The sequence below is a fragment of the Hyaena hyaena genome, unplaced genomic scaffold, assembly GCF_003009895.1.
Source record: "Hyaena hyaena isolate Hyena2069 unplaced genomic scaffold, ASM300989v1 scaffold_474, whole genome shotgun sequence".
NCBI classification, from domain to species: domain Eukaryota; kingdom Metazoa; phylum Chordata; class Mammalia; order Carnivora; family Hyaenidae; genus Hyaena; species Hyaena hyaena.
This window is the reverse complement of record NW_024081104.1, coordinates 475,599-608,973: the sequence shown is the minus strand read 5'-3', so window position 1 is coordinate 608,973 and position 133,375 is coordinate 475,599. Positions and strand designations below refer to the sequence as shown.

Here is a 133,375-nt window from a genome sequence, read left to right as displayed (position 1 = left end):
GCCTGGGTGGCTCAGCCGGTTAAGTGTCTGACTTCAGCTCAGGTCATGATCTCACGGTTCGTGGGTTCGAGCCCCGCGTCGGGCTCTGTGCTGACAGCTCAGAGCCTGGAGCTGCTTCGGATTCTGTGTCTCCCTTTCTCTCTGACCCTCCCATGCTCACACTGTCTCTCTCTCTCTCTCTCTCAGAAATAAATAAAACATTAAAAAAAATTTTTTTAAAACTATATAAACATTTTAAAAAATTAAAAAAGAAAGTAACTGTGATTCTACCTGCCCGTCTTTGAGAACGAGGGCAATGGATCCAATGTAGAGTCTACATTGGGGTTGAAGAGACTCACATTGTGGGGACTTTACTCCCTCGGGTCCTTTCCTGTCCCACTCCGTCTTGGTGACCCCCCTGGCCCGGCCAGGGGGAGGAGAGTGGCTGCAAGAGCGCGACCTCTTAGGAGGCGGCCTTAAATCTTTATAGTATGTTTTCATTACGGTTTCATGGTCTCCAACCACATTTGTGGCAAAGATAGGTATTTACTCCGAGACTTTCCCAGCAGATGGCAGCAACGTGTCTCGTTCTAACAAAAACCAGCCTCGATCCAACTTTCTGACCTCGGGAAGGGAGTGAGGTGCCCGTCAGTGAGGCGTCAGCTGCTGAGGAGGAAACAGCGAAGAGCCGGGGGGAGGGGGGTGACACTCAGGGGCCCTGGGTGGCGGGACACGGTCACAAACAACCTGTGCCCCCGCGGCGCGAGCCTGAGAGGACACCGCCCGCCGAGGACAGTACACGGGGCGCCGTGGCCTTGGCACTGACCCCGCTCCGACACAGACTTGCGATGGCTGAGACAGCCACGGTGGCCAGGGGGTGAAACTGGTGACATTGGAAGACACTAGATCCTTGTTAATATAATATATAACATTCAAAAAGGTGCTGTGCTCTGTTTTTACCTCAGCTTCTTTGGGCCTGAAAATACCAGGTGATGAGTGTGGATGGAGGCAGAGTGGATCCTAGTGAGCGTGAAGACACACGTGTACGTCGGCGGTGGTACGGAGCATCAGAGATTTGTGTTTTAAGTTTACTCATTTATTTATTTATTGAGAGACAGAGAGGGAGGGCGAGAGGACTCAAGTGGGGGAGGGGCAGAGAGAGAGAGAGAATCCCAAGCAGGCGCCTCGCTGTCAGTGCAGAGCCCCGCATAGAGCTCGATCCCATGAACCCTGAGACCCATCTGAACCAAAGCCAAGGGTCAGACACTGACCGAGCCCCCCAGGCACTGCTAGAGCTTTGTTTTAAAGTTTGAGAAAAAAAAAATGACAGTCTATGCTATGAATAGACACTACATGAAAAAATACTGAGGCACAGGGCGCCTGGGCGGCTCAGTCGGTTGGGTGTCCAGTTCTTGATTTTGGCTCAGGGCACGATCTCAGTTTGTGAGACTGAGCCCCACGCGGGGCTTTGCTGGCAGCGTGGAGCCTGCTTGGGATTCTCTCTCTCCCTCTCTCTCTGTCCCTCCCCTGCTCGCAAACACTCTCTCTATAAATAAATAAACATTAAAAAAGTATTTAGGTGGTTTGCTGCCATCACTTGCTCTCACACAGCCCTCTTCCATTTAATGTCAAGAATCTATTCCTGAAGATTAGACATTCTCCACAAAAACATCAGTTGAGAGTCAATTTTATAAAGTAACTAAAAATCTGTAAAATACTTTCGTGTAAGCAACACACTCACATATAACTGAATGTAAGACCCTAAACACTTCACTTCCCAAACACAGCAAGGAACGAGAGTGTCTCCAGATCCGTCAGCAGGAATGGGGTGCCTTTCAGCCCCGGCCCCGGCCCGAGCACGCCACCCCTTTGTTCATCCTTGAGCAAAACACCCCCATGTGGTTACGATAATCTACCCACTGTTTCCGAGATGGAACTCAACATTCCCCCCTACATTAGCCTGGTAAAGTTCTTTTATTAATATAGGGGGACATAAAGATAAAATGTCCGTGTATAATATCGCTGGAGAGAAATTTGAGGGCTCCACACACTCTACAAATCTAAGTATTAAAGACTTGGAAGTTTTCAACATCAGAAACGTCGCCTTGTACACATCCTGCGGGCCGTGGCTGTATTGGGTTCAGCTTGTGGTGAAGCAGCATCTAGATTTAGAAGACCATCCAAACAGCCACTCACCTGGGGCAAGGTGAAGATTTTTATTTTGCAGAAATCAGCAAAATTCAGCAACATGATGCCAGATCATTCATGCAGAAAACCATCACGAATACCAAACAGTGTTGCTCATTGTTTAGAGGATAAACTACACAACCGAGTAATTAAAATACGGCAGACGGGATAAGTATGATGCTTTTCCCCGACGTGAATGTTCACCGACCCCGCTCCCGCCTCCGGGGAATGGGGGACTGCTCTGCCTGGTCCCTCTGTGGTCCGGTGGGACCATGTGACCGGTGCTGGCTGATGAGGTGGGAGGGGGAGTGGCATGTGGCATTTTCATACCAGAGCATTTAATTGCCAGAGTCCTCTTTCCCTCAGCTGGGAAGACCAGAAATATTACAGAAAGTGGTCGTTTCATCAGCCTGGATCCTGAAACGAAGAAAACAGGGTCGAGTCTCATCCGATTCACTTACTATGAGTGAGACTAAATTCACCAAAAGGAAATGGGAAACAACCTAAGTATCCATGGATGGGTAAGTGGATAAACAAAATCTGGTATGTACATATGAGGGAATATTTTTCAGGTTTTAACAAGAATGAAATCCCGGTAAATGCTACAATTGGGATGAAGCGTAAAGTCCTGATACTCTGTGGAGTAATCCAGACCCAAGAAGACGGTCGGATTCCACTTCTATGAGACACCGAGATGGTCAAATTCATAGAGGCAGCGGTGGGAGCAGTGACTGTCGGAGGCTGCGGGGAGCGGGGGTGGGTACGTGGGAGTTACTGTTTAACAGGCGATACAAAAGTGGAGATGAATAGTGATGGCTGCACCACGTCGTGAATGTACTCGATGCCGCTGGAACTTACACTTTAAAATGGGATATTTTGTTTTCCATATTTTAACACAATATAAAATTTTTTAATTTCTATTAATTTTTTAAAATTATTTTTTAAAGTTTTATCCATTTATGTAATCTCTATACCCAATGTGGGGCTCAAACTCATGACCCTGAGATCAAGAGTCACATGCTCCTCTCACTGAGCCAGGCAGGAGCCCCTAATTTTTTTTTTAAAGAATCAAATAGAGGGGTGCCTGGTGGTTCAGTTGGTTAAACGTCCGACTTCGGCTCAGGTCACGATCTCACAGTTCGTGAGTCTGAGCCCCGCGTGGGGCTCTATGCTGACAGCTCGGAGCCTGGAGCTGCTTCGGGTTCTGTGTCTCCCTCTCTCTCTGTCCCTCCCCGGCTCACACTCTGTTTCCCTCTCTCTCTTCCTCAAGAATAAATAATTTTTTTTAATTTTAAAAAATTCAGGGGCACCTGGGGGGCTCAGTCGGTTAAGCATCCAACTTCAGCTCAGGTCATGATCTCGCAGTTTGTGGGTTTGAGCCCCGTGTCGGGCTCTGTGCTGACAGCTCAGAGCCTGGAGCTGCTTAGGATTCTGTGTCTCCCTCTCTCTGTCCCTCCCACACTTGCACTCTGCCTCTCTCTGTTTCAAAAATAAATAAACCTTAAAAAAAATAATAAAGAATCAAACAGAAATTCTGGCGCTGAATAGTACAATCACTGAAATAAAAAAATAAATCACTCTAGGGATTCAAAATCAAATTTGAGCAGGCAGAAAAAAGAATCATTGAACTTGAAGATCTATCAATTGAGATTATCTAGTCTTAGAAATCAAAAGAAAAATGAACTAAGGAATGAACAGCGTCTCTGAGACCAGCCACACACCCAAAGTGGGATGACAGTTTCAAAAGAAAACAAGCCAACCAAGAATTCTATATGCAGCAAAATCATTCTTCAAAAGTGAAGAAAAACTTAAGACATTCTTTTAAAAAAATTTTTAACGTTTTTATTTATTACTGAGAAAAAGACAGAGAGACCAACCATGAGCATGAGAGGGGCAGAGAGAGAGGGAGACACAGAATCTGAAGGAGGCTCCAGGCTCTGAGATGTCAGCAGAGCCCAACGCGGGGCTCGAGATCATAAACTGTGAGATTATGATCTGAGTCGAAGTTGGAAACTTAACTCACTGAGCCACCAAGGTGCCCCAAAACATTCTTTTTTTTTTTTTTAATGCTTTTTAAAATTTATTTCTGAGAGAGAGAGACAGTGTGAGCAGGGGCGGGCCAGAGAGAGAGGGAGACACAGAATGCAAGACAGGCTTCAGGCTCTGAGCTAGCCATCAGCACAAAGCTGGATGTGGGGCTCGAACCCATGAATCTTGAGATCATGACCTGAGCCGAAGTTGGACACTTAACCAACTGAGCCAGGAGCCCCCAAGACATTCCTAATAATAATAAATCAAAGAGGGGAGAGTTTGTTGTTAGTGGCCCTGACCTACAGGGAATACTAAAGCAAGCCCTTCTGGCTGAAATGAAAAGACACTAGCCAATAATCCAGATTCACAAGAACAAAGTCAGAACTCCAGTACAGGTGTGTGCAAAGATAAATAGAAAAGGCAGTATACGAGTCGTTTTTGTTTGTAACTGCTTTTTTCCTCCCTGACTTAAAGGACAGCTACACAAGCAATATAATCTGAGTTGATGGTCACACAATATATAGAAATGTAATTTGTGACAGTGACAGTAAAAATGGTGGTCTGGGGCAGTATAGGAGCAACGCTTTTGTTTACTATTGAAGTGTATTTGCTAATAATCCAAATTAGATTGTTATCAATTAAAATGATAATGGTAATCCCCAGGGGCAACCACTAAGGAACTAGCTATTTAAAAAAGGAAGACCTCGAATGGATACTAATACCAAACAAAACAGACTTTAAGACACCGGTTATTCCTAGAGACAAAGAAGGACATCTTATAATGATATAAGTGTCACTCCATCCAGAAGACATGATATTTATAAACACATATGCACCCAACAACATAGCCTCAAAATACATGAAGCAAAAACTGACAAAACCTTTAAAGGGAGAAACTCATGATAATAACAGTTGGAGCTCTTTCCATTCCTTCACCATCATGGTGTGTGTGATTGTCTGTTCCTCGCCGTGTTTTCTCACAAGACTTTCAAGATCGAGCGATTCCTGGCCAAGAAACAAAAGCAGAATGGTTCCATTTCCCAGTGGATTTGGATGAAAACTGGTAATAAAATCAGGTGCAACTCCAAGAGGAGGCGTTGGAAAAGAACTGAGCTGGGTCTCTAAGGGATCACACATGAGATGGTGCACATAAGTGTGTTTCATGAACGTCACATGTTCCTATCCTATGGCTCTGTAAACATCCCTACTACCTGAACAATAGTTATGTTTTATCAGGCAAATGATTTTCTCTTACTATGCTTCTGCACCAGTGGGTTGTTTCAGTAATACACATGTGAGACCTTTTGTTTGGAAAAAAAAAAACAACCCAATAATAATTGGAAGCTTTAATACCCAACACTCATGATGGATAAAAGAATTAGATAAAAAGGGGTGCCTGGGTGGCTTAGTCGGTTAAGCGTCCGACTTTGGCTCAGGTCATGATCTCGCGGTTCGTGGGTTCGAGCCCCGCGTCGGGCTCTGTGCTGACTGCCCTCTCAGAGCCTGGAGCCTATTTCAGAGTCTGTATCTCCCTCTCTCTCTGACCCTCCCCTGCTCACGCTGTCTCTCTCTCTCTCCTAGAAATAAATTTAAAAAATATATTAAAAAAAAAAGAATTAGATAAAAAAACCAGCAAAGAAAGAGAAGCCCTGAACAACACTATAGGCCAACTAGACCTAATGGTTATAATAGAACATTCCATCTAACAACAAAAAAATACACAATCTTCTCAAGTGTGTGTGAAACATTCTCCAGGACAGACTTTATGTTAGGCCATAAAATAGGCCTCAATAAATTTAAAAGGATTGAAATCATGCAAAGGATATTCTCTGACCATGATAGAATGAAATTACAAATCAACAGAAAGAAATAAATTTGGAAAAATCACACTTCTGTGGAAGTTAAATAATACACTCCTAAAGTACTAATGGACAAAGAGGAGATTCCAAGGGCAATTAGAAAGTACTTTGAAAAGAATAAACATGAAAACACAAGGTACCAAAACTTATGGGATGCAGTAAAAGCAGTGCTCAGAGAAATTTATATCTTTAAACATCGACACTGAAAAGAACAAACACCTCAGATTAATAACCTAATCTTTCACCTTAAGAAACTAGAAGAGTAAACTAAACTCAAAGTAAGCAGAAGGATGGTAATAATAAAGATTAGAGCAGAAACAGAGAATAGAAAAACAGTAGGAAAAAAAAATCAATGAAACCAAAAGTTGGTTCTTTAAAAAGATAAATAAGGTGGCTCCGTTGGTTGAGAGTCCAACTTTGGCTCAGGTCATGACCTTGTGGTTTGTGAGTTCAACATAGGTCTCACTGCTGTCAGCCTGTCAGCGCAGAGCCCACTTCAGATTCTCTGTCGCCTTCTCTCTGCCTCTCTCCTGCTTTCCACTCTCTCAAAAATAAATAAACATTAAATAAAAAGATAGACTGACCAAGAGAAAAAAAAACCCTGAAATCACTAAAATCATGTATGAAAAAGGGGACATCACTACTGACCTTACAGAAATAAAAATGATTATAAGGGAATACCATGAAAACTGTATGCTAACAAATTAGATGACCTGGATAAAAGGACATAATTCCTAGAAAGATATAAACTAGCTCAAAAAGAAATATAAATTTTCTACTCTTACAGTAGACCTGAAACATGTAAAGAGAGATAGCAATCTTAAGTCTTCCTTCAATAAAAGTGCAGATAACTCTACTGCTGAGGTCCACCAAAAATTTAAAGAAGAATCAACACCAATTTGTCATAAACTCTTTCAAAAGGAGAAGACTTACTCGTTCTAAGAGGCCAGTATTACCATGATAACAAAACCAGACAAAGACCTCACAAGAAAAGAAAACTACAGACCAATATCCCTTATGAACGTGGATGTAGAAATTCTCCTCAAAATACCAGCAAATCGAATCCACTAGCATGTAAAAAGGACTATCCCCAGTACCAACTGGGATTTACCTCAGGAATGCAAGATTAGCTCAACAAATGAAACTTAATCCATGTAACACACCATATTAAATAAATAAAGGGACGAAACCACGTGACTGTCAACAAATGGAATGAACGCATTTGACGAAACACAGATCTATCCGTGACCAAAGCATGTAACAAAGCAGAAAGAGTAGGGAAGTTTCTCCACCCGATAAAGGGCGTCTAGGAAAAGCCCACGGGTAACTTCATACCTAATGGTGAAGGAAAGGCAACTTTCCCTCCACGTTCAGGAGCTAGGCAAGGGCACCAGCTTTCACTTCTATTCAACTTGTGCTGGAGATGCCAGCCAGGCAGTGAGGCAAGAAAATAATCAAAAGTCATCCTGACTGGAAAGGAAGAAGTAAAGGTATTTCTGTTTGTAGATTACATGATCTTAAATATAGAAAACACGTGAAAGTGCACCGGAAAACTAGGAGCTGTGAAAAGCGAGTTTGGCAAGCCTTCAGGGTATAAGATCAACACACAGAACCCAGCTGTGTTTCACACTAACGACGAAGAACCCAGGATGAAACTGAGAAAAATCCCATTAGGAAGAGCATTAAAAACGATAAGATATTTAGTAATAAATTTAACCAAAGAAGTGGTTGTATGCCGAAAACTATGAACTATTGTTGACAGAAATTAGAAAAGATCTAAATAAGTGGAAAGTCAGACTTCCCATCATTAGATGGCACCAACCCCCAAGTTTATCCGCAGAGCCAGTGCAAACTCCAACATTTCTAGCTGTGCTTTTCGGCAAAAATGGACAAGATAGGGCGCCTGGGTGGCTCAGCTGGTTGAGCCTCTGATTCCTGATTTCGGCTTCAGCAAGGTCTCACGGTTTGCGGGTTTGAACCCCGCATAGGTCTCTGTGCTGATGGCGGGAGCCTGCTCGCGATTCTCCCTCTCCCTCTGCCTCTTCCCTGCTCATGCTCGCTCTCTCTCTTCCTCTCTCTCTCAAAATAAACATTTTAAAAAATGGACAAGTGAATCCTAAAATCCCTGTGGAGCTGTAGAAGACTCAGAAGAGCTGAACAATCTTCAAAAACAACAAAATTGGAGGATTCACATTTCTCGATGTAAAAGTTTACTACAAATTCCGTAGCAAAATTTACTACAAAGACGTAGAAGCCTGCTACAAAGCAGCAGCATGGTCCGGGCATAAGGGCAGACATTGGTCCCTGGAAAATAACGGAGACTTGATCGATTGGTTGTGGGCAAGGATGGGAAGATCATTCAGTGAGGAAAGAACAATCTTTGAACAAATGGTGCTGGGACACCTGGACATCCATGTGCGAAAGAACAAAGCTGGACACCTGCTTCACATCATGTACAGAAACTGACTCCAAATGGACCAAAATGTAAGAGCCAAACTATTAAACTCTTAGAAGAAACATAAACATACATTTTGTTACCTGGAATTAATTATGGTCTCTTATAGGAGGGCCTGAGTGGCTCAATCGGTTAAATGTCTGACTTGGATTTTAGCTCAGTTTATGATTTCATGGTTTGTGAGTTCGAGCCCTGCATCAGGCTCCATGCTGGCAGTGTGAAGCCTGCTTGGGATACTCTCTCTCTCTCTCTCTCTGTCCCTCCCCAGCTCATGCTCTTCCTCTCTCTCAAAGTAAATAAAAATTAAAAATTAAAAAAAAAGAATGGTTTCTTACAAAGATACCAAATACATAAGCAACCATAGAAAAAAAGACATTAGATTTCATCAAAATGAAAACTTTCTGTGCCTTGAAGGATACCATCTAGAAAGCAAAAAGATAACCCACATATTGGGAGAAAATATTTGGAAATCACCTACCTGATAAGAGTTCTTCTGTTTAGAATCCACAAAGAATACTTATAACTCAACCGTAAAAATAAATATTTTTATAGGCAAAGGTCTTTTTCCAAAGGAGATATGCAAATGTCTAAGAAGCAGGCACAAAGATGCTGGATTGTCATTAGGCATAGGGATAGGGATGCAAATCAAAACCACAGTGGGTAGCACTTTGCAAGGACAGCCATCATTTGAAAACTAACACACAGGAGGCAGCAAGTGGTAGAGAGGATGTGGAGAAGTTGAAATCCTTGTATGCTGCTGGTGGGAGTGTGAAATGGCGCAGCCACTTTGGGGAATGGTCTGACAGTATGACCCGGGAGTTCCGCTCCGAGGAATTAAGCAGTGATCTTAAGAGAACTGAAAACATACGACATACACACTGACGTTCACGGCTGCCTTATTTGTAATAACAACCCGTCCATCAACGACGAATGGATAAAGAAGGTGCCGTGGATCCACACAACGGAATATTAGCAGCCTACAAAGGAAGGGGTCCTGCCACCTGCCACCGCGGGGATGAACCTTCACAAGGTCGCAGTAGGTGAAGGAAGCCAGACACAAGCCTTACGTCAGATGAGGCCCTTAGCGGGAAATGCCTCTGGTAGGCAAGTCCACAGACACCGAAAATACACAGCGGTTTGCAGTGGCTGGCGAGTCCCTACTGACGTGTATGAGGCTCTCTGGGAATGACGGAACGTTGTGGAATTGGATGGTGCTGATGGTCCCTGATCCCTGGGATACGCTAAACAGCGCTCAACTGTACACTCTTTTTTTTTTTTTAATGTTTTATTTATTTCTAGGAGAGAGAGAGAGAGACAGCATGAGCAGGGGAGGGTCAGAGAGAGAGGGAGTCACAGACTGAAACAGGCTCCAGGCTCCGAGCTGGCAGTCAGCACAGAGCCCGACGTGGGGCTCGAACCCACGAACCGCGAGATCGTGACCTAAGCGAAAGTCGGACGCTCAACCGACTAAGCCACCCAGGCGCCCCTCAACTGTACACTCTTAAAGGGGTGGATTTTGTGATAGTGAATTCTATTTTGAGAGAGAAAGCGAGATGCCCAGACGAGGATGGGCTGGTTTGCAAACAAGGGCAAGGGCAAGGGCAATTTCACAATTTCAGGGAAGCTGGAAGAGACAACTGCTTCTTGGCCAGGGACTGGGAGAGCTTGAGTGACAGAAGCGACTACCCCTCAGCCTTAAGGGGTAAGTCAGGGGAGCACAGCCCGCCCACCCTCACATCCCGATGGATCAGGCGAGCACCTGGTAAATCCTCTGGAGTAACAAAATGGCTCAGGAGACAGACACCAAAGGTTCTGGACGGGGCCGAGTGTTCACGAGTACGTCAAAGAAAGGAGAACTGGATTTGCAAAGTGGAAAGGGACACTGAGTGTGTGACGTCTGTCCAGAGAGATCTGAGGGCACGTCCTGGCGCACAGAGCTAACTAGGATCAGGTGGGAAGACACCAGACGGGTTTTTAAGACTTTATTTGTCTTTAAAGTTTTTATTTTGAGAGAGAGCGTGCAGGCGAGTATGTGCAAAAGCAGGGAAGGGGCAGAGAGAGACGGAGAGAGAGAATTCCAAGCAGACTCTGTGCTGATAGGTGGGGACTGAACCCACGAACTGTGAGATCATGACTTGAGCTGAAATCAGGAGTCAGATGCTTGGAGCGCCTGGACACTCAGTCGGTTAAGCATCCAACTGTGGCTCAGGTCATGGTCTCAGGGTTCGTGAGCTCAAGCCCCACATCAGGCTCTGCGCTGATAGCTTGAAACCTGCTTGAGATTCTTTCTCTCCCTCTCTCTCTGTCCCTCCCCAACTTGCTCTCTCTCTCTCTCTCTCTCAAGTAAACAAATAAACTTAAAAAAAAAAAAAGAGTCAGACATTTAACCGACTAAGCCATGCAGGTGCCCCTGAAAGTATCTCTTATTTTCCAATTTTGATATATATCTCTAGGAATGTGTCCATCATATCGAGGTATTCAGATGACTTGATTTTTAGAGAAATATTGCTTAAATCTTTAGTTATTGACCATTTGGGATGTTCCAAGACTTCCCTGTGGTCTGATATTTGGGCAGAAATGTTCCCTACGGACTTGAAAAGCAGCTGTGCCGTGTTTGCGGGATGTGACTACCTGGGTAGCCATGTTTAGCAATTGTTTTGCCGGGTCTTTGGTGTGTCCCTTCGGTTTTCGTCTCTCTGAGCTACCAGTTCCTTCGAGATGTGTGCCGTTGGTGGATGTATGTGCCCCTGCGTTTCTTTAGATTTTGAGGGGCTGCTGAGTGCTCCATGTTCTGTTGCTCGTTTTATCAGCACATACAGCCCTCCATTCCCAGGCGGCCCGGCCCGGCTCAGCGGTCAGGACGCTTTCTTTGGCTGATACGGCTTGTTAAGGTCGGTCCTTGCAGACCACGTGTTGTTGGATCTGCTGGTGCTTTTTTTCAAATCCAATCCAAGGATCCCTTGATGGGTGAGTTTAACACACTCACGTCGTGTATCTACTGATACATTAGGACTGACTTCCGCCATCTTATTGCACATGTTCTCTTTACTGTGCCTTTTTTTTAATATATTTTTTTAATTTATCTCTAGGAGAGAGAGAGACAGCGTGAGCAGGAGAGGGTCAGAGAGAGAGGGAGTCACAGACTCTGAAATAGTCTCCAGGCTCTGAGCTGGCAGTCAGCACAGAGCCCGACGCGGGGCTCGAACCCACGAACCGCGAGATCATGACCTAAGGGAAAGTCGGACGCTTAACCGACTAAGCCACCCAGGCGCCCCTACTGTGCCTTATTTTTATTCCCCGCCCCTTTTCTGCTTCCTATCGAATAAATCTAATTTCACTGATTTCTAAAAGACGTATATTGGGGGCACCTGGGTGGCTCAATCGGTTGAGCATCTGACTCTTGATTTCGGCCCAGGTCATGATCCCAGGAGAACGTGGAGCCTGGGATTCTCTCTCCCTCTGCCCTTCTCCCCTGCTCTCTCTCTCTCTCTCTGCCTGCTCGTCCCCAGGCCCGCTGGCCTCCTCCCTCCCCTTGTTCACCTTCAAGGGTGACATCGCAGAGCCTTGTCTCTGGGTACTTCTGGCCACGCTCTCTCTCATATTCAGTCCATCCCCTCCCCCGTCCATTTGTTTCTTTCCTTCTTTCCTTCTTCCCATCAGCTCCAGACGCTCTCTGCATGCGAGGACGCGCCACCTGAGAACATTGTCACGACCACAGTCGAGTGGCTGGATAGCAGACCTCAGGCCCCCCCCAAGACAACAACACGCCATTGTGTCCCATCCAGCCTGCGGGTGAGCCTGGCCAACTCGGAGGCCTCCTCTTCCTCCCCCAGCGGCCGTAGAATCTTCTGCTGTCCGGGTGCTGCTGCGTCCCACCGCCAGCGTGCGAGGCCCTCGCCTCTTCTGGGGGCCTGTCCTTCTCCCGCCTCTGGGTCTGTTCGTCCCACCTTCCGGGGTCCCTGCACCTCGATGTTGGCATCTCCACCTCCACGTCCGCTGCCCTGGGGCTTCCCTTCATGTTTGTGTCCCCTTTTCCTGCCCAGCCACCGGCCCCGCGGCTGTGGCCTGCTCGCCGCTCGCCTGGGCCCCCGGGGCCCGGAGTCGGGCTGCCCCGCGCTCTTCTCGCGGAACGCCTCCCGCAGGGGCGCCCGCCGGCTCGGTGGGTGGGGCGTGTGGCTCGGTCTGGGGCTTGTGGTTGGGGCCCCACACTGAGTGTAGGGGTAACTTAAAAATAAATCTTAAAAAAGATGCTTGCCTTTGGCTCTTTTCCTGGGATGAATCCTTGCCTTGTGTCCCCGGCCGCCCCCTCGTGTCCCCTACGTGCCTTTACTGCAGCGCGTCGGTCCCTGTCTTGGTAATTCCACTTCAGGCCCCGTGTCGCGTGGCCGTCATCAGTGAGACGGTGGCCCTCCCTGGCGTGTGCCAGGGCTGACGACGCCCGTCGAGGAGAGAGGGGCCTCCCCCGCCCCCGCATGGCGCACTCTCAGGGAGCAGCGCTGGGGCGGCGGGTCCCCGGGTGCCCAGGGCAAGCGGTGGCAGAGGAGAGGCCCGGGGCTGCGGGTCAGAGCCACCAGTGACCACGGTGGCCACGGCTGTGTGGGCGGCGCAGGGGGTAGGGCCTGAGGAGTCGGGCCTGACCCCCCCACCCGGTCTCTGCCCAGGCTGCACAGGCTGCAGCCCCCACGCCCCCGGAACCCCAGGGCTCCCCACGGACGCCGGAGCCCATGCTCCCCTTCCGGCTGCAGGAGCTCCTCCTCCAGGGCTGGTTTTGCAGGAGGGGCTTGTTGACAGATGTGTGTTCCACCCCGAGGGACACACGTGCGTGACCGGAATGGAAGGTGGTTTGGGGGAGGTGGCGGGAGGGCGCAGAGGCTGTCCCCCGCGCGGGTCTGCGGGTGGTGAGGAGCGTGTAAATGGGAGGCTTGTCACGCCCGCCACACCCCTGCTCGCTGGCTGCTGGGTGGGTGGCGGGACCCCAGCAGCCAGGGGAAGGGGGACTCAGGCTGCAGAGCCCCCGGGTTGTCCCAGCAGCCACGAGCCCCTAGAGCCAAAATAAACGGGCAGCCCTTAAGGCCCCCCTGATTTGCATCAGAACCACACACTGGCTGCGGCAGCCCCACTGCGGCCCGGCCCCCGCGGGAGGTGCCCGCGGACGCCCCCTCCCCCCAGAGGGGCTGTAAGGGGGAAGCGCCTGGGCACCCGTCCCAGTCACACTCGCTGCTGGGCAGAACCGTGGTCTGGGGCACCTGCACCCTAACCCCTTGTCTGTGAGTGTCGGATCTCTGCAGGTGCAAGCGGATCAAGGATCTGGAGATGATCCCTCGCTGGCCTGGCACCACGTCGTGGTGGCCGTGCTTGCCGCACGCAGGGCCGCCCCGGCGTCCCGGAGGACAGCTGCTCCTTTCTCCGCCTGCTGGCCTGTTGGCATGTGGAGCCCAAAGGAATGAGGTGGCACCTGGCGGTTTCGGTGCAGGGGGACCCACTGTCCTCCCCGGAGGAGGCAAATCCCCTCTGAACCAACACCTCTGGACCTGCTGGAGTCACTCCTCCCAGGGGCCGCTCGAGTGGTGACGAGGGGGCCGTGCCCAGGTCCACCCTGCACGCCCAGATGCACACGGCCACCCATGTGCAGAGCAGAGCGGTTATGGGTTCAAGACCTGCAGCCGCCTCGGAGAGCAGCATGCGGTCTCACCCAGTGTGAGTCTAGAGGCGGCTGTGACCACCCTGGGGCTGGCAGCCGCTGGCGTGTCCGTGTGGGGATGACGTGGGTCCCGTGTCTGCCACTTGTCGTGTGGCCTCCTCTGCCATCAAGCGGCTCCTGGGTTTGAGACCGTCTCCTACAGAATCCTGCCCGGGCAAGTCTGTCTCTGGGCCCCGCGAATGCATCGAGACAGGAGCACGAGAGGTGTGCGGCCCCTGGGACGGAGCAGAAGGCACGTGACACCCGGCCTCCGTCCCAGCGTGGCCCACCGACCCCCGTGCTCCGGCGCCCGCGGAGCTCCACGCTCGTGCTCTGACACGTCCTGTCACTCTGTTCGGACACCTCCCAATCCAGACAGACGGACAACGGAGAACAGGGAAGCCCTCCAAGCACAAGGAACAGTGTGTGCGAAGGCCATGAGCGTGTGGGGCAGGGCCGAACCCCGCGAAGGACTGGGCAGGGCATCGCAGAGGCACCTCGGCTCACCCACCGTCGGATTTTCTCGGCTGCGGGTCAGGGGCTCAGAGCGCCTTCCTGGGCTGCCCTCTGCCCTCTGGAGCCGCACGCCACCTCCTCCAGCCCCTCAGATCACAGGTGCGGCGCCTGCGGCCGCTGCTCCCATCACCTACCTGTGTGCCTGCCCCCAGCCCTGGGCTCAGCCGCAGCCTCCCCCTTTACCTGGGACGGGGTCTAAGGCGGGCAGGAGGCCGGGAAGGGATCCTGCATCTAAGCTGCTGTCACGGTCGCCCTCTTTGGCATCGGCTGAGACAGGGTCACCCCTGCCCAGCGGCCAGCCCTGGAGGTCCCAGCCCCTTGCAGCCCCCAGGGTGCGGCCGCGTGCCCTGGGCTCTTCCAGCGCCCGCCCTCCCTGCTCTGCCTGGTGAGCACGCGCCAGGCTTTCCTCTGGGAACCGCACCCTCTCCGCCCTCGGGCTGTGTGACCTCAGCCCCAGCCCCAGCGTGGAATGTGGGCCAGGCCACCGTGATGGGCTCCCGGGCGAACACCTGCGTATGTGTCCCGAGGCGGCCATGACAGAGGGGCACACACTGGGAGCCTTATGACCAGAACGTGTCCCCTCCCGGTTGTGGGGGCTGGAGCCCGAAGTGGAGGCGCTGCAGCCGGCGTGCCGGGTTCTCCTCGCACCGCCCGGCGTGTGGACGCGGCGCCTTGTCTCCGTGTCTGTCGTCTGTCATCACGCCGCGTCCTCCCCGCCTGGGTCTCTGCCTTCACGTGTCATGTTCAGGTGTTCTCTATGGGACACCCTAATGACCTCATCTTCACTTGATTACATCACCTGCAAAAACCTTATTTCCAAGTAAGGTCAGAGGCACGGGGCTGGGGTAGGATTTCAACATCTTTCTGGGAGACACAATTCAACCCTGAACAGCAAGTGACCCAATGGTGCCAATGTGATTGTTTCCAGAATTTGTGGTCGAGGCAAGTAGGTTTCTTTTTTCCCATCATGACGAGGGGCACCGAGGGCTGTCACCAGTGCCTCCTCGAGCCGGAGAAGGGGGCCAAATAGCAGAAGCCACAGCCACGAATGGGGAAGAAAATAAGCAATGTGCCTCTCTCCGATGGACTGGAGCGAGCCGGTCCTGAAGGCCCACCCGCCCGGCTGCTCGTGTGTGTGAGCGGATGAGCTCCCCGCCTGCCTGAACTGCCTCCTGTGAGAGGAGGAGTTTCTGTCACCTGCGGCCCTGAAGAGCGGGCTTTGCTAGTCGAGGCCCCAGATGAAGTGGGGTGGGGGACACAGGCCTCCCCTGCTCAGGGAACATGTCATAAACCGGGCCTTGGCCCAGCCGAGTGGCCGTGCCTCCCACCTCTGTGGACTTGAGGTTCCCCCAGACTCTGAGCTCTTCTCTCACAAACTCACACACCGGCGACTTACAAGTGGTGACTCCTGCCATGTCTCCTCCCCAGTAGGTCTTTACATCTTGCCAGGAAAATCCGCTTCTTATTTTAACACACACCTGCTGCCGATCAAGGAGGAGGGACACAGGCTGTGTCTGAATCGGCTTCCGGCAGAGACCTCCCCTCGCCCCCCGGCCGTGCCAGCCCCTTCCTTCAGGCCCCTGGAGCCCCCCAGGGGTGGGAGGGGGGCCTCGGGGCTTCTAGCTGCTGCCCCACACGAGGCCTGGTCTCCCAGCGCTCAGACAAGGCCTGGTAGAAGCAGAGATCCGTCCTGAGGTCTCCCTCCCGACCCCCGGGGCCATCTTAGCCTCCTCACCCCAGCAAACTCACCCCCCCAACCTTGGAGCTGCTGCACACTCTGGGCTGCGTCAGGCCCTGTCTGTCTATACCAGCTCCTGCAGGTGGGCTCCGTCCGCCGCAGCCCCCCCGCCGGGCTCACTGCCCTCCCCGCCCCCATCATGTACGTGCCACGGCATGTACAGCATGCTCCCCAGTTTGAGTCACCCTGACAAAGGCCAGGGACCTCCTGCTGTGGGGCTTGGGGGGGGGGCAGTCTAGGCTGTGTCTGCAGACTTCATGCTGACTGCGTTCCTTCCGGAAGGCCCCGGCCTGGCTCCGTTGGCATTTACCCGCTGGCTTACCCCCGGCACCGCCCGTGCTCTGGCACCTGTGGCCGGAGGGCTGTCCTTGGCCCGGGAGGGGAGGGGGAGCAGTGGGGCCTCAGGAAGGGGTCCCCAGGGAGCATCAGCCCAAATGTGCAAGAAGAAGGGGATACAGCCATGCAGGGACCCAGTGGCAGCTTCGAGGGCGGGTCCTGGGAATGCTAGTGCCCACAGCCGGGGCTTCGGCAAACCACTTTCTGCGGTGTCAGCAGACAGGGATGTGGGGCAGCCTGGAGGTCAGGGCCTCTGCCGGTCCCTCTCCCTCCTGACCAGCCGCCACGCTGCTGCTGGGATGGAAGGACCTCACTATGTGGAGGAAGGCCATCTGGCCAGCCCCAGATGCCACCAGCGGGGCTAGCCCCCTGGGTGGCTGTTACTGTCCCTGCCCAGGAGGAGCCTGGCTCAGCACGAGACCTTGGCCCTAGGTGCCCCTAGGGAGGGCCAGGGGCTGCCCCAATCGGCTCCCAGGCCTTTCCAGGACCCCGGCCTCCCCATCCTCAGCCACAAGCCTTTAGCCAGATCTCTGGAGGCTCAAACAGAAGTCTGGTCCAGTTCTGTCTTGGGGGGGGGGGGGGCAGACACATCGGCCGGCGTCAGAGCCAGAGCCCTCCTCCCCATGGGAGGCCTGAGGACAATGGGGGACGAGGGGAAGCTGTCCTGGGGCAGAGGGGACGGCTGTCTGGAGACTCCCTGGGCACTGAGAGGACACCCTGGCCGCTGGGTGGGCTCGGGGGGTGTCTCTGTGCCGGCGCCCCCCTCCGGGGCCACACCACAGGCACTGTCCGGGCCCAAGGATAGAGGCTACGAGCAGAGTGTGAAGGGCAGGGAGGCTGTGCTGCAGGGTGGGACGGGCGAGCCCCATCCGCCCACAGTGCGTCCGCGGCCTGCCCCGGCCTGTCTGCCCGCCCACCGCACCCAACATTTTCCATGGAAAGTTCCCAGGGTAACAGCAGCACAAACTCCACGAAGAGGGTGTGTCCGGGCAAGGGCAGGCCTGAGGGCTTACAGACGTGATGGGAGGGGGGGCCCAGGCAGCCGAGGGGGCCGGTCCTTGCCCCCTGGTTCCCCCCAAAGGCTGGGATTCCCCTCCTTTGCGGGTGCCCCTCCCCAGGCAGGGCTCCTGGGAGGGTGGGGGGGCCGCACGGTGGCGGACGTTGAGGGAATGAGCGTGTGGCCCACATGCTTGCCCGCCTGACCACCGGAGCGAGAAGCACTTGGGAAAACCATGAGCCGCCAAGGACCTGGGCGCGTCCCCGCTGGGGGGAATCGCTCCTTGTTGTGTCCGGCCTGGGAGAAGGGGCTTCCAGGTCCGAGGGGCTGGATGGGGGAGGGTGTGGCCAGGGTGTGAGGTTCCCAGAAGCAAGAGCCACCAGGCAGAGATTGTTGGGAAGCCCTGGGTGGGGGGGGTGACCAGGCCCCAGGGGTGAGGCTGCTAGGGGAGGAGGGGGAGCCCAGGCTCAGGCTCAGGAAAGGCCTCCTCCAGGAGGCGGCTCTGCAGATCCCCACCTTGAGGCAGAAGCCCTGAGGCTGTTTTCCGGGAAGCCTGGGGCTGGTGGAGCCGAAAGGGGGAGGCAGAGGCGGGCGTGGACAAATGCGACCAAAGCTCCGGGGCTCCCACGCAGGCTGCTGAGGGCAGGGGCCGCGAGCAGCGGCGGGAACCCCTCGCCGGCAGGCCCACAGTGTGAGCCCAGCACCGGCCTTCTGCCCAGGGGTACGGGGGTGCTGGGCAGGTCACGTGCCCCCCACCACACTGCCAGTCCCTCAGGCTGCAGGCTGCCCCAGGCCCTTGTCCCCAGGGAATATGGGTCTGGAGGCTGGGCTACCCGGTGGAGGGGAGGGGAGGGGAGGGGTAAGTCCCGGTCTGCCCAAGGGCCCAAGGGGCTGCTCCCACCAGGGATGTCCTCCGCCGGGTGGGGAGGGGGTGTCCCTGAGCCATGGAGGTGACGGAAGTGACAGAGGGTCATGGAGGTGGTAATGACGGAGGCCATGAAGGTGGGCTCTTGCTGACCAGCAGGGCAGCCAGTCCTGGTGCTGGGGGACGGTTGGGGCCCCCAGTGGGCGTCCCACTTGAAGGTGCCCCCGGGGACCCTGGACACCGCGGCGGCTGGCTGAATGGTATGGAGGCGCTGCAGCCTTTGTGAGGAGCCCTGACCCCCAAGCCCATGGTGGCTGCTGCCCAGCTTCAGGGGAGCAGAGGGCGTGGAGGGGCGGGGCCAGGCTGGCGACTCGAGGTCCTCCGAGTCCTCTTCTCAGCCCCTGCTGAGCCACTGGCACTGGTGACCTCCGCAGGCCTTCCCCCGGGGGCAGGGAGCGCCGGCAGCCTCAGAGCCAGGAAGGCCTTCCGGGGAGCGGCCGTGGCAGGAGGTCTGGGGGAAGGCCGGCCGTGTCCCCAGGCCCCAGGCCCGGCAGCTGCCCTGGCACTTGTGAGGGGCTGGGGGTGCTGCCGGGACGGCCCGGCGCAGCAGACAGGGGCCACGCGAGGCCGGGCGCGGACACAGGGTGCAGACGCAGGAGGGCCAGTACCGCCCGCCCGTCTCGCCCCAGGTGTCCTATGAGCCACTTGCCCTGGCGGCCTGCGGAGCCCTGACCCTCCGCCGCCAGGGCCCGGGGGCAGGCCTGGAGCCCGAAGCGCGGTGTGCGAGTGCTCACGGGGAGTGTGCAAGGGGGCTGTGGCCCGGGTGAGGGTCTTGAGATGGGTGGTGCTGTGTGGGCCTGAGCGCTGAGCGGAACGGGCAGGGCCCACCAGCTGGCCCACCATGCGTCCTTGGTGCTCATAGCTGGGTGCTCCCAGAGAAGCCCCTCCCCCGTTCCCCTCCCCCGCCTCCAGGGTTGTCCTCATGCCCGCGTCCGACCTCCCGCCCAAGGCCCCTCCCGGTGCCCACATCCTTGACCCCATCACCCCCTCTGGCACGGGCTGCGGAGGACAAAGCTGGTGCTGGCAAGGGTGCTCCCCACGTCCAGGGGAAGGCGCTGGCTGTATGCGCCCTCACCCCCAGTAAGGCCAGCTGGAGCGGGGGCGGGGGGGGGCAGCCTCCAAATACCATGAGCTCGAGACGCAAGGGCAGGGATTGGTGCCCCCGTCGGCTGCCCCCAGGGGGCCAGGAGGGCAGAAGGAGTGGTCACACCTGTGCTAGCCCCTGGCTCTGACGCAGGGACGGGGGGTGCCTGGGGTAACGCTGCTCTCTTGCTCTCCTCCCGCAGGGGTGTGCCCGCCGGAGCAGATGGTGCGGCAGGCGGAGGGTCCTGGCCAGGCAGTGCCCCCTACTGGTTACCCAGGCTCTGCAGGGGTTGTGGGAGAGCCGGCACATGGCCAGGCCCAGCAGGTGGGCTGAGGGGGGCCAGGTGTGCAGGGAGCCAGGCTGGATGAGCACATGGTCCTCTCTCTCCTGAGCTGTTTTCCAGGTAGAGGTGAAGCCTCTGGGGGGCACTGATCCGAGGCTCAGGATCGGGACGCTGGGCAGCAGGTCACATGGGGGTGGCCGGGCAGACCTGGTGGGGCCGGCGGAGCTCGTAGTCAGTGAGGAAGGGCTGTAGCCTGAGAGCAGCTGGGCCCAAGCCCTGCAGGTACCTTAGAAGTCTGGGGGGATTTGGAACAGCACACCCCAGAGTCCTGGGGGAGGAGAAAGGTGACCCCAGACCAGCTAGACAACCTGGGGGCTGTGTGCTGGGGCCCTGCCTGCCTGCGGAACAGCCCCGCCCCCTCGAGAGTCAAGAAGGAAGGAAAGCTGGCGCAGGCACCGTGACCGGGATTTTCGTGGCAATTTCCAGAGTTGGCTCTCATCTCTTGTGCAGCGTCATGTCCCCGCGCCAAGGCCACCCGCTCTCCCAGCAGGGGTCAGGCCCTGCTGCCAGCCTCCAGAGACACACTCGTCCAGCCGAGGACAGTGGCTCTGGGGACAGCACTGTTCAAACGCCAAGCCGTCCTGGGAGCAGGGGCAGAGAGGGTGAACCTTCCGCCTTCTCTTAGCAAGTCAAGCTCAGCGTTGCTAGTGGTGACTCCCGTTTATGCAGTAACTGGAAGGAAAACATATTTGGAGCAAGATGTAAAGAACTTCAATTCTGAAGTACAGGTCGGCCATCTCTCGTGGTTTAACGCGCCCTTGACGCCCGGCCTGAAAGTCAGCAGATGGGTCCTCCCTGGCCGCACCTTCCCGTCGTCCTGTAGCACAGGGACAGTGGGGCTGGGAAGGGCGGCGGAGTCCCAGACCCCTGCTCTGCCAGGTTCAGTTCTCAGAGTGGGGGACTGTCTGAGTTTGCACAGGCTGAGTGGCTTAAACAACAGGAACGAAAAACGAGGGGCACCTGAGTAGCTCAGTTGGTTAAGTGTCAGACTTCAGCTCAGGTCATGATCTCACAATATGTGGGTTCAAGTCCCGCCTGGGGCTCTGTGCTGACAGGTGGGAGCTGGGAGCTGCTTCGGATTCTGTGTCTCCCTCTCTCTGCCCCTCCCCCACTTGCACTCTGTCCCTCTCTCTCAAAAATAAATAAACATAAAAAAAAAAAGAAATGGAAAACAAATTGACTCCCAGTTCAGGAGTCTGGAAGTCCAAGGTCAAGCAATGGGCTGGTTTGATTCCTTTTGAGGGAACGAGGGAAGGGTTTGTTCCAGGCCCCCTTCCTTGGTTTGCAGGTGGTTTCCTCCCCCTCTGTGTGTCTGTCCTGGTCTCCCCTTTTTATGACAGCAGCTGTCAGGACTTTAGGAGGCCCATCTTAATTGATTACACCTGCAACGACCTTCCAAATGAGGTCGTGTTCTGAGGGGCTCAGGGGTTAAGACTCTGATATACGAGCTTGGGGGGGACGCAATGCCACCCCTAACAGGGAATACCCCGTCGGCTCACCCCGGCTCTCAGCATCTGGGCCCGTCTGCGGAGAGGCTCCCTCCGCCGGCCGTGCCCCGAGGCCCACGGCTGCCCCGGCCCACCTGTGTCGTGCCCCCTTGCCGATGGAGGGGGTGGCATGAGGCACGGGGGGGGCAGGATATGGGAAGCACTGAGGGGGGCAGAGGTAGGAGGGCCGCTCTGAGGACAGGGGTTCCCGTGGGAGCCGGGGAGGGGGGGACAGCCTCTTCCTGCATCTTTGCCCGAGGGCCCAGCCCTCCAAGGAGGGGCTGCCTTTGGGGCACCAACCCCCCGGGCCTGCTGCTGGAGCCAGGGGGCCGCCATGGAGACGTCAGCCTGCCACCGCGCTCCCTGCCTCCCCCCGCTGGGCGGCGCCTCCTGGAGGAAAGGTGACGCTCTCCAAGGGCGGCTCGGGGAGGAGCTGCCGCACTAGCCCAGAGGCTGAGGCAGGCCACGCCGTGCAGGCCCACAGTGGGGCCCGTGGCAGAGCACCGCAGCCCATACGGCCACCGCCTCGGCCAGGCCACGTAGTATGGTGGCCCTGCTGCTGGGTGCCCTGGGACAGCCTCCTCGGACCCTCTGGCCCACAGGGCCTCTAGAGGAAGCAGGACAGCGGGCCAGGACAGGGCCGCCAGCTTCAGGACACGATGGCCACAGGGAGAGCAGTGGGCAGGACTGTGCATAGGGGCAATCGCGTCACTGGCCTCCTGACACCACCGCCCCCCCCCCCCCAGTTCCCCGAGGCCCCTCCCTGCTGGGCAGGTCTTGCAGGCCAAGGCCTGGGGGCTGCTGGGCAGAAGCTTGGGCTGCGGCTCTGGGAAGGCGCCGGCTCTGAGAGGTGCTGATCGGGGTCAGCGTGGGGCTTTGGGGGGCAGGACAGTCGCCCAGGCTGGCCCCTCAGGGGGTCTGGGGAGAGCTGACCCAGAGGCCACCGTGGGAAACTAGAGACGAAGGGGAGGACCAGTGGGCGCAGTGGGGGCGGGGCAAGCTGCAGCTGCACATGTGAGAGCCCCAGGCCTGGGCAGCCTCTCACCTCCTTCCCACGGGGGGGGGGCTGGGGCACACCTGGATGCCATGGCCTGGTGACCCTGCTGCCTGCATGGCTTGGCCGAGGGGAGGAGGGGCTCCGAGCCCCTTTCTGGGCCACAAGCCACAGGCAGCACAGCCACACTTCCTGGCGGGACAGTGGGGATGGTGTGCCGGGGCCTCGTGGGCTGGCTGGGCAGAGATGCACTGGGCCAGCCCACCTTGCTGGGACACGGACCTGGGCCAGAGCTCACTGCCCTGTGGGGCTCTCCAGTGGCCAGCAGCAGCCACACAGAATGGCAAGTGTGGGTGACATGGATGGGGACTGGTGCACGGTGGCCAGGGGCAGGGAGCCTCGGTGAGCAGGCGGGGGTGGGGGCAGAGCCCCGGGAGTGGACCCCTGCAGCCTCCACCCCAGAAGCTCCTGTGGCTGCACAGGCGTCTCAAGGTACGTACGGCACCTGTCAGGGCGGCCCTGTGTGAGTATGTGGTCAAGAATGCACCAGGCAAAAAAAGAAAGGAAGGAAGGAAGGAAGGAAGGAAGGAAGGAAGGAAGGAAGGAAGGAAGGAAGGAAGGAAGGAAGGAAGATAAAGAGAAAAATGGGGCACCTGGGGGGCTCAGTCAGTTAAGCGTCTGACTTCAGCTCAGGTCATGATCTTGTGGTTCGTGGGTTCAAGCCCCACATCAGGTTCTGTGCTGACAGCTCAGAGCCTGGAGCCTGTTTTGGATTCTGTGTCTCCCTCTCTCTCTGCCCCTTCCCTGCTTTCTCTCTATCTCAGATAATAAATAAACATTTTTAAAAAATTTTTTAAAAAAATGAACGAGGCAAAGGTGAGGGCTGTGGGGCAGGGAGACTGAGTCCTCAGGGCAGGGACTGGGGGATGGAAGAGAGGCCTTGGGCTCTGCCTTGGCGGGGGTGTGGGGGCCGAGGGGCACCAAGGTTGTGCCCCCAAGGTTCTTTGCCTCTATCCCCAAAACCTCTAGCAGCCATTGCCTCAGAAGGCCGGTACCAGGGCGGCCTCGGAGAGGAGGGTCCGGTGCTCTGGATGGACCGGTGACCTCCTCTGAGCCCAGGAGGAGGTGGGGTGAAGCTGGGCCATCTCTTCCAACAGGGGAGCCTGCAGGGGACACAGAAACACCAGTTCTTCCAAGGTCAAGGCCAAGGCCAAGGGCACACAGAGGGGAGCCCCTGCGGACACTCTGGTACAGCAAGGACCTAAGCAGCAGTGGAGGGAGCTGACCCCCGCCCCCCACCAAGCAGACCCAGCAGGCGGCCAGCAGCGTCCCTGGGGGCAGAGGGGCTGTGCTGACCCCTCCTGTCTGTCCTGCCCTCCGGCAATACAGTTGCGTTCTAGAAAGTGAAAGGGCTGGCCAGTGTGCCTTTCCTTTACAAAGTCCACTCAAACTCCCTGAGAGGCTGGGGCGGGGGATGGACTCCTCTCCCAGCACCCTGCCCCCACCTCCTCTCCTTCAACTCTGGGGGAGGGGTCAAAGGTACCGGAGGGAGAGGGCAGCTGCCCGCCTGCGATTCGGGGGGGCCATTCCTCACCTGGGGTGTTCACAGATGGCCAGCCTTCTGAGGGGCGTGCCTGGGGAGCCGGCGGGAGCCGGCAGGCCCCGCGGGGTTCCGGGTACCCACCCGCCCCATCCCCAGGCCGCCGCCCCCAGATGAGGGCGGGGCCTGCTGGTTTAAATTCTGGAGGCGGCAGCGCCCTGCGATCCGATCTGAGGGACTGCGTTGGGAGCCAGGTTGCCGCGCGGGCAGGTGGGACACCGGACCGACCTGGGCAGGCCATGGAGCGAGAGTGAAACTCTGATGGGCGCTGGGCTGGGTCCGGGAGGCTGGGGCAGCGCACGTGGAGGGGCCGGGGGCTCTGGGCTCTGGCTGGGCTGCTTGCTGGCCCCCCGCAGTCGAGCCCCGGGGTCTGCACTCCCTACCACCCCTGCTGGGTGAGGGTCCAGGTTACTAGCAGGGTCGTGGGAGATGTGGCCCCAGCGGGGTGGGGTCCGCCCGGATCCACGGTTTCCCCAGCAAGGCTGGGGTGCGCTCGGGCGGGGCGTGGAGGACAGGTTCCTCCTGCCGCCCACCCTTCAGGGTGGAGGGTGGAGGCCTTAGCAGAGGGAGTGAGTGGCGGGAGGGAGTCAGGGCCCTGGGCGGAGGTAGTTAGGATGACAGGTCGAGGGGGCGGTGCCGCCTCTGGCTGGGAAGTGGCCAATCCGGGAAGCTACCTGCTGTGGGGTCATCTCAAGATCCGGCACGGCAGAGGCCGGAGGGGCGCTGCCCTCCCTACGCCCACCTGCCCTGCCAAGCTCCTCCTGCGGCGGGTCTCTGCCCCGTGGAGGTGAGTGGGACCCCCTGCGGCTGCCCTCAGCGGGACAAAGGCCAGGGCGGCCTGGCTCTGTCCTTACCTTCGGGCTCAGGTGCGCGGCCAGCCCTCTGCCCTACTCCTGTCCCCGTCCCTGGGCTGGAGAGGGGTGCCGGGCTGGAGAGTCGAGGAACGCAGACCCCCCCCTCCTCAGGATTGTCCTCCCTCCCCTCTTCGCCCGACCCCCACCCCCCAGGGCACAGGAAGAGTCCTCTTCCCTCTCAGACTCCCTTTCCCTTCCTGGGAAATTTGCTCAGCCTCTCTTGCCCAGCCCCAAGGCCCGCGCCCCTTGGGTCACACACCTGCCCACCTTCTGCTGGTGCCCACCTCTGTGGGACACCAGTCTTTTGTCTTCTGTGACATTGGGCTGGCCAGGGTCTCCCGCCCTTGAAGCCACCCCCTCCCCCACTCCCCGGGCCCTGGACACCAGTCACATGCCCTGGTCTTCCCTCCCGAGCTCCAGACCCCTCTGTCCAGCTGCCTTCCAAAGGGCCCCACAGCAGACTCCGGTCCCCGCTCCCAGCATCCTCCTCATGTCGCGCTGGGCGGAGTCCAAAGAGACTCCTACCTGGCCCAAGGTCATTGTCGACCAAATAAGGGGCGTGGCCCAACGGCCACAGGCACAGGGCCTGTTCTGGCCTTAGGACCCCACTTCCTGCTCCCTCAGGCTCCCGAGTCCCCTCCCTCCCATCATGAATCCCCTTTGCTTTTTTAACTGTTTGATGTTTATTTATTTTTGAGAGACAGCGTGGGCAGGGGAGGGGCAGAGAGAGAGGGAGACACAGAATCGGAAGCAGGCTCCAGGCTCTGAGCTGTCAGCACAGCACCCCACGCGGGGCTCAAACTCACGAACCGTGAGATCATGACCTGAGCGGAAGTCGGACACTCAACAGACTGAGCCCCCAGGTGCCCCGCTGTGAACCCCTTTTGTTCAAGAAACCGGAACATCTTATCCCCTGAGCTGGTGCCTGCTCTAGTCTTCCCCTTCGGGCGCTGCCCCTCCCCAGGCACAGCCCTGTCCAGGCCAAGGGCTACCCACAGCCATGCCCACGTGGCTGCTCCTGCCCCCACCGTGGCCCCAGATGTCCTTCCTTCCCTTCGCTGGCTGGTGAGGTCCCTCTCCTCTCCCCACCCTTGTCCTTTGCCAAGGGAAAAGCACGTTTTTCAAGCCAGCCCAGTGGCCGTGTCACCTGGCGCTCCCGCGGAGACGGGCAGGGCTGCCCCGGGCTCACAGACCCGCTGAAAGCAGTCCCGGCGCGAGGCGCCCTGTATGAAGGAAGCGGGCTGCTCATCGGTGCCGGTGGGCAGCCAAGCGCGAGTCCAGGCCGGGCCGCAGAAGCAGGGACTGACGCGAGCGCGCTGGGGAGTGGCTTCGGGGTGGCCCCTGTGGAAGGGAGGACGTGACCAGGAGTGAGCCGGCCTCTAACGCAGCCCCACTCGCCGCTGGCAGCGGGCGGGGGCAGCCCTGCACCCACCACCGTCACACCGGGCCTTGGAACTCTGCTCCCAGGGCGCCTGCGGGCTGCTCTTCCTGGGGGAACGCGTGGGAGACGGCGGACCCGTGGGCCCCCAGCCCCGGCCGCTGCCAGGGCCTCGGCTCCAGGCTCCGCTCCTCCTTCCCCTCGCCGCACCCCCACCTCACGTCTGCCGGGCCTGGTGCTCACCTGGGGTGTGCACACCCTCACCCCTGAGGTCCCCTCAGGCGGCTACACGTGTCCACTAGCTGCGGGAACGGCCACGCCCCTGCCCCACCCTGCACGAACTCTCCCCCACCCCACACAGACCCTGCCTCCCCGTGGTGGTCGGCTCACCCCTCTACTGGGCTCTTGGTCCTGGACACGAGGAGCCAGGGTGGCCCGGAGCAGCCTCGGCCTTCAGCTCAGCGGGACTGACCCCAGAGCTGCAGGAACGGGGAGCAGGGTCATTGGCGGCATGGTGGGCGGCTGCGTCTGCTCCCATCGCTTGGTTCCTGGACCCACATGGTCCCGCTGCGGGGATCAGGCACAGCACATTCCAGAGGGGGCACCCCCGACCCCAGGGGCCGGGGCCATCGGTGGGCCGGCGCTGGGGCCTGCCTGCGCCGCACAGATCCAGCTGCCCACGTGGCCTCTGCAGTCCAGCTGGTCACTCACAGCCGTTTGTGATCAGCCAGAGCCTTGTTGCTTAGCAATGCGCCCCCCCCCCCCCCCCCCCCCCCCCCCCCCCCCCCCCCCCCCCCCCCCCCCCCCCCCCCCCCCCCCCCGGTGTGCTCCACACTAGCTCCCATCCCAGAGGCCTGATCCTGCACTCCATGTACTCGGAAAGCCGGCAGACCGGGGCACTTCCCCGAGCCCGGCTCACACGGTACTCCGAAGCCTCGCCCAGTGTCTGCCTGGTCCTGGCACTACCAGTCTGAGCTGAGCAGCACACAAGCTGCAGGGGGCGGGAAGGGCTCCTCATCTGTGTAGGGAAGGGGTGAGGCAGGGTTTCACCCACTCCCAGGAGCTGGGTTTGCATGAGGGTCTCATGTCAAGGCAGGGGCTGAGCCAGTGCAGCCCCAGGATGGGCCAGGCAATCCCCGAGGGGGCAGAGGTGGGGACCGTGTGCCTGAAGGAGTCCTTAAGTCCCAGACGGGCTCCGGGTCACGCCTCGAAGCGCCCAGCCTCCCAGATGTGTGTGTTGACAGAGACTCAGCTTCTAACTGTCACTGCGGGGGGCGGGGGGGGCGGCTGCACCCACTGGGCCGTGCTGCCCCCAGCACAGCCCTGGCGCTGAGGCCTCCCATGGACGCCTCCTGGTCACTTACTGACCCCACCCTGCTCCTGGGCTGGAGGTCAGTGGAGAGAGCAAGAGCCGAGAAAGCCACCTTGAGCGACACAGTGGTCAACCTGCAAGCCGTGGAAGCTGTAGGACATGAGAGGGGCCGGCGCCCCATGTGGGGCCGCTGGGGGCGCGTGAAGGCATGAGTGATTCAGGGCTCAGGACTTCAGGGGGGATGTGGGTGAACCCCTTACAGAACACTGGCAGTTGCGGGGGTGCAGTGGGGTTCGAGGCACCTCATGCGTCCAGGACATGTGGTTCCCAGGCTCCAGGACAGGCTGGGCTTGAGATGCAGATTTGGGGGACCAGGGGCAGTGTGAGGGGCTGCCTGATTTAATGGGCAAGTGGAGGCAGAGCAGAGACCTGTCACCAGTGAGAAGGCCCCACACCCGTGACCCAGAGGCAGGCAGTGAACTCCAAAATGCGTTGGTTGAGTTTGGCGACCACAGTCCCAGGTCACTTTAGCGGAGCTGCGGAGTGGGGCCTGAGCCTCGTCCCCAGGCCCACAGGGGCGCAGGCGGGGGCGGGAGGCTGGTTGGAAGGCCAGGACAGGCGTGCTCAGGCTCTGGAGCAGACAGACAGCCGGCGCCAGCAGGAGTGAAGGGCAGGCCTGCACCAGGGCCTGTGGGCGCAGTTCTGCAGAAATGGGGTGTGGGCCGGTTCAAAGGGCGGAGGAGGGAGGAAGGCCATGGCTGGCACAATTACCGCAACTCCAGCGGCTTAAAACAACAGCGCCTCCTTCTCTCACAGTTCAAGGGGCCAAAATCTGAAATCAATGCTTCTGCACTTGGTGGTGGCCCTTGATGCGTCTGGGCTTGTAGCCGCTCCAGACGCGCCCCGCGGGCTCCCTCCTGTGCCTCTGTCTTCCTGTACAGACTCAAGTCACGTTGGAATGGGGCCATTCCTCCTCCATGACCTCAACTGAATTACATCTGCAAAGACTTTTGTTTTTTAATTTTTTTAATGTTTTATTTATTTTTGAGAGAGAGAGAGACAGTGTGAGCAAGGGAGGGTCAGAGAGAGAGGGAGACACAGAATCTGAAGCAGGCTCCAGGCTCTGAGCTGTCAGCACAGAGCTCGACGCGGGGCTCGAACCCATGAACCGTGAGATCAAGACCTGAGCCGAAGTCGGACGCTTAACCGACTGAGCCACCCAGGCTGCTGCAAAGACTATTTCCAAATAAGGCTATAGTCATTGGTACTGGCAGTTAGGGCTTGGATATACCTTTTGGGGGGGACACAACTTAACCCCAGGGGGAAGGGACAGGCCTGGGTGGAGGAGGTTGGTGTGCAGATGGGACATGAGGCACTTGTCACTGCTGTCCAGAGAACTGGGGCACACAGCCGTCCTGAGAGGGGTCAGCTGTGGGGCTGCTGGGGCCCTGAGCCAGCTGACCAGAGACCTGCCATCCCCGTGGCCCCCGCAGGACCGCCACACACGCTGAGTCTGTGGTCTCTCAGGCCCCCATGGACAAGTACGGGCCCAAAGACGCTGTAGCGCAGGGAGCACAGGGATCGGAGTGGGCAGAGAAGGACACGGAGCCAGGCTGGGGTGGAAGACCGTGGGGGCTTCTGGCTGGAGCCCAGTGGGGATCTGGGAAGGAGCGGAGGCCAGAGCAGAGGCTCCAGAGTGGGGTGGGGATTCGGAGGAGGCGACTGGAAGAGGGAAGGGTGCTGATGTCCGTGAACCCAAGGGGTGGCGGGACAGGGGAGGCACTCTGGGGAGCAGACAGGAGGTTTGGGTGAGAAATGGGGGGAGGGGCTCTGGCCCAGGTGGCCCGGCCCCCGCAACAGGGCCCCCGGCACAGGAGCTGAGGGTATTGGGCTGGGCTGGGGGACAGAGGATGGCCTGTGGGACAACAGAGCCCACGCATCCCGCAGGCCGCGCTGGCTGGGCTCGGGTCCCTCGTGGTCCCTCCTGGGAGCCCACAGGACAAGGCCAAGGGCCTTACCTAGATGCTCCTCCCCATCTCTCAGGAGGGCCAGCCATGTCTGGAGGCTGACTCGGGGTCTGGGAGTGACCTCTTGAGTGTCTCCCTGTCTGCCTGGGCCAGTCCAGGGCCCCTAACAGAGCTTTTCCACCCCATACAGAGAGCAGAGGCAGCGGACCCCGGGGGAGCGAGTTCTAGACAACAGGCTGAGCAGGATGAATGGCCACGCCTCTCCCCCTCTTGATGTACTGGTCACCGACGGCACCGAGCCGGCCGTCGTCCCCAAGACCACGAAGGCCATGCCGGGAACCAGCACCCCCTCCGGGCCCCAGTCTGCCCAGCCCAAGATCATCGCCGGGGTGTACGTGGAGGCCTCCGGCCAGGCACAGAGCCTCTACGCTGCCATGAAGCAGGGCCTCCTGCCGGCCGAGCTGGGGCTGGCGCTGCTGGAGGCCCAGGCGGCCACCGGAGGCCTTGTGGACCCCACGCAAGGCTGCTCCCTCCCTGTGTCTGAGGCCCTGCGGCAGGGCCTGGTCGGCCTGGAGCTCAAGGAGAAGCTGCTGGTGGCCGAGCGCGCCGTCACCGGCTACCCCGACCCCTACGGCGGCGAGAGGCTGGCGCTCTTCCAGGCCATCGGGAAGGAGGTGGTAGACAGAGCGCTGGGCTGGGGCTGGCTGCAGGCCCAGCTGGCCACGGGGGGCCTGGTGGATCCCGTCCGGGGCACGCGAGTGGCCCCGGGGCCGGCCTGCATGCAGGGCCTCCTGGGTGAGGAAGCGTGGCGTGGCCTGTCTGACAGCAAGGCCAGCGACGGCGGCCCCGGCTTCCTGGACCCCAACACGCTGGAGCGGCTGCCGTACGGCGAGCTGCTGGGCCGCTGCGTGAGGGCCCCGGGCACGGGGCTGGCCCTACTGCCCCTCACGACCACTTTCCACACCCTGAGCGGGGCAGCGAGCTTGGCCGAGCTGCTAGAGGCGGGGGTCCTGGATGAGGAGGCCGCCCGGGGCCTTCGGGAGGGCAAGCTGCCGGCCCGGGCGCTGAGCACGAGGGCCGACGTGAGGCGGTACCTGCAGGGCACCGGGGGGGTCGCGGGGGCCGTCCTGCTGCCCGCAGGCCACAAGAAGAGCTTCTACCAGGCCGCCACCGAACACCTGCTCCCGATGGGCACGGCGCTCGCGCTCCTGGAGGCCCAGGCCGCCACCTGCACGCTGGTGGACCCGGCCACCGGCCAGCGGCTCCGCGTGGATGAGGCGGTCAGGTCAGGCCTGGTCGGCCCAGAGCTCCACAGGCAGCTCCTGGTGGCGGAGGAGGCCGTGACGGGGTACCGTGACCCCTTCAGCAGCACCCGAGTGCCTCTCTTCCAGGCCATGAAGAAGGAGCTGGTGGACAGGCCTCTGGCCTTGCGGCTCCTTGATGCCCAGCTGGCCACAGGTGGGCTAGTGTGTCCGGCCCGCAGGCTCCGGCTGCCCCTGGAGGCCGCCCTGCGCTTCGGATGCCTGGACGAAGAGACTCAGCAGTGTCTCTCCCAGGCCACTGGCTTCTGGGACCCCGGCACGCAGGAAAGCCTGGGCTATGAGCAGCTGCTGGCCCACTGCGTCACCGACCCAGAGACGGGGCTGGCCTTCCTTCCCCTCCTGGGGGGCGCCCTTGCGGAGGAGCCCCGAGGACTCCCATTCATTGACCACAGCACCCGGCAGGCCTTGAGCGAGGCCGTGAGCACCGTCTCCGCGGGGCCGTTCCAGGGCCGGCCCGCATCTCTCTGGGAGCTGCTCTTCTCAGAGTCCATCCCCGTGGAGCAGAGGGCGGCACTGGCCCAGCGCTACAAGGAAGGCACCATCTCGCAGGAAGAACTGGCCGCCGTGCTGAGGGCCACCCTCGAGCAGGCTGCGGCCGCGGCCAGGACCACCTTTACCGGCCTGAGGGCGCCTGTGACAGCAGGCGAGCTGCTGAGAGCAGAGATCATCGACCAGGACGTGTACGAGCGGCTGGAGCGAGGACAGGCCACGGCCCAGGAGGTGGCCCAGCTGGGCGCGGTGCGCAGGTACCTGCAGGGCACCGGCTGCGTCGCGGGCGTGCTGCTGCTGGGCTCCCGGGAGCGGCTGGCCGTCTACGAGGCCCGCGGGAGGGGGCTCCTCAGGCACAGCTCCGCCCTCATCCTCCTGGAGGCGCAGGCGGCCACGGGCTTCATCCTCGACCCAAAGGCGAACAAGAGATACTCTGTGGCGGAGGCTCTGAGGGCTGGCCTCATCGGGCCCGATGTGTTTGCAAAGCTGCTGTCGGCCGAGCGCGCCGTCACCGGCTACACCGACCCCTACACCGGGGAGCGCATCTCCCTCTTCCAGGCCATGAAGAGGGACCTCATCGTGCGCGACCACGGCGTCCGCCTGCTGGAGGCCCAGATCGCCACGGGCGGCATCATCGACCCGGTGCACAGCCACCGCCTGCCCGTGGACGTGGCCCACCAGCGCGGCTACTTCGACGAAGAGATGAGCCGCGTCCTGGCGGACCCGAGCGACGACACCAAGGGCTTCTTCGACCCCAACACGCACGAGAACCTCACCTACCTGCAGCTGCTGGAGCGCTGCGTGGAGGACCCCGAGACGGGCCTGCGCCTGCTGCCCCTGAAGGGAGCACAGCCCCCCGTCGTGGATGGCGCCACCCGACAGGCCTTCCAGAGCCTGCTGCTGTCGGTGAAGTTCGGGCGCTTCCAGGGCCAGAGGGTTTCCGCGTGGGAGCTGATCAACTCCGAATACTTCAGCGAGGACCAGAGGAGGCAGTTCCTGCGGAAGTACCGGCAGCGCAGCCTCTCCCTGGCGCAGGTGGGACAGTGGCTGGAGAGGGAGATGGGGAGGTGGGCGGACGTCTCGCTGCCCGGGCTGCGGGGCCGGGTCACGGCCTACCAGCTCTGGGAGGCCCGTGTCATCGGCCGGGAGCTCCTGGAGCGGGTGCTGGAGGGGACGGTCAGCCCCGAAGCCCTCCTCCGCACGGACGGCGTCCAGAGGTGCCTGCAGGGCTCCGGCGCCCTCGGCGGCGTGCTGCTGCGGCCCTCCGGCCGGCGGCTCATCCTGTACGAGGCCGTGAAGCAGAAGGTGCTGGCGCCGGGGGTGGCCCTCGCGCTGCTGGAGGCGCAGGCGGCCACCGGAGCCCTCATCGACCCCCACAGCCTGGAGACCCTGTCGGTGGAGGAGGCCGTGCGCAGGAAGCTGGTGGGGCCGGAGCTGTACGGGCAGCTGAGACAGGCCGAGGACGCTGTCACCGGCTTCAGAGACCCCTTCTCTGGGAAGCGGGTGTCCCTATTCCAGGCCATGAAGAAGGGGCTCGTCCCTGAGGAGCAGGCCGCCCGGCTCCTGGATGCCCAGCTGGCTACCGGCGGGGTCGTTGACCCCATGGCCCACGTCCACCTCCCCACGCCCGTGGCCACCCGGCGAGGCCACATAGACCAGGACACGGAGCACGCCCTGTCCGGCTCGCCCGAGACCTTCCCCGCCCCGGACGGCCGGGGACGCACCAGCTACGCCCGGCTCCTGGCGCAGTGTCACAGGGACGAGGCTTCCGGCCTCCCCCTCCTGCCCCTGCCCGAAAGCGCCCCGGCCGGCCCCACCGACGAGCAGGTCCGGGAGACTCTGCGGGCGCAGCAGGGGACCCAGGACGGCAAGTCCCTCTGGGAGCTGCTGGGCTCTGGCCACTTCACTGACGAGCAGCGGAAGAGCTTGCTGGAGGACTTCAGGTCGGGGAGGACCACCCTGCAGCAGCTGCAGGGAGCTGTGCACAAGTGGGTGCGGGAGGCAGAGCTCCTGGCACGGGCTCGTGTCACGGTGCCCGGCCCCAGGGGCGAGGTTCCTGCCGTCTGGCTGCATGACGTCGGCATCATCACCCCGGAGACCCTGGCGGCCCTGGCTCAGGGCACACGGTCACCTGCGGAGGTCGCCGAGGAGCCCGCCGTGAAGACCCGTCTGTGGGGCACGGGCTGCGTGGCGGGCCTGCTGCTGCAGCCGGCGGGGACCAAGGCCAGCATCGGCCATGCTGTGAGGGACGGCCTGCTGCCTGAGGGGCTGGGGCAAAGGCTGCTGGAGGCCCAGGTGGCCTCTGGTTCCCTCGTTGACCCTCTGACCAGCCAGAGACTGTCTGTGGAAGGCGCAGTGAAGGCGGGCCTGGTGGGCAGGGCGCTGAGCGAGCAGCTGCAGCAGGCCGCCGGGGCCGTGGCCGGGTACGCCGACCCCTACTCGGGAGGCTCCCTGTCACTGTGGCAGGCCATGGGGAAGGGGCTGGTGCCCCAAAGTGAGGGCCTCCGGCTTCTGCAGGTGCAGCTGGCCACAGGGGGCGCGGTGGACCCCGTGCACGGGGTGCACCTGCCCCAGGAGGCAGCTTGCAGGCTTGGGCTCCTGGACGAGCAAGTCAGCCGGGTCCTGACCTCAGCATCCGAGGACAACAAGTTCTTCTTCGACCCAGGCACACGGGACAGGGTGACGTACATGCAGCTCAAGGATCGCTGTGTCTTGGACGGGGACACCGGCCTGCGGCTGCTGCCGCTCACCCCGGACACGGTGCTGGAGGTGGATGAGCACACGACAGTGGCCCTGAGGGCCATGAAGGTGCCCGTCAGCACCGGGAGGTTCGAAGGTCTCAGCGTGTCGCTGTGGGACCTGCTGCACTCAGAGTACGTCGGCGTCCAGCAGCGGCGAGAGCTGGCAGCACTCTGCCGCTCAGGGAGGGCCGCAGCCCTGCGCCAGGTGGCCGTGGCGGTCGCCACCCTGGTGGAGGCGGCAGAGAGGCAGCCCTCGCAGGCCACCTTTAGAGGCCTTCGGAAGCAGGTGTCAGCCAGCGACTTGTTCAGGTCCCAGCTCATTGACAAGCAGACACTGGACGAGCTAAATCGGGGGAGAAAGACGGTGCAGGAGGTGACAGAGATGCACGGCGTGAGGCGGTACCTGGAAGGAGGCAACTTCATTGCTGGGGTTCTCGTCCAGGGCACGAAGGAGAAGATGAGCATCTCCGAGGCCCTGAGGAGGCACATCCTGCGGCCCGGCACGGCCCTGGTGCTGCTGGAGGCGCAGGCGGCCACGGGCTTCGTCATCGACCCCGTGCGCAACCAGAGGCTGTCCGTGGAGGAGGCGGTGGCCGCGGGCGTGGTGGGCGGCGAGATCCAGGAGAAGCTGCTGTCGGCCGAGCGCGCCGTCACCGGCTACACCGACCCCTACACCGGGGAGCGCATCTCCCTCTTCCAGGCCATGAAGAGGGACCTCATCGTGCGCGACCACGGCGTCCGCCTGCTGGAGGCCCAGATCGCCACGGGCGGCATCATCGACCCGGTGCACAGCCACCGCCTGCCCGTGGACGTGGCCTACCAGCGCGGCTACTTCGACGAAGAGATGAGCCGCGTCCTGGCGGACCCGAGCGACGACACCAAGGGCTTCTTCGACCCCAACACGCACGAGAACCTCACCTACCTGCAGCTGCTGGAGCGCTGCGTGGAGGACCCCGAGACGGGCCTGTATATGTTACAAATTGTAAAGAAAGGAGAGACCTACGTTTATACGGATGAAGCCGCGAGACAAGCCCTGCAGTCCCGAACTACAGACATGCATGTGGGGACGTTTGCCAATCAGAACGTCTCCTTCTGGGACCTGCTCTCCTCTCACTACTTCCCAGAGGAAAGGAAGTGGGAGCTCATCCAGGAGTACAGAGCCCAGAGGCTCCCCCTCGAGCAGCTGCTGGAGATCATCACTGCTACGGTGGAAGAAATGGAAAAGCAGTACCAGCTCATCCAAGCTCCAGGCATCGGGGGGCAGGTGACGGCTGCAGACTTATTTAACTCTGGAATCATCGATAAAAGGACTCTGCATGTGCTGCACAGGGAGACGCAGGGGGGGCAGGGCCTCAGCAGGCTGCCCCAGGTGAAGACCTATCTGGAAGGCAGCGGCTGCATCGCAGGGCTGACAATACCATCCACCCAAGAGGTGATGAGCCTCCATGAAGCCAGCAGGAAAGGACTCATCCCCTTGGGCTTCGCGGCTCAGCTGCTGGAGGCGCAGGCGGCCACTGGGTTCCTGCTGGATCCCCACAGCCGCAGGAGGCTGTCTGTGCACCAGGCCGTGGCTGAGGGGCTGGTGGGCGAGGATTTGCAGGAAAGGCTTCTGGACGCTGAGTAGGCCGCTCATGGCTACACAGACCCAGTCACGGGTGACAAAGTCCCACTGTTCCAGGCCATGAAAAAGAAGTTAGTCAAACGGGAGGAGGCGCTCAGACTGCTGGAGGTGCAGGTGGCCACGGGGGGCGTCATTGATCCCCTGCACCACCACCGGCTCCCGCTGGACGAGGCCTACAGACGCGGGTGTCTGCACGAGCACACATACCCCCTCGTTTCAGATCAGAAGCACATGAATAAAAGGTTTGTGGATCCAAACACTCAGGAGAGGGTCACCTACCGACAGCTGCAGGAAAGGAGCCAAACGGAGGTGGGGACAGGCTGGGCTCTCTTCCCGCTGCTCGAGAGTCAACACGCCGCTGCCTATGTCGACGAGCCCACCAGGAGGGCCCTGGAGGCAGAGCGGGTGGACGTGCAAGTGGGAAGGTACAAGAACCAGAGGCCATCACTGTGGGAGATCCTGAACTCAGAATATGTGACGGAGGAGATGAAGCTCCACTTGATTGGGGAATACAAAAGAGACACAGCGAAAGCATTAGAAAAGGTAGTGAATATCATTTTAGAACTGATAGATGAGAAGGAAAAAGGTAAGAAACAATTGTGGTTCCGAGGATTCAGAAAACAAATCACAGCTGCCGAACTGTTCCATTCAGGGATAATCACCGAGAAGATGCTAGAAGATCTGGACAAGGGAGCCAGCACCACGGAGGTCATCAGAAAGGACGAACGGGTCAAACGCTACCTGGAGGGCACGAGCTGCATCGCGGGCGTGCTGGTGCCCGCCAAGCACGAGCCGGGCCGGCAGGAGAAGATGAGCATCTACCAGGCCATGTGGAAGGGCGTCCTGCGGCCCGGCACGGCCCTGGTGCTGCTGGAGGCGCAGGCGGCCACGGGCTTCGTCATCGACCCCGTGCGCAACCAGAGGCTGTCCGTGGAGGAGGCGGTGGCCGCGGGCGTGGTGGGCGGCGAGATCCAGGAGAAGCTGCTGTCGGCCGAGCGCGCCGTCACCGGCTACACCGACCCCTACACCGGGGAGCGCATCTCCCTCTTCCAGGCCATGAAGAGGGACCTCATCGTGCGCGACCACGGCGTCCGCCTGCTGGAGGCCCAGATCGCCACGGGCGGCATCATCGACCCGGTGCACAGCCACCGCCTGCCCGTGGACGTGGCCCACCAGCGCGGCTACTTCGACGAAGAGATGAGCCGCGTCCTGGCGGACCCGAGCGACGACACCAAGGGCTTCTTCGACCCCAACACGCACGAGAACCTCACCTACCTGCAGCTGCTGGAGCGCTGCGTGGAGGACCCCGAGACGGGCCTGCGCCTGCTGCCCCTCACAGACCAGGCTGCCAAGGGTCGGGAGCTGGTCTACACCGACTCGGAGGCCCGGGACGTGTTCGAGAAAGCCACCGTGTCTGCGCCATTTGGCAAGTTCCGGGGCAAGACGGTGACCATCTGGGAAATCATCAACTCCGAGTACTTCACGGCAGAGCAGCGGCGGGATCTGGTGCGGCAGTTCCGCACGGGCAAGGTCACCGTGGAGAAGATCATCAAGATCGTCATCACGGTGGTCGAGGAGCACGAGCAGAAAGGGCAGCTCTGCTTCCAGGGTCTGCGGGCCCTGGTCCCTGCTGCCGAGCTGCTCGAGAGCGGTGTCATCGACCGCGACCTCTACCGCCAGCTGCAGAAGGGCGAGCGCTCAGTGCAAGAGGTGGCCGAGGTGGATGCTGTGCGGCGGGCCCTGCGGGGTAGTGACGTCATCGCAGGGGTGTGGCTGGAAGAGGCAGGACAGAGGCTGAGCATCTACGAGGCCCTGAAGAAAGACTTGCTGCAGCCGGAGGCAGCTGTGGCACTTCTGGAGGCCCAGGCTGGCACCGGGCACGTCATCGACCCCGCCACAAGCGCCCGGCTCACCGTGGACGAGGCGGTGCGTGCTGGCCTGGTGGGGCCCGAGCTGCATGAGAAGTTGCTGTCGGCCGAGAAGGCCGTGACCGGCCACAAAGACCCCTACTCGGGGCAGAGCGTCTCTCTGTTCCAGGCCCTAAAGAAGGGCCTCATCCCCAGGGAGCAGGGCTTGCGCCTGCTGGATGCCCAGCTGTCCACAGGTGGCATCGTGGACCCAAGCAAGAGCCACCGTGTGCCCGTGGACGTCGCCTATGCCCGTGGCTACCTGGACGAGGAGACCAGCCGAGCCCTGTCGGCGCCCAGGGACGACGCCAAGACCTACTCCGACCCCCGCACACAAGAGCCGGTCACCTACAGCCAGCTGCAGCGGCAGTGCCGGTCCGACCCGCTCACGGGGCTGAGCCTGCTGCCACTCTCGGAGAAGGAGGCCCGGGCCCGGCGGGAGGGACTCTGCTCTGAGCTGCAGGCTCGCGAGACCTTTCAGAAGACCCCCNAAGCTGCTGTCGGCCGAGCGCGCCGTCACCGGCTACACCGACCCCTACACCGGGGAGCGCATCTCCCTCTTCCAGGCCATGAAGAGGGACCTCATCGTGCGCGACCACGGCGTCCGCCTGCTGGAGGCCCAGATCGCCACGGGCGGCATCATCGACCCGGTGCACAGCCACCGCCTGCCCGTGGACGTGGCCCACCAGCGCGGCTACTTCGACGAAGAGATGAGCCGCGTCCTGGCGGACCCGAGCGACGACACCAAGGGCTTCTTCGACCCCAACACGCACGAGAACCTCACCTACCTGCAGCTGCTGGAGCGCTGCGTGGAGGACCCGGAGACGGGTCTCTTGTTTTTGTCCTTGAGTGCCGTTTGAATGGCCTTTAGCCTTTTCCTGGGTCCATGTATAAAACTTATATCAGTTAATCAAGTGTTTAGGAATATTGCAATTATTTGTCAATCCACTGTCCCTTGTGTTATATATCTTTCTTGTCATAAACCAAAAATTTCCTTTATCTTGCTAGTTTTCCCACTTTTCAATTTTGTTGTAATGTAACATAATCTTCTTTTCTTACTCTCGTCCGCGTATCTCCTTTTTTGTTGCGAATTCTTAGCACATTTGTGTCTGAGACAATAGTCGGTGATGTTCTCTATTAAATCATGTTCCGTCTTAGTACAAACCGTCTTCCTCTCATTGGTGTGGCTGTGGTACCACATTGAAGTACACACATTCCTTTCTTATATTCCTTTTTTTACATGGTCTGTTTTCCATTTTATTTTCCCTTTTTTTTTTTTTTGAGTGTTTATTTATGAGAGACAAGGACAACATGAGGGGTGAGGGACAGAGATGGAAAGAGAGAGAGAGACAGAGAGAATCCCAAGCAGTCTCCGGAGCTGTCATCCCAGCGCCCAGTGTGGAGCCCAAAACCATGAACCCTGAGATCTTGACCTGAGCCAAAGCCAAGAGTCAGATCCTTACCTGACTGATCCACCCAGGTACCCATGTCCTTTCTATTTTAAAGATATGGTCCTGCCTGTGGATTATGTCATTTGCTATTAAGTTTTCTTTTCAATTCAGTGGTTCATGGTTATTTCGGGTCCCTCTTTGGTGGCTGTGTGTCCCCTTGCTGTGCTCAATAAAGCTCAGCCTGAATCTGTGTCTTGGAGTAGCTCTTCCATTAGGTGTGTTCCCTCATGGGTCGATCACTGGCACGGTTTATAGCTCTATGCTTTATGATTTACAAAGAAATATTAATGTTTAAGGAAATGTCTCTGATTTCCGAGGTTTGATTGGTCAGATGTTTTAAATGTAAAAATAAGAAGTTAAAAAGGAAAATAACAATCACAAATGTAGGGTAACATGGAGTTGTTTTTAGAATAGTGTGTTAAAACACTCCATTAGGGGGCCTGTGGGCGGCTCAGTTGCTTGAGCATCCCATTATTGATTTGAGCTCAGGTCATGATCTGAGGGATAGGAGATGGGAGTTCCGTTTTGGATTTCATTCTGAGCATGGAGCCTGCTTCAGATTCTCGGGGCATCTGGGTGGCTCAGTTGGTTAAATGTCTGACTCTTTTAGCACAGGTCATGATCTCGTGGTTTTTGAGTTCAAATCCTACGTTGGGCTCTATGCTGACAGCTCAGAGCCTTCTGGGGAGTCTCTTTCTCCCTTTCTTTGACCTTCCCCTGCTCCGTCTCTCTCTCTCTCTCTCTCTCTCTCTCTCTCTCTCTCTCATAAATAAACATTAAAAAAGATCCTCTGGGGCGCCTGGGTGGCTTAGTCGGTTGAGCGTCCGACTTTTGCTTAGGTCATGACCTCGCGGTTCGTGGGTTCGAGTCCCGCGTCGGGCTCTGTGCTGACTGCCAGCTCGGAGCCTGGAGCCTGTTTCAGTCTGTGACTCCCTCTCTCTCTGACCCTCCCCTCCTCACGCTGTGTCTCTCTCTCCTAGAGATAAATAAAAATTTTAAAATAATAAAAAAAAAGATCCTCTCTCTCTCCATTTCCCCCTCTCCTCACCCATGCTCACTTGCTCTCTAAAAGGAAATAATAATGATAAAAGACCACTGAAGGGTCATACTCAATGACTGCTACAAGAGCTTGGTGCTTCAGTCATTTATTAAAGTCTATGTAGTTGGGACAGAGGGCTGGTCCTCACTGGTCTCCCTCTTTAGTACACAGAGTTCTGAGCAGGTGAATGAGATTTTCAAAGTTCTGCCTGGTCCTGGGGAAACCAGGACACAGGGAGCAGGCTGCTCCATGGTCTTGGTGAGCAAGGCTGGTTCTAGAAGGTCGGCAACAGTAAGGATGGCGGACGCGGTCCGATGCTTAAAGAGAAGTGTCCCTTTTGACTGATACACTAGTGGGGCTGAAGGCCATTCCGCAGAGCAGGCGCTCAGGGCTGGGGTTCAAGTTTGAGAGGAGGCAGGCACGGGCATGCACCACTTTTCTCTCTAGAAAGAGACGATGAAGTCAGGGTGAGGAATCAGCAGTTGCGACAGGGTAAGACCATGGGAGGGCAGTGGGGCAAAGGGAGATTTTAGACAAGAATCCTAGAGAATGTCTCTTGTTGACTCGGTCAGAGGGTGTGACCAGGGGCCTCCTGGAGAGAAAGGGGCTGCATGTGAGGAGGGAGGGGCTCCCCACCCTGGGCTCCTCTGTGCCGGGGGAGCCGTCAGCAGAACAGCAAGAGAAGAGAGTAAATCGCCGTTTTGGAGCGTGGGAAGGTGACCCGGAGCAAGCGAAAGTCAAGTGCAGAAGGGCAGGCGGGGGAGGCTTGTGACCGGCAACTAAAGCCGTCTGGTCAGCCTGCTGGTGTGTGTCTGCATCACGTCGGTGACCCTGGGAGCCGGTGGGGAGGACGCGCCGGGAGAGCTGGCCTCCCAGGTGCCCCATAGCCTCCCTGTCCTCGGGGAGTCGCCCCCTCGCCGCCCTCCAGGCTGGGCCCATCCCGGGGCGACGCAAGCCTGGAGACAACCGCGGGGCAGCGTGAGGGTGGTGGGCAAGCGGAGCGGGAAAATCCCGCGGTTCCGAGAGCCGCACAGGGCGTTTCCCGGGGCCCCAGGCCGGGCCCACGCGGGTTGCCGGCGCCCAGGGAGGACCCGACGTGCCCGGCTCCAGGACGGCGCCGAACCCCCTGAGGTCGGGCCGCTGGACTCCGGACGGTGGTGGGGCCTCCTCCGCCCGCAGCCGAGACCGGAGGCTGGCTGCACGAGCCGGTACCCGGACCGCAGCTGGGCCCCGGGGGCGCGGGCCCTAGTCGGAATAGGCGGGGCGTCCGCCGGAGCGGGGCCCCCCCCCGTGGGGCGGGGCCTCAGGCAGGGCTAGGCCGGGCCTCGGCCTGGGAGAGGGCCGCACCCGGGGCGGGGCCCGAGAGCGGGTACACAGCAGCGGCGACCCCGCGGATGGGGCGGGGCTGGAGGGCGTGGCCTTAGGCTGGCGCTGCGCGGGGCCTGGGCACGCGGCCACAGATGGGGCGGGGCCGGGGCGGGGCGGGGCGGGGCTTTGCCGGGTGGTGGGCGGGGCCCGGCGCGGGCACGGCGCTCCGCCGGGAATCTCTCTCACGCTCCGGCCCCGGGAGGCTGCTCCGGAGCGGCGGGCGGGTCCCCCCCACCCCGCTGGCCGCGCGCCCGAGCCTCCCAATTCCCGGAGCTGGGTGCGGGCCCGCGGCGGCGGGCGGCGGCTCCGCTCCCGCCGCGGCGTCTGGGCTCAGGGCCAGGGCGGGCGGGGAGCGGCGGCGGCGGTGGCGGCGGCGGGTCCCGCGGAGGGCGGCGGCCTGGGCCAGCCCAGCCATGGCGGCCCCGGAGCCGGCACCGAGGCGGGGCCGGGAGCGGGAGCGGGAGGATGAGAGCGAGGACGAGAGCGACATCCTGGAGGAGAGCCCTTGCGGCCGCTGGCAGAAGCGGCGGGAGCAGGTGGGCACGGCGGCGCCGGGGGGGTGGGGGGAAGGACCGGGGGAGGGATGGTGGTCACCGCCCACCCCCGGCGGAGGAGCCCGGGAGGCCACGAAGGGCCCGTGGGAGCGCTGGGCAAGCCGACAGACCAGAAACCTCTCCGCGGCCTCGCCCCCTAACTGGGCGGCCCCTGCACCCCTTTGGCCCTGGTCCTCCTGCCCTGGTGACGATCCCCCCAGTTTCCTAAAGTCCAGCCTCCTCCCAGGACCACCTCCCCATCCCTCTGTGACCAGACCAGCAGCTAGCCCCCTGAACACCATCCTGACTCCCCTGAAACCTGCCCCAAATCCCCTGGCCCCGCCCCTGGATACCACTACTTAGCTAGTAGAGGCCAGCCTGCCTCCGGTCCTGCAGTTCCCCCTTGGAGGGGGTCAGGGCCAGTATACCAAGCTTGCTTCCCCTCCAAGGGTGTGGGCAGAGACCAAGCCCTCACTCGGTGTCCTGACACAGATCGCCACACTCATACCTCCCTCCCCCACTGCCAGGTGAACCAGGGGAACATGCCGGGGGTCCAGAGCACCTTCCTGGCCATGGACACAGAGGAGGGGGTGGAGGTGGTGTGGAATGAGTTGCACTTCGGGGATAGGAAGGCCTTCGCAGCCCATGAGGTGAGGCCTGCCCACCCCTTGAGCGACCGCGGCCCCCCACCACCACCCCGTGACCGCACCCCCCTTCCCAGGAGAAGATCCAGACCATGTTTGAGCAGCTGGCGCTGGTAGACCACCCCAACATCGTCAAGCTGCACAAATACTGGCTGGATGCCTCGGAAGCCCGGGCGCGGGTGAGCCATGGTCATGATCACACCACAGGCACACCACAGGGAGGGATGTGGCCACGGGGGGGGGGGGGGCGGTGGTAGCAACCCAGCTGCAGCTGTCGGAGCCCACCCACCCCGCAGGTCATCTTCATCACAGAGTACGTGTCATCAGGGAGCCTCAAGCAATTCCTCAAAAAGACCAAGAAAAACCACAAGGCCATGAACGCCCGGGTATGGGGAGTGGGCTGGGGCTGCATTGGGGATGTGGCTAAGGGGCAGACCTGGGGACCTAAATGGGCCGGGGCCGGGTCAGGGATGAGAGGTGGGGGTGCGGGGTGGGCACCATAGGCGCAGCTGCCTCTCCCGCACCGGTCGGACAGAGTCCATCCGCCAGCAGGCCTGGAAGCGCTGGTGCACGCAGATCCTGTCTGCACTCAGGTGAGGGTCTGGGCTTGCCCCACCACGTCCCTACAGCCTCAGTGACCCCTGACCTGACTATACCTGCCCTCCTTTCCCTCTGCAGCTTTCTACATGCCTGCAACCCTCCCATCATCCATGGGAACCTGACCAGTGATACCATCTTCATACAGCACAACGGCCTCATCAAGATTGGCTCTGGTGCTGGCGGGGTTGGGGGGGGTGCGGCTGCTAGGGGAGGAGGGGGCTGCCAGAAACTGTGGGCAGAAGACACCCAATGCCCCACCACACTGACGCCTACTCTTTCTCCCTGCGGTGGCCGGTGCAGTGTGGCACCGTATCTTCTCCAACGGTGCGTGGGGACCCTGGGGGGGGGGGGACCGTAGGGGGATGGAGGGCACGGAGAAGTACAGCCTGCTCATCCTCTCCTCTCCCCACAGCGCTCCCGGATGATCTCCGAAGCCCTATCCACGTGGAGCGCGAGGAACCACGGAACCTTCACTTCTTCCCGCCAGAGTACGGTGGTGAGTCCAGAGTCCAGGAGCCCCGGCTGTGCCCCGCATACACCGCGTGCGCCACACCCCACCTGACCTGCTCTCCCCCTTTCAGAGGTTGCTGATGGCACTGCTGTGGACATCTTCTCCTTTGGGATGTGTGCACTGGAGGTACCGGCCCGATGGCCCTGGGGCCTCCCAGCTAGCTCAGCCTGCATCTCACCTGTGCTCTCTTCCCTGCCTGACCTGGGCCTGCCTTCCAGATGGCTGTGCTGGAGATCCAAGCCAATGGGGACACCCGGGTCACAGAGGAGGCCATCACTCGTGCCAGGCACTCGCTGAGTGACCCCAACATGCGGGTAAGCAGCTTGCCTTGCCCCTCCCGGCTGACTCTTGGTGCTCCAGGTGAGGGCCAGGAAGGTGCTTCGAGCAGGCCTGGAGGTACAGTGGGTTGGTGTTGCCGAGCGGTGTGCCAGCTCCAGTGCCCAAAGGCCTACCCACAGGAGGGCCTTACCCACAGCTCTGAGGCTCTGAGGCACATTCTAAAGAAGGGGAGACCCGAGGGATGCTACTCGTGTGAGTCCTGTCCTTACGCCTGGCTTAGAGATGAGAGAGACGCTCAGAGAAACAAAGTGCTTTGCCCAAGGCTTTGGGAGAAGTGGTAGACCCAGTGTTCGACTCCACGTCCCTGCCTTTAAGCCTCCAGGAAACAAGGTGGAGGCAGTGTGGCTCTGGCTTATGTGGGGGCCAGGGTCGGGGACAAAGGGAGCAGGGATCTGTACCCATAATCTCTCCAGGCTGTCCGGCTTGACCACAAAACTTCTGGGGTCAGAGTGGTAGGGCCTTGGGGCACCTGGGTGGCTCGGTCAGTTAAGCTTCTGACTCCTGAATGTGGAGGCTGCTTGGGATTCTCTCTCTCTCTGCCCCTCCCCTGCTCACACGTGTGTGTGTGTGTGTGTGTGTGCTCTCTCTCTTTCTCTCTCTCTCAAAATAAATAAATAAACTTTAAAAAACAAAAACAAAAAAGGAGTGATGGGGCTGGCGAGAAGCAGGGCCGGAATAGGCACGAGAGGCAGCAGAGGGCGTGTGCGCGGTGGGACAGAGCGCTATGAAGGTCATCTCTGGAGTTGGGCCTGAACTGAGGCCATCAGAGAGGGGCAATCTGTGGGCAGGTGGGTTTATGCTGGGCTACTCTGCCCTCCAAGCGCCTGGGCTGACGAGCTGGCACTCTGCCCGGCCCCGAGGCTGCAGGGCAGGGACGGGTGCCGCCCTCGGCAGTACAGGCTCCGTCTGTGAGCTGCAGAGGCCACGGCCGCTCCCATGAGTTTTGTGAGGGCTGCAGGGAGCGCGGGGAGTTCTGGGCCCAGGGCCTGATGGCTCTGCTTGTAGAACTGGGTCCTGGCTTGGCTGCCCACACCATGCCTCTCCCTATGCCCATTTCTGCAAGAAGACTCCGGTGAGGACTGGACCCTTGGGGTCTGGGGACTTCAGGAGCCTCCCCTCCTCACACCGTGGAGCCAGAGCACAGAGACCCCACCCACTTCAGCCTTTCCTCTTCACGCCCCCAGGAGTTCATCCTCTCCTGCCTGGCCCGGGACCCCGGCCATCGGCCCTCCGCCCACAACCTCCTCTTCCACCGCGTGCTCTTCGAGGTGCACTCCCTGAAGCTCCTGGCGGCTCACTGCTTCCTCCAGCACCAATGTGAGGGGCAGGCAGGCTGGGGGTGCGCCGAGGGCCTGGGGTGGGGACGTGAGAGGGGCCCCGCGGCAGGACCCACGGCTTGGAGTCCACCACCCTGAATGCTCCTGCGGCCTGCAGACCTCATGCCTGAGAACGTGGTGGAGGAAAAGACCAAGGCGGTGGACCTGCATGCGGTCCTGGCAGAGATCCCCCGGCCGCCCCGGCCCCCGCTGCAGTGGCGGTGAGCGCCTGTTGCCCAGAGGCCTCCCCTCTCCACTTGACCAGCCCCCACCCAGTCCTGTGCCCCCCCGCCCTCCGCACGCCACCACCCCCGCGGGGCAGGCTGCCCACCCTCATGTGCTTCTCACCCCCGTGCCAGGTACTCAGAGGTCTCCTGCTTGGAGCTTGACAAATTCCTGGAGGATGTCAGGTGAGAGCTGCCTTGAGTTTGGGGAGCTGGCGGCTACCAGGCTCGGGCCCCCAGCCACCCCAGTGTATCCCCAGGAACGGGATCTACCCACTGATGAACTTTGCCGCTGCTCGACCCCTGGGGCTGCCCCGAGTGCTGGCCCCACCCCCTGAGGAGACCCAGAAGGCCAAGACCCCGACACCAGAACCTTTTGACTCAGAGACCAGAAAGGTGAGCCCGTGTCTCTGCTGCACGGCGCCCTTCCCCAGGCCTGTCCCCGGCCCAGAGGGGCCCCTTCTTGGGGGCTTTGAGTGCCCCCAGCCCAGCTCTCCTCAGGGCTGCCAGACACCAGGTCCCAGCTGACCCTTTTGTTGGGGGTACAAGACGGTAGGACAAGCTGGGATCCTCCCTTTTCAGAGGCTCCTTGCCCCCTGAAGGCCCGTCTCCTTGCTGCCTGCCTGCCTTCCCTGCCCCCCCACCTGCCCTCCATCCCTCCCCTTTGCCAGCCTGCCCCTCTTCCCTGCCCTGTCCTTGCTGTGCTCCAAGCAGCCTTCATCTAGGAATCTCATGTACCCATAGGCCTCTCTGCTCCCTTGCCCTTGGCTTGCTGAGTCCCTGACTTCCCTCCACAGTGCAGCCAGGATTCATGTCCTAACGTCTGAAGCGGCCCACAGAGATGGTGGGGGTCCTCCCATGACCCCCAGGTGCTCTGAGGCCCGGGCCTGCTGGCGTCCCCTGCGTCTGCTCCTTCGTGTCCCTGCTGACCCCTCTCCTCCCCCGCTGTCTCCTGGTTTAGGTGTTCTCTCTGCCTGTGGAAACTCTCTTTCTCCTTCAGTACCTAGACTCAGTGTCTACTCTTCTAGAAGTTTCCCTTAACCTGCCAGGCTACTGATGTGATGTGATATGATGTCAGATGTGCTTTCTAGGCTCTCCTTAAGAGAATTACCTCCATTTCCAGATCTTACTCTTCCTTCTGGGCCCCCCAAGGTGGTATCTGCTCCTGCTACTCAGTGCTGAGGTCAAGCCTCTGAGGTTGACCTTGATCTGCCCCTATCCCCAGGTGATCCAGATGCAATGTAACCTGGAGAGAAGTGAGGACAAGGCCCGCTGGCATGTGAGCAGGGCTGGGGCTGGGCCCGCAGAGGTACAGGGTAGGGGAAGTGGGGATGGGGCGGGTTCTAGGAGCCAACCACGCCCTCCTGCCTCCCCAGCTCACTCTGCTTCTGGTGCTGGAGGACCGGCTGCATCGGCAGCTCACTTATGACTTGCTCCCAAGTAAGTCAGGCGGGGCCCTGGGCAGGGATGAGTGGGGGTGTAGGCGCAGGCAGTGGCCTCACGCCTCTGCCCCACCCCTGCCTGTGCCCCTGCCGCAGCGGACAGTGCCCAGGACCTGGCTGCGGAGCTAGTACACTACGGCTTCGTTCACGAGGTGTGTGGACCAGCCCAGTCAGGCTGGGAGGGGGGCACAGCAGAGTCTGCACCCCTCTGACACCCCATGCCTCCCTCCCACCCTGCAGGATGACAGGACCAAGCTGGCTGCCTTCCTGGAAAGCACCTTCCTCAAGTACCTTGGAGCTCAGCCGTGACCTCCCAAGCCCAGCCCCTAGGGACCAGCCCTGGCAGCCCCCATCGGGAAGCTCAGCATTGGCCCCAGGTTCAGAGGACCAGGGACTGTCCTCTGCTTACATGCTTGGGGACTGATGACCAAACACCTGCCTTCTACTGCTTCCACAGAAGCCCTGGAACAGGGTGGGGGAGGTGGTGGCGTTGGAGCCACAGGGGGCCTATCAAGGTGAAGGAGCCTAGGTTAGGGGTCAGGGGAGTCATTAGGCCCCACGTGTCCTTAGGATCAGGATCCTAGCCAGCTTCCACAACTCAGAATCCCTTCCCATATCCTCCATTTCCTGGCCAAGAGCTCTCCCTCCACCACGATACCTGGTCAGTGATTGTACCTTCAGCTTGGGGGACGCTGCCCTGCAGGGAACCATAGTGCTTGGGGGTGGGGGGTGTAGTCAGTGTTCTGGACAGATGTCTGGCCAGGGAAATGCTCCACCCCCTGTTGGAACCACAGACCCCCACGAGGAACCCCCACGATAAGCCACTGGCACCGCACCTGCAGGCATCAGGCCAGTGCTGGGAACTGGACAGGGCCACAGACTAGCAGAACAGATGACAGAGATGCTTCCGGGAGCCCAAGTTCATCGTTCCATGTGGCTCTTGCACAGCCCTCCAGCCCCTGTCCAGTGCAGACCTGCCACGGAGCCCCCTGCAGACTCCACTGCTCTGAGACAGGGACCTGACACCCTTCTGCAGATACTCTTCCAGTCCCTGCACCCCCCTCCAAAGGGCTATTTTCTCTTTCATTCCCTGGCCTGGGGGGGTTGGGCTCACGCATCTACCTGCTTCTCACTTTGCTTCCTCTCAAGTTCACTACCCCCTTTGTTACCTGCCTAACCTCTTCCCATGGCAGCTGCCTCCCAGCTCCTGAGACTATCGGCTCCTGATTCCCTGTCTCTCCCGTTCAACTCTCCCATCCTTCATTGCCGGGCCTCATTTCTCCCGGACCGCCTCCCCTCCGTCTTCAAACTGAGTTAAACATTTTTAAACACTTTAAATTGCATGTATAAGTTTAGTGCATTCAGGCTTTTTAAGTATTTCTAGTATCAAACCAGGAAAGCTCACGGTTGTATTAGTTCTCTGTTGTTGCTATAAGAATTTACCACAACCTTAATAGCTTAAAATACCACAAATTTATTGTACTTCCACAGGTCACCAGTCTGGCACAGGTCTCACCAGAGTAAACTCAAGGTGTTAGCAAGGCTAGGTTCCTTTCAGGAGGTTCTAGGGGAGCCTAGAGCCTTTCCCTAGGTTTCCATTTTCTGTTCTTCCAGGCTGTTGGCCTGCCGGTGTCAGGCATTGTGCAAGCTCTGGGCACTGGGCAAGGAATTCACCTCCTTGCAATGGTAGGGCCCGTGCCCCCATTTTCTTGACTGCTGTAAACGGAAGGTCATTCTCAGCTTCTACAGGCACCGCATTCCTTGGCTCATGTACCCATCTCCCATCTTCAAAGCCTGCAACAACTAGCTGAGTCTTTCTCATGAACCGTCTGTCTGTTTTTTTGCACCAGGAAAGCCTCATGTAGTTAGGTTGGGTCCACCTGGATAATCCAGAATAATCTCCATACCGCAAGGTTCCTTAATCATACCTACAAAATCCCTTTTGCCATATAAAGTAACATTCACAGGTTCTGGGGTTACAGCATTGACATCTTGGAGGGAAGATGTCATTTTTCCACCTACCACATCACCCTAACTAAAACCAAATGAAAACAAAATTACCAAGGTATTCAAATAAATTAAATGTATAAGCATAGTGAGTCTCAAGTTGTCTTTAAACACCCCAGTACTCTACAAAGTTATTCAAATTCTCACATCTCCCAACTTAATTAACAACTCTAAAATAACTTATATGTCCAGTTGGAAATCCTAATGCTATCATCTTAAAATAATTTGAGCGCCAAATGCGTAACAGATTGTACCCATGATTAAACTGAACTCAAAAGTATCAATACTATCATGGCTTCATTTAATCATGCTTATGTTGAGGTTTTCATTTTAACTTTTATCTTTTCAAAGCTATATATATATATCGTTTTAAAAGTGGAATGTGTTTTTTTCTAACCAACAATAAACAATCAATGCAGTCTCCAGTTCTGATCCTTTCCAAATTTAACTCTTAGTCATTTCTTCAGGCATGTAAAACCCATCTTTCACAAAACCACACATGCTTTTACTGTTTTTTATTGGATTTGCTACATTAAGGTCTTCCCTGGCTGGTGTCCTTGGAGAAGAGCAGGGTCACTGGCCTCAATGTCCTGACCCAGCATCATCTCAGTGTGGTGGGTATTATTACAGCTTCATTACTGCAGGTCTCAGCAGAGGACAGGTGTTCTAAGGTTGTATTTGCTTTCTTGCACAACTTTTTGTTTTGCCTGGAGTTAATAATTGCCTTTTTTTTGTTTGCTTAGTTTTCTATACATGTCTCATTAATTCATTCTTAGTTTCTCCTACTGAAGTGTGAACCTCTCAATACTTGAGATTTATTCCACAATTGACTGCTCAGTTTCATCTTTTCCCAGAGCCCCCACTGTGCCAGCTCTCTGCTCCAGGCTGCTTGTTCTTGGGCCTGTAGCCCAGCTGTCAGCATGAGTTGTTCCTTCACCAGCATCCTGGAGCACCTCCTTTCTCATTTGACTGGATCCTTAGCTTTCATCTTCCTTCACTCACCCTCTGTTTGAGGAGGAACATCCTCCAAGTTTCCTGAGAGAGGATGGGTGGGAAGTTATGGAGTCTTTGCCTATTTGCCCCTAGTCTACTCTCATATCTGCTTGTTAGTGTAGCTAGGCACAAGTTTGCCTAAGTTGAAAATTATTTCTTCCAACGGTTTTGAGGGTATCACAAATTCTAGATTTCTAGAATTTCTAGTCCCAAGAATTCTTATGCATTTCTGAATTCTGACTCTTTAGGACTTCTCTCCCTCTTACTTCCTCTTGTTTTCTCTCCCTCCCTCCCTTTGGAAATTCTTAATATTTCTTCATTTAAAACTTCTCTTTCGGGGCTCCTGGGTGGCCCAGTTGATTTAAGCATCTGACTTCGGCCCAGGTCATGTTCCTGCGCTTCGTGGGTTCGAGCCCCGTGTCAGATTCTGTGCTGACAGCTCAGAGCCTGGAGCCTGCTTCAGCTTCTGTGTCTCCCTCTCTCTACCCCTACCCTGCTTGCGCTCTGTCTCCCAAAAATAAATATTAAAAAAAAAATCTTCTCTTTCATCTATTTTCCAGAGATCCCAATCCTCCAGTTCTAGGAAATTTTTTTTGGTTGATTTTTTTCCCCTTCTCATTTTGAAGAACTTTCATGATTTATATGTTGAACTTTGAACTACAATATATGGTAGTTAAGGGCATAGGCTCTGGGACCATTCTGCTGCTTCCTGCAGTATGATATTGTGCCCCTACTTTCTTGTCTGTAAAAATGGGAGAACAATACCCACTCCATGGGAATCATTGTAAAGATCACACAAGGTAATGTTTGTAAAGTAATGAGAACAGTGCCCAGCACACAAGCACTCTGCCTTATTATACATCAATTTCAAATGTCCCAGGGGAAGCTGCCACCAGAGAGTGGTGCTTGTGCCCCCCACCCTCCTGCAGTGGTGGTGGCAAGTCCCAGCCCATTCACCACTTCACCCATCCCTCTCTGTTATGGAGGCCACCGAAGTGGCAGGCCATTTCTGAGCACTGGAGAATACTGATCAGTGTGATTATGATTACATTTTCTCTTCTCTACCTATCTGGTTTTATTCTAGAAGATTTCAACTGTATCTTTCAATCCTCTATTGAATTGTTCATTTTCCTCTCCTATTTTTCATTTGTAAGCACTCTTTCTCATTTCCTGAATATTCTCTTTGTAGCCTTCTGTTCTTGATTTTTTTAAGTTTTTATTTTACTTCCAGTTAGTTAACATGCAGTGTTATATTAGTTTCAGGTGTGCAATATATTGATGGTTCTTGATTTTGGGAATCTTGCATGATACCACTACACCAGCGGCGCTGTGTGATTGTTGATTTTGGATGCAACATCCTCTGTGGTATCTCTGAGGATATGGTTTTAGCTTTTCTTCTTTTTCTTCTTGCTTTGTCTCTGCTCCTTCTGAGATCCTTTTCCATTTCCATTTTTGTTTCTTCTTCCTTCAAAGGTGTCTGGTGATCCTGGGCTGTCCAGTTGCTCTTAAGAGTGATATGATCTTAATGGTGGGGCTTATTGCCTGGTGAGCTTTGAGGCCAGGGATGTAGCCAGGCCATTCTCCTGAGCGCCCTCCAGCTGCCAGTCTCCTTTGCAGACAGGAGCTGCTACAGAGAGGAGCTTGAGTTTTGTGGTTGGCACATTCTAGGGGCTAGACTCAGAGCTGGGGTGGAGGTGGGGAAAGGCAAGAACCTCACTTACTCCCTTTCAGAACAGGATTCTGCTCGGACAGCCCAGCCACTGCCAGTAGGGATAGAGGTCTGGGGTCTCCTCCTTTTCTGCACATTTTTACATGACCCCTCCAACACTAACCTCCAGTTGGCTAAACAGATCCCACTGTTCACCTTCCTCCAGTCCCACAATATTTCACTTCTGTGTTCCCAGGTTTTTGCCTTTATAAAATCCTCCTATTATTTTAGAGGGGAGGGATAAGAAGAACATATTAACTAGACGTTAAACCCTCTCAGGATTGAGAAGAGACCTGCCTAACTGGGAAAGACATTTTGTTGCCTCAGGCAGGCTGAAGTTGTTGGACCGACCGTTTCACTGAGCTTACAGACGCGGCTTCACTGAGTTAGGGCCTTGGGGCTGGGCGTGACAAACGGCAGACGTCTCGGGCAGCTCAAGGCCACGATGGGGACCCGGTGCAGGCCCTTCCCACTGGGTAGGTTCACAGGCCTGTTTTGGATTCCAGTTCTAAAGACTGCAAGCCACTGAATCTATGACGCCATCAGTTTTAAGATGCACCGCTGTCTTCTGAATACACTAGGAAAGAGACCGTGGCTAATTAAACGAAGGCACGTCGTCCACCGGACGCACCCTGACTTCAGACGTGGCACGACGCAAAGAAGACGCGAGCTGAAATCTGACTCTTCGTGACCTTTCAGCAAGACCGTTCGGGCAAACGGGGCTTCTTCGACCCTGGAAGGGATCCGAACCTCCCGTGTCCGGCCTCTCGGGTGAGAGCGGGGAGGCAGGGGACACACACACCACCTGTCTTTCTGTTAAGGGGGCAGAAAAGTGGAGCAGCGGCTGGAGGAGGGCAGGGGGCGAGGCGAGGGGTAAGAGGCAAACTGCGGCCGGGCGGCCCTCCGCCGGCGAAGGACGGGCGCCGCCAAACCCAAGACCCGTGAGGCGCCGGGGCAACAGACGCGCGCCGCCGCCGCCGCCCACACGGCCCCGGCCCCGCCCCCCCGCTCCCCTCCGGGCCCTTAACGGTTCCTCCCCACACCGGAAGTTCATCCCTCTCTCTTCCCTCGTCGAGGGCGAAGGCGCCTTTTGTCGCGAGACTTCCCTCCTTCTCCGGGCGCTTCCGCCGGCACCCAGATCGCGCGAGACCGCGGAGGGAGCAGGAGCGTGTGGCGCGCGCGCGGCGGCCGCGACGGACGCAAGATGGCGACGGCGACCATAGCTCTCGTAAGTGAGCCGCCTGTGGGCGCAGGCCGCCGCTCGATTGGCGGGAGTAGGTCGTCGGCCGCGCCAGAGCGCCGAAGGCCTCTCGGGGACGCAGCGGTCGCTCCTGGGCCCCCGCGGCTCTCGGTCGCGCGAGGCGGGGGCGGGCGCGAGGCGGGGCCGGGCCCGCGGCCGCAGCTTCCGGCTCGCAGGCTACAGCTTCCGGCGGCCGGAGGCTGGGGGCTGTGCGGCGCGCCCGGCGCGGCCCTGTCGGGGTGCGGCGGGCCGGGCCTGGGCCAGCGGCCTACCGCGCCGCAGCCTCCGGGCGGAGCCGGGCGGCCGTGGTACCTTTCCGCCGACGGGTGCGCCTGTGGCCGGGGCTTGACGGCGCGGCTCCTGGGAACGATGGCGTCTCTTCTCCTGTCCTTGGGAAGGGGTCGCCAAGCGTTCAGGGCCTGTAGGAAGGAATCTTGGCCGGGGGGGTGGGGGGGTGGAAGGGTGGTGGCCTTGACTCCTTGCGTCCGCAGCTGCGACTCTGCTCTCCGCTGATGCTCTGCGGGGCGTGGTTACTAGCTAACAGGGACTCCATCCTGTCTTCCTTATTCAGGAAGGAGGGAATGTGCTCTCTCATCACGTTTCTTGAGTAGTTACTTTGCCCCAGGCGCTGCCCGAGCCCTTGGGGGCGCAGTGGGGAGCTAGAGGTAGTCCCAGCCCTGTTCAGGGAGTCTGGTGGACCCTGAGGACCAGCTCCCACCCACGGGGGGCCGTGTATACTGCCAGCCCGAGGGACCTGTGCTCAGGGTGGTGTGGGCGCCCGGAGTAGGGAGCCTCTCCCTCCCCTGCTCAGTGCTCACCTACCTTTCAGTTACCTGGAGCGATTGGCATAGACGGAGAATCCTCATATGCACCAGACTTCACGGTGAAGTCTTCCCTTGACCTTTTTTTCTTCCTGCTCGGTTTAAATGACTGACTGTTCTCCTGGACCCTTCAGGGCATTATTTCATTTCCTATTTACCTGCCACCCTGCCCCTAACCCACTCCCACAGTGACGTGGTGAGGTCTGTCCGAGAAGGCACCTCTTGCAGGTGCTTGGAGGCCAGACTGATGGGGAAGAAGTCTGAGGGTCAGGGAATGTACTTAGGTTAGAACAAGATCTTGGCCAGGCCGTCTGCTGGGGGCCGACACCCCGTGAGCAAGGCTGGACCTATGTCACTGGGGCAGGAACAGGTTCCCAAGGGGAGAGAGACCCCAGCTTGTGAGGAGACCCCAGCGTGTGATTCTCCGATCTTGCTAATTCTTCTGTCCACTTTCTACCGTGTCCTGCTTCCTGTTGAAGCCGCAGGAGCAAATGACCTGCCTGAGAGCGAAGTTAGATGCTAAGAGAGGACTTGGTGACTGTCCTGGATAGTGGTTAGAATTGGACAGTGAAGGAGAGGGAGGCTTGGAGACAAGGACCCAGAGTCCCAGGAAAGTGTGGAATGTGGGGGAGGAGGAGAAGCCAGTGAAGAGTGGGTGCTTAGTCTTCCCCAAGCCTGGACACTGAGCCCTGGCCTTGGTGGGGGCTGGAGCTGGTGACACCCCGCACTCACGGAGACATGGAGACTGATGAGTTGGGCTCAGCTCTGCTGTGGCACAGTGGCAGACGGAGGTGACCTCACAGTAGAGGTGGCCACGGGCTATAAGGCTGAGTCCTGTAAACTGAGGTTTCCAATAGGGGTGCTTGTTGCTTATTTGAACTCTCTCAAGAGGATAACACATCCATACATTAATGAGTGTACAGAAACTGTGAAGTCTCAGGCTTCCATCAGATTCTGGGAGCGAGGTCCAGCTTGGGGTCTGATGTGTTCCTCTTCTAACCTTTTTAGTGGACGTCTCTCTACACAGCTTGTTTTCCAACTGTCATAGGTGGGCATAGTGAGAGCCTGTTCCGTCCCGTGGTCTGTGCATGCTGAGCAACACTGCTGCTGTCCTGAGATGGGGCTTCAGCTCTGTGGGACGTGGGACAGAGGGGCACTGAATTTGGCCGACAGTGACCAGTGGGGAAGGACACAGGAAGATGCAGAAGTGCCGCTTGTCACTTCTGTGCCTTCCACCTGTTGACTGCAGAAACAGGCCACAGCCCCTTCCTATCAGGGATGTAGTCTTCTGGTGGCCCTGTGTGTCTGTGACTTACGCTTCATTCTTCCTGGCTTTGACCACTGGGCTCACTCCTACTTGGGGCCATTACTCTTGGTTTCCATCCATATGGCGGGGCGCCAGGCCCTCTCCTTTCCCTGTGGGCACTGGTGCTAACTTCTCCTGAAGGTGCTGGTCTGCGCTTGCCTCACAGGCCTTCCCTGGCTGCCTCACTGAGTGTGCTTCAGCCCCATCCTGTGCATCCTGCGCTTGCTGGATTTGTTTCTTTGTGCTCATGAACTACAGAAGTCTTCTCCTCTACCTGCCACTTGGCATGCGTCTCACCTTGTTTTTGCTGCAAAGTGCCCAGCACAGAGCCCAGCCATATGGGTAGACAGCGTGGCACCATGTGAAGAGGACTGAACAGACAGACAGCGTCCTGCAGCGGCTCTGCTCTGGGGATTTGACACTGGTGTCGTGCCGGTGCTGATGACCACTCAGACCTAGAGCTTGCTTGCCCTTTGCAGGGATAGCCTTGAACCTTTACACGGGGTGACCCACTGAACCTGCATGCCAGCCCTGGGACATAGGCCTGAAGAGCCCAGCCCCTGCCGATGTTACGTAATTACTTAGACTTTTCTAGTGTTTCTAACGAAAGTGATCCTCTGTACCCTGGCTGTTGAGCAGTGGCAGTGCTGGGGTTTGGGTCCCAGAACCACAGGGCTGCACTGCCTCCCATAGGGGACTTCTCGTGCTGCTGCCTGACGTGGGTACCCTTGTAACTGCAAAGCCTCCTGTTTTCATTGCCAGAGGGTGACACTGTGTGACCGGCTGTGATAATGAATGGTGGTTTTCTCCAAGTCTTCTTAGCATCTGCTTAGAACAGAATCCTGGGCTCTGTGAGATTAGTGACTTTGTATCCAAGAAGGTGGTGGCATGTTCTTTGTGGTCTCCCTGCTGGACTGACTCTTCCTGAGAAGTGGCTTCTGAGTGGTGTGCTGCCCTCAGCAAGGTTCTGTTTCCTACGTTGGCTGTCAACGTGAATATGGGAGAGCAGGAAGTTGTTTATAAAGGTGCCCCCAGGCTGGTTCTGTTCACAGGTCTCGGTGCTGGATTGTTTGCCCAGACCTCATCTCTTGCTAGGACCCTCGAGAGAGCAGCCTCGGCTCCAGATGTGCTCCTGGGGGCCCCCGGGTACTTGAGGCAAGCCAGACATGGACCCTGTCCCCAGCTGCCATACACTCACTCGAGGGGGAGGGGCACGTCAGAAGGGCCCCCCATCCTTCGGCTCTCTGGGGCATTGTTTCTAAGTAGCAGCGGTGCTGAGTTCAGGGTGACCCTGGGCAAGACACAGGGCTAGGTTAGCCACAGCTTCTGTGCCCACCGGCCACATGTCCACAGACGGGCTTGTGTCGCTGTCTTCTTTGGGGCTAGAGGGCCTGAGACTCACTCTGACCAAGTCAGCCCAGCCTCTGGCTTTGTGCACAGGACTCCAGGGATGGGCATGGCTGTTCCCTGTGTTCCTAGATGTCCGTGGGTCTTGTGAGCTGGGAGTGGGGTAAGTGTATTCTGCTCTCAGTTCCTGCTGTGTGGCCTGAGAAGGTGGAGTAGGTCTCTGGGCCCTTCCACCAAGTCCCTCAGCCCCCATCGTTGCTGCCTCCTGCCCGTGGCCTGTCTTTGCTGCTGCCACCCTGCTACACGGAGTTGAGAGCCGTTCTTTCTGTTGGGCTGGCGCTGCGTGGCAGTGCTTCATGGCCCCTCTGAGTGTGGCGTGTGGCCAGGCTCTCAGCTGCCCTCCCTGGAGTTAGACCTGGGCAGTTTGACTGCAGGAGGAGGGAGGCTTATGCACACAGACCGCCTACCTGACCATGTCATTCAGAGGGCAGCCGGTCTCAGAGGTGTCCGCAGGAGGGATTTGGGCTCTGGGCTTGGCCAGATCCTGTGGAAGGCACTCGAACTGATGCTGAGCCCAGACGTGTATGCAGGGTGCTAGGGAGGTGCCCCTGTCTGCCTCAGGAAGGGATGTGGGGGGATGGCCACCTGTGCCCCTTGTCATCCCTTCTGGCCTGGCCCAGCCTGCCGGCATGAAAGGAACCCATCCTTAAGACCTCAGCTGTGTGGCCAGAGGGCAGTTTTAAACCTAGGGAATGATGCCTTTCCTTGGCATGGGGCAGGAGCTCCTCTCCTTCCTGTCCTTTCCTGGTGACTCACTGCCAACTTCAGGCTGCCCTAGGCTCTGACAGGCCAGCCCATTTTGCCAGGACCCTGCTCAGCTGCAGGTGTGCTGGAGGAATGGGCACCGTGGGGTGGAGTGGGACGCTGTTGGGTGCCCCGGGGCCACACCAGAGCTGCTCTCTTCTTGTGCCTCTGTTGTCTTTCTCGTCCGTAGACACTTAGCCCTTAGCTAGGGAAGGGGAGAGAGAACCAGGGTGGGTGGGTCCTCTGACTGTCCTTTATAACATCTCTTTCCTGCCCACAGCAGGTCAATGGCCAGCAAGGAGGGGGGTCCGAGCCGGCGGCGGCGGCGGCGGCGGCAGTGGTGGCAGCGGGAGACAAATGGAAACCTCCACAGGTACTGACCTTAACCATCCTTGCCCTCAGGCCCGCCTGCCCGCCCGCCCGCCTGCCCGCCCGCCTGCCCGCCCGCCCGCCTGCGCGTCCCCGGGCCCAGAGAGGCGGGGCGGGGTGGGAGGAGCTCTAGGGACTCTTCTCTGTCTTCTGGGCACAGGTGCCTGTCTTGTCCCCTCCCCACCCGGCTTCAGGCCTGGCTCTCCCCTTAGCACCTGCCCTGCTTCTGTGGTGGGTCACAGCCTCCTGTGTCTTCAGACCTCGGGCAGATAGTGATGATGGTCAGGTGGGAGCCGACCCCGAACAAGTGCAAGTCCTTAACCATGGGTGTCATATAGGAGGGCAGATGTGGTGTTTCGGAATGTGATGGGTATTAAGAGCCAGAAACAGATTTTCACTTCAGACCTCAGATGTAGATAAAACCGCAAAGCACAACAACGTGCAACTCCGAGCACGGGGTTTGCGTGGGATTCAGGCCAGGCTTCGGAGGGGGTGTGGGCAGATCTTGTCCTGCTCTCGTTTCTTTGTCCTTGGGGGCGGGTCCTATAGGAGGTGGAGTCAGTCCTCATCTCTGGGTAATTGGGTTCTTTGTGCTTCTCCGTGGCAGTGCCCGCCTCCAGGGGGTTCCAGTCGGGGCTCAACATGGTGGCCTGGGGGCCTCCTGGAGCTGGGCCCTCCTGTGGGCCCCCGCACGCTCAGGGGAGGTTTGGCTGTGGTCTGCAGCGTGGATCCTGGGAAGTTATGGGGGCTGAAGCAGATGGGCAAAGAGGCCAGGGGTGTCCAGCTAGCCAGCCCTCCCCTGCCCTGGCTGATGAGAGAAGGGCCTTTTGTTTACCAAGACAAAGAGGAGATTGAAAAGTTTCTAAGGGGCTGAAAGGGGGGTGGCATCGATTACCATGGTGACAGCCTGCTCTAGAGCCACAGCCCCTGGCTCTCGCCTCTGTCTCGCTAAAGAGAACCTGGCGTGGGGCCAGCTGGGAGGGTGGAGAGGACAAGCCTCAGGGGCCAGACTGGGTTGCCAGAGTAGGGACCTTTAGGCCCCTTCTGCCCTTTGACCCTGTGCTGGAAACCTAGTTCTTGGGCTGGTCAGGGTGGTGATTCTTGGGGTTTGGGTCAGCTGGCTCTTTCCTACCTCGTTTGTACCTCTGTCCTTGCTCATCGTGCCTGTGCTGGGGGTCTGCCTGTCCCCTCCGCTGTCCCTCCGGAGGCTGTGCTGGGAGCTGCAGCTCTGCCGAGCCGGTGGGCAGGCAGGTGTGATCCGACTCCTGACACTTGTACTCTTTGGTCTGGGGGCTGTGGCTTTTTTCTTGCTCACATGGTTATATTTTTCACCCTGCAAGCAGCTTAGAAATCTATTTTGGCGGAAGGAATGTAAGCTTAATCCTAGCTGCACTTAACTCTGATCTGTGGCAGGCTGTGCCTGCTACCCTACCCCCAACCCCCCAAAATGTCTCCAGGTCCCCATGCTCGCCTGGCGACAGCACTGGCACACCCACTTTTCTCCTCTGGCTGGTCTGGTCCTGGCTTCTCTTCCCGGGGGACTGGAGCCCTCTTTGGGGCTGCTGTGGCCTGGGGGAGAAGCTCCGCGTTTTCAGCAGTGTGCAGGGATAGGGGATGGGGTGCTGCACGAAGGTATGCTGGGAGGGAGGCCCTTTCCCATACCTGTTCCTGGAGTGCTCCCTGGAACTCTACCCAGTCAGGGAAGCTGAGTCTGTGACCATGGCTGGGTCCGTGGGAAGGTGCAGAGGGCAGAGGTGGGTGCCAGGCAGTCCGCGAATGCGGAGGCCCAGCACGTCCAGAGAACCATGGCCCCTTCTCCTTATAAAGGGTGCCTAAGGCCAGATGTTCTGCTCTGCGTGGGACAGGTTCTGGGGTCAGGCTTGCTCCGAGGGATGGGCCCCTCTTACCACTTGCTGCCTGTCTTGGTACCTCCTGAGGAGGCCGTGGTGGCCTGGGCCCTGAAGCTGCTCTGGGTTGTCCCGAGGCCCCCAAGGTACCTGCCTTCTTCAGTGTGTGTCCTGCCCATGCGTCTTGGGAGAGACTGAACTGGGGACAGGGACAGGGATAGCGGGCGGGCAGATGCACATCTTGGCCAGGCCGGAGACGGTCCGCGTTGGAGGCCATGTGCCGTTGGAGAGGGAGACAGGTGGGGTGGGGCTCCTGGGGCCACACGAGAGAGGTCTTGAGTTTATTCGTAACGACTTCCCTGCTCCCACTGCCAGGGGACAGACTCCATCAAGATGGAGAATGGGCAGAACACCACCGCAAAGCTGGGACTGCCTCCTCTGACGCCTGAGCAGCAAGAGGCCCTCCAGAAGGTGAGAGTGTACCTCCCCGGGGGGGGGGGGGGGCAGGGGCCAGGGGGGGGGGGAAAGCGCATCGCCCCACAAGCCGGGCCCCCCAGTGCTCCTCACCGCCTTCTCCCGCAGGCCAAGAAGTACGCCATGGAGCAGAGCATCAAGAGCGTGCTGGTGAAGCAGACCATCGCGCACCAGCAGCAGCAGCTCACCAACCTGCAGGTGAGCCGCCCTGCCTGCCCTGCGCTGGAGGCCGCCCCCCGCCCGCCCGGGCCGGGGCCTCCGCCCGCCCCTCCCCGCCACCTCCTCCTCCTCCGCGTCCTCCGCCTTCTCTTCCTCCTCCTGTGCCTCTGGCCGGCCGTCCCCACGAGGTGTTGTGGTTTTGTTTCTCAAGGACTCATTCTTGGGACGCCCAGGTTTCTCCGTGAGGCATGAGTGGCCCAGCCTTATTCATCTGCTGTGTGCCCATGGCCCCTTCCCCGCCCTTCTCTGTGGCCCTGCCCCGTACCCTCAGTTGGCTCCTCCTCTTGGACTTGAAAGTGATGCCTCAGGTCGCCTCTGCGCCCTGTCGGAGGTGCAGAATGTAGGGGCGTTCGTCCCCACCCCCATGGCCTCGCATAAGAGCTGTCAGGCCCCCACCCCTGCAGTGAGTCCGGACCACCTGGGCTGGGGTCTGAGACAGAGAGGACAGGCTGGGGGCACTTCCAACAGGGCCCTGTTCCGGCCCTGTGACCGGAAGCCGCAGTGGCTGTGGGGAAGAGGCCAAGGCGAGGCTGACAGGTGCCTGGGCCTCGAGCCCCTTGCCCCCTGCCCAGCCCTCAGACATCCACACTGCCGGGAGATTCCCTGGCTCTTCACCGCGCTCCATCCACACCCTCTCCTCTTCCTTCTCCTCCTTCTCCACCCCCTCCCCCTCCTCCCCCTCCCTTCCTTCTGCCCTGCCGGCCAGGCTGCGGGGCGGGGCACCTGGGGCTCTGAGGCCCCCCCTGGGCAGGTGCCGGCGGCTGGCCAGTCGGCTGGCAGTTTGGGAAGGCAGGCGGGCCTCCCTGGCAGGGCGGGGACTCCGGGCCTTGCCGCTGTCTGCGTGAGGTGTGACAAGAGCGGGAGACTGCTCGGCTCCAACAGACTGAACTCTGTCTTTACTGTCTTTCAGATGGCAGCAGTGACAATGGGCTTTGGAGATCCTCTCTCACCTTTGCAATCGGTCAATAGAAATGCTCACTTCTTCCGGGGCTCATGTCCTTAGTCAGGGCTAGAGGGGGGCAGTGCAGCCCGCGTGCTGGGGACCTTGCTCCCCTAGCCGGCCCTGCCCGCCGGCTCGGGACGAGCGCAGCAGAGCGCCAGGCGCGGCGGGGCCAGTGGTGTGGGCGGGCACCCACGCGGGACCGCCCCTGGGGAGGCCTCCATCTGCTCTGAGGTCCCGCCTTAAAACTAACCGGCCAGGTAACTGCGGAGGGCAGCAGGCCAGGAGGGCAGCTGCCCACGCCAGGCCCACCTTCACCCATGTCGCCTGCACGCACGAGGCGCAGCGCCTGGGCCTTCAGCTCTGCCAGTCTCCAGGCTGCCCGGGCTCCTGGGTTGGGGTCAGGCCCCCAAGGAGACAAGAGTCCTAACTGCCAGCCCCATCAGACCCTGGAGGGAGGATGGATGGATGGGGTGGGGGGCCGGGGGGTCCCAAGCAAGCAGGAGAGGGAAGGGCAAGAATTTGGTCCTTTGGGCCTGGCTGTCAGCAAGGGGTAGAGGCCATGCAGCCAGGGAGCAGGCAGAGGCGGTGTCTGTGGCCTTGGCTGCCGTGGGCGGAGGAGTCTGGGAAGGAGATGCTCCTGCATCCCCTGGGGGTCATCCCTGGGTGTGCTGCTCTCACAGGGGAGATGCGGCCCTGTCCACGGGCCAGACAGACCCAATGTCCTCTCTGGGAAGCGTCTGTCTGTGGGGAGACATCAGGGAGAAGGGCTCTTGGCCCACCTGTTGTTGGGAAGCCTGCCCCAGAGAGGAGAGGTGCTCTTACCGTCGGGGATTTGGGCCTGAGGGGTAGATGGTTTCACGTGTGGGGTGCCTGGTGCGAGAGGGGACGATAGTTACGCCTTTGCTGGTCCTTGGTCTCCGCGGGGGGCCTGAGGCTGACGTGTCAGGAGCCCAGTTTGAGGAGGGCAGTCCCATTTGGGGGGGAGTTCCTAGTTTGGGGGATACGTGGATCTTATTTTTAGGCTCCTCTTTGAGGGAGGGGGAGGTCTGGTCTACATAAGAGGCCATTTGGTGTCTAAAGAGGAAAACTAGCCTCCGGTTATGGGGGGGCCTTTTGAGGGTGAGGGGAGCCCAGGTTTATGGAGGGGCTAGAGCCAGGATCCCGTCTTCTGTGCCTGCCCTGGGCCTGTGATGTCTTCCCTGGGGCCCAGCTCCTCCTGGCGGCCCACTGCATATGGCTCTGGGAAGTGCCCCGCCTCACACGTCTGTGTGAGGTGGCAGGGGTGGGAGCCCCATCCCTGAGGGGCACGGAGAGGTCCCTGGGCCCACGCTCGCCCCGGCGCAGAGGCAGGGCCTGCTGGGCCTGTCCGCTCCCTGCTCCAAGGAGCCCTGGGGCTTCTTTCTGGCAGCTCTGCCACCTCCTGGCGTTCCTGGGGTCCGGGCCTTGGGGCTGCAGGGGTGAGCTCCAGCCCGCCCTTTTTTGTCAGGTGTTCAACACGCTGGGAGGCTTGCACGGTGCCAGCCCCTGCCTGAGCTGGGCCTGCTCCTTGTTCTGTCTGCAGGGAGCCCCCATCTGGGCTCCTGACCTCCTCCCCTGGGCTCTCTTCTGGGCCATAGCTGCCCTGTCTTCTGCCCCCTGTCTTGCCTCCACGCCAGTGGGTCCGTCCAGCTTGGATGGCTTCCCCTTCCCTCTTCTGCTAGAGCACTTGACCAAGGACCTGGGAGGGTCTTCCAGCCCGGCTTGGGGTACCTGGCCCCCAGACTGGAAGGTGGGCAGGGTGGGAGGGCGCACAGCCCTGCCTCCCAGCCGCCTTGTCGGCTTTGCTGCCAGTCTGCCCGGGGCCTAGATGGGCCAGGGTGCATCCGTGTCCTGCCTTGGGGCCTAGCCCTCCTTCCTGGGGGTAGGGTCCTGTTGACCCCTGCTCCCCCAACTGCAGGGTCTGAGCCTGCACCTTGTTGCCGTGTGGGGAGCCCTCCCCACAGCGGAGCTGGGTAGGTGGGCCAGGCGGGGAGTGGGCTGCCCAGCCTCTTGCCATCCCCTCACGAGCCAGTGGCTCTTTCTCCCCTTGTGTCCTGCTCCAGATGGCAGCTCAGCGGCAGCGGGCGCTGGCCATCATGTGCCGGGTCTACGTGGGTTCCATCTACTATGAGCTTGGGGAGGACACCATTCGCCAGGCTTTTGCTCCCTTTGGACCTATCAAGAGCATTGACATGTCCTGGGACTCCGTGACCATGAAGCACAAGGTGAGATTTAGTTTGCCCCACCCCCACCCCCCACCCAGGGCCCTGTTGGCCTAATGACACATTCGTGTGTCCAGGGCTTTGCCTTTGTGGAGTACGAGGTCCCAGAAGCTGCGCAGCTCGCCTTGGAGCAGATGAATTCAGTGATGCTAGGAGGCAGGAACATCAAGGTAGGGGCCAAGGAGGTGGGCCTCGGGCGAGGCTGGTACGTCGGGGGTGCTCTGTTTTCAGTCCCCCGGGAGATGCAGAGCAGCCGGGAGTGGCCAGGCCTGGGCTGACTGGAGGCTCATCCCCTGCCTCTCTCCCAGGTGGGCAGACCCAGCAACATAGGGCAGGCCCAGCCTATCATAGACCAGCTGGCTGAGGAGGCACGAGCCTTCAACCGCATCTATGTGGCTTCCGTGCACCAGGATCTTTCCGACGATGACATCAAGAGCGTATTTGAGGCCTTTGGCAAGATCAAATCTTGCACGCTGGCCCGGGACCCCACAACCGGCAAGCACAAAGGTTATGGGTTCATTGGTGAGTTTGGGGAGACTGAGGTGAGGGCGGGGCCCACCTGGCACTGTGGCTAACCCTCACTGCTGCTCCTGCCCTGCAGAGTATGAGAAGGCCCAGTCATCCCAGGATGCCGTGTCTTCCATGAACCTCTTTGATCTGGGTGGCCAGTACTTGCGGGTGGGCAAGGCTGTCACACCCCCCATGCCCCTGCTTACACCTGCCACACCCGGAGGCCTCCCGCCTGCTGCTGCTGTGGCCGCAGCTGCAGCCACAGCCAAGATTACAGCGCAGGTGAGGTGTGGTGCAGTTGCGTGGTTCGTTTGTGGGTGACGGCTCCTCTCTCCCTCATCCTTTGGGGATTGGCTCTTTGGGTGGTCTGGAGTGGAGGCAGTCAGATCGGGGACTGAGTGTGGTGGCTTTCTGAGTTGCAGGAAGCAGTGGCTGGAGCAGCGGTGCTGGGTACCCTGGCCACTCCTGGACTGGTGTCCCCTGCACTGACTCTGGCCCAGCCTCTGGGGGCTTTGCCCCAGGCTGTCATGGCTGCCCAGGCCCCAGGAGTCATCACAGGTGAGCCTGGGTGGGTCAGAGCTTCCCTCTTCCTCCTGCCCCTCCTCTGCATAGGCCTCTGGGGCCAGGGCAGGCCACGGCTCAGGCCTGGCTGAGTGGTGCACTGCGCCTTCCTGGGAAGGGCAGAGATGGGGGGACGTGACCGCTGGACCTGGTGGGTTTGCTGCAGGTGTGACCCCAGCCCGGCCTCCCATTCCGGTCACCATCCCCTCTGTGGGAGTGGTGAACCCCATCCTGGCCAGCCCCCCAACGCTGGGTCTCCTGGAGCCCAAGAAGGAGAAGGAGGAGGAGGAGCTCTTTCCTGAGTCGGAGCGGCCAGAGATGCTGAGCGAGCAGGAGCACATGAGCATCTCCGGCAGTAGCGCCCGCCACATGGTGATGCAGAAGCTGCTGCGAAAGCAGGAGGTGGGCATCCGGGGCTGGTTGGGGGGAGGGTGCATGGTGACCAGCCAGCCATAGCTCTCAGCTGTCCCCTCCCCCGCACAGTCCACAGTGATGGTTCTGCGTAACATGGTGGACCCCAAGGATATCGACGATGACCTGGAGGGGGAGGTGACCGAGGAGTGTGGCAAGTTTGGTGCTGTGAACCGTGTCATCATCTACCAGGAGAAGCAGGGCGAGGAGGAGGACGCAGAGATCATCGTCAAGATTTTTGTGGAGTTTTCCATAGCCTCCGAGACTCACAAGGCCATCCAGGCCCTCAATGGGCGCTGGTTTGCTGGCCGCAAGGTGGTGGCTGAAGTGTATGACCAGGAGCGTTTTGATAACAGTGACCTATCTGCGTGACCTTGGCCCTATTCCCTGGACTTGCACTTGCTCCTTGTTTCCTCGGGGTTTTATAGTGATTTGTTGGTGTCTCAGGCCTAGCCACCCAGCGTGGGGATAAAGGTGCAGATGCTGTTGGCCCTGAAAGTCCCTGTGTGGCAGTGGTCCTGTGCTTATTGGCTCCTGGAGGTCGCCCTGGGGGAAGGGATGGGCAGAGGGGACCTTGAAGGCCTGCAGGAAAACTGCAGGAGAGGAAGGCGTGTGCCGCGCCGCGCTGTGCTTGGCTACACCCTGCCCTGAGCAGCCTTGTGCGGAGGTGGGGGCTGTCCTGCTGCGCAGTCCCATCGCCTGTGCGGGGTTAGTACCGAAAGACTGGTACTGAGCACCTCAAGCCCCAGGACGAAGTCGCCCCGGAAATCGAGCGCTGGCTCCACCTGTCGCCCTGCCCCCGAGGGAGCCCAGGTCCCGGTGGGAGGGGCAGCTGGCTGAGCACTTGCTGGCTGAGCTGGTGCTCTCGCGGGACCCGCCCTGGGGAAGAGCCGAGGCGGAACCTCCGCAAGCCTCTGGCCAGGGCTCTGGAGCTCGATCCGTACGCGGACTTCAAGTCCCATCGTGCTTTGCGCCCGGGGACCTGAGCTGAGCTTCCCGACAGGCCGTGCGCGGGGCCGCTACGGGTTCTCGGAGGCGCCGGCACCGCGGGGCCTTGTGGGGGTTGCAGTTCCCTGCGGCGATGGGCGGTGAGGGCGGGCCTCGGCTTCCCGGCGGGCTACGCGGCGGCCGGCGGTTGTCGGCGGGGCAGTCCGGCGGGCAGCGGCGGCCGTTCCGGCTGCGGCACAGCGGCGGACGAGCGGGCTGGGCGGGATGCGGGGCCGCCGCCGCCGTCTCCTGAGAGTCTGAGCGCTGGCCGGGCCGCGCGCCGCCCCCACCCCGTCCCCCTCCCAGCTCGGGCCGCTTCGGGCCGAGCGTTCCGAGCGCGGCCCGGGCCCAGCGCCGCCGCCGCCCCGCCCCTCCCCCGCCCGCCCGGCCGGCCGGCCCGGCGCTCATGCGGACCGAGCCCCGCCCCCCGGCCGAGCCCGCCGCCCGAGCCCGCGCCTGAGCCCGCGCCGCGCGCCCGCCCGCCCGCACCATGCTCAAGTGCATCCCGCTGTGGCGCTGCAACCGGCACGTGGAGTCGGTGGACAAGCGGCACTGCTCGCTGCAGGCCGTGCCCGAGGAGATCTACCGGTACAGCCGCAGCCTGGAGGAGCTGCTCCTCGACGCCAACCAGCTGCGTGAGCTGCCCAAGGTGAGCGGCCGCCCGGCACCTGCCGCCCGGCCCTGGGCACCGGTCGGGGGGGTCGGCCCCGCCGCGGCTCCCGCTGCCCGCCGAGCGCCCGGCAGCAGGCGCGGGCCCCGGGCGGGGCACGGCAGCCTCCGGCTGGCCCTGCCGGTTCTTACTGGCCAGCCCCGCCCTCCTCTCCCGCTTCGGGGGCCGGCGCCAGGTGGCAGTGCTCCTCAGGTGCCTGCCCAGGGGTGGTGAGGACGCCCGGCCTGGGAGCCCAGCCCAGCGCGAGCGTGGGGGCGGGGGCGGGGATGGAGCGAATCCAGGTGGGGAGGCGAGCTTGGTCTGGCAGGTGAAGGCTGTTGCCGCTGCCCGGGAGGTGAGGAGCCTGGCGGCCTCCCCCTGCTCTCCTCCGGGGGGCTGAGGGGTGCGACGGAGGAGCGCTCCTCGAGGCCCTTGTCCCTGACAGGCCTGCCGCTTGCCCTCTCCTTGCCGTTGTGCCTCCCCGTCAGCTTGCTTTCCTTCTGAGGCCGCTCTGGAGGAGAGGTTACTATAGGAAACAGGTCATAAAAGGATTTCCTTTTTGGAGACCGGTCGCTAAGTGGCCCAGTGCCTGGGGGCCACAGAGGGTGTGGTGACAGTGTTCTGGGCTTGGATGGGAGGAGTCCGTCCCTCAACATCGCCAGGAGTCTTCGTGCTGCCCTCCCTCTTCCCCCCAACACGAAGCTGTTTGTACCTGTAGTACTTCGCCGTCTCTGTCGTTTTCTTTCACGACTGGCAGATCGTCGTCGCGGGTTTGGGCCGGGTTGGTTGGGTGCAGCAGCAGAGCCGGCGTGGGCCCTGGAGGCCTCGCCGCCTGGGCGGGTGGCATGTGGGGTCCTGAGGGGAGCACACAGGGCAAGGGACGGAGAAGCACCCGCTAGACGCGAGGGTGCTTATTGGCCAAGGTTTGGAGCGCTTTGGAAGGGTGGTAGCAGGGCCGTGTCTGAGCTGACGGGAGGCCGCCGGGCACCGAGAGGAAATTAGAAACCTAGCGAGATGCCGGTACGCGCCTTTCTGTCCTTTCCTGCTGCAGACTGAGGCGATGCGGCAGGACCTGGGTTCCCGCGTGGCCTGAGGCAGGCGGGGGCCCATGGGGTCCATGACCCGCAAATTTGCGCCTGCCCTTGGAGGGGCCCTGTGCTAGAGTCCACACGCCCCTGACCCCACTCCCTGCCCACAGCCCTTCTTCCGGCTGCTGAACCTGCGGAAGCTGGGCCTGAGTGACAACGAGATTCAGCGGCTGCCCCCTGAGGTGGCCAACTTCATGCAGCTGGTGGAGCTGGATGTGTCCCGGAACGGTGCGGGGTCGGGGCAGCTCGGGGGCGGAGCCTAGGGGTGGCAGGAAGGGCTCGGAGGCCTCAGGGGCCCTGATGTCTCTCCGTGGTGATCCCTCTCCTACGGCAGACATCCCGGAGATCCCCGAGAGCATCAAGTTTTGCAAGGCCCTGGAGATTGCAGACTTCAGCGGGAATCCCTTGTCTAGGTGGGTGGGGGCCGTGGCGGGGGTGGGGGCAGTTGCGGGAGGCTACGCAGCCCCGTTCTGGACACCTGAGGTCCCCTTCCTCTGGCGCAGGCTCCCGGAAGGCTTCACTCAGCTGCGCAGCCTGGCTCACCTGGCCCTGAATGACGTGTCTCTGCAGGCGCTGCCTGGGGACGTCGGCAAGTGAGTGCCCTCCAGGGCGGGGGGACTCAACTCAGCCCCCCCCATCTCTCCACCTTCTTTGCTTTGGTCATGCCCCACCCCCCTCTCTCTTTCAGCCTCGCCAACCTGGTGACCCTGGAGCTCCGGGAGAACCTGCTCAAGTCTTTGCCGGCGTGAGTGGGCGCGGGTCTCCCTCCGGCGCCTACTTGGGCCACGGCCCCAGGGGCTCAGGCCAGGCAGCCACGGCCAGATCTGCTCTTTGTTCCGCAGGTCTCTGTCCTTCCTGGTCAAGCTGGAGCAGCTGGATCTGGGAGGCAACGAGCTGGAAGTGCTGGTGCGGAGAAGGCGGGGTCTCCCGGGCGAGGCGGGGCAGGGGACCTCGGGCTGTCACTCGACCCCGTCAACCTGTCCCCATCTGTTCCCACAGCCTGATACCCTGGGGGCTCTGCCCAACCTCCGTGAGCTGTGGCTGGACCGGAACCAGTTGTCCGCGCTGCCCCCGGTGAGTGAGGGTGCGGTGCCCCCTGCCCCGTGCTCGGCCGTTCCCTGACCTCCCTCCCCCCACGCCCGCCTCCAGGAGCTTGGGAACCTGCGGCGCCTGGTGTGCCTGGACGTGTCGGAGAACCGTCTGGAGGAGCTGCCATCAGAGCTCGGTGGGCTGCTGCTGCTCACGGACTTGCTGCTCTCCCAGAACCTGCTGCAGCGGCTCCCCGACGGCATCGGTCAGCGGCGGCTGCGGCGCTGGGGACCGGGGGCGGGAGGGGGTGTGACCCGGGGCCTGAAGGAGGGTCCTGCGGGCTGGTCTCCAAGAGACACCACCGAGAAGGGGAATTAGACCAGGGGTGGGGGTGACAAGTGGGTAAGGGGGCCTGGCAGTTCGGCTCTGGAGCAGAGAGCTCAAAGGGCCGCGGGGGGAAGAGTAGTGGGGGGGGCCCCCCAAGCTGTCCACCGCCCCGGCTGCCAAGCCCTTGCCCCACTCAGCTCTGTCACTGCGTCTCCCCTACACCAGGTCAGCTGAAACAGCTGTCCATCCTGAAGGTGGACCAGAACCGACTGTGTGAGGTGACGGAGGCCATCGGAGACTGTGAGAACCTCTCCGAGCTGATCCTCACGGAGAACCTGCTGACGGTAGGGCGCAGCCCGGTGGGACTGGAGACGTTGAGGCGGGGGGTCGAGGAGCGCTCTGCGGCGGGCCCTGGGCGTCTGCTTGGATGGGAGGCTGTGGCCGGAAGCAGTTGCGGGGAGAGGGGGACAGGGTGGCGCCAGGCCAAACGCCGTGGAGGAGTTCTCCGCTACTTCCAGACTGGCTCAGGTTCCCACCAACCTGTGACCCTCCCTTGGCCCCGACCAGGCTCTGCCCCGCTCCCTGGGTAAGCTGACCAAGCTGACCAACCTCAACGCAGACCGCAACCGTCTGGAGGTGCTGCCGCCCGAGATCGGAGGCTGCGTGGCGCTCAGCGTCCTCTCCCTGAGGGACAACCGCCTGGCTGCCCTGCCGCCCGAGCTCGCCCACACGGCCGAGCTGCACGTGCTGGACGTGGCTGGGAACCGGTGAGCGCCTGCCCAGCCGCCTGCCCCCGCTGAGCCAGCCGTGCCCTCCTGCCCCCGCTGACCCTCCCGTGCCAACCCACGCCCCCCCCCCCGGCCCCCAGGCTGCGGAGTCTGCCGTTCGCGCTCACCCACCTCAACCTCAAGGCCCTGTGGCTGGCTGAGAACCAGGCACAGCCTATGCTCCGGTTCCAGACGGAAGACGACGCCCAGACCGGCGAGAAGGTTCTCACCTGCTACCTGCTGCCGCAGCAGCCCCCACCCAGCCTCGGTAGGTGGCCGGCCACGGGCGGCTGTGTCTGCGGAGCCGGTATGGCCCGGGCCGGTCTCCCCCTTGACGTTCCCGTCCCTCAGAGGAGCCAGGGCAGCGGAGCAGCCCTTCGGAGAGCTGGAGCGACGCCCCGCTCGGCCGCGTCAGCGCCATACAGTTTCTGGACGTCCCTGTTTGTGGTGACGACGCCGAGGAAGCTGCGGCCGAGAAGCGGGTACAGTGGGGGTGCTCCCGGCAGGTGGGGGGGCACGTCCTGCCCTCCTGCCCCACCCCTCACCCCCGTGCACCCCGCAGGGCCTGCAGCGTCGGGCCACGCCTCACCCCAGCGAGCTGAAGGTGATGAAGAGGGGTGTCGAGGAGCGGCGGGGCGAAGCCTTCTCCTGCAGGCCCGAGTCCGGGCCACCCTCGCCCTTGGAGGAGGTGTCTGTGGGAACCCGCTTGGCACAGGAGGGATCTTGGCCTCAGGCATCTTGCCCGTCCTGGGCGTAGGGTTTTGGGAGCCCAGGGGCGGGCATGGGGCCCAGGAGGAGGTGAACCTGAGCGGCGGGGGCCCAGGGCCGAGTATGCCGTGCCTTCCGGCAGAGCGGGACTGCGTAAAGGGCCGCTGGCCCGAGTGCAGGGGGACGTGCGGTGCATGCACGCGGTGGAGCCAGAGGTGGCCGTGGTTTCGGTGGTGTGGGGCGGAGCGCGAGGCGTGCAGGTCGGGTCTTTCTTGGGTCCTCACAGGGTCGGAAGGGGCACGACTGGCTTTGGCGTGGCAGGCAGGGACCTGAGTCAGGTGGGCCCAGTGATGCTCGTTTAGAGGTTCCTGGCATTGGGCCTGGGGGAGCTGTCGACTCTCGGTGCAGCAGGCGTCTGAAGCGCAGAGGGACACGGGGCAGGGCCCCCCACCCTGTGAAGCTGCCAGGGCTCACGTGCGGGGCTGTGCTCGTGTCCGGGCACCTGGGCTTTGTCCGTGTGTTGCTCTCCTAGGATCCCCGCCTGGTCCCTATTCGATTTCAGATGGGGAGCCCTCCGAGGGGCTCCACCACAGAACCATGCTTTTGTGCTCCTCTGTTTGCTTTGACAGCTGCGTGGCTCCCCGAGGGGCTGGGATGAGCTTCCACTGCCTGTCCAGGGCGAGCCCGCAGGGGGCTCTGCAGGGGGGGCAGCAGAGAGCCCAGGTTGACCTGCTGCCTGACCTCCCGCAGGAGAAGAGGCTGAGCGCGGAGTCTGGCCTGAGTGAGGACTCACAGCCATCTGCTGGCTCAGCTTCCCAGGGCGAACCCGAGGGGCCACCGACCGAGACACAGGGGCCCAGCCAGCAGGAAGCCACCCTGAACGCCCCGGAGGAGGCTGCAGAGGAGACTTACGAGGAGGTGAGGCTGGGCCTCCGCCCCATGGCGGCGAATAGCACCATGCTGGTCGGCGTCTGGGGGCGAGGGCGGGCGGGTTGCAGACCTCGCCACCGTTCTCCTCCCCGGCCCCACGCAGCCTACAGTGCGCTTTGCAGAGGATACGCTGCTGCTGCCCCCAAGGGAAGACGGTGAGAGCGAGGATGGGCAGCTGGAGGCACCCTGGCCCCTTCCTGGCGGGAGACAGCGCCTCATCCGCAAGGACACGCCTCACTATAAGAAGCATTTCAAGATCTCCAAGCTGCCCCAGCCCGAGGCCGTCGTGGCCCTGCTGCAGGGGACGCAGCCAGACGGGGAGGGCCCAGTCGGGCCTGGAGGTTGGCACAATGGCCCCCATACACCCTGGGCTCCTCGGGCTGAAGAGGAGGCTGAGAAGGAGGAAGAGGACGAGCAAGAGGAAGAGGAGGAAGAAGAGGGAGCAGCGGCCGCGGAGGAGGAGGCGGCGGCGGCCACGGTCTCTGCACCCTCCACCAAGGTGGGTCTCGGCTCACACACCCATTTGACGCAGGGTCTACGCCGCTCCTCCCCAGACCCCCGTGCACGCTGGTATCTCAGGGAGCACTCACAGCAGCTCTGGGCCCCTCCCCAAGGCCTCACCGTGGACCGTCTCCCGAGCCCTGTTCCTGGCCCCTGGGGGCTCCTGCGGCCCCGCACAAGGTCCTGCCTGCCCCCCGGGGACACCTGGGCCTCACAGCACTGCTGCACACCTGACGTCGCAGCCGTGCCTGGACACTGGGAATGGGGCCGTGGCAGCTGAGGGGCCCACGTGGCTGGAGTCTGGGACAGCCAGACACAGGCTCAGCCTGCTGTGGGGTCCCGCCGACCAGCCGAGCTCTCCCCGTTTGGTGGTTTGGCAGTGGCATTGGTAGCCACACGTCTGGAACGGAGGGGACTGCGTGCCCTGGGAGACGGGCTGGTGCTCAGGCTGTGGGAGCTTGGTGTGGGCTTTCCTCTCCTTTCTGCTCTCTGCGGGGCTGGGCGAGGTGGTGGCAGGGCCGGGCCGGGGCTCACCCGCATGCCTTCGCTGGTCCCGTCCTAACAGGGGGTGTCGTTTGACCAGGCCAATAACCTGCTGATAGAGCCCGCACGCATTGAGGAGGAAGAGGTCTGTACTCGCTCTGTGCTCTGTGCTCTGTGCCCCGGGCTGCGGGCTCTCACGACTCCTGCCCCCCGCCCCCCCGCATGCCTGAGCAGACCCCTGCCCACCTCCCCGGTGCTAGAGCCCACCGGCCCTCTGACCCGGGCAGACAGAGAGGAGTTCAGGCGTGGGGCACGCGGCCGGTGTCGGCAGGGGTGCGGGGGCGTCCCTTGCCTTCCCAGCTGCGGGGACCCTGGAGCTCTGAGGCAGCACCCGCAGACAGGGGCAGGGCCTTGGGCGCCGTCCAGGCTGTGCTCTGCCCTGGCAGTGCCCAGCGCCGTGCGGGTGCCCAGGCGGCCCCCACACAGCCAGCTTGTTCTGTTTCCAGCTGACACTCACCATCGTGCGGCAGACGGGGGGCCTGGGGATCAGCATCGCTGGTGGCAGAGGCTCTACACCCTACAAAGGGGATGACGAGGTAAGGACCTGGGCCACCACGAGGTTCCCTCTCCTTGCATCCCTGCCTTTTTTTCCACGAGGCTTTTCACGGTTTTGAGGGCTGTCCCGCCGCACTCTCCAGCCTCGCGGTGTGCTTTTCTCTGGTGCCTGCTGACCCTCAGGGCCCCCTGGCCCCGGGTGCCTGGCCCTGACGGCTGACCGGGGACGGAGCCGGGCAGGTTAGTTGGAGACGGTGCGGGGTGCCCGCGCTCTCCTCCGCACCCTGCTTTCTCTCCGTGGGTCACCTGTGTTGGGTTTGGGGTTGAAAACCATCCCAGGAGGTTGACCCGGGCCTTCTAGCTCCCTGACGTGTGGGACTTGCCGTGTGAGCACAGTGCCTGTGGCTGCCCCTTGCTCTCGGGCATCTTTGCAAGCTTGGCGTGGGGTTTCCAGCCTTGCCCAGCTGTTCCCCCGACGGGACGGGAGGGGCGGGGCCCCTCTGCGGCCTCCATCCTGTCTCTCCGCTCGGCCTCTGCTCGTTCTACAGGGCGTATTCATCTCCCGCGTGTCAGAGGAGGGCCCCGCGGCCCGGGCTGGAGTCCGGGTGGGTGACAAGCTCCTCGAGGTGGGTCGGGGCCCCTCCCCAGCGGCGCACGGCCCCTGCCTTGGGGGCGGGTGTCTGGGTGACGCAGGGCGCTGGCCATGCGGGGGGTAGAGGCCGGTCAGGGAGGTGGTTAGTCCTCCGGCCAGCCGGGTCTTGGGCTTAGTTTCCTGTTGCAGCGCCTGGGCAGGTGTGTCCGGGAGCTCTCAGGAGGCACAGCGGGCACAGTCTGAGGGCAGCCCGCCCTGTCTCCAGGGCCTGGGAGGGGTGGTGAGCAGAGGCTGCGGGCCAGGCAGGTCCTCGCCCAGGCAGGGCTGAGGCCACACGGCAGCTCTCTCTGGAGGAGGAAGCTGTGGCCAGGATGGCAGGGAGAGCAGAGGAGAGGGACCCTGACCAGGCAGGGCTCAGGGAGGGATGGCGGCACACACCTGGTGGCCCCGGGCATCTTCAGCTGTGGGGCTGCGGGGCCAGGGGACGCGGGTGCGCCGTGGCAGGAAGAGCAGCCTCATTTCCGTCAGCCAGCCCCCAGCCTCACCCCGGGTTTGCACGGGTCCTGGGGCTCACTCCTTTGCGGGTCTCCCATCCGTGGAGGAAGCGTGCGCAGGGTCTCGCCACAGCCGTGGCCCTGACTTGATCAGTGTCCCGCCCTGCAGGTGAACGGCGTGGCCTTGCACAGTGCCGAGCACCACCAGGCAGTGGAGGCGCTGCGGGGGGCGGGCAGCACTGTGCAGATGCGGCTGTGGCGGGAGCGCATGGTGGAGCCGGAGAACGCGGTCACTGTCACACCGCTGAGGCCTGAGGACGACTACAGCCCTCGGGAATGGCGGGGGGCCGCCCTGCGCCTGCCCCTGCCCCAGCCGGACCCCACCGGGCCCCTCCGCCAGCGCCATGTGGCCTGCCTTGTGCGCAGCGAGAAGGGGCTGGGCTTCAGCATCGCTGGCGGGAAAGGCTCCACACCTTACCGGGCGGGGGATGGGGTGAGGCGGGGCCCAGGGGAGGGGCGGCTGTGCCGGGGGGGCGGGGGGGGGGACCAAGTCTGTGCGCTTCCCGCCACACCACCACTCACCTCTCCTTTCCCCTGTAGGGCATTTTCATCTCCCGCATCGCAGAGGGGGGCGCTGCCCACCGGGCGGGCACTTTGCAGGTCGGCGATCGAGTCCTCTCGGTGAGTGGGGCTCACGGGGCCTGCTCGCCACCCCATCCTTCCGCCCGCCTCCCAGGGCTCCCTGACTGGCCTCGCTCTTGCAGATCAACGGGGTGGACATGACCGAGGCCAGGCACGACCACGCCGTGTCTCTGCTGACCGCTGCTTCCTCCACCATTGCCCTGCTGTTGGAGCGTGGGGCCGGGGGCCCCCTCCCCCCCAGCCCTCCGCCACACACCCCCACACCTCCCAGTGCGACCAGCACCACCGTGGCCACTGCCACCCCTGGGGAGTCTGGGCCGCTGAGGCTGGCCCCCAGCCTGCCGGCTGCCGCCTTAGAGGGGCCGTACCCAGTGGAGGTGAGACCACGGCCCTCTCCCTGCCTCTCTCACTTCCCTCTGGGTGGGAGGACACTGTTCTGGTGCCAGGTCACTAGGCCTTCGTTTCTTAGCTTCCTTTCCACGTGGTCGTCTTGTGAGCCCTGATGTGGCAGGACCACTGCCTGGCATCCCTGATGACCTGTCTGCAGCCACCTGGGTCCGTACGCCCTCTGGGCAGGAGAAGCGCCCCTTTGCTGCTCCAATAGCCTCATTCCAACCGGCCCCTCGTGCCCCTCGGTGTCCCCAGGAGATCTGCCTGCCGAGAGCCGGGGGTCCCCTGGGGCTCAGCATCGTTGGGGGCTCCGATCACTCCAGCCACCCGTTCGGCGTCCAGGAGCCTGGCGTGTTCATCTCCAAGGTAGAGCAGGCCCGCCTGTGCCCAGGTGCTAGGAGGGCCCTGCCTGGGGCGGGGGGGAGGGGGGAGGGGGCGGGCAACAAGGCCTCCAGCCCGCCGGGACTCACCCCTCCACCACCCTGCCGACAGGTGCTCCCACGGGGCCTGGCTGCGCGCGGCGGCCTGCGGGTTGGGGACCGCATCCTGGCGGTGAACGGGCAGGACATCCGGGAAGCCACGCACCAGGAGGCGGTCAGTGCCCTGCTTCGGCCCTGCCTGGAGCTGGTGTTGCTGGTGAGGAGGGACCCGCCGCCCCCGGGCATGCGGGAGCTCTGTATCCAGAAGGCGCCCGGCGAGAAGCTGGGCATCAGCATCCGAGGGGGCGCCAAAGGCCACGCAGGGAACCCCTGTGACCCCACAGACGAGGGCATCTTCATTTCCAAGGTGAGGCCCCTCCCCAGCCGGCCCCACCCCGCTGCGTTCCTCGGAGACGGGGAGCCGGCTAGACCCTGAGGCCTGGTCTCCGCAGGTGAGCCCCACGGGGGCAGCCGGGCGGGACGGCCGGCTGCGGGTGGGGCTGCGGCTGCTGGAGGTGAACCAGCAGAGCCTGCTCGGCCTGACGCACGGCGAGGCCGTGCGGCTGCTGCGTGGCGTGGGCGACACCCTCACCGTGCTCGTCTGTGACGGCTTTGACACCGCCGCCCCTGCCGAGGTCAGTGCCTGCCCCCCCGCCAGTGCCCTGCCGCAGGGATGGGGTCCTGTCTGCAGTGTGGCCCAGACCTGTGAGGAGTGACCCCGTGGGGGCCAGGGCAGCCACTCTTTATGTTTCCAGGCCTGGGGAGGCACTTGGCCACCGAGTCCATGTGGGAGGGGCGGTGGCCCGGGTGGGACAGGGCACGTGAATGGCCAGCACGGTCGGGCCGCTAGAATAAGCCACGTGCCTGCAGGTGGGCGGCGTCTGCAGGGCAGGGCCGTGAGCCGCACGACGCACGCAGCGAGGTCAGGGCCCCTCGGGACTCCGCCTGCAGACACGGGGGGTCCCCGCAGCTGCCCAGGTGCCATTCCCTCGGGGCAGCCCCTCGGTGCACCTTGCTTCCTGGGACCTCAACCTCGGCGCAGAAGCCAGGGTGGGGCATGTGCAGGGCCCTCAGCCTGAACAGTCTGGGCTCTGAGCCTGGCGTCCCCTCTGCTCTGGAGGGTCCCGTTTCGCACACTCCTGCCTTCTCCACTGCTGTCCCCGGGGCCCCTAGGTGAAAAGCGACATGGCTGGGCCAGCACCTTGCACGGGCCTCTGAGGGCCCTTCACCCCAGTGGCTGCCTGCTCAGCCCCGGGGACAGGGCAGCCACCTCAGCTCGGCCCGTCTGCAGTGCCCTTTGGGATAGTGACTCCCTGCCACCCTGTCCCCGCGCTGCCAGTCGGGGGTCATCCCTCGTTGTGTGTTAGCTGCCGAGAGAAAGGGGGGCTGTGCTCCCGCTGCTGCCCCAGGCCGGGCGGACGCCTCCCGCCCACTTCTCCCTTCAACTTCATGGACACCCTGGTGGCTCCTGACAGACGTTCCTCTTGGGACTTGAGGTCTGCACCGCGCGGGCCCAGAGGAGGCTTTACCTTCTCTTCGTGTCGTGTGCATGCTTAGGAGGATTTCAGTCAACGCTTTTGCTGATTTTAAAGCTTTTTAGTCAGAGAGGAAAAAAAATAGCTGCACAGTGAGGGGCTCAAACCCCCAGGAGAGCAGGGCCAGGGTGTCCCTGAGTTACAGGGGGTGAGAGCAGGGTGCCTGGGTGTCCCCGAGTTATGCGGGGGCCAGAATGGGGGGGTTGGAGTGTCCCCGAGTGACAGGGGGATGAGAGTGGGGGGCCAGAGTGGAGTGTCCCTGAGTTAAGGGGGGGTGAGAGTGGGGGGCCAGGGTGTCCCCGAGTTATGAGGGGGCCAGAGCAGGGGGGCTGGAGTGTCCCCGAGTTACTGGGGGGCGAGAGTGGGGGGCCGGGGTGTCCCCGAGTTACAGGGTGAAGTGGTGCCCACATTTGCCTTTGCTGTCTGGGCACATGGTTCTTCTGCTGGTCACCCTTTCAGGTGGCTGTGCCTGGCGGTCCCTCCGCAGGTCACCGCCTCTGTGCCTTCCTCCGGTGCCATCCGGCTGGCTCGGAGCCCATCTTTGTACCTTTGGGGCATTTGTGCAGGAAGGAGGCCTGGGGGCGCTCCGATCCGTCTGTCCTGGCAGAGAGGACACGTGCTCTTTCACGGTCTGAGCCTCAGCGTCACATTGTGAGGGATGTAGTCGTTTCTGTCGCTTTTGCTTTTTAAGAATGGTTTCTGTGAATTTTTAGAAATCTAAGTTCTTTATGAGTTAAGTCTTCTGGTCTTTTCCTTTGTGTCTTTTGGATTTTGGGTTTTGCTTAGGAAAAACTCTACCTCAAAGAATTATCAGCATGTAATTCTACGTTTCCATCCGGCACTGATGTAACTTTTTAAAGACCAAGCTGTGTCGCCCCCCGGGAGTGTTTTCCGAGTGAGTGGTTGTATCATCTCAGGAGCCCCACGCGGGGCCACCCTCGGAAGAGCTCGGTGTGTCCCGAGCTGCTGCACGTGGTCCCAAATACCGTCACTGGCTCACGCACTTCGATCCCTACTTGGTCACATCCCTTTTTTTTCCTTATTTTAGAAAAGCTTCGGTCTATGTGTTTTTTCTTCCAAACGAACCTACTGAGTTCTTTAACAGAAGTTGATTGGGACTCGAGAATTAGCTTTGATTTCAGGGTTCTTCTACCGCAAGAATGCATTTTTTCCAAGCACACCTGTGGACTGCTCGGGGGTGCTGCGTCCTGAGTGGTGGCCGTGGGGCTCGCTTTCCTGTCCAGGCCCCGTCCACTCTGGTGGCCTTATCCCGGTGCCAGCGGGGAGAGGGGGCTGCAGTTTCTGCATGCCCCAGGACACGGGGCAGGGTGCTCAGGACGCTCTCCCCGCTGCCCCCCAGATGCCGTACTCCGTTTGCCTGGTTCGTGTGTGTGAGCCTGTCCGACCCCCACAGGCGTCCGGGCTCGTCAGGTGTCCCCAAACCCTGTCGGGTCCTGAAAGCCAGTCTCGCTCACTGGCTGCCTTCCTCCCAAGCACCCCGGCAGCTTGTTAGAGGTGGGGCTCCAGCACGGCCCGGAGCGTAGCCTTTCCTTACAGCGGAGCCTTGGGCAGGTGCTGGCTTCCCAGCCTCCGTGTCCTCGCCTGTGTAGCGTCCGCTTCTGGGGCCCCAGGGAGGATCGGGACACGGAAGTGGCACAGCACAGGCCCACCGTCCCGTCCCCACCAGCGGCCACCTGGCTCCTGTATCCGACCCTCTGCGCCCACGGCCCTTCCCCTGTGCGGTCACGGCCGTTCTTGATGGAGCGCCTGCCCGCTTGCCGTCCAGCTCACGCTAGCCAGCGCGTCTCTCCCTGGCTTTCCCAGAGGGCCAGCGTCCAGGCTCTGGCCACAGTTACCTTTCCCTTCCGGCACTCTCTCGGTCTCTGCCATGAGGGAGGGCGCCCCGGAAATCTTCAAGGACGGCAACTGAGCTCTCCCTGTTTTGTTTTTTGCGTTACTGTGAATTCACGGGCCTATGTATCCTTGATGGCTTTGAACCCCGTGTGTGCTCACACTGTGCCCCCTCGTTGGACACGTGGCTCCTGTTTAGTGGGATGCCTGTCCTTCCACAGCTTCCGTGCGCTCCTGTATGACCAGGCGTCCAGGTATTTCTTGGTCTGGCCCTGGAATCAACCATTTCCGTGAGGACCCTGGCACCTCTCAGCCAAGAGTGGCACTTTGAGCCCCACCCCCACCCCCGGGCTGCAGGGCTCATGGGGGCTGGGCTCATTGCTTCCCAGCCTCTGCAGCACAGGTGGCCTGGGATGTGGATGTTTCTAGAAAGAGGAAACTCATGAGATTGTACTGTTCTTTATTTTTTTACGAAGGCTCCACACTGAACGTAGGGCTTGAACTCGCGGCCCTGAGATCAAGAGTCCCGTGTCCCACTGATTAGCCAGCCAGGTGACACTGTAGAGGTTTTTTTGTTTTTTTTTTTTTTTAGTGCTTATTTATTTTGAGATAGAAAGTGCAGGGGAGGGACGGAGGGAGAATCCCAAACAGGCTCCACACTGTCAGCACAGAGCCTGACGTGGGGCTTGAACCCACAAACCGTAAGATCATGTCTTGAGCCGAAACCAAGAGTCTGTACTGTACTGTACACAATTCATAATTAAGGTTGCAGGGTTTTTATTTTTTACTTTATGTTTGTGTCATCTTCTACTGAAACTTTTTAAAGTATCATTATTTAATAGTTCCAAAGCACAGCACCCACGTTGCTGTTAATACCAAGGTCACTGAGAACAAGTTAAGCTCTCCCCCAGTTCCTCAGACTTCTCACTAAGACGTATGATCCAAATACTGTTCTTAGGCGACTTGAAACAATTCATGGCATTGCCGTGCCGGCAACTTGGGACACAGTTGGGCTTCCTTGTTTTCAGCCTTCAGGGATGGTTTTAAAACAGACGTTTTGTGCTAGTGTGAGTCTTACTACGTGGTCCCAAAACCACAGACGGCACTTTTGAGGAGTCTGGCTTCTTTCCCTGCTGGCCACCACACGTGTCAGTCAGGGTTAGCCTGCCATCATTTCTTTCTGAAAAATACAAGCAAGTATATGAAATGATTTTAAATTTGGAAAAAAAGTGGCAAGAACAGGCCACAGAAACTGTCACTCAGAGCCCTGTGCATCTCCCCCACTGTCCCACGACGTCTTTCGTCGCAGGGGCCTCAGTGCAGGGGTACACAGGCGGGAGCGTCTCCCCGGCCCTGACCCTGACCTTGTGCACCACGGCCCACAGCTGCTCACAACAGGCTTACCACTGTGGCCCTTCTGACGGGGCGCATGGATGGCAGTCTGTCGCGTTACCCATGGTCCCCACAGTGCTGTCCGCAGGTTTCCTCACTGCAAAGTGATTCTTTCCCCTTTGAATTTAGTATTTTGTCTGGGGATGTGGAGAGTGTTTGAATGACCGTCAGTGTTTGTTGCATCGGTGCTGTGGTCACTGCCAGTGAGGACTTTCTGAATTCCTCATTCTCCTGCGTTTATTGATTGGCTTTGTGCTGCCGCGAGGCGCCCTCCCTTCTCTGCCTTTGGATCCCACCCCCCGCCCCGAGCGCACACTCACTGGCCTCTGCCTTGTTTTACGGGTGATGGTCTGTCGCTGTGGCTGCTGGTTTTGTGCTCCGGCAGCCCCTCTAATGTGGCCCCTCTTCCTTTGAGCAATCTAGTTTCTGGGCTCATCTCACGCTCCCGCTGGCCTCTGGGCGCATCTCTCCAAGGAGCGCTGGTTCTCTCAGCGGGAAGCGGTATTGAGAAGCCAAGCTCCAGGCCCCAGTGTGGTGGTGGCGTCAGTGCCTCTCAGCAGCCGCGCTCCTGCGTGTGAGCGCGTGCGTGTTGACGCGTGTCTCTGACTGCGGAAAGGCATGCGCTTACCTTGGCACGCGCATCCCAGTGGCCTCGCAGGCCGGCCCCGCCCCGAGCACGTGGCCTCCCCGGCCAGAAGGGGCCTGGAGGCCTTGGCGCCTGTGCTTTCTGCTCCGGCACCGTGTGCGGTCGCGCTCACCCGCCTGCCTGTGGCCTTCTTGCTGCCACGTTCCAGAAGTTGAGAAGGCGGGCTCCCTGGCGTCCGTCGTTACATCCTCCACTGCTGTCGGAAGCCGAGTCCTTCCGGGGCTGCTGCTCCAGCGTTTCCCTCGAGCCCGCCTCTCGGGCGGCCTTTGCTCTCCCCATCCGGCCGCTCGCCCGTCCCAGCGCCCGGTTCGTGGCGGTGGGCCTGCCTCGCGAATGGCTCCGTCCCTTGGGTGCTTGCATCCCCGAGCCGCCTCTTCTCTGCTGTGGGCTCCCCTGTCCTCGCTCTCCATGTGGCTGGCCCCTCTCTGCCCTCCCCTCACTCACCCTTGCACTCGGGCTTCCTAAGTGCTGGCTGCGGCCGGGTAGGTGTTTCGGCGCACACCGACAGCCGCCCTCGCCCCCGCCGGTGGGGGCCGTTCACACTGGGGGGGTCCCTAGGCCGCCCCCCCCCCAGGTCCTCCTGCTGCTCACAGCCGAGCTCTCCCTCCCGTCTCGGGCTGGAGCGAACCATTCCCGTGTTTGCACCAGACACACGCTCTTGCCTGCCCTCCTCCCACCGCCCGGCCAGCCGGTACCTGCGGCTGACGGTGCCCCCCACCCGCACCGCCCGAGCTGCCGGGCCGCCTCCCCAGCGTTCCCTTTGTTTCACAATGCTTTCTGGGCGCGTGTGCTGCAGATTCCAGAGCGGCCTGGAGTTGGAACAGGGCATTTTGCCGCCAGGCACCCGCTGCTCGGTGTCCCCCCATCCCCACACTGTATGGTGGTGTCACCTCTTTCCTGGGCTGAGTGGACACAGTCGGCCTCCTCTGCCTCCTCCCACGTGTCAGAACGGCCTCTGGCGCCCGCGATGTGCGTCCATGACCTGAAGCAGATGCGGTGACAGCACAGTGTTCTGGGTGGCCAGCGGTACCGGTCACAGGTCTCCCCACCGCAGAGGCCGCACCTCGAGGGGACCCTGAGACCCGGGGTCCTGCCCTTAGCACACGCCTCTCCTTAGGTGTCCCCGGGCGTCATTGCCAACCCCTTCGCGGCAGGAATCGGCCGCCGGAACAGCCTGGAGAGCATCTCCTCCATCGACCGGGAGCTGAGCCCAGAGGGCTCTGGCAAGGTCAGAACCCCCTGCAGCTCAGCCCCAGGGGGCGGGGGCGCGAGCCTGAGGCTGGCAGTCCCTGACTGGTGTCCTCTCTGCTCTTAGGACAAGGAGCCACCGGGACAGCCCCCTCAGTGGGGGCTGGAAGCTGTGGTGAGTGTCCTGGTTCCCTAGACACTGGGCTTCTCTTCGCACTTGGGCCTGGGGCGCCGCAGGGTGCAGGGTGGACCCCGCAAGGGCCAGTAGGCAGCGGCCCAGACGCCCAGCAGGCCCTCCTTTCCCCGGCAGCAGCCCGTCCCACACTCTGGCGCACACGGCCTCTCACGCCGCTGTCTGCTCTGCTTCCCAGGGTCGGAGCCCAGAGGGTCCGAAGGTGGACCACCGAGCCCTGGCCGCCACGCCCGGCGCCGGCAGCATGCAGAGGGTCAGTGTCCAGGTCACGGCCCGGCCTGCTCTCTCGGCTGCCCTCTCAGCCCTGTCCCGCCTCGGTCCCCACTCCTCCCCAAGACCCCGGACGGCGCTTCGGGCGGGGCCCACAGGGGCACCTGAGGCAGAGGCACTCAGGGTTTGGGAGCTGGGTCCCAGGAAGCCCCCTCCCCTCAGATCCACGGAAGGGGAGACTGAGGGCTGGGGACGGGGGAGCAGAGGCAGCTGGAGGCCTCCAGAGCCACTGGGTGTCCCCCATTGGGGAAGATAGCCTAGAGCAGCTTCGAGAAGCCATGATGGAGGCCAGTGCTTGGTGGTGACAGCTGTGCTGGGCAGGCCGGACATTTGGCCCTTATTCCTCCCCCACGAGATAGAAGGAGCCCTCCGGAGGCGCCAACATGGCCGAGCAGTGGGGAGGTGTGCTGGGGGCGGGGGTCTCAGGGGCTGCCAGGGGCTGCAGTGTAGGCTTCCCTCAGCTGTGAACAGCTGAGCACTGAGAGCAGGAGCCCCCAGCAGGGGTGGGGTCTGTGTCCTCAGACCAGAAAGGCACAGCTAGCCATGGGGTGGTGGGTCAGAGCCCAGGCCGCCCTGACTCCTGCCCCTTCAGAGAACACGGGGAAGGGGGTGGCTGCCATGGGACAGCTGCCCCGCTGTGGGCAGAGCCTCCCTCCTGGCTCTGTGGGGTGCAGAGGGGATCCTGGGGGACTCTGGGCTGTGCCCTTGGGGGGACCCTTCACACCGACCGAGGAGGTGTCTCCATCCACCTGGGGGTACCCCCCAGACTGGAGTCAGATCAGGAGCTAAGAACCAGGTTCTGGCAAGCACCCCACCCCCACGAGGCCCCAACCTGGCCTGAAGCTCACTCTGGCCTGACGCCTGCAGGTCGTGTCTGGAACAGCCGGAGGGAAGGTGGCTGAGGCCCCCTGCTCCCCCTCCCCCAGCGGCCAGCAGGTGGGTACCTAGCAGGTGGGGGGCGGAGGACAGGGCAGAGGGGACAGCACCTCCCCCCAGCTGCCACTCCTGTGAGGGCACAGCCCGCCAGCACCTCCCTGGGCACAGGTGGTTGGCGATGGGGGTGGGGGTTCCCTGTGGCCCCCGGGGCGGGCGGAGCCAGGCGGTCAGGGCTGCCTCCCCTCTACCCATCCCCTCGTGTGTGAGGCCCGGCTCGGCCCTACTGAGGCTCCGTGGGTCTGCTGCGGGGGAGGGCGGGGGGGGGTGGGCACTGGCAGTGCCAGCCCCGAGGCCAGCTCCTGGCCTCTGCCCTTCCCAGCAGATGGCAGACAGGTAAGCGTCGGCCCCACGCCCCTCGGTACCTACCCTGACCGCTCTCCTTGGCTCTGTGTCTCTTTTCTGCACCAACCCCCCACCCCCTTACCTGAACCCCATCCCTCCCCGCTGCTGCCCAAAGCGGCTGAGGCCTGGCCGGGGGGGGGGGGGGCTCTGTGACCCCCAGGGATAGAGGCGACCCCCACTCTGTGAGTGCCCTGACCCCTGGTATGGGGGCGTCTCAGGCAGCTGGCAGGGACAGCCAGTGGCGACGGTCAGCACAGCTCACGTGCGCCCCGCCCCCCAGCCCCCCTCCCCGCCCTCCCCCGACGCACCGCCCACCAACGTGAAGCAGGCCTACAGGACCTTTGCAGCCGTGCCCGGCCCACACCCGCTGCAGGACGGCCCCGCCCAGGTACACCGCGGGCGGCACTCCCTTCCCTTGTGTGCGCTCGTGGGGTGCGCGCCAGGAGGGGCCGGGCCTCAGGACCCACTCTCCCCAGCCCCCCACACCTGGGCCCGTGGCCTCCCCGGAGCAGCTCTCTTTCCGTGAGCGGCAGAAGTACTTTGAACTGGAGGTGCGGCTGCCCCAAGCAGAGGGCCCCCCCAAGCGCGTGTCACTGGTGGGTGCTGACGACCTGCGCAAGATGCAGGAGGAGGAAGGTGAGCGGCCAGGAAGGTGAGAGGCCGCGGGGAGGGGGCTCCAGCCTGAGACCTGACCTGTCCTCTTTCCCCTTCCCACCCCACCCCTCCCCCAGCCCGGAAGCTGCAGCAGAAGAGGGCACAGATGATGCGGGAAGCGGAGGACCCCGGGCTCCCCCTGGACCTGGATGGGGAGGCCCCCGATGAGGAGGGGCCAGAGGCGCCGCCGCCCCGGGCCGGCCCCACCACGGGGTGAGGGGACAGCACCCAGCGGTTCCCCGGGCGCCCCTGTGCCCCCAGCACCCCACCCAGCCGGCCCTCCTGTCCCGTCTCCCATCCCAGGCTCAGCCCCTTGGCCCCCCAGCCTCCGGGAGGCAGCGCCCCGGTGCGCACGGCCAAAGCGGAGCGGCGCCATCAGGAGCGGCTCCGCGTGCAGAGCCCCGAGTTGCCCACGCCCGATCGGGCTCTGTCCCCTGCCGAGCGCCGTGCCCTGGAGGCCGAGAAGCGCGCGCTGTGGAGGGCGGCCAGGTGAGGACCCGGCGGCCCAGCGGGGCCCACCCAGCCCCCCGCTGCCCGCGGCGGCTGCACTGAGCGCCCAGCCCCGCCTCCCATTCGCTCTCAGGATGAAGTCCCTGGAACAGGATGCCCTCCGAGCACAGATGGTTCTCAGCAAGTCCCAGGAGGGCCGGAGCAGGCGCGGGCCCCTGGAGCGGCTGGCCGAGGCCCCCTCGCCGGCGCCCACCCCATCGCCCACCCCCTTGGAAGGTCTGTGTCCTGGTGGGGGAGGTGGGGGGCCTGCCCTGCAGCCCGCACCTCCCTCAACGCCCCCTTCTTGTCCCCCCCTCGCCAGACCTTGGCCCCCAGACCAGCACCTCCCCCGGACGCCTGGTGAGGAGCCTGCGGTCAATGCCTGTCCCGTACCCCCTCGCCCCTCCCCCCCTTCACGCTCTCTCTCTCCCTCATGCTGTCCTTTCGAGGCCTTGTCTGGGAGGAAGTTTGACTACAGGCTGTTCGCAGCCCTGCCCTCTTCCAGGCCGGTCTATGACCTGCAGGTACAGGCCCTTCCGCGGGACAGCCGCACGCGGCTCCTGCCGCCTCTCCACCGGGCCTGTCCCGCTCTGCCTCGGGTCCTGTCGCGCGGGTGCGGGGACCCCCACCCCAGCTCTCGGGGGCGGTCGCAGACAGGCCTGGGCTGCAGTCCTGACCTGACCCTTCTCCCCACCGCAGTCCCCGGATTTTGCGGAGGAGCTGAGGTCCTTGGAACCGTCTCCGGGCCCTGGTGAGTGGCACGTGAAACCCGGGGGTCCCCCCCAGGCCACCCGGCCCCCTCCCAGCTCACTGTCCTGCCTCTGCCCACCAGGCCTGCAGGAGGAGGATGGAGAGGTGGCCGTGGTGCTTCTGGGCAGGCCCTCCCCAGGCCCCGAGGAGGTGACACTGTGCAGCAGCCGCCGCCCCATCCGGCCAGGGCGCCGCGGCCTGGGCCCAGTGCCCTCCTAGAGTCCTGGGTGCCTACCCTGACTCGGGTGGGGGGAGGGGTGCCCTGCCAGCACCACCACCCAGCCCCTGCCCCGAGTCTTTTAACCTGGGTGTTAGCGTTTTAAAGAGACCCCTCAGGAGTTCCGGCCGCCGACTAACTACCCCGTCCCCGCCCCGTTGGCAAGACTGTAACTAGTGACGTTTGTACAACCAAAGACTCTATTTTGTGGTTTAAGAAGAATAAAGTTGACTACGTTTTACCTCCTGTCTGTCTGCCCACCCACACCCCACGGCTGGGGTCCAAGGGGAACCCTGAACCGCCAGACCGTCCCCCATCCCGTGCGCACAGCGGATGCGCGTGCGGTCCTGGGCAGGGGGGTGGCACGGCCCCAGGTGCTAGAGGCCCCCGCGGGGCGGCCGCACGCGCACCGGGAGCAGCACCCGCAGCGATTCCTCGGGCGGCCGCGGAGCCCTGGTGACGAAGAAGAGGCGGAAGTGCCGCAGGCGCGCCTCCTGGAAGCTGGCGGGGCCGTTCTCGGGGCCGTCGCGGGGCCGCACCAGCGACAGGAACCGCTCCTGCTCCAGGAGCCCGCGGCCCAGCAGCTCCTGCGCCAGGCCCGGCCGCACGGCCTCCAGCTGCTGCCGCACGGCGGGGAGCAGGTCCAGCTCGCCCAGGTCGAACACCAGCGGCTTCCCGTTCCTGCAGGGCAGGCGGCTCTGAGGGGCCCGGCAGAGAGGCCCCTGCCCCCCCCGTCCCGTGTCCCCCCCACGTCCCCTGTGTCCCCCCCCCTTACCTGAGCGCCCCCAGCAGTGCCAGCCGGATCCTCTCTGGCCGCAGGTGCTCCGGGTTCACCGCGTCCACATAGTTGGTGTCCTGGTAGCGCAGGAAGGTGGCTGCCTGGCCCGAAGGGTCGATGACAAGAGGCCACCTGGGAGCAGTCACCAGGTCACTGCCATCCCCCCAAGCCCTCGGCTCGCCGTCCCCCAGCCCGGGCCACTGACCTGCCATCGGTGCGGATGCGGTCACCCACGTCCTTCATTAGTACGTCGTGCAGCTCGGTGACCTGGCACTTCAGCCCGGGCGCCACCTCTTCCTCCTCCCCTGTGGGGTCATGCAGCGGTGGTGCCACAGGAGGACCCAGTGCCCGCCCGGGGAACCCCCCGGGCCCCGCCCCCCCCTGCCCGGCCCCCCCCAGGCCCCGCCCACCCTCCTCGGTCTGCTCTCGCAGCTCCAGCCTGGCCAGGGCCAGCGTCTCCTCCGCCTTCTGGGCCTCCAGCCGGAGCCCATCCACGTGGGCCTCCGCGTCCTTGATGGCCTGGAGGAGGGGCCCCCGCTCCACTCAGCAAGGCTTTACGCCTCCACGCGGGACAGCCCGTACACCCAGGGAGGGGACAGTGGCCTCTTTCCACCCCAGGAAGCAGCTCCCAGAGGGGGACAGCCCTCGCTGGGGGCGGGGACACCCCAGGCCCCAGAGGGAGAAAACCCACCTGCAAGGTGAGCTCCGTGTGGCCCAGGCGCCTCCCCTCACACTTGTCGTGCTCCGTGATCCGCTGGTTGAGCTCACAGTAGGCCTGCTGCAGCTGGGCGGGTGGCGCAGGCAGGGCTGGCCGGGGCCCTCCACACGGGTGGGGGGGGTCCCCATCCTTCCGAGCCGGCGGCCTGCAGGGCGCCCCCCTGCCCATCCCCACGACCCATCACCCATCGCCCAGGCTCCCGCTCACCTCTTTGTGGCGCCGCTGCTGTTCCCTAGTCAGCTGCTGCACCCGGAGCTTCAGGCTAGGGTGGGAGGGCCAGGCCTGCTCAGAGGCGCCCCCTGCCGCCACCCCCCAGCCCTGCCCCCGCCGCACCGCTCGGCCTGCGCCTCCTGCAGCCGCTCCGCCTCCTGGGCCCGGCGCTGCTGCTCGGCCTCCATGCTCCGGAGCATGGCCTCCGTGAGGCCCAGGTCCCAGGACCTCAGCACGCTAGCCACGGTGTCCAGGGAGGCCACCTAGTGACAGACGACACTGGTGAGGAGCTCAGCGCACGTCTCCGTGCTCTGGGCGGGGGGTCACTGGGACTCCCCCGTTTAGAGAAAAGGGCTCCAGGGGTCCCAGCTCGCTCTCCGTGGGCTCCAAGCCCTGACGGTCACGGCGCAGCTGCCCCCAGACAGACACCCGTGGCTCCTCTGGGCCTCCCCCCCAAGACCACACAGGGTCTCCACGTCCCTTTCCCAGACCCCCCGCAGAAGCAGGCGTCCACTGCCCGGGTCACCGCGGGCACTGCCGCTTCCAGCATGCGGTTCCCACCCTCCCCTGCCGCCCGCGGACTCAGCCGCAGACCCGGCAGGCGCCCCCTGTCTCAAGCCTCCCCACCCCCAGGGGCCAGGGCCGCCCCCCCAAACCCCGACCACCGACCACCGTGGGAGGCGAGTGCTCCCGCAGCACTCACACACCTGCTCGGGGGTGCTCCCGTCTTCTGCGTACACCCGGGGGTCCGCTCCCAGCTCCAGAAGCACCTCCACCGCCTCCAGGTGCCCCCCGAAGGCCGCCCGGTACAGCGGCGTCCGGCCGTATGCGCCCTACGAGAGGGGCTCGGAGCGAGGCGGGGGGAGGGGGCTGCGCCCTGCGAGAGGGGCTCGGAGCGAGGCGGGGGAGGGGGGGCTGCGCCCTGCGAGAGGGGCTCGGAGCGAGGCGGGGGGGGGCTGCCCCCGCCCCCGCCCCCGCGCCCACCTTGCTGTTGGGGTTGGCGCCCTGCTCGGCCAGCAGCCGGATCGCCAGGGGCTGCCCGCCGGCCGCCGCCTCGGACAGCGGCGTGTTCCCGCTGCGGTCCTCGCTGTCCACCAGGGCCACGCGGCCGCGCCGCCGCAGCGCCAGCCCCGCCTCGTCGCGGCCCACGCCCTCGCGGCTCAGCAGCTCGTCCGCCTGCGCGGGGCCCGCGGTCACCGCGCGCGTCCCGGGGCCGCCCCGCCCCCCCCCCCGGCCCCCCGCGCACCTCCCGCAGGACGGCCTGGATCTCGCCCAGGTCCCCGGCGAAGGCCGCCTCCCGCAGCCGCGCCCCGCGCCGCCGCTCCTCCTGCCGCCGCCGCTCGGCCGCCGCCTCCGCCTCGCGCCGCCGCCGCGCCGCCTCCTGCTCCCGCCGCACCAGCGCCACGAAGGCCTGCGGGCGACCCGACCGGGGAGTCGCCGCCCGCCCGGCCGTCGGGGCCCCGCCCCCGAGCCCCCCGCCGCTTCCGGCGGCCTCACCTCCCTCTGCAGCCGGTCCATCCGCTCCAGGTAGTCGCGGTGCTCGCGGCGGCGGGCGGCCAGGGCCTTTCTGGCCAGGAGCTGCCGGAACGCGCACTGGATGACCGTGGCGGCTCCATCTTCCGCGGTTGGCCCTGGGGCTGCAGAGAGGGCGCAGGGGTCCCGGTCCCCAACGAGGCCCACACGCAGCCACCGGGACCCCAGCACCAGGTGCGCGCGACCAAAGGACGGAAACGTTCTAAACTCCACAGACGCAGGGGACGCCTGGCTGCCAGGCTGGCAGAGCAGTTACTCTGGATCTCAGGGTCGTGAGTTCGAGCCCCAGCATCTTGGGTGTGGAGACCGCCCAAAATTTTTTTAAATCGGTAAATGCGGCGGCACCAGAATAAGCCACCAGCAGAGAGCAAGGGCAGAGGAGTGAGCCAGGCAAGCAAAGTAGAGGCGGGACCCCCAGCTCCTGACCTCCCCCCCCAGCCCCCCCTACCCCCGGCAGACACAGATAGGACCCCAGGAGCCCCTGCTTCCGACGACCAGCTGGAGGCACTAGTAGGAAACCAAGAAGTGGTGAGAAACACACCCAGGTGAAGGCCGCCACGCTCGCCCCACAGGACCCCTGCGACACCCCCCCCCCCACACCCCCTCCCAGCATGCAGAGACGGGGGTCTCCCAAGCCCACGGGGACTCGGACGAAAGAGCCCGAGGTGCCTGCGGCCTGTGCTCCATTTCCCTGCACCGCCGCCCGCCTCACACCTGCCGCCCCGCAGACTCCAAGGGGTGGGGGGAGGCGAGCTCTGCGCCCCACAGGTGATCATGGGAACCCCGCCCGCACTGCCCGCCGGCCCTGCCCACAGCTCCCTGCCCACCTGAGGTCGGGGGGCTTCACCTCTCTGGGCCTCCGTGTCCGTTTGCAAAACAGGGTACCACTGGTGGCAACACACCACAGGGCCCTTGCTGGCTCCCAAAAGTTAGTCAGTGCTCGGCGCGGGCCCCCGGGCTCCTCCGGGCGGCAGAGTGTCGGAGCCGTAACCACAGTCAGTGGGAAAGAACCGAAGGCAACCACAGCGCGAGCCCAGGGCGCTGGGCCACGAAGGCGGCCGCTGCCTCAGAGCACTGAGCCGATGCAGGAGTGCCAGAGGGGGACTCAGTGTGACAAGGGGTCAAAGGGCGGGGACGGTCCTGCGGACCAGTGAGCGAGGACTGAAAGTGGACAAAATGTGTGGAGACAGGGAGGCAAGGACGAGGGTGAGAACAGTTAGGGTCTCTGACAGTTCAGTCTCCGCAGCAGAGAGAGAAACCCTCCCGACGTGCATCTTACAGGCGACAAAACCCACGCCAGGGCACAGGGCTACGGGGCCAGACGCGCCCCGACTAGGCTGCGGGGCCTGAGAACAACAGCACAAGGCACGTCTGCGCCCGGAGCGGTCAAGCAGCCAGCGTGGGCTTCTCCTAAGACGCCGGCGGCGACAGGAAAGGTCACGGTCGGGGGCTCAGGGTCCACAGGACTGAAGGGAAAGGAGCTGAAGGCCCACACGGCGCTCTTGTCCCGCCGGTGGAGCGGGGCGTTCAGACCCACAGACAAGCCACGGTGGCCACAAGGCGATGCGGGGCACGGGGTGCGAGCAGGGCTCGTCCGGGCTTGGGCTCAGCTGACGGCAACAGCGCAGGTCGGGAGACGCACGCTGAGCACACGACTGGTGGCTGATCTGGGTCCTGTCTGGCACCGGGCCGGGCAGGAACCTGAAGGAGACCAGTCTCTGGGAAATGAAGTTCCTCCCGGGAACCGAAGCCTCAGCCGCAGCCCCACTCAGGCCTTGCTGGGACCCGGATCAGGGGCCGCCCCTGGACCTGATGCGCACCAGGGACAAAACAGATCTTCCCCGGAGGCCCAGCGCTGTCCTCCGCGGTAAACAACAGAAACAAACCCAGACAGAGCAGGTAAGGAGTTCTGGACACGGGCTTCAGGTCTGAGTGATACATTCTGCGGATTAAAAGACATTAAAATTAAAAAGCTTTGGGGCGCCCGGGCGGCTCAGTCAGTTAAGCATCCAACTTCGGCTCAGGTCATGATCTTGTGGTCCGTGGGTTCGAGCCCCGCGTCGGGCTCTGTGCTGACAGCTCAGAGCCTGGAGCTGCTTAGGATTCTGTGTCTCCCTCTGTCCCTCTCTCAAAAATAAACAAACATTAAAAAAAAAAAAAAGTTTGGCCACAGGGGCGCCTGGGCGGCTCAGTTGGCCAAGCGTCCAACTTCAGCCCAGGTCATGATTTCCGGGTTCCAGCCCCAAGCCGGGCTCTGTGCTGACAGGGCGGAGCCTCTTCCGGATCCTCTCTCCCTCTCTGTCCCTCCCCTGCTCATGCTTTCTCCCTCTCTCTCAAAATAAATAAACTTAAAAAAAAAGTTTGGGCAGAGAACTGGAAACAATAATAATAAAGAATAATAAAGAACCAAATGGAAATCCAAGAAGGTAAAAACACAAAACCTGAAGTTGAGGGCTCAGTGATCAAGCCTAACGGGGTGTCAGACACAGTTGAAAGCAGAACGAGACACCCGCGACAAGGCACACGTGGGGACGCCGGCTTAAAGGGGCAGAGACGGAAGGAAAGGTCTAGTGGTGTCAAGTTGCAGACCTAAGGCGCAGGGAAGAGGCAGCGACAGTTAAAGAAAACTTCTTAAAGCTAAGACATCAACTCACAGCTTTGACATGTGTTACAAATTCCAAGCAGGACAAGTGGGAAAACAAGCAGAGGCTCACAGCACACGACGTTCAAGCTGCGATAAACTAAAGACGGCAGGAAAAGTCATTAAATTCAAGGGCGAAAAGGTCTATTACCTTCAGAGGGATTTAAAAAAAAAAAAAAGGCAAAACAAACACACCTTTGGACAAAGCCGAAAGGGGACTCAGGCGCTGGGGGGGGGGGGGGGGGGGGGGGGGGGGGGGGGGGGGGGGGGGGCAGAGAGACCACCCGGCGTGGGTGGGTGGGTGTGCCCCCAGCAGCTCTGCCACCGCAAACACACACACCGGAGTTAGAACACATCCGAGGGCCTGTGCTCGGAGGAGAGCGGGGGTCATTCAAAGTGCTGAGGTCCGAGCCACGTCAGGACGGGGGGACAGTCCCACCGGACGTGAAAACTCCAGGACGGGCGTGACGTCCGGGACCCGCTGCTGGCCCACACGGTGTGGCCCAGGCAGGGGGCGTGGCGTCCGGCACTTACCCACGCTCTGCAGGGCCCCTGCCCCGGAGACCCTGCTGCTGCGGCCCCTTGAGAAGGTCAAGGGGGGTCACGCAGACGCCTGACCCGCGGGAGACGACAAATGCGTGCGTCTTCCATTATTAAGTTTGTGGACACTTGTTAGGCAGCAATAGAAAATACAAAGTTATGCCCAACTGCTAGTGGTGGGTAAAGTCGAAGGTAACAAGCGTCACTGGGGCTAAAGAACATTCCAGACGGGAAAGGAGCAGTCAGCCAGGCAGTACGGCTCCTGCAAACGCGTCCACATCTGCTGGCAGGGCTTCGGACTCCGCGGAGTAAAACTACGGAGAGAAACTGATGAATCTAAAATCACAGTAGGGGGCGCCCTGGAGGCTCTGTCGGTTAAGCTCCAACTTCTGCTCAGGTGCTGATCTCGAGGTTCGTGAGTTCGAGCCCGCCGTGGGGGCTCTGTGCTGACAGCTCAGAGCCTGGAGCCGCTTCAGATTCTGTGTCTCCCTCCTACTCTCTCAAAAATGAGTAAACGTTAATAAATAAAATCAAAGTAGGAATTTGAGCTCATCTCTCTCAGTAGTTGTCAGAAGAGACCAATAAGCCAGTAACGACACAGGAAATGTTACATGACAGCTAACAGTCTGCCTGGCTGACATGCTGAAAACACTGATCCCTGTCACCACGGGATCCTGTGGCCGAGGGCCCGGTCACCACTGGACCCCGTCACCGAGGAACCCTGCTAATGAGGGTGCACAAGGCAGGCCGAGGGCCGGGCACAAGCCGGCCCCGCCCCAGGCGGGACGTGGGTCACGTTCCTCAGGCACTCCTGGCTGCCCAAGGACAGAGGACAGGAGAGAAAACGAATGACTAACTGATAAGAGATCACAGTCTGCAGGCGGACCTGAGTCTCCATCAGTTTACAAACATCTTAGTAAGTTACAAGAAAAAGGCGTCTTATCAGCGGCCTCATCCCAGGAACTGCCTACTGCATCAGGGTTAACGCTTTGCCAGAGGGAAGAACCCTCTTCAGCGCGTGAAAACCCCTTCAAGAAGCTTCCTCGATGTCATCGCCCCGACTGCACACTTTACCCCTTTAGGAGGCGGCACTCCGCGTGACCCCAGGGCAGCTCTCCGGCCCGGGGCCTGTCCCCGCGCTTTCATAAATCATCTTTTTGCACCAAAGACGTCTTCAAGAATTCTCTGCCCCCCCATCACCCCCGAACCTCATCACCTGTCACCACGGTTAAAGTTAAAATCAAATCAGAAAAAATTAACCAGAGATACCTGTATATTTAGAAATCCTGAAATAGATTTTATAATAAGCCACGGGTCAGAGGAGAAAACAGTGAAAACTATAAAGTACGTTGAAGTAAATGTCCAGGGCGCGTGTGGGCCCCGCTGCGCGGTTGGAGGGCGCCAAGCACCTTCCGGGGGCGACGGCTCCTTCTGGATCGGGCAGAGCAGCAGAGCCCGAGGAGGAAATAAGCTTTTGCCATTTTAAGGTTTTGGGTTTTTTTTAATGTTTTACTTATCTTTGAGAGAGAGAGAGAGAGAGGAGGGAGGGAGGGAGGGAATGCAGGTGCACACCTTCACACACTTTACAAAAGTTCACTCGCAATAGATCGAAGACCAGGGGCGCCCAGCCTGCGATTCCTGATCTCAGGGTTGTGGGTTCGAGCCCCACACTGGGTGGAGAGATTACTTAAAAAACTAAAAAAAAATTTAAAAATGGATCACAGCCCTAAATGTAAAGTGCAGAACTCTATCTGAAGCTCCTAGAGGATGACACAGGAGAATCACACAGTAGGTATGGTGATTTTCAAAAGCAACATCAAAGGCACCACCCAGGAAAGAAATCACTGATACGCTGGACTTCATTCACGTTAAAAAACTCTTGCTCTGCAAAAGACAGTGCCAGAGAGTGAGAAGACAAGCCACAGGCGGGAGAAAATATTTGCAGAAGACACATCTGGTAAAAGCATGTTACCCAGGGGCACCGGGGGCTCGGTAGGTTACACGCCCCACTCTTGATTTCGGCTCAGGTCAGGCTCCGAGGGTTCATGAGTTTGAGTCCTGCCTGCTTGGGACGCTCGCTCTCTCTCTCTCCCTCTTGAAATGAATAAATAAACTCAAAAAATAAATAAATAAAAACAACCACATTATCCAGAGTATACAAAGAACTCTTGAAACTCAACAGTATGGAAACAAATAACACAGTTAAAAACTGGGCCAGAGGCCTTCACAAACACCTTATCAAAGAAGATAAACAGATGGCAGATAAGCATGGAAAAGATGCTCCACATCATATGTTATCTGGGAAATGCAAATTAAGACACCGAGCTCCACCCACACACCTGCTAGAAGGGCCCAAATCCAGAGCATCCAACAGCCCCAGATGCTGGTGAGGACGCGGGGCCACAGGGACGCTCATTCGTGGCTGGTGGAAAGTGGAACGTGGCAGCCACTTTGGAAGACAGTTTGGAGATTTCTTATAAAATTAAACATCTTCTGACCACCTAATCCTGGAGTCATGCTCCTTGCTGAAACCTAAAGGAGATGAAAACTTGTGTCCACATAACAACCTGCACACGGTGTTTATAGCAGCTTCATCCAGAGTCCCCCAAACCCAGGACAGCCCCGGTGTCCTTCAGCAGGTGAATCCGAGTCCCCCAAACCCGGGACAGCCCCGGTGTCCGTCAGCGGGCGAGTCGGAGTCCCCCAGACCCGGGACAGCCCCGGTGTCCGTCAGCGGGCGAGCCGGAGTCCCCCAGACCCGGGACAGCCCCGGTGTCTGTCAGCAGGTGAGCGGATAAACAACCTGTGGTCCATGTGGACCACGGGATGCTAGTCGGCACTAAGTAGAAATGGGCTGTCGAGCCAGGAAGAGGCAGGAGGGACCCTCGATGCGTGTTCCGAGGTAACAGTAGCCAGTCTGAGAAGGCTACACACGGCATGACACCAAGTCTGCGACATTCTGGAAAAGGCAAAACCGTGGAGACGGTAAAAGATGAGAGGGGGCCAGGGGCTGGGGGGACGGGAGGGACGGTCAGCACAGATTCGGGGCAGTGAAACTGCTCCGTGTGACACTCTGACAGTGGGCACACGTCCTTACACACCTGTCCGAACCCTCAGCACGCACGGGCCGAGAGTGAGCCCTGAGGGAAACTGTGGATGCCGGGTGCTGCTGAGGCGTCCCGATCAAGTATCCACGTACGTTCACCGACTGGGACACGGGTACCACTCTGCCGGCGATGTTGACAACTGGGGCGATGGTACACGAGTGGGGGCAGGGGTGCACGTGAGGTCTCTGTGCTGAACCTGAAAGTGCTTTAGAAAATAAAGCCTTAACTTGAGCAGGAAGGCAGGACTCGAGGAGAGCGGGAGTGGGCGTCCCTGCGCCTCCACTGAATCCTCCTGTCTGGCCTCTGCAGAAAACGAGTAAGAGTGGAAGACGATGGACCACAATGACCTTGAACGGGTGGCAGGACAGGTCAGATGTGCTGTGCGGAAGTGGTGCCTTCACGGGAGCAGAGGGCCACGGCCTCTGGCAGACCGCACGCCACACCCATGCGCTGTGCCCCGCTCTCGATCCCTGTCACCGGGAGGACGTGGCCGCGGCGGTGCGTCCCAGCCCTGTGTCGGGCTTTCCACGTACCATGAGGCATGGGGGCTGCGGGAGGCACACACCGGCCCCTGCAGAGGTGCTCACGTCCTGCTGCCTGGAGCCGGGGAATGTGCTGGTTCCACGCAAGAAGGAATTAAGACTGAAGATGGGGGGGGCGCCTGGGGGCTCCGTCGGCTGAGCGTCCGACGTCGGCTCAGGTCAGGATCTCACGGTTCGCGGGTTTGAGCCCCGCGTCGGGCTCTGTGCTGACAGCTCAGAGCCTTGAGCTGCTTCACATTCCGTGTCTCCCTCTCTCTGCCCCTCCCCCGCTCATGTTCTGTTTCTGTCTCAATAATAAATATAGAAAAAAATTTTTTGAGAAAAAAAATTTTAAAAAGACTGAAGATGAAATGAAGGCTGCTAATAGCTGACCTTAAAGTTCCAAGATCCGGTGGGACAGTGCAGGTAGATCCCATGTAATCACAGGCTTCTTAAAAATGGAAGAGAGCAAGGCGCCTGGGCAGCTCGGTCAGTTGAGCGTCTGACCCTTGATTTTGACTCAGGTTATGATCTCAAGGTCGTGGGTTCAAGCCCCATGTCGGGCTCTGGTGCTGACACCATAGAGCCTGCTGGGGATTCTCTCTGCCCCACCCCTGAGCATGCATTCTCTCTCAAAATAAACTTAAGAAAAAGGGACGGGGTGGGGGGGGGCAGAAGAGCCCAGAGGGAGCTCTGACTGGGACGCCGGCCGGCCAGCCGAGGCCCCGCTCCCCTGGGGGTGGGGGGGGCAGGGCCAAGAGCGTGGTGGGGGAAGGGCAAGGACACAGACGCCTCCGGAACCTCCAGAAAGGACCTCGGTCTTGCCGTGCCGAGCCCGTGCTGGACTCCTAAGCTACAGCGCGTGTGCCGGCTGTCACAGCCACTGTGGGAAGCGGACACGGGAACCCAGGTCTTCCTGCATCTCCCGGATCCGGGGGCAGCGGGAGGCAGAACCACGCCGGTGACGTCTCGAGGGTTCATAAACCCAGGACGTGTCGGGACATCCCAAGGTAAAAGAGGAATGGCTGTGCCTTGTACCCACTTCTTGCTTCCAGGAAGAAGCCCAGGAGCGGGCAGGCCCTCAGGCCCTCAGAACACTGCCCGCCCCGCCCACTGAGAGACGCAGAAGGCTTCTGGCCCCAGCAGAGCCCGGAGGCTGTGGCCGAGGCGTGGCTGCCATACTGGGGCCACGTCCTGAGCAGGCCAGCCCTGCTGGAGGGGACCGTGGGGAGAAGGATGCCGTCCGCCAAGCCCGGGGGACAGCCGCAGGCTCTAGAGTAAGGCTCTGCCTTCCAGGCCAGAACACCATTCCTGGTTTGGCGCCGGTGGAGACGGGGGTCCGGCTGGGGCAGCAGGGGACGTGCAAACCGGGCAGCCCGTCGCCACCTGCGGTCCTCACCTGTGGACCCCAGCACGGGGCAGACGCAGTGACGATCCACTGCGTGCTGGGAATGAGGCACCAAGGAGGCACGGGTACATTCCGTGACCCCCTCTCTCCTGGAGGATGGACGCCCCTCCTGAGCCCACGGCCACGGCCTCCTGGGAGGAGAGGAGGCGGAGGGAAGACTCGCAGTTGATGCACAGACGGCTCAGCCCTGCGATCACTGCCCTATTCCCACTCCTCTGTCGGGGGGACCCTCAAGAATGGCGGCGGAGGGGATCCACCTGGTCACCCCTCCCCATGGGTGGAAAGAGAGGCCCCTGGTGTGTGCAGAAAACGGGACCAGGACACTGGCGAAAGGCCTGGCGGGCTCCTCAGGAGCCCCAGCTGACCGTGACCGGGACAACGGAGCCGCGCAGGTCTGGGAAGACACGCGGATGGGCACGCGCCAGGGGCTGGCTCTGCGTCTCACCGGGACACCCCCAGACAGAGCCCACTGTGGAGCACACGTCGGACACGCAGGTGGACAGCACAAGCGTCCTATGAGTGTCAGCCGGCCACCCGGTGCCGATGCGCGGGCCTGCAGTGCGCGGACCGGCCGTGGTGGAGGGGACGCCGGTGACACTCGGACCCGACAGCATGAGGCCCTCTCACGGAGGCTGATGCAGATCGGATGCTGTCCTGCCCGGGAAGCCTTCTCTATGGCAACTCACGTCAGAGATTTGGGGGGCGGCAAGGAGCCTGGGGAAGGCGCCCTCAGAGCGTGAAAACAGATGTGTGTGGTGCTGGCCGGGCTCCCCGCTGCGGAGGCGGCTCTGGGTTAGCAGATGGACCCGGGGGCCTGTTCCCAGGGCTCAGGAGTCACGTCCCCACGGCAGCAGGGCAGGGCCGCGCGCACCCTCAACCTCCGGGTGCCCAGGTCTGACCGCACTGCCATGCAAAGGGGACATCATTTACTTTGGCTGACGTGGGTTCCGATGGGGAGGCTCCTACTGGGCCGCCGCCCCCGCGGCCGTCTCCACTGACCCGCTCACCCCCGAGGGCCAGGCCCAGCCCCCGCCCGCAGCAGCAGGAGGCGGTGCAGCGGCCTGTCGGGTCTCGGCCTGCACCCCAGAACAGCCGGGCTTAGGGAAGAGCGGAGGGGCCTGCTGGAGGCTCGGGGCCCCCACCTCGTCAGGACGGGTGCTGCCTGGAGAATTCGGCGGGAGCCCGCTGCTCACTACGGAAACTGAAACAGAAGGCAGGGAATGACATCTGTCCCTCCTTCCCCAGACAATGAGTGTGACCTAAGTGTGGAGGACTTCTCCCCAGGAGTCTGGGTCTTGTGAAAGTCACACCAGGCCACGGGCTCGGTAGCGACAGCTCTCTGTGGGGCTCCGAGGTCAAGTACGGCCAGCACCAGCTTCTGGTGACAGAAGGGACGTCCTGCTCAGACTTCGTCTCAGGCCCGACCTTGCCTGTGTCCTCTACTCCCTATCACTGCTGCCTCTTCCCCAGCTCAAATCTCCAGCTAATAAATACCCTTCCAGTACATTCCATTTCTACTTAAATTGCATAGAATCTGCTCCTTCTGCACAGAACCCAGACCGTGATGAATACGTCGGACACACACAGCTCTTATAAAACCATCAGCTTTTACACACGTCCTGCGGTCCACCCCTGGCCTCAGGACCAGGTCAGGCGCCTGGTCCTGGCCCTTGGTGTGTGGGCGGGGTGCTGGAGTTTGTCCTGGGGCCAGGCCAGCACCACCCGCACAAGACCAAGTCTGTGCGGGGTGTGAGACCCGATGCTCTCCGGGGAACAGACTGGAAGTAAAATGGGAGTCAGGAGGCAAAAAGCCCAGGGCCAGGGCAGAAGCGGGGGAAGGAAAAGAAACAGAACACAAAGGGCTCTCTGTGGGCACAGGGCCTGGGCACAGGGCCACCAGGGAGCAGTCTTGGGAGACTGGACAGCAGAGAGGAGGGGTCTGCGCTTGGATGCACTGGTGACTTCGGGGACACCCAGGAGAGAGCTGGGGGGCTGCAGCTGGATAGGGGCTTGGGCGCAGGAGGACGGCTCCGTAAAGACACAGCCCCGGAGGCCACAGCGGAGGCTGCGCGCGCTAAGACTGCCTGGGACGGGCCCAGGCACCCACGAGAGAGCAGGAGAGGCAGGGCCGGACACTAAGGCGGTGCCTTCCCTCCAGTGCCTGGGACACCCGCCTCCGGCAGGCCCCGCTGGGGGACGGACCCAGTCGTCCGACGTTAAAGTCGTGAGGCAGAGAGACTCTCCTGGGAGGCGGACACGGTTCAACCCGCCCAGCCCCTCCCCTCCGCGGGAAAGCAGGAGGCCGGAGGCCTCAGAAAGGGAGGGCCCGGCTTCCACCTGCTGTGGGGGGGGGGGGGTGGAACGCGGCTGCACGACCACCCGCGTGCATGCACACGCACACGCGCCGCCCGGCCCCGGGCAGCCCCCTTCCTGACCGCCCACCCCCAGTCCTCCCCCTCCCCGCCGGCCCCCAGGCTCTCACCTACGGGGGTTTCAGTCTGCTAGGCAGTTAGTTGCCTCCTGGCTGTTAAGGAGCGCCCGCCTGGAGCATCGCCCTCCACGGAAGCACGGCATCGCCCCTGGGGTGCCGCGGGGGGGCGCCGGTGAGCTCGGCAGCCCCGCCCCTGCACCTGGGTCCCGAAGCCCCAGCTGCGCGAGCCCAGGTGCGGCGACGTCTGCGGTGGGAGGAGCCGCTGGTCGCCCCACCCCCACGGCTGCCCCGCGTCTGGCGCCCAGGGCTGAGTGGGAGGACTAGGAAGGTGCTCCCAGCAGCGCTGCCCAGGCAAACCAGTCAAGCCAGTGTGGCAGAGCTGGCTGGGATGGGGCCCTGGGCGTGGGCGTGAGTCAGCGGCCCCAGGCTGGGGAAACGCTGGGGCGGAGGCCGTCTGGGGCCTCCTCCCAGCAGGAAGCCCAGGGGACGCCAGCACTCGGCTGGCCCTGTGCGCACCCGCCCCCCCACCCAAGGTCCGTCCCTGGGGATCCAAAGGCCTTTGCAGCTGGACCCCCAGCGAGAGGCATCAAGAGCCCGGGCGCCAGCCCAGAGCAGACTGGACTCTTGCTTGCTGCCCTCCTCAGCCCACAAAATGCCTATCAAGGCCCCGTGTCTCCCCTCAGCCCCCAGCAAGGGGCCACCACGCTGGGCGAAGAGCTCTGTCACCTCCACAGAGCACCCCAGGCAAGCGTGGGCCCCTGTGGGGCTCCTCTGGCCGGCTGGGGGGCTGGGGTGCTCAGTGTGGGCTGGAGCTCCCATGCCAGTCAGGCTGGGGCTCTGTGGCCAGTGAGGCAGGGACGCAGCTCCCGACTGCCCGTGGGCTGGAGTTTGAGTTTCCCTGGACCAGGGGTGGGGCGGGGGCGGGGGTGGGCGGTGGGGGGAGGAGGCACTGTTGCCCGCCCAGGGCAGGACCAGACTCGCTACACACAGCCTGCGATCTGCTTGCCGAGAGTCACCTCCTCCGGTTTCTCGGTCTCCCTCCCAGTCTGGCCAACGAGGCCTGTGGCCTGTAAAGTCCTGCACCCTGTGTCAGCACGTTAGTCAGCCCTCGCGCCTGGGTGAGCCACCGCGCCGCCGAGTCCCTATAAACTCCCCAGCGTGGCCCAGCCCAGCGAGCGGGGCCCCGGGAGCCCCACAGGCAGAGCCGGGGCCCGGAGCCGCAGCACCACAGACACCAGCCAAGGGGCAGGGCAGGAGCGGAGGGCCCACTGTGGCCTCCCGGGGATGGCCGCCGAGCCCGCCTGATCAAGGCGGGCCAGCAATGAGCCAGGGCCCTGGGCAGCAGACACCTGGTGAAAGGCGCCGGACCGGGGCAATGTCGGGGAGACGAGGTCGGGCTCGAAAAGCCCGAGCCAGGAGGGCGGGCAAGGCACAGCAGGCCTCCGGTCAGCGGGGCCCTGCGGCCCAGCCCCCGCCCCCTGCCGCCGGGGGCCCTCAAGACGAGGTGGGGGTGGGCCCTGCGGGGCACGTGACCGGCAACAAGCCAGCTGCCCAGGGACACCCCAGGGTGGCCACGCCAGAGCAGCCACAAGCAGCCGAGCGGCCAGTGCAGGCCACCGCTCCGGGGTCCGAGCTGGTGTTAGTCCCCGCTGCGGACATGGAAGGCTGTGGGGCGGGCGGCCTTGCCCCGGGCCTGGGCCCCGAGCTGCTGAGGCTTCACGAGGTCCAGCTGTGCCTGGCCCAGGAGCAGCTGCTGCTGGAGGACCGGCGGCGGCAGGTGCAGCTGCAGATGCAGCTGTGGCAGGAGGAGCAGCTGTGGAGGGAGCAGCTGCGGCAGGAGGAGCAGCTGTGGAGGGAGCAGCTGTGGCAGGAGGAGCAGCTGTGGCTGCAGCAGCTGCAGGAGGAGCAGGCCTGGGTGCGCGTGGAGGGGCTGGAGCTGGCCATGGCCCTGGAGCAACTCCGGAGCGAGGGCCTTGAGGTGCTGCAGACCCAAGGCCAGGTAAGGGGGCGGAGGGGGGCTCCGGACAATGTGGGGGGGTGTGCTGCATGGTGTGCTGCGGCCGGGATGGCTGCAGGCTAACCACGGGCCCATTTTCACGTTTGCAAGTTGAGGCTGGCGCCCAGCACACAGAGTGCTACAAAGAGCACACGACAACAAGCCGGCCCAGGGCTTGGTGGGTAGAGAGTGCACAGAAAGGAGCCTTGCTCAGGTAAATTGAGGCAGAGGTGTTCCTACAGGGGACCCGGGCGTCCCGGCCAGGGGACCCGGGCAGGCGGCTGCAGGAGCCGTCCGGGGCAGTGTCGGGGTACACAGGGTGACCTGCAGCAGGGACCCAGGTGGACAGTCAGCAGGAAGCAGAAGTGAGGACGTGCCCGCCCCCGTGCCCCCAACATGGCCTCCAGGCCTGCCGGCCCCGCCACCACTGTTTACTGCAGCGTGTGCTCCCGGGGCTTGAGATCACAGAAGCGGCGTGCGGCTCAGCCCGTCATCCTCATTCCAGAAAGGCTGCTTCCTCAGACGCCGCTGGGGCTATTTTGGGAAACTAGGGTCTAACCCCGGCCTGGCATGAAGAGCAGTCACCGCCAACCCAGCAGGTGGTGTGCTCTGCGGGCCCTCAGGGGTCCGGGGACTCGGACTGCCCCCCTCCAAGCAGAGGGGCCGCATCTGGGGAACAGGGTGGGTGCTCCGCTGGCCACCACGGACCCCTGGCGCAGGGCTGGAGGGACCTGAACTGCCTCCGGGAAGGTGCTGGCAGCTAAGTAGAGAACTCAGATGAATGCCACGACAGAGAATAAATGGGACTCAGAGAAGGGAAGGACGATGGGTGGGGGGAGGTGTGGGAGGAGGTGCCCTTCCTGACCCCTGGCAGGACTGAGCCAAGGGCAAGCTGTCACCATGCAGCCTGGAAGTGGCTCTGGAGAGGGTGCTCTGATAGAGCAGCAGCGGCAGGCAGGGGAAAGCAGGGGGTGGCCCAGGTGGAAGACAGGGTCAGAGTGGACCACACCCTTAGCCTGAGGAACCCCAACATGAATTGTAACCGAGCTGTGTCCAGTCCACATGGGCCTCATCCCATCTGCATGTGTGCTAAAGCCACGCTTCTCCACAACCTGCACCCCAATCCCAGCCCAGGGGTACACGTCCCGGTGTCAGGGTCTGGAATGGACCGCTGAGCTCTGACTCCTGTCTACTGTACCCGAGCCCCTCTCAGAGGTCCCCTGAAAGCCACTCTCAGAGGGCAGGGTCTTCTCAGACCATCCTCGGCGGCAGCATCTGAGCGGAGGTGCTCGGAGATCAGACTCACGTACCAGCAGTGGCTCTCGGGGCTCCCGGCTTGGCTCCAGGGAGGGGTGTCTGCCGCTTCCCCGAGGCAGCTTTGGGCCCCCACTTCTTGCTGCTCATTTTCCTGGGTGTCGAGGGGAAAGGTCAAGGAGTGTGTGCTTAGAGTGGCAGAGGCAGCAGGGACCAGCACCGCGCACAGCCTGGGCCTGTGTGGACAGACAGCATCACCCTCCCACACCCCCCTCCCCCAGGATCACAGCTTCCTCACTTCCGGGCTCCCCTGCCTGCCCCCCGGCCACTGGCTCGTGTGCGCCCAGCAGCTCAGGGGGAGTGCGCGGCAAGCACATCCGGCCACAGCTCACGCCCTTGTCCGTGCTCACCTGCCGTCCCCACCCCCGGCTCATCCACCCTCTGTTCCCAGGCCCTGACCGGGACCCCCAGCACTGGGTGTCTGGTGCCTGTGTCCCTGCTCCAAACCACCGGGCGGCCAGCTGCACAAGCTTCCTAACGCACAGCTCAGTCCTGCTCCGCTGGGGCCTCCATGACCCCCCCCCCCGCCCCCGCAGTGGGGCCTGGAAGCAGTAGCCTTCTCCCCCGTCCAGGCGGCTGGCCCCACAGTGTACTTCCCCGGCCGCCGCCCTTGGCCCAGGCTGCGTCCCCCGCGGACAGGTAACTCACTGCAGCGTCGCACGGGCCCTGGTGTGACCCCAGGCCTGTGTGCCTGCCACCCTGCCCTGGTGGTGTGTCAGAGTGTTTGGGGAAGGAATTAGTGAAGCTGACCCAGAAAACGGGGTCCTGTGGCAAGAGGGACACAGAGGGAGGCGAGCAGAGGCCTGCAGGAAGAAGAAGGGGAGGGGGGAGGGCAGGGGAAGGGAGAGCCTGGACAGTGGGCCTGGCTCGGACACACGGTCCACCCCATGGCAGGGCCTAAGTGGGTGAAGGGCCTTAAGTGGGGTCTGATGGGGGACTGGGGCAAAGGTCTGCAGTGTTTGGGGGGACTGAGGGCTGCCTTGGGGGTGTCAGTGTGTGCATCCGGGGCCCCCTGTCCACGTGGAGCAGTACTAGCAGGGTGCCTGGCGGGCAGAGGACCCCCAGGGTTCGTGTGGGGTCCTGCTCATGGGCACGGCTCTGTGGGAGAGGGTCCTGACGCTCGTGGAATTGGGGGGGGGGGACCAGTGGATGCAGGGTCCCCTGTCTGCTGCAGCGCCGGAGTGTGAGGGCTTCCAGAGTGCACAGGGGTCTCCTACGGGTGCGGGTAGACAGTGGTACCGCCTGGGTGATAGGCATGTGGAGGTGGTGGGCGTGCCTCCAGGGTCCCCTCAGTGTGCAGGGTCCCTGTGAGGCCCGATGCACGTGGGAGTCACCATCAGTGCGTAGGGAAGCGTGTGTGTGTGTGTGTGTGTATGTGTGTCCCCATGCGCCTGTCCCTGTGGGGGTGTGTTCAGAGTCCCCTGTGCTTGCAGGGTCCCCCCATGCCGGTCCCTCTGTCCCAGGGGCTCCATGGCCTTGAGGGGACTGGTTGTGTGGAGGGTCGATAGGTGTGGGGTGGGGGTGGCGGGAGGGGTCTATGAGCCCAACGGCCCTGGGTGCCAGTGGGGGCCCAGGTGCTTGTGAGTGTCGTGTGCGGCGCGGCGGCGGGGGGGTCCTCTGTGAGGGTATCAGGCTAGGGGTGCCCTAGTGTGGCGGGGGACCCGCTGCGCTTGCAGGGGCCCGGGCCCTGGCTCCCCGCCGCCCCCGCCACCTCACCTGCTTCACCTGCCTCCCCCAACTCCCGGGCCGGGCGAGCAGCCCCGCCCCGCACGTCGGGCCAACCCGTTTCCTAGCGACCGAGCCGGAACTTCCGAGTCACCTCCACTTCCGGGGCGAGGGTCAGGGGTCAGGCGTAGGGACCTGGAGCTTGGGCGAGCGGATGGGCATCGGGGGCGGCAGGCCGCGGGAGGCGGGGCGGCGGCGGCGGCCGGGGGCGCGGGGCCGGGGGCGCGGGGCCGGGGGGGCGCGCGCGGCGGCGGGCGGCGGAATGCGGGCGCGCCGCGGGTGGGGCCGCCCCGCCCCCAGGTGCTGCCCGGGCAGGCCGGCGGCGGGAGCGGCGGGCGGGGCGGGGGCGGGCGCGTGAATCAGGCCGCGCGGCGGGCGGGCCGCGACAGGGAGTGGCTGCCGGACCGACCGGACCGCGAGGCCGCTGGGCGGCGGTCGGCTCCTGCTGCCCTTGTCCCGAGACCCCGCGCACCTGGCCAGGTAGGGCCCCCTCCCCCGGCTCGAGCGGGGCGGGGCGCGCCGGAGGGGGAAGCGGCGGCCGGGCCCGCGGGGCGGGGTCGGCGCGCGCTGCGCCCCCCTCGGCGCGGCCTCACCTGGGCGGCGCTCCCACCCGCACCTGGGCCGGGGCCGCGCGGCCGAGAACGGGGCGGTGGGAGCGCGGGGCCCCGGGCCGGGTGGGCCCGGGCGGGGGTCGGAGGGCGCCGAGGCCGCGTGTGCCGGGGTGGACGCGAGCGCCCTCGCACGACGCCGGCCCAGCGCGGGCCGAGTGCGAAGGGGCCGGGGACTTGGGGCGCCGGGCGACACTGTCCGGGCGGTCCGCGCTCGCTCCTGCCCTCGCGGCCTAGCTGGAGCCTGGGGAGGGGGCCGGGCCCGGCCTGGAGCCTGGGGAGGGGGCCGGGCCCGGCCTGGAGCCTGGGGAGGGGGCCGGGCCCGGCCTGGAGCCTGGGGAGGGGGCCGGGCCCGGCCTGAACCCTTCCCTGAGGGCGCCTTGGGCTGGGGGATGGCCGGGATGGCCCAGGCGGTCTGGTTTCCTACGTGGAAGGGGGGGGGGGGGGAGCTTCTCGCGTCCGGAGACCCGAACTGGGACCCGTAGATGGGACGCCTGGCGTAGGCGGCCGCTAACTCCTTGGGTGCGCCGATCGCTTTCGGTCTTGTGGGGCAAGGAAACACCCCGAAAACAACTCACCAATTCAAGTCTGTTAGTCCCATCTGGCCGAACCCCCCCCCCCCCCCCGCCCTATATGCCTAACGCTTCCACGTGCTTTCTGCCGTGAGCCTCCCCGCACACCCCGCACTTAGCCCAGGGCCTCCTCTTGTGCACCAGCCTCGGCGCCTTCCCTCCTTCCGGTTACTTAGAAAACCAGTCTCCTGCCCAGGTGGGAAGGACCCACGCTCTGAAAGCCCCTAGTTCCAGAGCCTCCGGAGGCCTGAGGGCCCTGGAGCATTTGTCCGCCTTGTGTCAGAGGTCAGAGGTCAGCGGAGGAGGAGCAGACTCCAGCTGAGTCATTGGCTAGGGTGGGATGAGTGCCCCTCCCTCCCTTAGGGCAGGGGATCAGTAGGCAAATGTGTGAGGAGCCTTGCCAAAGGGGTTCCCCATAGGGGGCTGGGGAGTGGCCTCTGCACAGGCCACAGTTCAGCGAGGGGTGTGCAAAGCAAAAGGACTAAGGTCATTCCACTACGAGTGTTACCGTGTGAGGCCGTGCACGGCCGCTTGGTGTGGTCGCTCAGGGCTGGCACCCGGTCCTCATGGGCCGTGTCCGAGGATACGGTCCTTGCTCACCCTGGGACTCCGCCCACCCCGCGTTGCCGGCGGCCTGGACCGGTTGCCAGTTGCGTTGATTCCCCTTCCCAGTGAAGTTGCGAGGGGCGCGATCCCTTCTGTGTCCCCCAACTATGGGAGTGCTGTCCTGTCGTGAGCAGGAAAGTGCCCCCAAGCCCTGCCTGGCCCGACACCGACCCCATACAGCCAGAGGCCATGGTGTCTTCCCACCACCATCCTCTGTCATACTGTGTGACACACAGGTACCCGTGGTCAGGTACGGGGGGACCCCACTACAGACAGACCGGCCTGCGCCTTGTCCCCAGCGTGGCCCGATACGGGAACAGCGTGGGCGGCCTGTACGTACCCGCACACGGCGGATAGTGCCCCGATGAAGGGTGTCCGAAGAACTTTTTCTTAATCCACCAGGTACCATCCACTGGACATGGACTGAACGGCACAGAGAAGTGCCCTTCCCCTTCACGTCACATTCAGTTAGTCTGTCACTCCCCCCGGGGACGGTGGACAGGAGACACTCCGCAGGTGTCACACACGACTGTCTTGGTCCCAACATTCCCTGGCTGCCCAATGACCCCATCCGGTCAGCACCTCCCTCACCCTGCCTAGCAGGGGACACCGAGGGGGCTTGCGGCATCCAGGACCCCGTGAGCTGGGTGGAATCCGAATCCGGTCCAGTGCTGCCTGAGGGGGAGGGGGGGCAGTGTCTGGGGCTCCCCTTCCAGGGTATCCTGGTGGCTCCAGGGGTTGTGGGCCTGGCCCCCGCCTGGCCTTCCGGAGCCGACGGCAGCTCCCCCCAGCCTGGGTTCCCACACGGGCCCTTGGGAGACAGGGGGGCTGAAGCCGGCCAGGCTCGGCTTGGGTGTCAGTGTGAAGTCGGGGGGAGCGGCGAGATGCAGAGGCACGTTTGGGTGTGCCAGGACTGGCCTGATGGCCTTGACCTGAGACGCGGGGAGACCACCACAGCCCACGGGGCGGGGCGGCCCTGCGAGACCAAGCTTGTGAGGAGCAGCGGGGCTGCTGCCCACACCTGCCACGGGGCGTGGCTCAGAGAGGCTTTATCTAGAAGTAAATCGTGGCTAGAATCTGTGGAGGGGCGGGCCAGAGGGAGGCAAGTGGTCCTGGTGGACAGGGACAAAAAGCAGGGGTCCGAGCTGGGAGGGCTGTGAAGGTGCGAATGGGCTCTGGAGCCCAGAGTGACCCCATAGGATGAATGCAGGTGTGGCCGGGGCTTGAACTTAATGCCAAGTCCTGGGACAAAAGTAGTGACAAGCTTGTGTGCTGAGCTCATGTCGGGCCAGGTGTGGTAGCTGGTCCACCCTGACAGCTGCATTTTACAGCGGTGATAATGAGCCAGAGCACATCGAGCAGCCCTGGGTCCCCCCTCAGCCTCCCGCACTGCGGACAGACGGGGCCACCCGACCGGTCCGTACACATGATGCCAGGAGCCCACGAAGACACATTACTGCCAAAGTCAGAAGAAAAAGTGACTATAATAAAGAATCCAGTCTGGATCATGTTTCCTTTATAAGAACGATCGTAAAATCCTTATTTCCTTTTATGGAGAAAGGGCCTGCAGAGAGGTGCCTGGGTCACAGAGGCCACAAAATAACCCCAAGTGGGGTCTTTGTGCCACCGGAAACCGGGCTGAATGCACTCCTGAGGCCCTGGGCGCCCTGCTGACAGCCCCCCACCCCGGGCTGGGGGGCAGCGTCTGGAAGGCCTCCAGGCATGGCCTGCACCCCACAGCTCATGTCTACAGTGTGTGTCTCTCAGGTGGGTGGGGGGAGTGGACACAGAGCCCCTGCCCCAGTAACGTGTCTCCCCGCCCCTCCCAGGCCCCTGGCCCCGACATGGCCCGTCGCTCCCAGAGCTCCTCACAGGGGGACAACCCACTGGCACCTGGGTACCTGCCGCCTCACTACAAAGAGTACTACCGCCTGGCGGTGGATGCGCTGGCCGAGGGAGGCCCCGAGGCCTACAGCCGCTTCCTGGCTTCCGAGGGGGCACCCGCCTTCCTGTGCCCCGAGGAGCTAGAGCATGTGAGCCGCCACCTGCGTCCCCCACAGCACGTTGCTCCAGCGGCCCCCGAGGGTGGCCCCCCCAATGTGGACATGGATGGCTCCTCGGGCACCTACTGGCCCATGAACTCAGACCAGGCAGTGCCTGAACTCGACCTGGGCTGGCCCCTGACCTTCGGCTTCCAGGGCACGGAGGTCACCACACTGGTGCAGCCACCACCGCCCGACAGTCCCAGCATCAAGGATGAGGCTCGAAGGATGATCCGCTCTGCCCAGCAGGTGTGCTGTCACGGGCTGGGTGGACAGTGGGGGAAGGGCAGCCCAAGTTGGACCTTGAGTAGGAGCGTGCAGGTGGAAGAGAAATGTGAGCGTGCCCAGCTTCGGGGGCAAGGGTGAGGCCAGGGAGCTGGCCATGCCTCTCCAGCCTCCAAGCGCCTGCAAGGGCTCCCCGGCAGATGAGTTTTGGGGTTACCACAGGTTTGGTGACTGCAGGCTGCACACTGCACAGTCTTGCTTGCCAGCGGTCATGCCAGTGCCCAGGGGGTCAGGAGGGCTGGGCGCCTCTCCTGGTGGGATTTACTGTCGAGAAAATTTCCTCTAGTTTTAACTCTAACTCAGCTGAGGGCTTCTTACCCCACCAAGCAAACAGCAAAGGAAGCCTGTTAAATCTTGGAACCAGAGGCCACAGGTCTGCAGCCAAAGACCCCAACTGCCCCTGCACCCCCGGGCAGCACGCAGCCTGGGCTCCATCTGTGGGGCGGGGCAGCGGGGGCTCAAGTTGCCCTGCCCCCTCCCAGAGGGAGGCGGGCCCCCTGTGCCTGCCTGGAAGGCGGCCTTTTCCAGCCATCATGGGTCACCCGCCCGCCAGCACCCCTCACCCCCCATGATAGGCCCTTTTCCCCTGAGCCTGTTCCCCGCAGGGCCTCTCTCTCCGGGATGGCCTGTAGGACAGTCTGCAGTGTTTGTGGGAGACCCCGAGGCCCCGTGCGGGCCACGCAGGTGTGGCTAGAGGACGGTGGGGACAGCAGAGGGACGCGTCCTCTGTCACACGACCCCTGCAGGTGGTGGCCGTAGTGATGGACATGTTCACCGACGTGGACCTGCTTGGGGAAGTGCTGGAGGCAGCGGCCCGCCGCGTCCCGGTCTACATCCTCCTGGATGAGATGAACGCGCAGCACTTCCTAGACATGGCCGACAAGTGCCGTGTCAACCTGCACCACGTGGATGTGAGTGACTGACGGGGTGTGGAGGGAGGTGGGAGACGCCCGGGCACAGACCTGACGCCTCTCGCTCCCCAGTTCCTGCGTGTGCGCACCGTGGCCGGCCCCACCTACTACTGCCGCACTGGCAAGTCCTTCAGGGGCCACGTGAAGGAGAAGTTCCTGCTAGTGGACTGTGCCGTGGTGATGAGCGGCAGCTACAGGTGCGCGCGGGCCCCGCACCTCCGCGAGGGCCCCCCAGCCCCGGGCACGCCCCGCCCCGGGTTCCCAGGAGACTTCACGCTGGGGGGGGGGGGGGGCCGGGGGAGGGGCGGCCGCTGCTGCTCGGCCCCGCCCCCGCCCCTGACCCGCCCCGCCCCGCCCCGCCCGCAGCTTTATGTGGTCCTTCGAGAAGATCCACCGAAGCCTGGCGCACGTGTTCCAAGGCGAGCTGGTCTCCAGCTTCGATGAGGAGTTCCGCATCCTCTTCGCGCAGTCGGAGCCGCTGGTGCCCTCGGCGGGGGCGCTGGCCCGCATGGACGCCTACGCCCTGGCTCCGTACACGGGCGCCGGGCCCCTTCTGGGCGGCCCCCTGCCCGCGGCGCCGACCCCTTTCTCCTTCTCGAAGCGAGCGCACCTCCTGTTCCCACCGCCCCGGGAAGAGGGCCTGGGCTTCCCGTCCTTCCTCGACCCCGACCGCCACTTCTTGTCGGCCTTCCGCCGGGAGGAGCCGCACGCAGCGCTGCGGCCCCTGGCGCGGCGCCTGGACGCCGAGGCGGCCGCGGGCGCGGAGCCCGCGGGCGCGCGCGGCCTCTTCCAGGCGCGGCACCTGGAGGTGGACGCCTTCAAGCGGCACAGCTACGCGGCCGCCGACGGCGCGGGCGCCGTGGAGAACTTCGCGGCCGCGCGGCAGGTGTCCCGGCAGACGTTCCTCAGCCACGGGGACGACTTCCGCTTCCAGACCAGTCACTTCCACCGCGACCAGCTCTACCAGCAGCATTACCAGTGGGAGCCGCAGCTGGCGCCGCCACGCCCGCAGGGCCTGTTCGAGAAGCTGCGCGCCGGCCGCCCGGGCTTCGGCGACCACGACGACTCGGCGCTGGGCGCCGGGCCCCGCCTCCCCGAGCTCGGCCCGGACGGCCACCAGCGGCTGGACTACGTGCCGTCCGGCGAGTCGCGCGAGGTGCGCCGCGGCTCAGACCCCGCCTTGGGGCCCGGGCCCCGCGGCCTGGAACCCGGCGGCGCCCCGCGCCCCAACCCGGGCCAGCGCTTCCCGTGCCAGGCGGCGGCGAGGCTGGGCCCGGAGGCCGCGCCCGACGCGGAGCCGGGCTGCAGGGGCGGCCCCGAGGGGCGGGCCGGCCTGCGGCACTGGCGCTTGGCCTCCTACCTGAGCGGCCGCCTCGGCGAGGACGCGGCCGACGACGGCCTGCCGGCCCCCATGGAGGCCGAGGCCTACGAGGACGACGTCCTGGTGCCCGGGGCCCGAGCGGCCCTCGGGGACCTGCTCCCCTCGGCCTCCCGCGGGCCCACGTCCTTCCCGGCCAGGGGCGGGGGCGACGGCCCGGAGCGCGAGGGCCTGGACGAGGCGGGCCTGGCCCGGCAGGACGCCCGCTCGCGCCTGAACCCGCTGATCCAGCGCAGCTCGCGCCTGCGCTCCTCGCTCATCTTCAGCGCTTCGCAGGCCGAGGGCGCGGGAGGCGCCGCGGCGGCCACGGCTGAGAAGGTGCAGCTGCTGCACAAGGAGCAGGCGGTCAGCGAGACGCTGGGCCCCGGTGGCGAGGCCGTGCGCTCCGCCACCTCCGCCAAAGTGGCCGAGCTCCTGGAGAAATACAAGGGCCCGGCGGGCCCGGCGCGCGATGCCGGAGGCGCGGGGGCTCCGCTCACGGTCGCCAGCCACAGCAAGGCTGTCGTGTCCCAGGCGTGGCGGGAGGAAGTGGTGGCGCCGGGCGGCGCGGGAAGCGAGCGCCGCAGCCTCGAGAGCTGCCTCCTGGACCTTCGCGACTCCTTCGCGCAGCAGCTGCATCAGGAGGCCGAGAGGCAGCCCGGAGCGGCCACACTCACTGCCACCCAGCTGCTCGACACGCTGGGCCGGGGCAGCACCGACCGGCTGCCCTCTCGCTTCCTCTCTGCCCAGGGCCGTTCCTCCCCGCAAGGGAGGGACAGCCCGCCGCTGGAGGGGTCCGGGGCCCGCCAGGCACCCCACTCTGAGCCGAAAGGGAGCCCCACCTCTGCCTACCCTGAGCCGAAAGGGAGCCCTACCTCGGCCTATCCCGAGCGCAGGGGCAGCCCCGTGCCCCCTATGCCAGAGCGCAGGGGCAGCCCCGTGCCCCCCGTGCCCGAGCGCAAGGGCAGCCCCGTGCCCCCCGTGCCCGAGCGCAGGGGCAGCCTCACCCTTACCTTCTCTGGGGAGTCTCCCAAGACTGGAACCCCAGAGGAGCCGGCTGGCGGCCCCATGGAAGTCCTGCGCAAGGGCTCCCTGCGCCTCCGCCAGCTGCTGAGCCCCAAGGGTGAGCGGCGCACGGAGGATGAGGGCGGCTTCCCAGCGCCGCAGGAGAACGGGCAGCCAGAGAGCCCCCGGCGGCCGTCGCTGGGCAGGGGTGATAGCACTGAGGCTGCCACTGGCGACGAGCGGAGCCCGCGGGGGCGCATGACCTCCGCCACGGCCAATGCCTTGTACAGCAGCAACCTGCGGGATGACACGAAAGCCATTCTGGAGCAGATCAGCGCCCACGGTCAGAAACACCGCGGGGTCCCCGCCGCGGCCCCGGGCCTGGCTCACAGCAGTCCTGAACTAGGCCGCTCGCCAGCTGCTGGCGGCCTGGCCCCAGACATGTCCGACAAGGACAAATGTTCTGCCATCTTCCGCTCGGACAGCCTGGGGACGCAGGGCAGGCTGAGCCGCACGATGCCTGCCAGCGCCGAGGAACGCGACCGGCTGCTGCGCCGCATGGAGAGTATGCGCAAGGAGAAACGTGTCTATAGCAGATTCGAGGTCTTCTGCAAAAAGGAAGAGGCCGGCGGCCCGGGGGCAGGAGAGGCCCCTGCAGAGGAGGACACCAGGGACAGCAAGGTGGGCAAGTTCATGCCCAAGATCCTGGGCACCTTCAAAAGCAAGAAGTGAGGCTGCTGGCCTGACAGCCCAGGTCCAGGTGCCTGCATCACTGCCGCCCCGGGGGCAGAGCACCTGCTCTCACTGGGGGGTGGGGGGTGAGCACAGCCTGAGCCTGGCTCCGCCCCCCTGGAGCTCACCCAGCCGCACCTGCCTTTCGCCCCTGGCCTTTCCCCTCTGGGGCTCCAGCCCTGCCGCCCTGCTCCTTACTCCCCCAGGCGCATCCCCCCCCCACCCGGAGCCCCCCCCTTCTGATTCCTCTGCTCAACCTGGTTGAGCTTCAGGTCCCCCGTGGACCTTCCTTTGCCTCAGGGCTCCGTCTCTTTGTGCCTTAGGCCCCCACATGTCCGGGGGGGCCATCTCTTTCTGCCTCCGCCCCCATCCTTGTGGGGGGCCATCTATGCACCTCGGCCCCTCATTCTTTGGGGGCCTCACGTCTCAGGGCTTCTCAGGTCCCCTCTGCTCACTGCCTCTTGGCTCTACTGCCGCTGCTTCGCTGCTGCTTCGCTGCTCCCCCTACCTGTGTCCTGGCGGCCCCAGCCCCTCTCGCCCGCACCCCCCCCCAAGGCCCGCTGTGTCTCCCTCCACAACAGGTGGCTCAGGTGCCACTTCCTGCCCTGTTTGCTTGCCCCCCTGCCTCCCTGTCTGCCTCCTGGCACCTTAGCAGCCTCCTCCCTGAGGGGGGGCAGTGCTGGCTGGGGGTGACTGGTGATGGGGGACGGAGCCAGCCCCAAAGGCTGCTCCTCAGGAAGCGCTGTCCTGTTGGCCACTGGCAGATGGGGGCACGGAGGACCCGAGAGGCCGCCCTGCCAGGAGAACTGAGGCAGGCCCGGCCACGCTGCCGGCCACGCTCCAGCCAGCACCCGGTGAGGGGTAAGGGCTCCGGGTTTTGCAACCCTGTCTAGAGCCGCGAAGGGGCCCAGGAATCCCCGGAAAAGGGCTGGATGCGGAGCGCCTGGACTCCGACAGGGGAGGGGAGGGGAGGGGAGGGGGTGGTGCGGCGTGCTGGCTCAGGTCCCCGCGGCCCTCGAGTCCACTCTGTTCTGGGTCTTTTCCTCTTTGTCACCAACCTGCAAAATCGAAGTTTCCCTGCCGACCTTTCCTGTATCATTCTCACCTGTGGAGAGTGACTTTCATTTGGAATGACCCATTTGGGCACCAAATGCTGAGGCACTTCCCCACCATAAGTGCTGGCGTCGGCACTCACCGGGGAAGGATGTGACACACGGGGTCGCTGAGCAAAGGCAGCACTGTGACTCCGCATGGCGGGAGGGGAGGCTGGGGAGGCTGGAGGACACTCGCCCCTCAGCAGCTCAGTCTGGTTACCAAAGCCACGAGCCAGGTAAGGGGACAGCAGGCGGAAGGTCACCAAGGAGCCAGATGCGCTGGGGTGTCCTTGGCCTGGCCACGCTTGCTGACGAGTTTGCTTGCGAGTGGCCTGGCGTGGCCCGTGGCCGAGGGGGAGCCCCGTGTGCGACCTCCACGCCGCGTAACATCTCAAATGTGACTCTGCACGTTCAGGTGTTGACAATAAAACAAGATCTTCCCACACATTCCTAAATATATAGTCGCCCCGTTGTACGTTGCAAACTTTGGTCTTGTGAATGTCTCAGCCGTCCCTCTGGACACCAGCGCCCAGCCCTGTGGGGACCGCTGAAGACCCCCGCCCGCCCCGCCTGTACCGCGGCGCCTCCTGCCACGTCCCTAACCTCCAAGACTCCTTCCACCTCAGCCCCTTCCCAGACGGGCTCCGCTTCGTGGCCAAACTGCCTTAGCCCACTACTCCCGCCCCTTACTTCCACCAGCCCTCCGTGCAGGCGCCCCCCACGGGTGCGCCCCTGGGGGATCCCCGTTACTGCGCACACTTCCCAGCCTTCCCTGCGCTGGGTGCCCAGGTATCTGGACCTCTCAGCAGCCCCCAGGCCTGTGTTCGCAGGGCTGGGCTTCCTGGGGCCTCGCCTGCTCCTTTCTGGGCTGTGATGCCAATTCCCAGGGCCCCATCCGTCCCCCTGTCCATCAGCGGGGGGCTATGCCTCAGGCTCCAGGACGTCGACACACGGCCCGCTCCATGGCTGGCTCACCTCCAATCCTGCACCGGGGCGTTGATCCTTGCCGCCTTTCTCGGCCTCCTCCCAAATCCTGTTCTGCCTTCTCAGTCTCTCTTGCAGCCGACTGCCGGGCCGCACCCTCCGGCCAGCTCCGCTTGCCCTTCGCGCCGCGCCTCCGCAGCTTTTCCCGAGCGAGCGCAGAGCTCCTGCTCCCAGCGGCCCCGCCCCCAACGCAGCACAGGCCACGCCCCTTAGACCGGGCGCTCCAACCTGCCAGTGGGAAAATGGTCTCCCCTGCTGTGTTCCAGCCCCTGCCCAGGGTCAGGGTCACGGCACCCTGCAGCCAGGAGACAGGTGCCCATTGGGCCCCTTGGATCGCTCTGGCTCCCACACCCCTGAGCCCACCCTCCACCAGGACAAACCAGCTGCCGGTCACTGTTGGTGACAGAGGAGCACGGGGTCACCAACAATGGCCAGTCAGGAGCTGTACCCTGGGGCGCTGTCCCAATATCTCTTCCACTTTGGCTCCGGGTCACAAATGCAGTCGTGTGATGGCTTGCACCCAGGTAGCAGGTGCACAAGTCCCTGCCTCTCCAGGACCCCCCTGGGGACAGCCTGGTCCCTCTGATGGGCACCAGGTAGGCCCCAGAGCATTTGTGGACAGAGGACAGGAAGCTGCCCCCAAGGACACCCCCCCCAGGCCAGCCTTTGGTTATGTGAGCCTAGAGCGAAAGCACTGGGCAGACAGGGGCCACACAGCTTCTCATGGGCTCTGCGCCAGACATCGGGGGCCTCGGGAGGGGGTGGACACCAGGAAAAGGGCGCGTGGCCTGGGAGAGGGTCTCATACTGAGGACAAAGGATGGACAGGTAGGCTGTGGCCAAACAAGACTTTATTGGAGGAAGTGGCTGGGGGGGGGGGGGGGGACCTCTCCCCCCCCCCCAGAAACGCTTGGACAACGTCCCTCGAACTCAAGGACGCGTGCAGGCACAAGCGGGAGCGGGTAAGGGAGTGGGGAGCACGGGGCGCTGGGGGCCGAATCCAGAGCTGGGCGAGGGGCGCGGGCTGAGTACAGGAGCCGGACTGGAGGCTGGCGGGCGGCTCACGCGCGGGGCCCGGGGAGCAGGGGCAGGCGGCCGAGCGCCGAATGGCAGATGGTTCCGTAAGCTTGAGAATAGCCCCCCAGCGCGGCCCTCGCGGCGCCCTGGGCCCCCTGCCAGGCCGGGGCGCCGAACATCCGCCGGCCGGGCCGGGGCTCGGGCCGGGCATCCGCCGGAAGCCCGCGAGGGACCTGCACACAGTCGGGGCGCCGCGTGAGGGGGCGGGGCCGGGGGGAGGGGAGGCCGAGGGCCAGGGTGCGGGGGGGGGGGGGGGGGGGGGGGGGGGGGGGGGCGCTCACCTGTCGCGTTCCGGCCGCCGTCGCCCCACGGCCCGGGTTCCAGTCGCTCCGGATCAGGGCCTGGACGGCCCCCAGGGCGGCAGCCTGCGAGGCCAGGGAGGGCGCCGCCCCCTTCACGCTGGACTTCACCTGCGAGGGGGCGCGTCACAGGGTCACTGCTGTACCGGGTGCGGGGGGCCTTGGAAAGTACAGTGAGAGGGGCCCTCCCCGGGCCAACCTACCCCCGAGCGTGCTGAGGGGGCATCTGCCGTCTCCCCAGGGGGCTTTTCCGCCCTCCAGAGACCCCCTGGGGGCCGGGGCTGGAGCAGGGGCGCCGCGCTCGGCCGGGGAAGGTTCTTGGCTCCGCAGGGAACTTCTGTGGGGTCTGAAGACCAGCCGCCCGCGTTAGTCCGCCGTTGCGGACCCTTGGTGGCCCCACACAGAAGGGTCAGGGGCCACTCCGTGCGGGATCACACACCGTGGGCGGACTGGTGACCCAGGTGGCTCGGAGGTCTGCGGCCGGACTTCTGCGACGAAGAGCCGGGGGGCAGCTGGGGGGCGGCTCTGGGGGACGGCAGGTGCGCCTGGGGCGGGGGTCCACTGGGCTCCGCCTCCGGGCACGTGCCCCCCAGGCCCTTCTGTCTCGGGGCGTGGCTGTTGCCCCTGCGCTCCAGGATCATCTGCGGGGGGCGAGGGGCGCTCAGAGTTGCATGGCGTGGGTGTAGCGGGTTCCGGGGTCGCTGAGGCAAGGGGAGGCCTCGAGGGTGAGCGTGGGCGTGGGCAGGTCGCGCGCCGGAGCACCTGATAGACGCGGCTGCGGTACTCAGGGGCTGAGAGCTGAGCTCCTTCCAGCACCGGGATCCGCACGGCCGAATCCATTGTCCACTCGCGGGCGGGGCAGTGGAACCTGCGAGAAGCCAGCCTCGGGCTGCGGTCAGGAGGGCCTCTCCGGCCGAGCCCAGGTCCGGGACCCGACACCCAAGCCCGGCAAAGGAGGAGCCGGCACCCGCCCCGTCCCGCCCCTACCTCTGCACGTAGGGGTGCTGCAGCGCCTGCGCGGCGCTAAGCCGCTTGTCCGGGGCAAATACCAGGAGTCCCTTGAGGAGATCCAGGGCCTCCGGGGGGGTGTCTGGCGGCAGGAGGGCGTCCAGCGTCTGCCGTGGCCTGTGGTGCCCGAGTATCGCCCCGTCTCCAGGTCGGCCCCTCCCCCACCCCGGCCCAGCGCCACTTTGCCTCCGTGCACCCCCCGTCAGGCGACAGCCTCAGGCGGCAGGGCACCTCGGTGAGGCCTCCCTGCCTCGACCTCTGGTCCCTGCTCTCTGGCCCCGTGCAGTTCCCGTGCCCCCGCCCCGCGCCCCATGACTCAGGCCACGCTGGGTGGCGCTGTCCGAAGACCAGGGCCCGGGGCTGGGCGGGCAGAGTGGCCAGCAGGGAACAGGAAGCGGGTGAGAGCCAGCCCCTCAGCAGCCCCACTCACCGGGGCCCCGGGCGGGGCAGGACTGAGGCGCTGTAGCTTGAGCCAAGAGCCAGGAGGTCTGCGGGGTGGGTGGACAGAAGGTGGTGTGTGGCTGGGGGGGCTGGGCGGGGGGGGGGCAGCTGGGGTGGGGGGTGCTGGGCCAGNAGCCAAGAGCCAGGAGGTCTGCGGGGTGGGTGGACTGGGCGGGGGGGGCAGCTGGGGTGGGGGGGGACTGGGCGGGGGGGGCAGCTGGGGTGGGGGGTGCTGGGCCAGCGGGGCGACTCAGGGAGGTCTGGGGCCGGTTGCTCTTCCGGCCCCACGGAGTGACCTCTCTGCAGGGCTGCAGCTGTCTGCCAGGACTCAAACCTTCATGCCTCACTTATGCATATATGCCCCGGCATGTGTGCCTGCCCTTGCACACTTACACCCCCACGTATGCACTCCACATCCGGGCACTCCCACCTCCACGGAAGAGCCCCTTCCCCACCGGTCCTTCCCCTCTCTCGCTCTACTCCCTCCCCCCAGGGATGAGGAAGGACCCCCCCAGCTACTTACCCCCACTGCTGCCTGCTTTCCTCTTCCCCCAGCCTCCCCTGCCCAGCTCCCACCCCTCAGCCACCCAGCTGGACCCTTCATGGGCACCGCTTGGCCCTCAGGACCCATGGCGAGGCCCTGCCCGCCTTGCAGCCTGTCCAGTTGCTCTCCCAAAGCCCCCAGCAGCTCTTCCCTACACACCTGCCTTTTCGGGTCTTCCTGAAGCTCTGGGCCCTCCCCAGCCCTCTTCCCCAGACTCCTCCCAACCAGTCCTGGCCCCCCAGGGGCCTCAGCGTCGCCGGTGCTCTGACCCTCAGCGTCGCCGGTGCCCGGCAGACCCCTGTACACTTACTCACCCTCCTTGGATGGAGGCGGGATGGTGTCCAGGATCAGCTCCAGCTGGTGCAGTGTGGATGTGCCCGGGAACAGGGGCCTCCCCCGAAGCATTTCCCCCAGGACGCAGCCCAGACTCCACATGTCCACCCCAGGGGTGTACCTGGGGCAGGAAGGGGTGGAGACATGGGGGGGGCCCCGGAGGCAGATGTGGAGGGAGGAGAGACCCTCAAAGGGCCGGGGCCTGGGTGCTGGGAGGGGGCCGGTGAGGGCACAGGGGAGGGCACAGGAAGGCTTGGGGGCCTTGGCTGGGCCAGAGGACATAGGGGTGCTTCAGGGGGAGGGGGAAGCTGTTACCAGCTCGAGGACAGCAGCACCTCTGGAGCCCGGTACCAGCGTGTGGCCACGTAATCTGTCAGGGCCGGGCCCTCAGGCCCCTCAGGGATGCCGCCGAGGGAGCGGGCGAGACCAAAGTCACAGAGCTTCACCAAGCAGCTGGCATCCAGGAGAATGTTGGACGGCTGCAGGAGGGGAGGCAGGCTGAGAGCCAGCGGTGGGTGCACACGGGGCTGGGCCCACGACTGGAGTGTGGGCGGTGCCTTCAGGGTGGGGGGCGCTGTCCCGGAGAGGAGGCGGGCTGAGGGTTAATGAGCTGTGGGTGCACATAGTGGGGGGGGGGGGGGCACGGCTGGATCGTGGGTGGCACCTTCTGGTCCCGATGGATGACGCCTCCCGAGTGGATGAACTTGGTGGCCCGCAGGAGCTGGTAGATGATGAAGCGCTTGTGGATGTCCTTCAGCAGCCTGCCCTTACGGATGACGGCGTTCAGGTCAGTGTCTGGGGGAGCACACAGGTCATTCTGGGGGAGCCTAGGGGTGAGGGGAGCCGGGGCAGGACTCGGGGGTCAGCCTGGGGCCCCGGGAGAGTGGATGAGTCTGCCTCACCTTGGACCTTGTAGGGGTGCCCAGCCCTCCCACGGCCGCGGCCCCCAGGCCACACGGGCCACCCTCAGAGGCCTGTTTCTAACCTGTCCTGGGCACACACGCTTCCCAGTGACTCCAGCAACTTCCTCAGGCCTGCTCTGCCTTTGTCCGCACAGCAATAAAAGTTTGTGGGGCTATTCTTAATACTTTAATATTTTATTTCATGTTGCTTTGTCTTATAACACGGGTAGAAAAAGGGAAAAAAGGCTGCAAACAGTGGAAAAAGCAGGAGCCTCATGGAGGTGGGCTCCCAGGTGGTCACTGCCAGGCCTGGGCGCTCACCCGCCCCAGCCATTTGTCCCTGCACACCAAGAAACTGCTCTAGGTGACAGCTGACCACCGTGGTGACCCGGGTAGCAGAGGGACATGTAAATGGATCCAGGCCATCCGAGGGTCCTGGACCCGGACTGAGGTGAGGCTGGGGAGTGAGCGAGGCCTCACTTACCCATAGACTCAAACACCAGGTAAATGTCCCTGTCGTTCTCCGCCCGGATCACCTCCAGGAGGCGGATGATGTTGGGATGGTCCCCAAGTTCCTGAGGAGACAGCCAGGGCTTTGTGCTTTGTGGGGTGAGGATCTGGGCTCCCTCACCTTGGGGGAAACTGAACCTGGCGGGGCTGGGGGGCAGATGGCCCAGGCCGCGCACCTGGAGCAACATGATCTCCCGGAAGGTTCTCTGGAATGAGACAGAAATAGGAGCGTGAGTGTGGAGTTTGAGGGAAGCCCACTTCCTTCCCACCCCCCCCCCCCCCGGAAAGACAGAAAAAGGAAAAAGAGCACCGTGAGCAGGAGAGGAGCAGAGGAAGAGGGAGGGAGAAGAGAGTGTTAAGCAGCCTCCAAGGCCAGTGCAGAGCCCTCCGCAGGCCTGTCTCACGGAGCCACGAGACCATGACCAGAGCCAGCATCAAGAGTCCGACGCTTAACCAACTGAGCCCCCAGGACCCCCGGAAGCCCACTACTTGAAAGGATCCATAGGAACTGACAGACGTCCCCCACACCCACTGGACCACAGGGTCACAGAGTGGGTCATGCTCTGAGCGATGACAGAGACCTGAGCTTCCAGGCAGCACGCGAGCAAGGCTCACCCCCACTCCCCTGCCCTTGTCCTTCTCACACCTCCTCTCCACGCATTTACCTGGGCGTCCGTCTTATCCCTAAAGGCATCGAAGATTTTCTTGATGGCCACGACCTCGCCGGTCCTCCTATCCACTGCCTTCCACACAATGCCGTAGGCCTGTGAGGACGGTGGTCAGCTTGCTGGGCACAGGGCCGGCCTCCTGTCCAGCCCTCCCCTGCCCAGCAGGCTGCCCTGAGGCTCCTGCCTGCCCTGGCTCCTGGGAGGGAGGGTGTGGTGAGGGGCTGTGGCTCTGGGCAAGGTCCCCGCAGCCATGGGCCGCTCCGCCTGCTGCAGGACCCCCACACCCGGGTTTTCCAGAAGAGGGTGATGAGGAGCATGGCCCCAGGCCGCAGAATCAGGGTGGAGCAGAAACCTGTTTTGGGCACCTCCCCCCTTTCACACCCTGCATCCAGCCTGTCAGCAAATCCTGTTGGCACCACCTTCACAATTCATCAGAATCTGACTTCTCACTACCATCTCTGCTGCCCCTCCTGGTCTGGGTCTCTTGTCTCTCCCCTGTCTCCTGTTTGGATCACTACACTAACCTTCTAGCTGGTCTCCCTAGCCCACACCACTGCCCGTCCTCTACACAGCAGGCAGGGTGAGTCTTGTAAAGCGGCCCTGATGTCGGCTGCCACTCCCTGGGTCAATGCCCAGAAGTCTTTGCAGCTTCCCAAAGCCACTCTTAACCAGTTCACATCAACTCTGCTGTTTTTCCACAGCCAGCAGGTCCTTGCCTCAGGGCCTTTGCACCTGCTGTCTGTGCTGATTCTCTCCTCTCCTATTACCACCCACCTAGTCACACATCTTCACAAACATTCTTGTACACTATCCCACATGCTCTCACACACAAATGCACAATCGCTCACATGTGGTTCACTCTATGCCCATTTACCTGCTCAGGCCCTTCCTGGGCTAGGCTTGGGATCCATCGCCCTTAGTGATTGGAATGGGTGGGCCTGGCCTCCTTAGTATCCCATGGGCCCCAGGAGAGGCAGCTGGGAGCAGGGGACGTGGGAGGGGACGGGGGAAAGGGTTTGTCCAGGATCCCTCTGGCCTTAGACCACTATGGACCCAGAGCCAGGCCACAGGTTCGCTTGCAGTGGGCGCTGTTAGAGCCCCCTTACAGGAAACTGAAGCCCGAGGGGCTCGGTGGCTTGCCCAAGGCCACCCTCCAGTCCCTGGAGGAAACAGGACGTGAGCCAGGGATCCGTTGCCATGTGGGAGCGAACAGACCTCCGACAGGACCTGACCCCCCCCCGCAGGTGGCCGGGCTCACCCCCTTCCCCAGCCGCCGCTTGAGCAAGTATCGCTGGGCTACGTGATGGTCCACGTCTGCAGCGCACATGCCGGCGAGTGGGCGCCCGGGGGCCTCCAGACGCCCGCAGCACCGGAACTGTTGAATCCGGTTGCCTGGGAGACGGCGTGGGGTAACCGCTTCCATGCGCCTGCGCGGCGCCGGGGTGGGCGGGGTCTGCGGCCGAAGCCCCGCCCGGTCCGGGTCCGCCTAGAGCCGCTCCTGGCCGCCCCGCCCCTCTCCCCCAGAGCCCCGCCCCCCCAGCGCCCCTCCCCCATCCAGGCCCCGCCGCGCCCTTTGCGCCCCCCCCACCCGGGGGGACCCGGGGCCCCTGAGGCCGGACTGCGGAGCCGGGCGTGCTGTCTGCGTCCCGCTGCCTTATTGCAGTTCCTGGAGCGTAAGTTCACCGTGACCCCGACACTCTTCACTGGGTGTTTGCCCGACAGACACGAAAACCTGGGGCCACCCAGAGAATCAAACGCGAATGTTCTTAGCACCCCCAAACTGGAGGCGCCCCAAATGTCGCTTCCACCATGTGAGACAGGAGTGGATGAACCGCGGCGCGCGCTCAGCACCAACCGGAGAGAATCCTCTGGGAACTCACGCGACGGACCCTCAGGCCGACTGAGCGCGTCACTGCCCAGGATACTGTGATTTCCAGGTACACCGAACGGCGGGAAACGCTCCCCGCCGCCGGAGAGGCCGGGGCGCGGCGCGGGGGGCCGGGTGCAGCCCCCCCCCCCGAGCTTTCCAAGAACAGAAGCGCTCGTGCGCGCCGAGGCTCTCAGGGGTGCCCACTTAGGACGGCGGTGTTCCAGTCGTGTACCTGCGGTGTATGCAGTCCCGGCGTAACGCGACGAAGTTGGAGGACGCGGAGACTAAACAGGAAAGGAACCAAGAAGGGGCGAGACAGACTGCTTCTCAGAAACGTTGCGCTAAGTGAGAGAGGTCAGATAGGAAACGTCACTTATACGATTCCACATATATGAAATACTCAGAAAGGGAAGTCTATAGCGACGGAGAGCAGATGGGTGGTTTGCAGGGGGTTGAGAAGAGGAACGGGTAGTGACTACTTAGCGGACACGGATACAGGTTCCCTGTAGGATGATGAAAACATTTTGTAACTAACAGAGGTAGTGGTTACTTAATACTGTGAATGTACCAAATGTCACTGAGATGTATACTTTAATGTAGTTAATTTTATGTGAATTTCACCTCAATAAAAAAGTTACAAGGCTTAAGAGGAAGGAGGAACACATGTCCCAGAGCCAGGAGAAAAATCAGTTGGTAGAACTAGACCCATAAATGAGAGAGATGGTGGAATTGGCAATGACTTAAGTAATAGCTGTTATAAATATGCCCAGGGATTTAAAGAAAAACATGAATATGATGAGAGGAGAAGTTATAAAAAAAGAACCCAATGGAATTTCTAGAGTTGAAAAATAGAATCTCAGGGGCGCCTGGGTGGCTTAGTCGGTTAAGCGTCCGACTTTCGCTCAGGGCATGATCTCGCGGTTCGTGGGTTCGAGCCGGGCATGGGGCTCTGTGCTGACCGCCAGCTCGGAGCCTGGAGCCTGTTTCAGTCTGTGACTCCCTCTCTCTCTGACCCTCCCCTGCTCGCGCTGTCTTTCTCTCTCTCTCCTAGAAATAAATAAAAATAAAAAATAAAAAAAAGAAAAATAGAATCTCTGAAGTGAAAACTCATTGAATGAACTTAACAGCAGAAGAGATATCGATGAACTTGAAGACACAGCAATAGGAACTATCCAAATTGAAACAGAGGAAAAAAGACAAAACTAAACTAAAGAACCTGTGGGATTGTATCAACAAAAGACAGTGATGCAGAAAGTGTCACTGAGAGAGTAATGGGTGACATTTTTGCAAATTTGAAGGAAGAATAATACACTCACAAATCTAGGAATTTCAAGGAGACCTAAGGAGGAAAAAGACAAAGGAAGCCATAATAAGCACATGATAAATAAATTGCTGAAAAAGTGATAAAAGTACTACAATTATCCAAAAAAATTACAAAGGAACAAAAATAACTGTGACTGCAGAGTTCTTGTTAGAAAATAATTTCAAGCCAGGAGACAAAGCAAGGACATCAGTAGTGCACTAAAAACAAAAACAAAAATAAACAAGACATGGGGCGCCTGGGTGGCTTAGTCGGTTGAGCGTCCGACTTTCGCTTAGGTCATGATCTCGTGGTTCGTGGGTTCGAGCCCCGCTTCGGGCTCTGTGCTGACTGCCAGCTCAGAGCCTGGAGCCTATTTCAGAGTCTGTGTCTCCCTCTCTCTCTGACCCTCCCCTACTCACGCTGTCTCTCTCTCTCTCCTGGAAATAAATAAAAATATTAATAAATAAATAAATAAATAAATAAACAAAACAAAACACTGCCAATCTAGAGTTATAGACGCAAAGAAAATATCCTTTAAAGTGAAGACAGTAGTTTTTCAGACAAACGCGCTGAGAGTATATAACACCTGCAGACTGACACTACAAAAAATATTAATGAAAGTTTTCTTGGATGAAGAAAAGTGATTCTACATGAAAACCCAGATTGATCTAAGAAAATAAAGAGCCCTGGGAATGGGATATAGGTGGGTAAATATAACAAAAAAAACATTTTTCTCATCTACTAAAGTTCACTGAAAGATAGTTGACTGCCGTAGTTAGACCTGGTAACTCAATAATATAATAAAAAGTCTATGGGGCTCCTGGGTGGCTTAGTCGGTTAAGCGTCCGACTTTCGCTTAGGTCATGATCTTGTGGTTCGTGGGTTCGAGCCCCGCGTCGGGCTCTGTGCTGACAGCTCAGAGCCTGGAGCCTGTTTCAGTCTGAGAGACTCCCTCTCTCTCTGACCCTCCCCTGCTCACGCTGTCTCTCTCTCTCTCTCTCTCCTAGAAATAAATAAAAAACATTAAAAAAAAAGTCTATGACACATCAAATTACAACCATAATGAGATACCATCTCATGCCCATTAAGATGGCAAAGAACAAAGACAAAAATGGCAAACCAAAGCAAACCAAAAACCGAAATGGGAAAACTGGAGGTGAAGACGTGGAAACACCCGGGACCCTTGGACATTGTTGGAACATTAAAATAAAAAGACACATACTGTGTGATTCTTCTTGGATGGATATCGTAGTAGTCAAACTCCTAGAAACAGACAGTGGAATCGTGGTTAACAGGGATGTGGGGAAGGGAGAATGAGGAGTCATTGTTCACTGTGTATCAAGTTTCAGACTGCAAGATCAAAACATTCGGGAGATCAGTGAACACGTGAATATACTTAACAGTATAAATACATTTAACACTACTGAACTACACACTCAAAATAGTTAAGGTAGTAACTTTTATGCTGTGTGGTTTTTTTTCTTTACCACAATTAAAAATAATTTTTAAACAGATACTTAACCAAGGTGCCTGGGTGGCTCAGTTATTTAAGTATCTGACTCTTGATTTCGGCTCAGGTCATGATCTCAGTTTGTGGGAGGGAGCCTGTGTCAGGCTCTGCACTAGCAGAGCAGGGCGTGCTTGGGATTCTCTCTCCCTCTCTCTCTACCCTCCCCAGCTCTTGCGTGTGCACTCTCAAAATAAATAAATAAAACATTAAAAAGATAGTTCATTGTTTAAAGTAGATAAAATAATAACATATTGTGAGGTCTGTAACCTGTAAAAGTAAAATTTATTACATCCGTATGCAAAAGAGGACACTGGAACTATAAGGTTCTTTTTAAAAAATTTTTTTAAATGTTTTATTTCTGAGAGAGAGCGTGAGCAGGGGAGGGTCAGTGAGAGAGGGAGACACAGACTCCGAAACAGGCTCCAGGCTCTGTCAGCACAGAGCCCGACGCAGGGCTCGAACCCACAAACTGTGAGATCATGACCTGAGTCGAAGTCAGACGCTTAACCGACTGAGCCACCCAGGCGCCCCTGAAAATATAAGGTTCTTAAATTACATGTGAAGAGGGGCGCCTGGATGGCTCAGTCCCTAAGTGCTTGACTTCGGCTCAGGTCATGATCTCATGGTTTGTGAGTTCGAGCCCCGCGTCAGGCTCTGTGCTGACAGCTCAGAGCCTGGAGCCTGCTTTGGAGTCTGTCTCCCTCTCTCTCTCTGCCCCTCCCCAGCTTGTACTTTGTCTCCCTCTCTCAAAAATAAATAAACACTAAAAAAAAAGTTTAAAAAATTACATGTGAAGAATTACAATATTATTTAAAATAGGTAAAATAAATAAGTAAATTAAGAATAAATAAAATAAAAACATACATAAAGAGACATAGCTAATAAACTCATAGTCTAGATAAAATGAAGTATTAAAAATGACTCAAACAAAAGGTAGAAAAAGAAAAGGTGTAAGAAACAGGTAAGACAAATAGAAAACAAATAGTGAGATGGTATACTTAAACCCAACCAGATCAATAATTACATTAATTGTAAATGGTCTGAGTACCCCAAGGAAAAGGCAGCGAGTAGGGGCACCTGTTTGGCTCAATAGGAAGAACGCACGACTCTTGATCTTGGGGTCATGATTTCAAGCTCCAATTGGGTGTAGAGATTAAATAAATACATATATTTTTAAGGCAGAAATTGTACAACCTTATTTTTTGAAATCAGAATCCAAGAATATGCAATCAACAAGAAATGTACCTTAAGTATATAGACACAGAGAGGTTAAACGAATGATTGATGCTGTGGCCTGAGGACTGGTGCCTCCCCCACCCCTACCCGCTCCCAGCACTCATGTGTTGAGACACTGTGGTTATATCAGGAAGAGGGGCTGTAGGAGGTGCTCACGTCATGATAATAAAACCTCATGCTGGAATTCATGCTCTTATAAAAGAAGCACCAGAGACATGTTTAAGCCCTTCCATCATGGGAAAACACAGAGGAGCTGGCCATGAACCACAAAGAGGGCCCTCACTAGCTTGCAACCATTCTGGCCCTTTGATCTTGGACTTTATTATTATTTTTTTTTTTTAAGTAAACTCTACCCCCAATGTAGAGCTCAAACCCATGACCCCGGGATCAAGAGTCACATACTCCACTGACTGAGCCAGCCAGGCCAGTGCCCCAGTCCTGGACTTTCCAGCCTCCCAAACCATGAGAAATTTCTGTTGTTTATAAACCACCCAGTCTGTGGTATTTTGTTACAGCAGCCTGAAGAGACTAAGACTGATGGGAAAAGACAGATGATGCAAATAGTTATCATAAGAAAGCGTTAGTGGGTATACTAATATCGGACCAAGTAGATGTCAGAACATGAAATATTACCAGGAGAAAGAGGGTCGCTTCATCATGATACAAGTGTCAAGTTGTCAAGCAAATAATATGATCCTGAGAGTGTATGAACCTAATAATAAATTCTCAAAATACATAAAGTAAAACCTGACAGAACTGAAAGAAGAAATAATCAAATAAATTGGAGATTTCACATTCCTTTTTCAATAATTAGTAGAGCAAGCAAGCAGAAAATAAGGCTATAGTAGACCTGAACAATACTATTGTCCAATTTGGTCTAGTTGGCATTTCTAGAACGATCTACCACCACCAATGGAATACACACTCTTTTCCATTGTGTATGAAATAGTCACCAAAATAAACCATATTCTAAGTACCATAAAACAAAGGTCAACACATTTAAAAGGATTGAAATTACACAAAGTATGTTCTCTGATCCCACAGATTTATATAGATAACAGAAATATATTTGGAAAATCCGCCCAAAGATTTGGAGGTTAAACAACATGTCTAAATAAATAGTGGGTCAAAGAAGAAATCACAAGGGCAATTAGAAACTATTTTGAGCTGGAAGGTAATGAGAACATGAAGTGAGAATGCGTTGGGTGCAGCTAAAGCAGCACTTAGAGGGAAATTTATAGTTGTAAATGCTTATGTTAGAAAAGACAAAAGATTTTAGTTTCCACCTACAAAGGCTAGAAAAAAACAACAAAATTAAACTCAAAGTAGGTAGAAAAAATGAAGTAACGATAAGAGTAAAAATCATTGAAATGCAAAGTGTATAAGCACGAGAGAAAAAAACTATACAATTAAAAGCTGATTGTTTGAGTAAATGGAATAAAATATAAGAAGACTCATTAGAGCTAAGAGAGAAATTACCAGTCTCAGGAATGAAAGACAGTACGTTCCTACAAATTCTTCAAACGTTAGAAAGATAATAAGAGTTTATTATAAACAACCTCACATCAATCGATTTGATAACTTACCTGAAACGGCAAATCTTGTGAACAAGTGGGGGCATTCCCCAAATATGCTCGAGAACACACATAAATATGGATAGAAAGCTATAAGCCCACCAGGACGAAGAGGCGCGGGGAAGGCACATGGCGGGGGGCACGGAGGGAGGAGTGCCAGCTGGCTGCCCGGCCCGCAGGAAACGAGACCCGGCCCCACCGACGGAGCCCACGGCCCCGGGAGTCAGGACTCTTCCCAGTCCAGCGCAGCTGCCGAGGGCAGTGGGCACCAGAGCACCAAAGACGTGTGACCCCTGGCAGGCCGGCCCCTCTTTTTCCTGCCTCCCCCGACCAGCCCCAAGCTGGAGGCGGTCTTGACCCTGCCCTTTGGCCACTGAGAAGGTAGTCAATAAGCAAAATTATACCGACCTCAGTGAGCTTCAGCAGAAAAGAATTCTGCAGAGTGAACTGCATATAATTACTTAGGCAGTTTTACAACGGGCATTGGAGTCATCCATTCCTTGGTATTTTTAAAGCCACTATTACGTGTTTTCTCTCGGGGCCGCATGTCTACAAACCCCACGGTACCCTGTCCAAATGTTGCCCCTGGGGATATAAATTTGGCCCAGAAGAGTTTATTTTCTCATCGATCGTTAGGCGACGATCAGTTTTGTCACACGCAGTTGTAAGCCTCAGCTTCGTCTGGAGCGCATTATCAACTAGGGTATTGGTTCTGAAGTAGCTAAAAAGTGCACTGTGGGGGCGCCTGGGTGGCTCAGTCGGTTAAGCGTCCGACTTCGGCTCAGGTCATGATCTCACGGTTCTTGGGTTCGAGCCTCGCATTGGGCTCTGTGCTGACAGGTAGCTCACAGCCTGGAGCCTGTTTCGGGTTATGTGTCTCCCTCTCTCTCTGACCCTCCCCTGCTCACGCTGTCTCTCTCTCTCAGAAATAAACATTTAAAAATTTAAAAAAAAATAAAATAAAAATAAAAAATAAAAAGTGCACTGTGTCGTCAGTTTTTAGCTGACACATGGGCCGATCACGGCTGCTCGGGGAGGCCTTGTCCAGAAGGCCCAGGGTCAGCAGGGAGTGAGCGCGCGGCAGGCCAAAGCCCCCAGGGTGGTGGGAGGCCTCTGCTTCATCCGTGGCCTCCCTGTAACTCAGGGGACCAAACTCCCTAGGTCCCCACCTCCCAGACTGCGACTCTCGCAGTCTGTGTGCATGGGCCCTGCCCCTTCCTGTCACAGTTCCTGTGGGCGCGCCCCCCCTCCCCTCAGGGCCCAGCTCTGAGTACCTAGCACAGCTGTGTCCCCACGTGTGTCACAGCTGTGGCCGCTGCCCGCCCCTGTCCCACGCACAGCCGCTCCCACGCTGCTGGGAGCCGACCTGGTACCGTCCTCAAGCACCGCGACCTCCCAAGCCCTCCTGTGCCCTCTCCTGGGCCTGGCCTGGGCTCTGGACTCAGGCGCTCCGGTCACTCCAGGAAGCCACGTTGAGGGCGTAAGTGTGGCTGTCTCTGAGGAAGGAGGGTCCCCAGGGAGGTGTGCCCCTGGCTGGGCTCCCCCTCGTGGCTGTCTCTCGGGCATCCCTGAGGCAGCCTGCAGGGGCGGGCGTGGGCATCGCCATCAGGTCCTGCGGGGGTCTCTGGGCGCTGGGCATCCATCTGTTTGTCATCCTTTTCCTGGCGAACAGAGGTAGGGGAGCACTCCTGGGGAGGCCCACACAGGCCGACCTGGGCCCCACCCCGAGCCCCAGCCTGCCTGGCTTGACCCCCTCCGACGAGGAGGAGCAGGGAGGCAAGCCCTCAGGGCCTGGGCTCCAGAGAGGCCTTCAGGGGTCATCAGCCTGCCCGGAGCTGCGACCCTGCTGCCCCGGAGCAGGCCAGAGCCCTGGGTCCCCGAAGCAGCATCGCCCCGGAGCCCCACCTGGCCTCCGCGTGCCGCATGCACACTCGGGCGGCTCCCGCTGGCTCGGGCCTGTCTTTGCTCCTGCCAACGTGTGGCAGGGCCCCCCGGGCCCCCACTGCACCCGCACCGAGTGCCGGGGGGGACAGAGTGCTCCCTCCGGGGGCGCCCGTGGCTGTGGGAGCTGACGCACACCATGGCCTGGATCTGGGCTTTCCACCTGGGGCTGACTGAGCCTGCTGCGGGGCTGGCACCGGTCCCAAGGTCCCTGGGGCGAAGGGGGGTTACTTGAGGAAGAAGGGTCTCTGCCCACATGCCCAGGCTAAAGCCAGTTCCCGGGGCTGAGGGTGTGGGGGGCAGGCCTGCAGGTGGTACCCAAATTAGGACACAGGCAAGGGGACAGATTTGGTCCCACCCAGGGCCCAGGGAACAGCCAGGCCTGGGCTCTCCGGGGCCCCAGCCAGAGGCACACTGGAGAGACAGGCTCTCCCGGACTTTGCTCACGGTCCTGCCCATCATCCCCTTTGCCATGGTGATCACCATCAGCGCTGTGCTTCGGATCAAAGTCGAGGTCCTGGGGTGGGGCTGGGGCCCCCCTGCCACCAGGCTCCCCAGGGTGCCTTCCTCTGACCACGCTCCGCTCTGTATCTGGCTGCCCTGTGAGCATCAGGCTCCCAGCAGGGCTGAGCTTCAGGAAGAGGTTTTGGTATTGCCTGAATCCACCCATTCTACAGGAAGAAGGGCCGTGGGCACCAGGCATGTACTGGCTTAGGCTGCTGCGGGGCGGGTCCAGTAACAGCAGCTGGCTCTGCCCCCTGCATCAGGACACAGGGCAGGGGTCGGGGAAAGACTTGGCAAGAGGCGGTAAATATGGCGGAAGAGCCCCCAGCGTCCAAGTCACAGCCCTAGTGCTCCCAGGGGTCCTTGGACAAAAAAAAAAAAAAAATCACCTTGTGCCTCAGTTTCTCCATCTGTGAGACAGGAGCAGAGGCTGCTGGAAGTGCTCGTCCCGGGGTCAGGCCCAGCCCAGCCCCACAGGCCACTCCTGAGGGAGGGGCTCACCCCAAGTCTCAGCAGCTGAGCAGGCAGGGCGTCCAAGACAGGAGCACGGGCAAGAAGGGGCAGGAGCGTGGGCCCTTGAGAAGCTCGCCTGTAGGTGGGGGTGTGGCTGTGTGCGTGGTGGGTGCTGAGCAGCCTGAGCAGCCGTGTGAGCAGCAACCTCGTGGGGCCGCAGCAAGCCCCCGGCAGAGCTGGGGCGGCACCGGCCAGGGCCGCGGCGCGGCGTGGGGGAGGGGCAGCCCGGGCGGGAGCCGACCAGAAGCCATCCCCCTTTCTCCCGGTGTTTTTCCAGCTCGGTGTTCTGCTAGGAGGTGAGTGACCCTTCACGCCACACCCTCCTCAGCCTGAGCCTGAGGGAGAAACAGTCTTGGCCCCACGACCCTATTCACGGAGCTGGGGGGTGGGGGGTGGGGAAGAAATGACACAGGTAAAGCCTGACTTTAAATCTGAGCTCTCGGAGGTCAGCTGTCTCCGTGGGCGGCCGTGGTACCTGGTGGGCGCCAGAGACACCCCTTCCGCAGCACAGGAAAGGCCCCTGGGGGTGGGGTAGGGTTGAGGGGTGCCTCTCGGCCTGCCTTCAGGCCAGGCACTGTCCCTGGAATCAGCCATGAGCCCCGAGGCCTGCGGCGCGGAGCAAGCGCGAGGAAGCAGAGGAAACGGGGTCCGCGCCGTCCCCTAGTCCCGCGCACCGCGGCCCGGACTCCGGTGAGGGCGTGGCCAGCGCGGGGCGTGGCCAGCGCGGGGCGTGGCCAGCGCGGGGCGTGGCCAGCGCGGGGCGTGGCCAGCGCGGGGCGGGGCCAGCGCGGGGCGGGGCCAGCGCGGGGCGGGGCCAGCGCGGGGCGGGAGCCGAGCGGGAGTTGGGCGTGGCTTGGTGGTGGCGACCGCGGCCGCCGGCTGCGGGCGAGGCGGGGCCGGGCCGGGTCAGGGGGTGGCCCGGGGGCACGCGGGCGCCCCCCACGCGCTCGCCACACTGGTCCGTGGGGACTGCAGAATCGGGAAGCAGCGAGTCTCGAGGAAACGGGAGGCAGAGCAGAAGAAAATGCTCGGCGGACCCGTCTTGGGAGCGGGCATTTGCGAGCCGTAAAGCGGGGACAAATCCGCGGGAAATCCGGAAGGCTGGGACAGCTTAAAATCCTCTGCCCATGGAGCCCCTCGCCTCGCACCAGGCATTAAACGGCGAGGCCAACCAGACACACGCACACACACGCACGCACACACGCACGCACGCACGCCCGGGAGGGGCTGGGCGGCCTGGAGCCGCGGGATGGCCTGGGAGGGGAGACCCCGGTCGGTCGGAAGCCGCGGGCCCAGGAGATGGAAGCAACACCTCCTAATTGGGCCCCGTGGAGCCCCCGCTGCAGGGTCCCGGGTGCCTCCCGTGGCCTTTTCCTAAGTCTCTGTAAAAAGTTAGGCGCCAATTTCCTATTAAAAACACCATTATCATTAAGGGCTGACATTCATGTGCTGTGTGAGGAGTTTATGAATCAACATTTCTTCAAAATGTTAACGTTAAAAGGGGATTCTGCATTGTCTTGAATGTATGTCATTTTATTTTTATTTAGTTTTTTTTTTTTTTTTTTTACCCTAGGAAGAAAATGCCTCTTTTGTGTTCGGCATTTTCAGAGGCTCTGCCACGCTTTCCCGCAGGCGTAGCTAGGGAGGCAAGTCCAGGGAGGGGAGAGGATTCGCACGGCTCCAAAACCACCCGAGGTCGGTGGTCCGCACACGCCTCCCGCGAATGTGGGCTCCCTCACGTCGTGCTCCTCACGCGCTCTCAAGGCAACCGTTCCCCGTCTTCCGTATTGCAGCACATGATGCCAGGACGGAAGCAGGTGTAGATTTAGGTTGCAGGTCAAGGCGGTAGGGACGCGCCTCTTTCCCACGCGATTCACGGAACGGCAGGCGGGACCTGCGGCCGCCGGCGCTGTTAGCACCGCTCGCCGTCTG

The 133,375-nt window shown here is 61.6% G+C and overlaps 8 protein-coding genes and 1 long non-coding RNA gene across 27 annotated transcripts; 6 read left to right on the top strand and 3 right to left on the bottom strand.

Moving 5' to 3' along the window:
• Positions 1-29,967: 29,967 nt before the first annotated feature.
• LOC120246484 (epiplakin-like) lies at positions 29,968-38,946 on the top strand. Its single transcript, XM_039254009.1, is given in 2 exon segments — positions 29,968-38,291; positions 38,293-38,946. Coding segments are annotated over 2 exon segments (8,694 nt in total). The 3' UTR covers positions 38,663-38,946.
• A 3,069-nt stretch (positions 38,947-42,015) lies between these two features.
• On the top strand, positions 42,016-49,697 carry NRBP2 (nuclear receptor binding protein 2). Of its 2 annotated transcripts, XM_039254156.1 has the most exons (18): positions 42,016-42,196; positions 42,721-42,843; positions 42,915-43,016; positions 43,134-43,223; positions 43,390-43,430; positions 43,516-43,610; positions 43,738-43,761; positions 43,850-43,933; positions 44,019-44,074; positions 44,167-44,262; positions 45,472-45,604; positions 45,722-45,824; positions 45,963-46,013; positions 46,088-46,223; positions 47,053-47,106; positions 47,204-47,267; positions 47,366-47,421; positions 47,510-49,697. In XM_039254156.1, exons 1-18 carry the CDS (start codon positions 42,074-42,076, stop codon positions 47,576-47,578), a joined length of 1,500 nt encoding a protein of 499 aa, XP_039110087.1. In that variant the 5' UTR covers positions 42,016-42,073; the 3' UTR covers positions 47,579-49,697. The 2 variants fall into 2 exon arrangements, with proteins under 2 accessions (XP_039110087.1, XP_039110088.1); XM_039254157.1 differs by lacking the exon at positions 42,721-42,843.
• Positions 49,698-53,106: 3,409 nt separating this feature from the next.
• On the top strand, positions 53,107-65,570 carry PUF60 (poly(U) binding splicing factor 60). 7 transcript variants are annotated; one of them, XM_039254085.1, is made up of 12 exons: positions 53,107-53,205; positions 57,776-57,868; positions 60,087-60,182; positions 60,294-60,383; positions 61,315-61,365; positions 63,429-63,590; positions 63,665-63,757; positions 63,896-64,109; positions 64,189-64,379; positions 64,520-64,655; positions 64,825-65,060; positions 65,142-65,570. In XM_039254085.1, exons 1-12 carry the CDS (start codon positions 53,182-53,184, stop codon positions 65,439-65,441), a joined length of 1,686 nt encoding a protein of 561 aa, XP_039110016.1. In that variant the 5' UTR covers positions 53,107-53,181; the 3' UTR covers positions 65,442-65,570. The 7 variants fall into 7 exon arrangements, with proteins under 7 accessions (XP_039110016.1, XP_039110017.1, XP_039110012.1 ...); XM_039254081.1 differs by having other exon boundaries at positions 53,120-53,205; positions 57,779-57,868; XM_039254087.1 differs by lacking the exon at positions 53,107-53,205 and adding an exon at positions 53,528-53,543.
• A 905-nt stretch (positions 65,571-66,475) lies between these two features.
• SCRIB (scribble planar cell polarity protein) lies at positions 66,476-86,334 on the top strand. 6 transcript variants are annotated; one of them, XM_039254030.1, is made up of 37 exons: positions 66,476-66,705; positions 67,904-68,021; positions 68,128-68,206; positions 68,297-68,386; positions 68,482-68,538; positions 68,636-68,699; positions 68,793-68,867; positions 68,943-69,087; positions 69,375-69,493; positions 69,717-69,916; positions 70,018-70,184; positions 70,268-70,398; positions 70,479-70,604; positions 71,375-71,542; positions 71,658-72,053; positions 72,639-72,683; positions 73,045-73,134; positions 73,642-73,719; positions 74,349-74,672; positions 74,780-74,860; positions 74,944-75,198; positions 75,467-75,577; positions 75,704-75,997; positions 76,083-76,265; positions 82,172-82,282; positions 82,370-82,417; positions 82,614-82,688; positions 83,573-83,641; positions 84,264-84,371; positions 84,460-84,619; positions 84,715-84,850; positions 84,941-85,126; positions 85,221-85,363; positions 85,449-85,486; positions 85,576-85,650; positions 85,826-85,877; positions 85,959-86,334. In XM_039254030.1, the coding sequence occupies exons 1-37, from the start codon at positions 66,547-66,549 to the stop codon at positions 86,093-86,095; spliced, it is 4,893 nt and encodes a 1,630-aa protein (XP_039109961.1). In that variant the 5' UTR covers positions 66,476-66,546; the 3' UTR covers positions 86,096-86,334. The 6 variants fall into 6 exon arrangements, with proteins under 6 accessions (XP_039109961.1, XP_039109959.1, XP_039109962.1 ...); XM_039254028.1 differs by having other exon boundaries at positions 72,621-72,683; XM_039254031.1 differs by lacking the exon at positions 72,639-72,683.
• IQANK1 (IQ motif and ankyrin repeat containing 1) lies at positions 86,276-100,799 on the bottom strand. The gene is made up of 13 exons (XM_039254025.1): positions 100,509-100,799; positions 100,032-100,047; positions 89,297-89,436; positions 89,046-89,210; positions 88,784-88,975; positions 88,507-88,632; positions 87,923-88,062; positions 87,797-87,851; positions 87,563-87,655; positions 87,282-87,390; positions 87,077-87,176; positions 86,869-87,003; positions 86,276-86,774 (listed from the first exon to the last, which is right to left on the bottom strand). The coding sequence occupies exons 1-13, from the start codon at positions 100,797-100,799 to the stop codon at positions 86,471-86,473; spliced, it is 1,866 nt and encodes a 621-aa protein (XP_039109956.1). The 3' UTR covers positions 86,276-86,470.
• A 556-nt stretch (positions 100,800-101,355) lies between these two features.
• Positions 101,356-102,299, top strand: LOC120246496 (histone-lysine N-methyltransferase 2D-like). Its single transcript, XM_039254024.1, has 2 exons — positions 101,356-101,979; positions 102,219-102,299. Exons 1-2 carry the CDS (start codon positions 101,356-101,358, stop codon positions 102,297-102,299), a joined length of 705 nt encoding a protein of 234 aa, XP_039109955.1.
• Positions 102,300-102,450: 151 nt separating this feature from the next.
• LOC120246557 lies at positions 102,451-105,068 on the bottom strand. Its single transcript, XR_005532076.1, has 3 exons — positions 105,016-105,068; positions 103,287-103,384; positions 102,451-102,510 (listed from the first exon to the last, which is right to left on the bottom strand). It is a non-coding gene; the product is annotated as an uncharacterized LOC120246557 (long non-coding RNA).
• A 314-nt stretch (positions 105,069-105,382) lies between these two features.
• FAM83H (family with sequence similarity 83 member H) lies at positions 105,383-113,839 on the top strand. Of its 5 annotated transcripts, XM_039254169.1 has the most exons (6): positions 105,383-105,495; positions 107,204-108,278; positions 108,631-109,092; positions 109,875-110,039; positions 110,112-110,236; positions 110,406-113,839. In XM_039254169.1, the coding sequence occupies exons 2-6, from the start codon at positions 108,141-108,143 to the stop codon at positions 113,131-113,133; spliced, it is 3,618 nt and encodes a 1,205-aa protein (XP_039110100.1). In that variant the 5' UTR covers positions 105,383-105,495; positions 107,204-108,140; the 3' UTR covers positions 113,134-113,839. The 5 variants fall into 5 exon arrangements, with proteins under 5 accessions (XP_039110100.1, XP_039110102.1, XP_039110104.1 ...); XM_039254171.1 differs by lacking the exon at positions 107,204-108,278; XM_039254173.1 differs by lacking the exons at positions 105,383-105,495; positions 107,204-108,278 and adding an exon at positions 105,957-107,203.
• A 2,205-nt stretch (positions 113,840-116,044) lies between these two features.
• Positions 116,045-122,362, bottom strand: MAPK15 (mitogen-activated protein kinase 15). Of its 3 annotated transcripts, XM_039254144.1 has the most exons (14): positions 122,251-122,362; positions 120,990-121,088; positions 120,501-120,530; positions 120,299-120,389; positions 119,577-119,707; positions 119,228-119,391; positions 118,894-119,033; positions 118,025-118,082; positions 117,574-117,711; positions 117,349-117,454; positions 117,026-117,227; positions 116,790-116,932; positions 116,569-116,697; positions 116,207-116,460 (listed from the first exon to the last, which is right to left on the bottom strand). In XM_039254144.1, the coding sequence occupies exons 1-14, from the start codon at positions 122,317-122,319 to the stop codon at positions 116,272-116,274; spliced, it is 1,689 nt and encodes a 562-aa protein (XP_039110075.1). In that variant the 5' UTR covers positions 122,320-122,362; the 3' UTR covers positions 116,207-116,271. The 3 variants fall into 3 exon arrangements, with proteins under 3 accessions (XP_039110076.1, XP_039110075.1, XP_039110077.1); XM_039254145.1 differs by lacking the exon at positions 116,790-116,932 and having other exon boundaries at positions 116,045-116,460; XM_039254146.1 differs by lacking the exons at positions 116,790-116,932; positions 117,026-117,227.
• Between the last annotated feature and the right edge of the window lie 11,013 nt (positions 122,363-133,375).

Coding starts and splice junctions, on each gene's coding strand:
- NRBP2 (XM_039254156.1), top strand. CDS start 42,074: ATGGCGGCCCCGGAGCCGGCACCGAGGCGGGGCCGGGAGCGGGAGCGG. Junction 43,431..43,515: donor CAGATCCTGTCTGCACTCAG/GTGAGGGTCTGG, acceptor TTCCCTCTGCAG/CTTTCTACATGCCTGCAACC. Junction 44,075..44,166: donor TTGGGATGTGTGCACTGGAG/GTACCGGCCCGA, acceptor CCTGCCTTCCAG/ATGGCTGTGCTGGAGATCCA.
- PUF60 (XM_039254085.1), top strand. CDS start 53,182: ATGGCGACGGCGACCATAGCTCTC. Junction 57,869..60,086: donor ACAAATGGAAACCTCCACAG/GTACTGACCTTA, acceptor TCCCACTGCCAG/GGGACAGACTCCATCAAGAT. Junction 64,656..64,824: donor GGCCCCAGGAGTCATCACAG/GTGAGCCTGGGT, acceptor GGTTTGCTGCAG/GTGTGACCCCAGCCCGGCCT.
- SCRIB (XM_039254028.1), top strand. CDS start 66,547: ATGCTCAAGTGCATCCCGCTGTGGCGCTGCAACCGGCACGTGGAGTCG. Junction 68,868..68,942: donor AGTTGTCCGCGCTGCCCCCG/GTGAGTGAGGGT, acceptor GCCCGCCTCCAG/GAGCTTGGGAACCTGCGGCG. Junction 73,135..73,641: donor CCTACAAAGGGGATGACGAG/GTAAGGACCTGG, acceptor CTCGTTCTACAG/GGCGTATTCATCTCCCGCGT.
- IQANK1 (XM_039254025.1), bottom strand. CDS start 100,799: ATGGGAGCTCCAGCCCACACTGAGCACCCCAGCCCCCCAGCCGGCCAG. Junction 88,976..89,045: donor TCCAGGCCGTCCTGCGGGAG/GTGCGCGGGGGG, acceptor GGCCCCGCGCAG/GCGGACGAGCTGCTGAGCCG. Junction 87,656..87,796: donor AGCAGCGGCGCCACAAAGAG/GTGAGCGGGAGC, acceptor CCACCCGCCCAG/CTGCAGCAGGCCTACTGTGA.
- LOC120246496 (XM_039254024.1), top strand. CDS start 101,356: ATGTCGGGGAGACGAGGTCGGGCTCGAAAAGCCCGAGCCAGGAGGGCG. Junction 101,980..102,218: donor TGCTGCAGACCCAAGGCCAG/GTAAGGGGGCGG, acceptor GTGTTCCTACAG/GGGACCCGGGCGTCCCGGCC.
- FAM83H (XM_039254169.1), top strand. CDS start 108,141: ATGAGCCAGAGCACATCGAGCAGCCCTGGGTCCCCCCTCAGCCTCCCG. Junction 109,093..109,874: donor TGATCCGCTCTGCCCAGCAG/GTGTGCTGTCAC, acceptor CGACCCCTGCAG/GTGGTGGCCGTAGTGATGGA. Junction 110,040..110,111: donor TCAACCTGCACCACGTGGAT/GTGAGTGACTGA, acceptor CTCGCTCCCCAG/TTCCTGCGTGTGCGCACCGT.
- MAPK15 (XM_039254144.1), bottom strand. CDS start 122,319: ATGTGCGCTGCAGACGTGGACCATCACGTAGCCCAGCGATACTTGCTC. Junction 119,034..119,227: donor GTGCTGCTGTCCTCGAGCTG/GTAACAGCTTCC, acceptor TTCCTGCCCCAG/GTACACCCCTGGGGTGGACA. Junction 117,228..117,348: donor ACCGCAGCCGCGTCTATCAG/GTGCTCCGGCGC, acceptor CGCCCCCCGCAG/ATGATCCTGGAGCGCAGGGG.